Source organism: Gastrolobium bilobum, unplaced genomic scaffold, assembly GCF_033153095.1.
Source record: "Gastrolobium bilobum isolate Gb01-03AN ecotype WA unplaced genomic scaffold, APGP_CSIRO_Gbil_v1 utg21709, whole genome shotgun sequence".
In the NCBI taxonomy this organism is placed as follows: domain Eukaryota; kingdom Viridiplantae; phylum Streptophyta; class Magnoliopsida; order Fabales; family Fabaceae; genus Gastrolobium; species Gastrolobium bilobum.
This window is the reverse complement of record NW_026898833.1, coordinates 108881-253059: the sequence shown is the minus strand read 5'-3', so window position 1 is coordinate 253059 and position 144179 is coordinate 108881. Positions and strand designations below refer to the sequence as shown.

At 33.7% G+C, this 144179-nt stretch overlaps 10 protein-coding genes and 1 long non-coding RNA gene across 14 annotated transcripts; 6 read left to right on the top strand and 5 right to left on the bottom strand.

Moving 5' to 3' along the window:
- The first annotated feature begins 9111 nt into the window (after positions 1-9111).
- Positions 9112-12001, top strand: LOC133284605 (ABC transporter G family member 26). Its single transcript, XM_061481666.1, has 9 exons — positions 9112-9255; positions 9396-9685; positions 9802-9957; positions 10084-10267; positions 10370-10648; positions 10721-11005; positions 11086-11370; positions 11450-11557; positions 11735-12001. Exons 1-9 carry the CDS (start codon positions 9112-9114, stop codon positions 11999-12001), a joined length of 1998 nt encoding a protein of 665 aa, XP_061337650.1.
- A 1289-nt stretch (positions 12002-13290) lies between these two features.
- LOC133284577 (uncharacterized) lies at positions 13291-16020 on the top strand. The gene is made up of 2 exons (XM_061481622.1): positions 13291-15262; positions 15592-16020. The coding sequence occupies exons 1-2, from the start codon at positions 13451-13453 to the stop codon at positions 15700-15702; spliced, it is 1923 nt and encodes a 640-aa protein (XP_061337606.1). The 5' UTR covers positions 13291-13450; the 3' UTR covers positions 15703-16020.
- Positions 16021-26996: 10976 nt separating this feature from the next.
- Positions 26997-29929, top strand: LOC133284589 (E3 ubiquitin-protein ligase At4g11680-like). Of its 2 annotated transcripts, none has more exons than XM_061481648.1 (3): positions 26997-28182; positions 28834-29215; positions 29507-29929. In XM_061481648.1, exons 1-3 carry the CDS (start codon positions 27683-27685, stop codon positions 29657-29659), a joined length of 1035 nt encoding a protein of 344 aa, XP_061337632.1. In that variant the 5' UTR covers positions 26997-27682; the 3' UTR covers positions 29660-29929. The 2 variants fall into 2 exon arrangements, with proteins under 2 accessions (XP_061337632.1, XP_061337631.1); XM_061481647.1 differs by having other exon boundaries at positions 28825-29215.
- Positions 29930-46763: 16834 nt separating this feature from the next.
- LOC133284585 (calcineurin B-like protein 3) lies at positions 46764-53295 on the top strand. 2 transcript variants are annotated; one of them, XM_061481641.1, is made up of 10 exons: positions 48547-48745; positions 49981-50027; positions 50118-50278; positions 50572-50654; positions 50900-50959; positions 51642-51750; positions 51915-51967; positions 52054-52134; positions 52280-52392; positions 52984-53295. In XM_061481641.1, the coding sequence occupies exons 3-10, from the start codon at positions 50155-50157 to the stop codon at positions 53039-53041; spliced, it is 681 nt and encodes a 226-aa protein (XP_061337625.1). In that variant the 5' UTR covers positions 48547-48745; positions 49981-50027; positions 50118-50154; the 3' UTR covers positions 53042-53295. The 2 variants fall into 2 exon arrangements, with proteins under 2 accessions (XP_061337626.1, XP_061337625.1); XM_061481642.1 differs by lacking the exons at positions 48547-48745; positions 49981-50027 and adding an exon at positions 46764-46778 and having other exon boundaries at positions 50164-50278.
- Positions 53296-55173: 1878 nt separating this feature from the next.
- Positions 55174-58522, bottom strand: LOC133284602 (heat shock cognate protein 80-like). Its single transcript, XM_061481662.1, has 3 exons — positions 58335-58522; positions 57291-57432; positions 55174-57194 (listed from the first exon to the last, which is right to left on the bottom strand). Exons 1-3 carry the CDS (start codon positions 58452-58454, stop codon positions 55357-55359), a joined length of 2100 nt encoding a protein of 699 aa, XP_061337646.1. The 5' UTR covers positions 58455-58522; the 3' UTR covers positions 55174-55356.
- An 11546-nt stretch (positions 58523-70068) lies between these two features.
- LOC133284567 (uncharacterized) lies at positions 70069-80769 on the bottom strand (the record flags this gene model as incomplete). The annotated part of the gene is made up of 2 exons (XM_061481610.1): positions 70069-70787; positions 80691-80769. Coding segments are annotated over 2 exons (798 nt in total), but the record flags the coding sequence as incomplete, so codon positions are not given.
- A 7571-nt stretch (positions 80770-88340) lies between these two features.
- On the top strand, positions 88341-90800 carry LOC133284592 (protein transport protein SFT2-like). Its single transcript, XM_061481651.1, has 4 exons — positions 88341-88667; positions 89495-89762; positions 89939-90043; positions 90404-90800. The coding sequence occupies exons 1-4, from the start codon at positions 88465-88467 to the stop codon at positions 90512-90514; spliced, it is 687 nt and encodes a 228-aa protein (XP_061337635.1). The 5' UTR covers positions 88341-88464; the 3' UTR covers positions 90515-90800.
- Positions 90801-96261: 5461 nt separating this feature from the next.
- Positions 96262-102481, bottom strand: LOC133284606 (uncharacterized). The gene is made up of 3 exons (XR_009747915.1): positions 102251-102481; positions 101315-101404; positions 96262-96561 (listed from the first exon to the last, which is right to left on the bottom strand). It is a non-coding gene; the product is annotated as an uncharacterized LOC133284606 (long non-coding RNA).
- A 2155-nt stretch (positions 102482-104636) lies between these two features.
- On the top strand, positions 104637-108292 carry LOC133284574 (LRR receptor-like serine/threonine-protein kinase RGI3). Its single transcript, XM_061481618.1, has 2 exons — positions 104637-107560; positions 107659-108292. Exons 1-2 carry the CDS (start codon positions 104680-104682, stop codon positions 108114-108116), a joined length of 3339 nt encoding a protein of 1112 aa, XP_061337602.1. The 5' UTR covers positions 104637-104679; the 3' UTR covers positions 108117-108292.
- Positions 108293-113422: 5130 nt separating this feature from the next.
- LOC133284596 (uncharacterized) lies at positions 113423-121082 on the bottom strand. Of its 2 annotated transcripts, none has more exons than XM_061481655.1 (6): positions 120969-121082; positions 120420-120688; positions 119975-120119; positions 119218-119310; positions 117685-117772; positions 113423-114246 (listed from the first exon to the last, which is right to left on the bottom strand). In XM_061481655.1, exons 1-6 carry the CDS (start codon positions 121046-121048, stop codon positions 113959-113961), a joined length of 963 nt encoding a protein of 320 aa, XP_061337639.1. In that variant the 5' UTR covers positions 121049-121082; the 3' UTR covers positions 113423-113958. The 2 variants fall into 2 exon arrangements, with proteins under 2 accessions (XP_061337639.1, XP_061337640.1); XM_061481656.1 differs by having other exon boundaries at positions 120420-120598; positions 120969-121081.
- A 2543-nt stretch (positions 121083-123625) lies between these two features.
- Positions 123626-135895, bottom strand: LOC133284601 (kinesin-like protein KIN-14F). Its single transcript, XM_061481661.1, has 17 exons — positions 135736-135895; positions 129717-129880; positions 129421-129564; positions 128915-129274; positions 128506-128574; positions 128112-128333; positions 127935-128016; positions 127732-127827; positions 127474-127653; positions 127016-127122; positions 126261-126439; positions 125914-126078; positions 125576-125829; positions 125202-125365; positions 124931-125122; positions 124111-124817; positions 123626-123997 (listed from the first exon to the last, which is right to left on the bottom strand). The coding sequence occupies exons 1-17, from the start codon at positions 135893-135895 to the stop codon at positions 123838-123840; spliced, it is 3405 nt and encodes a 1134-aa protein (XP_061337645.1). The 3' UTR covers positions 123626-123837.
- Between the last annotated feature and the right edge of the window lie 8284 nt (positions 135896-144179).

Below are 144179 nucleotides of genomic sequence, written 5' to 3'. Positions count from 1 at the left end.
ATATAACATACACTTAATTAATGCAATCAACAACGAGTGGTTGATGCCATTTTAACATGGCATCAGAGCGATCCAGTTATGCTTTTGCATATCATCGAGTTTGACAGCCTTTGCTGTAATTGTTCAATATGGCACGAGAAGCCAGTAGTGGTTTGTAAGAACCCACACCGTTAATTAAGGGATTTAATTAATTAATTATGTGAAATTAGGAAATAATTCCATAATTGACCCTAATAGTTATTTTGAGGCTCTAATAATTATAGTAAGTGAATAATAAAGCTGAAAGTCGCTTTTCGGAAGAAAAGTGCAGATACCGGTTCTGCTAGTCGGTATAAATGTGTACCGGAAAAATATCTCGGAAAATTATGAAAAGTGATTATATATTATGGGAATAATATATAGGACTTGTAAAACTAATTTCAAGTTAAAATAATGAGAATTGGTGTCTGAAATGATACCGGCTTTGGAAAAGCGCATACCGGAAAGGTGCTCCGAAAAATATAAGAAAAATATGATAATTCTTGTAAAATTGATTAGATTCAGATTCCAAAGTTTAGGATTAAAATGCTAAGCGTAGCAATTAAAGTTAATACTGTGTGTTTAATTGTTAAACCGCTATATATACACTTATGTGAGGGCACAAAACCCTAGAAAACTAATCATTCGTGAGTGTTGGTGGCTGGTCAGATGGTGTTTGGAGTTCTTGGCCTTTCTTCACCATTTTCTTGACCAAGTGATCACCTTTACTTGTTTCCTTGCATCTTTGAGCTTGTATACACTTGAGGGTTATCATTGTGAGGGTGTGAGAGTGCATCTTCTGAGTAGTTGGCCACTGTTTGAAGTTTGTTGAGAGCTGAGTTTGTGAGTTGGGTGTTGGGAACCTTGGTCTTGGCATTTTGAGCTTCAAAGTGTCAACCTTTGTGAAGGAAGAACCAACATTTGATCACCATTTTCATGGTTGAGGGAAGTCAGAACCTTGGAGGCATATTAGAGAGCTCCAAGAGCCTTTACTTCTCTGTTTTGAGCCTTTGGTGAGTTGTACCAACCTTGATCATGTGTTTTGATGAGTGAAAGAGGTGTCTTGGCATGTTTAATGAATTAAACAAGTAACCAACTGTCATATGAACCTAAATGGACCTTAAGATGCATGTTTAAGCTCCTGAAAGTGTTAAAAATGGAACCTTGAAGGGATATCTTCGCGAAAATGCAAAATTGCATTCTGTCGCGAAATATCCGGATATTTCTCTTGAAATATCCGGATATCAGATATCCGGATATTGATGTGAAAATATACGGATATGTGATATCCGGACATTGGATATCCGGATATGTCCCCGAAGGATATCCGGATATTTTGGGTTTGCGAGGAACAACAGCGTACTGTTCATTCAGAACTGATCTATGGGTTTGTGGACCCTAGTTTGAGGAAGTGGAACTTCTGTAATTAATTAATGTAAGTCAGAATCAAGGGATTAAGGGCTTATGGCTTGGTATGGAGCCTTAAGACGTAAAACGTAAAAGAGAAACGTTGTCTTTATGTTTATGCTTATGAGCTATGTATTGATATGATTGTTGGTCCAAATTAGATTGTGATTCTGCGGTGTTTGGGTTGTGAGCTTGTATTGGACTCTTGGTATTGGATAACTAGTTTACAAGGTAAGCTTTTGTGTCCTCGGTTTAGCCATGTTGTGGTTCCACCATGTCCCATTGGGGTATGGTTATATGCATGCTGTGTTACATGCTTTGATATATATGAATTGTTGTTGAGCTTTATGTGTTAATGGCTTTTAATATGCATGTGTTGTTCCATCTTGACGGGGAGCCTGAGTATGTGGCGTCATACAATACGGTAGTCCGGGGTGGATGCAAGTAGCATCTTGCACTATGTGTGGGTAATAGACGTATTCCTGCACTTCTCTGGCCAGTAGAATAGTATTGACACACATGACATGATTATCTGCTGCATTACACTGTTTTAGAACTGATAAATGATAATTTGCTTTTGAACTTATATTGCACATGTAAGTGAGCTTGGGGTGGAAGATCCTGGAGGACTCACTATCTTACTGAGATTTCTGGTTTAGAGATCTTACCCCACGTTTGGGGAATGCTTATTTCAGGTTCAGGTAGTTTGGGTACTGATGCCTCTGGCGGCAGGAGGCCAGAGCTTAGTTGATGATATTACTGCTTATTTGCTAGCATGACTGAATTGGATGCTGCTTATGTTTTCTGCACCTTATTATTATGTTGATGTTGTTAAGACTATGTTGAGCTTTGTTTCCTTATTTGAGTGAGCATGTGGATTGTCCATGACACTTGCTGTTAGTACTTTTAGATTGGAGTTGTATAAACTGGTAGTTGGTCCGGTCTACCTGATGTAGTTCCGTGACTAGAGACTCATTTATGTTATTTATTTTATGAGGTTTTTCAGTTAGCTGTTTTATTGCAATTTACATACATGCAATGTTTTATTAATTGATTAATAAGCAAGTTGGTAATGATAATGACATCATAATTGAAAAGAAAAAGATATTCCGCATTTTTAATTAAGCGCAGTTTAATACGATAGTATGATAACATTACCGGATATATACGGGGTGTTACATGGTTCGAAGCCTTCGGACCCCAGTTCACCATTTTATTTGGCAGGATCAGATAGCCCAGGCATACTCCTCACAACAGTTATGCTACGAGGATAATCGAATTATGAAGGGCAAAACTGATGAAAAATGCCCTCAAAGCAAAGAATAGGCTTGTATTTGTGGATGGCTCTTTGAAGAAGCCTGAGAAAACGCAGACAGACGAATGACGTGCATGGGAAATGTGTAATTCTATGATCAATGGCTGGATTCACAACACCATTGATCCCAAGTTACAACCGTTCATAAAGTGTTTTGACGAAGCAAAGGAACTCTGGGACGACCTGAAGGAACGTTACGCTGTGGAGAATTTTTCGCGTCAATACCAACTGAAGGTGAATCTGACGACCATCAGACAAAAGGGCAGTGCCATTGGAGATTATTACATGCAGTTGCGAGCCGTGTGGGATGAACTTCAGAGCAGCAAGACATATCGTCAGTGTGCTTGTGCTGCCGATTGCCTTTACGCAAAGGATATTGAAGAAGAACGCGAACATGATCGTGTATACACATTCTTGATGGGGCTGGATGAGTCCATTTATGGGAACTTGCGTTCTCAAATCCTTAATCAATCTCCATTGCCCACAATGAACAAGGTGTATGCACTTGTGACCCAGGAAGAAACTCACCGCATGATAGCACGTAATCAGAATGCCAACGTTGATGTCATTGGCTTCGCCTCTCAAACTCCTGCACCTGACAAACCAATGGAGCGTCCTCCTTGCATTCATTGTGGCAAGACAAATCATGATGCCTCTCGTTGCTGGAAGATCATAGGTTATCCTGATCGTTTCCCTGCTGATCGTAGTGGTGGTTTTGTTGCTGATCGCAGCGGTGGCAGGGGGAGAGGTCGCAGTCGATCTGGATACTTTGGTGGAGACAGGCATGCTTCACATGATAGGAATTTTGGAGGTAACAGAAATCATTCCCCCAGTGGCTTCTTAGCAAGACAACTCACTGCCAATGTGGCTCAAACCGTGGACCCATTGGAGCAAACCAATGCTTTTTCCATTTTAACACCAGAAGTTGTCACACAATTGATTTCCTTAGTTGACAAACCTCAGCCCTCGACAGACAAGTTATCTGGTAAACATATTCATTGTAATTGGCTTATTGATAATGGTGCTTCACGTCATATGACAGGAACACTTGCTTTGCTTCATGATGTTCAAAATATTACACCTTTGGCCGTGGAATTGCCTAATGGAATGTTACATATGCTATCAAGCAAGGAACTATAGTTCTGGCTCATTCCTTCTCTTTATCTAATGTCCTTTTTGTGCCACAATTAACTAGTGAAAATTAACTATAGTTCAAGCAAGCAATCTCATTTCTGTCTCTGCCTTATCTAGAGAACATAATGTGCACGTTGTTTTTACTAGTGAAAATTGCATTGTGCAGGACCGCAAGCTGAGGATGGAGATTGGATTAGGTGATCAAAGAGATGGTGTGTATGTGTTTCGTCCCACTCAAGCTGCTGTGTTTGCTGCTCGTTCCTATGATACGTATGCGTTATGACATCAACGTTTGGGCCATGCTTCTCATGATGCAGTGTCTCTAATTTATAGTTTTAATTTTCGTATTGTAAGCAATAATGCCTGTGATGTGTGTCACCGTGCAAAGCAATATTTCTTGTTCATGAACGTAAGAGCAATAAAATCTTTGAACTCATTCATTGTGATACTTGGGGTCCTTATAGAACCTCGTCTCTTTCTGGTGCGCATTATTTCCTCACTATAGTTGATGATTGTAGCTGTGTTGTGTGGGTTAATTTAATGAGTGAAAAGAGTGAAACATATGCAATTTTACGCAAATTTATTCTCATGGTACACACTCAATTTGGCATCAACGTTCAATGTGTTCGTTCCGATAATGGTACTGAGTTTACATCCAAAAAGTTACAAGACTTATTTACTAAAAATGGCATCCTCCATCAGACCTCATGTGCTTACACACCACAACAAAATGGTTGTGTCGAACGAAAGCATAGACATATTCTCAATGTTTCTCGTGCACTTATGTTTCAGGCTAATTTACCAATTCAATTTTGGGGTGATAGTGTCATGGCTGCAGCGCATATTATCAACAGGACTCCAACTAAAATCCTTCATAGCAAAACTCCACATGAGATATTATATGGTTGCGTCCCTGTCTATGACCACTTAAAGGTATTCGGGTGTCTGTGCTATGCCTCCATTCAACCGAAGCCGTTGGACAAATTCAGCCCCAGGTCACGTCGGTGCATGTTCCTTGGCTATCTATATGGTAAGAAGGGTTGGAGGGTTTATGACATGCAAACTGATGAAGTTTCTGTCTCTCGCGATGTCACATTTCATGAAGTCGATTTCCTTTTGCCAGTAATACTGTACTCCCTTGTACTCCAACCCTGCCTTCCTTTATTCCATCGGACACTGACTCTCCTGTTGTGGGCCTTGATGTCAGGGGGATCGTTGAATCATCAACAGCACCGTCTCCTAGTCCTAACCACGCACCAGCGTTGCTCCCAGCTCCTGCGGCTGATGAATGTGCACAAGAAGATGACGCTGCATTGCTCCCAGCTGCACAAGAAGATGACACTCAGGTTACTACCGAAGCTGCACCAGTTCCTGCTCCTGCAAACTTAATTTGTTCCTCCCGAACACGCAAAGCACCACCTTATTTAAATGATTACACGTGCAATCTGGTTGAAACACATACACATGCTTCTCAGGTCAATCAATCCAGTCTTCCCTCAGGTATGCGCTATCCTATAGTCAATTATGTGACTACTAATCGTTTCTACCAAAACCATCGCAATTTTGTTGCTGCCATAGACACAGGTACTGAGCCACGATCATTTAAAGAAGTCGTGACCAAACATGAATGGCATAAGGCACTGGCACAAGAAATCCAAGCTCTTGAAGAAAACCAAACGTGGAAGATTACTGATCTGCCTAAGGGTAAACATGCACTCCCATGCAAGTGGGTGTACAAAATAAAATATCTCTCCAACGGGAAAATTGAACGATACAAGGCACGTTTAGTGATAGCTGGAAGTCATCAAGTTGAGGGTGAGGATTTTAATGAGACATATGCTCCAGTGGCAAAAATGGTTAGTGTCAGAACTTTTCTCTCGGTTGCTGCTGCAAAAGGATGGTATCTACACCAAATGGATGTGCATAACACGTTTCTTAATGGTGATCTGGATGAAGAAGTGTACATGCGCATACCACCGGGGTTTGCTTAGGGTCAAGGAAGCAAGGTATGCCGTCTGCAACGTTCTTTATATGGTCTCCGTCAATCTCCTCGCAATTGGTTTGCCAAGTTAAGCTCGTCTCTTCTGGACTATGGTTTTGTTCAATCTCAGGCGGATCATACTTTGTTCACATTTAAGCATGGTTCAATATTTTTGGCTTTGTTGATCTATGTTGATGACATTGTTCTAGCAGGAAATGACTCTGACGCTTGTGCCAAAGTGAAAAATTATCTTAATAAATGCTTCAAAATTAAAGATTTGGGTGATTTAAAATATTTTTTGGGGATCGAAATTGCCCGCAACAAAGATGGCATTTTTCTATGTCAGCGTAAATATGCGTTGGATATTCTCCATGAAACTGGCTTGTTGAATTGCCGTCCAGTAGCTTTTCCAATTGAGCAAAATCATCGCCTCGCTTTAGCTGATGGACCAGAGTATTCTGATCCCGCTAGATATAGACGAATAATTGGTAAGCTAGTTTATCTCACTATCACTCGCCCAGACTTGAGTTATGCAGTTCACATCCTCTCGCAATTTATGCAGACACCCAAGGAGGCCCATTACGAAGATGCAATTCGGGTCCTCAGATACATTAAAATGAATCCTGGTCAAGGAATACTACTTTCTTCCCATAGTGATCTGCAAATTCATGCTTTTTGTGACTCCGACTGGGCAAGTTGTCCTTTGACTCGGCGTTCCATTTCTGGTTTTTTCATTATGCTTGGCACCTCTCCAATTTCATGGAAGACAAAGAAACAAATCACTGTGTCTCGTTCATCCGCAGAAGCTGAATAACGCTCAATGGCTGCGGCAACAACAGAATTAATATGGCTCAAGGCGTTTCTTGCTTCTTTAAACGTCCTTTATGCTACACCAATGGATCTGTATTGTGATAATCAATCTGTGTTACATATCGCAGCCAATCCCGTCTTTCATGAACGAACTAAGCACATAGAAATTGATTGTCATTTTGTACGGGAGCAATTGACGGCCAAGACAATTCAAACCCGTTTTATTCGATCCCAGTTACAACGGGCTGATATTTTCACCAAAGCTCTTGGTCAAGCTTTTTTCCTTGCTTTTCTTCCCAAGTTGGGCATTTCAAATCTTCATGCTCCAACTTGAGGGGGAGTGTTAGCGTAGAAGGCTCCTCATATTGCTGCCTGTTGTGATACGTATCTGTTAGGATTATTTTCTGTACCTAGCTGTTAGTTTCTTATCGATTTGTTACACCAACTTAGGATTAGCTTATTTGTTATTATTTCGCTGATATGTTGCAATACGGTGCAACAACCTCTTTTGTATCTTTGTGTATATAACATACACTTAATTAATGCAATCAACAACGAGTGGTTGATGCCATTTTAACAACATGAACGAATGAATCGAATTGACACCCGAAATAGAGGGATTCCAAAGACTGTGCAGGTATAAGACTGCATAGTTTGGGATAACTTATACGAATTAATTGGTACTACCTATACTAACAAGATGCATTTGCTTTTCGGTAGCCTGGAACGGAAGAACTCCATAGTTAAGCGTGCTTGACTTGAGGTAATTCTGGGATGGGTGACCTCCTGAGAAGTTTTCCCGGAAAATGTACCAGTGAGAAAAAAGCACACTGAAAAGTCTCGTGTTAGTATGTGGGGATAGTCATTGATTCTTGAAGCGGCCAGGCGTTACAAGTGGTATCAGAGCAGGCCTCTCTTCTAATACGGTGTAGTTCGAGGACGAACCAGGCGAAAGCTAGTGGGCATGTAACATCCCAAGCGCTGATGAGGGCGGGGAGTGATCGCGAACCCGGCGGAAGCTGGTGGGCATGTAACATCCCGAGCGCTGATGAGGGTGGGGAGTGATCGCCGATGCGAAAGGGCATGGACAATGAGCGGCTTCCAGCAGGGGGTTACATGAACGAATGAATCGAATCGACACCCGAAATAAAGGGATTTCAAAGACTGTGCAGGTATGAGACTGCACAGTTTGGGATAGCTTATCAGAATTGATTGGTACTATCTATACTAACAAGATGCATCTGCTTTTCGGTAGCTCGGAACGGAAGAACTCCATAGTTAAGCATGTTTGACTTGGGGTAATTCTGGGATGGGTGATCTCCTGGAAAGTTTTCCCGGAAAGTGTGCGAGTGAGAAAAAAACACACTGAAAAGTCTCGTGTTAGTATGTGGGGATAATCATTGATTCTTGAAGAAGCGGCCGGGCATTACAATTATAAATAAATATTTCGAGCTAATAAAAAAAAATATTTTAACTAGTAACGGTGAATATACAAATTTACATTCCTATTAAGGATAGAATTTTTTAATTCCATTCACATAATTTCGCCATTTTTTCCATTGTAAAAGAACTGTTGTTCTTTTTTAAATGAGATGAGTTGCATCTATCTGATAAAATGCAGAGTGTTGAGATATATAGTCCCACATTGGTTGTATGTGCAACTAATGTGGAGTTTATAAGGTCTTGAGCACTCCCACCCTTTGAGCTAGCTTTTGGGGTGGTGTATCCCAATGTTCTTTACATGGTATCAGAGCCTCGTCGCCTCTCACTTTCTCTTGTGGCATTTCTTAGCACAGGTTAGACTGGGCCTGTTGCATTGTCCACTCTTCAAGCCCAATGGGCTCTTGTGTGAGGGGGCGTGTTGAGATATATAGTCCCACATTGGTTGTATGTGCAACTCTTCAAGCCTCAGTGTACCGGGTTCGAACCTCACCGCCCTCTACTTTCTTTCAAGTGAAATTTCTTTGTTCGCACAGGTAGGTGGGCCTGTGCATTGTCCACCCTTCAAGCCCAGTGGGCTCTCGTGTGAGGGGGCGTGTTGAGATATATAAAACCATTAACGTAGCCTCACCCAACAGCTTAAGCTTTTGGGTTGAATTGGTTCTTTACACAGAGGTATATGTCATAAACGTTCAGTTACTTACCAAGGCAATTGTTTCATGTTCTTGACATGTTCTTATGACAAATCATAATGGTTGATTAGAAAGGATATGTGAGAACAACATTCGTGGACCAAGAACATGCCATGAAAAGTATGTGGCACACCAACCAAAATTCTGCCTCCATATATAGGAAAGCTCTTGGTCTGATGCAGTTGACTCACGACATCTAAACTTTATTATTAGACTTAGCTTCGACCTAGTTCTCATTAACATTCAAGATCATGGAAAATGGAAGAGAGGATGAGATTGAGGACATGTCAATGTCACCCCCATCCGTTGGTTCCATGCAGATTGCAGGGAGCAATGGCTTTGGTCACAGCATGGAGTTCATGCCTCAGGCATACCTTCCTAATAGTTACTCAGAGATTGACATTCAAGTTGAGGATTCCTGTTTCAACCAAGATCCCCCCCTCCCCGTATATCTCAAGGTAGGGACAAATTAAATGCCATAATTCCACAATGAGAGTCTTGGTGATTCACTACTTAATATTGGAAACTGGTATCAATTAGAGTACTTTTGTCAGCAATTTTTTATGAAAATAATAGACAAATTTTCATGAATGTGCAGTTTGAAGATGTAGAGTATAAGGTGAGAAATAGCCAAGCAGCTTCTAATAACCCAGTGAAGATAATGGTGTCAAAGGTAGCCACACAACTCCACGTGGAAGAAGATAGATACAAGAAAATTTTAAAGGGTATCACAGGAAGCATTGGTCCTGGAGAAATTCTTGCTTTGATGGGTCCTTCTGGTAGTGGGAAGACAACCTTGTTGAGGGTTGTAGGAGGAAGATTACTTGACAATGTAAAGGGAAAGATAACTTATAATGATGTGCAATATACTTCGGCTGTCAAGAGGAGGTTAAACAGTTTCATAGACATGAATCAGCATCTATGACTTGACATACACTTCACATTTTCATGAAGCATAATATGTGCTGATATTGTACTCTTTTTTTTTTTTTTCTGCCTTATAGGATTGGATTTGTGACACAAGAGGATGTGCTTTTCCCACAACTTACAGTAGAAGAAACATTAATCTTCTCTGCATTCTTAAGGCTGCCAACCAACATGAGCAAGCAACAAAAATATGCTAGAGTGGAAAGCACAGTCAAGGAGCTAGGCCTTGAAAGGTGTGTTTTGCAAAGGTCTACATTTGACCTTACATAAGATTATTGAATGCTCAAATTAACTACAAGTTCCTCCAAAAGAAAGAAATAAAAATGTTTTTCCCTAAATAATCTCTTGTATAACTACAGATGTCGCCACACAAAAATAGGTGGGGGATTTCTCAAAGGCATATCAGGAGGAGAAAGGAAGAGAACAAGCATAGGCTATGAAATTCTTGTTGATCCTTCACTGCTGCTACTTGATGAACCAACTTCAGGCCTTGATTCCACCTCAGCAAACAGACTGCTTGTTACTCTTCAGGGACTTGCCAAGGTATCAGGAACTAAATTTAACTGTCATTTTGATAACATGCTTCATGTCCAGAACCGCGGAATTCGGAATATATGCTGAAAAATACTTCTGATTTACCTATAGGGTGGAAGGACCATAATCACAACAATTCACCAGCCATCCAGCAGAATCTTTCACATGTTTGACAAACTTCTTCTGATATCAGAAGGCTATCCCGTTTACTATGGGAAGGCTAGAGACTCAATAGAGTACTTTTCATCTTTGAGGTTCATTCCGGAAATACCAATGAATCCTGCAGAGTTCTTGCTTGACTTGGCAACTGGACAAGTGGATGACATAAATGTCCCACGAGATATTTTGGAAGATCAAGAATCTACTGACCCTTCAAAAACTGTTATTAAAGTAGGATTCATTATAAGTATTATATGCTTGTTCTATCTCATTACCACTTAATAATTGTTTCTTTATTATTAGTATCTACAACTCAAGTATAAAGACTTACTGGAGCCAAAAGAAAAAGAAGAGAATCATGGAACAGCAAACACACCAGAACATCTTCAAGTAGCTATTCAGGTTAAAAAGGAATGGACATTGAGTTGGTTGGACCAATTCGTTATTCTTTATAAGAGAACATTCAGAGCAAGATGCAAGGACTATTTTGATAAATTAAGACTAGTTCAAGCACTTGGAATCGCACTTTTGTTGGGGCTTCTTTGGTGGAAATCTTCAACCAATACAGAGGCTCAACTCAGAGATCAGGTAATTTCCATGGCATTGTTTTTCATATGTTACAAAACTGGGCTTCTAATCTACCCATCTCTTTACTATCTTTGCTGCAGGTTGGTTTAATGTTCTATATCTGTATATTCTGGACATCTTCATGTATTTTTGGAGCAGTCTATGTCTTCCCATTTGAAAAGGTTTACTTGGTGAAAGAAAGGAAAGCAGACATGTATAGACTAAGTGTATACTATGCATGCAGCACACTGTGTGACATGGTGGCACATGTTTTCTATCCTACATTTTTCATGCTTATCTTGTACTTCATGGCTGGCTTTAAGAGAACTGTTGCTTGCTTTTTCCTGACGTTGTTTGCAGTGCTGTTAATAGCTATAACAAGTCAAGTAAGTTATTTCAACACTCAGAATAGGTTAGTGATTTATCATTTGTTCAAAGCCTTAATGAACATTTTGTTGTTAATAGGGTGCAGGAGAACTATTTGGAGCTGCAGTTATGAGCATTCAAAGAGCAGGAATGGTTGCTTCTTTGATACTAATGTTATTCCTTCTAACAGGTGGTTATTATGTCCAGGTATGCACAAGAAATAGCAACAATGTTAGTAAAAACAGTACTAGGTGCAATAGAATGAAAAATTCCCATAAAGAAACTGAGACAGAACTAAAATAGGAGTCTGTTGAATACGGTAATCATTCAATTTATGATCTCATTTAATAAGAGTAACACTCAGAAAACTTGAATGTGTTGCAGCACATACCAAAGTTCATGCAGTGGTTGAAGTATTTGTCGTTCATGTACTATGGGTTCAGACTGCTTCTAAAAGTGCAGTATTCAGGAGACCAACTATATGAGTGTGAAAGCAAAGGAGGGTGCAGGACCCTTCAGAGTTCACCTTCATTTGACACAGTAAACTTGAAAGGAGGGTTAAGTGAAGTATGGGTTCTGTTGGCCATGGCTCTATGCTTTAGGTTGTTTGCCTACTTCTGTCTCCGAAGACGAATTGACGTTTGCAATTAGTCTTTGATGAAACTTGTTTTGTTTTAAGGCTAAAGAGACACTGGATTCAACTTCTACCAATTTTCTTAAAGAAATGCACTTCATGAATATTATGTAAGTTACGGCTTGATGCGATATTAATGCAGTGACGAGATATCTATAGTTTTTTTCTCTTATGCATTGAACTATAATCTCACACAAATTATTCAAGTCTCTAGCTCACTCTAGTGATCTTATATTTAAATTTTTTCTATAAATATAATATTCGATTTCTACACTTAAATGAAGATTAGTGTAGTTGGATGATACTTTTAACAACCTTTTTGAAATAAAAAGTACAGAGTTATTGCCCAAAAAAACATTATTTTGTTTCTATAACTTATTTTTTATGTTCTCATTTTACACATCTCTTTTATGGGGGAAAAAAGTTGAATAACTTGAATTGCCCCTTTAATTTAGTTTAATAGCCTATCTGATTTTCAAAAAATTACTAATGACACAGCACCTAAGGCATTAAGATTATAAATTGAGAAGTATTTCTTTAAATTTAAAAACTTAATAATTATATTAAATTTTTAAATAAAAACAAAAAATATTCCTTTAATATTTTTTATATTTTCAGAATTTTATTTTCTTTAAATAACCTTTAAAGAACATTCAACATTTTTGCAATGAGTATGGGCCTGGGTCATCGGGCCAACATTACGTCCATCAAAAACTACCAGGCCCAGCACAAAAACATATCAGGCCAACCCGCTAGAAGGACAAGTTGTTGACTTAGTAACTTCCTACCAAGTTCCGTACGCTCAGTCCTAGACTTAAGGGTTAGTTAATGAGTGCATTAATTAAAGAAATGAAATTTAAATCATTAAATAAAAAATAAAATTGTTAATATGCTCTAAAACATGAGAAAAGATATACTTACCACTAAAAAAATTTACAACCTTTATAACCAACCTAATCATCATTGATTTTCGTCAATCTAACAGTTATTATTTATTAGAAATTATTGGATCGCATTTATTAATTAATTATTAATTTCAATAAATGATAATCGTTAGATTGATAAAAATCAACAGTGATTAGATTGATTATAAATGTGGTAAACCTTTTTGTTGTAAATATATCCTCATCCTAAAATATTACTTAATTGTTATAAAAAATATATATATATATATTACTTAATTAATGGCTTAGGGAGACTTATAACTTAATCATTGTTAACAAATCAACGTGAGTGTAATCAATCGCACACTCAAAGCTAAGCACCAATTCCGTTTTCCTCTTTTTTACCGAAAACTTGCATATCAAATGATTGATCATATTCATCTCTCTGTCTCTCTCTCTCTCTCTCTCATCATGTGTTGAGTACTGAGTCAAACTGAAAACTCATTCTGACACAACCACAACCACATTCGTAAACATATCCACTATTTTGTTTCTGACTTTGTGTGTGGTGTGTTGTGTTTTATGGAGCTTGTCCCATATTCTGATCCGAACTCCGCCACCACCCTACCATGGCAGGACATGTTCCGATCCGCATCTGTGCGAAAACCCACCTCATCTCCTCCACCACACGCGCCGCCGCCATCGAATGCCGATCAAAAATTCAATCTTTCCGGCGACTCCCAGGTACGCCTCGCCCTCTACATAGCCATGGCCCACGCTGGTCTTGCCCTCACCATTATCGTTCTCTACGGTCTCTGCAAACTGTTGGAACAATATCTCAAACCCCTTCAATGGGCTGTGCTCTGTTCCATCCCTCTTAGACTCATTCACCAAACCATCGTTTCCTTTTGGTCTCAGCCTCTCAAACTAGGCCTCTTCTACACCTTCTTCGCCGTTCCCCTTTCCATTTTCAGGGTCTTTGTAACCACCCTCGTTGAGATTCGCGAAGCTTCTTTCAGGTTTATTCTCAGGAAACCAAAACCTGAGAACCCTCTTGCAAGAAAGCGAAGTGGGTTTTCCACTTTACTTCGTTTGCTCTTGTCTTTTGGGATTTTCGTTATCGCTTATGAGAGGCTTGGTGGTGTTGGGTCTTTGCCACTTCTCGGATTAGGCTTTGTTTTCAGTTCAAAGAATGTAGATTCCACTTTTTCTTCATTTAGGAGTATCAGCTTCGGGCGTAGCGCAATTGGTGCCTTTTTCACCAGAGGGATATTGAAGAGGTTGAAAACCATTGTTGCTGTTGGGTTGATTGTAGGTATGATTGTTGGTTTTTTGACTGGGGTGATATTCTTCTCTTATAAGATTGGAGTTGAAGGGAAAGATGCTGTGATTTCGCTGAAATTGCATGTGGAAGAGAGCAATTATGCTGAGAAAATTGGGGTTAGGAAGTGGATGGACGAGAATGATGTTCCTGGAATGGTAGATAGGTGCACTACTCAGTTCTATGAGACAGTGTCTGATCAGATTGATGGTTTGGCAAAACAGTACAATATGACGGAATTTGTGACCGGTATTAAGCAATTTGTGATAACTAGTCCTGCTAACTCTTCTCAACCTTCAACAGCTTTAATCACACCCTCACCGTACACTGAAAAGTTCTTGAGTTTGAAGAGTCGGGTTAGAAATAGGGAATGGAGCCAGATTTATACAGAAGTAGACACCCTTTTTCGCGAGATTATAATCACTCGTGAGGATTTGGTTGAAAAGGCAAAAGGATTTGCCATTAAAGGAATGGATGTCGGTCAACGTATTCTAGCTAGTAGTACAACTGTGCTTGGAGGTGGTGCAAAGTTTGTTTTCTCCATTTTGAATTCCATAATCTCTGGAGCTGCAGGGGTTTTCAATTTTGTATCTCAGACAATGGTATTTTTCTGGGTTTTGTATTATCTCATCACATCAGAGTCTGGTGGGGTAACAGAACAAGTGATGCACATGCTTCCAATTTCAAACTCAGCTAGGGTCAGATGTGTTGAAGTGTTGGATAAAGCTATTTCAGGAGTCCTTTTGGCCACTGCTGAGATTGCATTTTTCCAGGGATGTCTGACTTGGCTTTTATTTAGGCTCTACAGAATACATTTCTTGTATATGTCAACTGTCCTTGCCTTCATAAGCCCTTTGCTACCCATATTTCCATCTTGGCTTGCAACAATCCCAGCAGCAATACAACTAATGCTTGAAGGAAGATACATAGTGGCCATTGTCTTGTCTGTTATTCACCTTTTCCTCATGGATTATGGAGCAACTGAAATTCTGGAAGATGTGCCTGGGAATAGCGCATATCTTACTGGGCTGAGTATCATTGGGGGAATGACGTTGTTTCCATCAGCTCTAGAGGTATATTGTTACCCTCTATGATTTTATTTTCTGATATTTTTGTATAAGCAATTTGTACTTCATAGTATCTCATACTGTGTCTGTCATTTAGATTATCTGAAGGTTCCGATCCATATTGTTTTAAAATTAAGACTGGTTTGCCTGCATAATTTGATGTGAAATCAATTTTATAATGTTGGACTCAGCTATGAAGAAACATATGCTGTCTGCTTTTGTAAACATTGTGCCTTGGCTTGTAGTATCCATTGAATTGATGTAGTAAATCATGTGCACTTCTCTTGTTTTCCGTAACATTGTCATATTGATTGAAGGAGTATGTTGTTCCACAGGGAGCTATTATGGGGCCATTGATAACTACAGTTATGATTGCTCTGAAGGATTTATATGCTGAATTTGTTTTGGGCGAACCTGATGAAGAGGCCAAGCAGAAGGCAAGCTAGACATCTACCTACGGTATTGATTTGCAGTTGAAGATGGCTGCAAGTACATTGTTCTTTGCCACTCTATTAATGGAGCTTGTATCTTGATTTGTTTGTAATTATATCTTTGTATCATTAGATTATTATAATTGTTAAAATAGGACTTTGTTTTCCTCTTCTTTTTCTCCATTTTAGGGGTCACAAAGATTTTCACTTGGTGGCGATTGTTCCATAGTTGTACTGGTGTTGTACATTTAGTCCTGTACGGGTATTCTTGAAAGAATTTTTCTTATTCATTGTACCCAAAGGCAAAAATAAATACAAAAACACATATGAGCTTGTGGGAAAATTAATATTACCTGCTATTTTCTTGGATTTAACGGTTGAGATGTGTGTTAGTAACAATTTAAGGTTGATTCTCAGAAAATCTCACAGATCTCATAAGGTTTAAATCTGTGTATCCTCACCATTACATGTCTGCTAACTAAGTTATCATCTTAAAGTATGTATACATCCACCAAGTTTAGTTGTCCAGATTGTTAGGAGTATATTGTAATGTATAAATAATCTGATAGCAGAACATTGTAGCTGTTGATTAGTTTGTTAGTGAAATTGTTCTTGGAGTTTCGTTCCTTTCTCCACTAAGAAATTCTATCAAAGGATCAACTTATTAATGACATAAAGAAAAGATAACAAATGAGAATTGTAGCTCTAGTATATAGCGAGCATTGATTTTCACCATATACATGTTATTTATACAAAAACTATTGATTGAGGAAGTAGTATTTAATGATAAAGTAATGTACGTGACAAGAAGTGCTACGTGAGGTGTAAATAATTGAGCATTATCCTGAAGGAACACATCACAAGAAACACATGGACATGTGATTGAGAAGCCTAAAGCATGCACGGAACCTTTAAACGCTCAACTAATCAATCCAAGTTTGATAATATTTTAAAATTGGTTGCAGGATTTAATCTTAGTTATGGAAAACGGGAGAATATGTAACATCCCCGTCTCGAGCCGGTTCAATTAACATACATATGATACAAACAGAAACAGCGGAAGACTTAACTTACAAAAATATGAGCTACTTTTTCTTTTTCTAGCTTAATTCTTACTCGGCGTAAACGAAAATCGGGCAGAGTTTCCTCTATAAATCGGACAACTGGGGATTTTCCAATCCCACTCAGAAGCATTTCCTGATAAGCAGTTTATACAACATATCAATTCAGAAATACCAGATATCCAAATATAATCAAATACCCATACATGGGCGCATGCATAACATGGCTCCGTGCCACTAAATCTAACAGCATGCCATCAAAACATAAACCTATCTGAATACTACATCATCATATAACGTTCCTGAATACTCAAATGTACATGCATCAAACTGATAGACATGTACAAAACATATACAGGCCATATACAAAATAAAGGATCAATATCATGATCCATCAAATGCGAAAATACTAAAATACATCAAACACTCCAAAAAGGTAGTAGCCTACAGCCACTCAAAATCCGGTCTGTCAACTGCCTCAGCCACGTGTCGTGTCCCTGCCTAGTGAGGACTCACCGGAAATCTGGGCCCCTGAAAATGTGTCCCCAAAGAGGGGTGAGATTACAAATCTCAATAAGCTCCAGGTTTATAGAGAATTCTCCATACCCCTGGCTCACTCCTGCATGAAATTCAGATACAGAGTATACAAATACAACATATAACAGATATCATAACAGAACAGAGCATATATCCATATCATATCAGAGATGTGCGCCGTCATTCCCAAGGGAGGACCCCAAGCGGAAATCAACGCACGTGTTCCCGAGGGAGGACCCCAAAGCGGAACCAGACATATCAGAGGAGTACACCATCAGTCCCGAGGGAGGACCCCAAAGCGGACGTCCGGGTACTATACAATCAATGGCCAGAGATTGTTACAGAAATCATATTACAGAAGTCATATCAGAGCAAAACATATCATGTTATCAAATAACTCTATATGAATGCATCTATACAAAGCATCTAAATCACAGTCATACAGTCCAACCATAGTTCACTAACCATGGTGGAGCACTCAAGCAGGAAAAGACTCCTTAAACATAGAGCTTACCTCTTGAAGCTTTACCAATACCCTTACTTGTTGCACAAGTTACTTATATATCTTCAAGAGATTCTGATTCCTTTTTAGTCCCTAGGTACACCTAGAGCAAGAATCCACAAATACCAATTAATAAAATGCCATCATGCCTAGCTTTCACATAAGGCACACATTTTATCGCTTCTTTTCATTTCTTTGCATTTTTGCCAATCCTATGCCAATACACAAGTCTAGACCTCTTTATAACCGTTGGTGTTCTTTAATTTAATCATCCATTCCCTTACGAATTTCCAACATAAATCATAACATTTTACTTTAAAGGACCGTGAGCCTAAAATTAGGAAATCAATATATTTTTCCATGATTTCTTTTCAAACCATTTCACTTCATGCCTTATCATTTTCATACTTTGAAACACACATATTTTATTAAAATAAAATATGACAACATCTTTCCCTAAACACCCTATATGTCGAATCCTTTAAGGGAATTTCCAAGGATCATTCTCTTTTACAATACATTTTCCTCACTTAATTTAACAACTACACGTACATAAATATATATATATATACCAAGTTCCAATTTAATTTTTGGGAATCTCAAGCTCTTTAAATCCTTCAAGGACGAAACATCAAGGGTATGTTTCAAAGGATTTTCTTTCAAATTTAACATTCTTACTAACTCATCAAATTTCCTCTTATTCAAGCACATTAAACCTTCCCAATACATACAATAAATCTTTGTGCATCATCCCTAATTACCCTATCAAGGCCGAAATCTAGGGTATGTCACCATGGGATTTTTTTTTCCAATTTTTTATACATGTTCATATGCTTATTCCACATTCCTATATCCAACACATCATCAATCCATCATCAATTCAAATTTTAAACTAATTTATTTCACACCAACATATGCTCACAATTTCTATGACACAAACCATCAAAATAACATCATGGAAACAAAGGTTTCTTACCACTAATCAACTTCCCAAAGCCTAGAAAGCAACCTCCAAGCCAAGCTCCATCAAAAACTCACTTTTTCTCCTCCAATGAATAGTAACTCGAAAATGAGAGGAGGAATAACTCTTCACACACTCAACTATAGCTCAAATGGATAGGAGGAATGGATTCATTGAGTGGTTTCCAATCAATTTCATGTGGTGGGTCATTGGATTTGGTGGCATATTCAAGAAGAAATCAAGAAAAGAAATAAAGCCCTAAACCCCCCCCTTCCATGATGAACTCCACGGCTTGCAAGAGAGAGAAAGGAGTTTTAGTTGTGTGAATAGTGATTCACTTGAATGACAAAGCTTTATAGCCACATGTGACTTTTTAACAGATGTTTTTCTTTCGCGTATTTTCACTTAAACTGACCCGGAACTAACTCAATGCTACAAACATATTTTTATTTTTCTAAAATCATTTATATTTATTTTTAATTCTTACAAAACAATATTCATAATTCACAGTATGATTTTTGCACCGTTTTTGACGAAATGCACTGTGAATCACTAATTGTACTTCATTTACTTATGAAACTTAAACTTATAAACTTATCATTTTCTTGGGCCTATATTGACTTGCTTGGCATATATTGGACTTTCTTATTCTTATTTCATCAATTATTTTTTTCTGGGCTCTACCGGTTGCTTAAACAGCAGTACAAAATACCCGGTAAAAACACTATTCACGAGATTTTCACGGAAAGTGCCAGACTATACAATTTTTTGTTCTGAACTCATATTTGTCGTCAGAATTATCAAATTATGTTCCTAAAATTATTTTGCTCATTTAAGCTCTACCCGTTAATTCACAAAACTGTAAATTCTTCGGCAGAACGCACTGTTCATAACATAGTCATGATTACAGTCAAAAATACTCGAAATCGCTCACTGAATCTAATTATGGCATTTAAATCCTTAAATTAAATCTCTAACTAAGATTTACCAGTTAGGGTCATTATAGAATACTTTACTCTCGGATTTTTCATTAAAAAAAAAAAAAGAATAGCAAAAATGGAAAACATGCAGATTATTGTAGACGTACATACTTGGAAAAAGAACATAAGTTGATGCTAATTGTTCTTCGGAAGTCAATAGGAAGCTGCCTTTATGTATGTGACTTTTGTACAAAATTTTGTTATGCATTGGTTTGCACATGTACACGTACAATACACATATGATAAAGTCAAATCACATGTACAGAAATATTCCCTTAATTTTTTTTTATTTTTTATGTTTTCATTAGTGTCATGATTATATAATACATTAAAGCTCATGAAAAATAAAGAATCACATGTTATGAAGCATGTGAAAGGTCATTCATACTATTTTATAACAAAAATAAATTTTTCATCAATGATATGTTTCAATTGAGGATTTCATCTGTGCATTAATAAAAATAAAACTTTCTATTGACATCTAAGTATGTTATATATCCAAATTTGTATTGAAACATATTGTATATTAGTAATTTTGTAAATAATAATAACTATTTTTTTTTTGTAGCGGTAGTATTTGAAGAAAATAAATGATTTTACTTTCAAATATATAACATACCAAGAGAAGTTATTCAATATTGATATTTAAATCATTTTTCCATCGTTACTTTTAGTTTTTCACCAGAGTTGTATTCTATTATAACTCTTATTAGGAAGAAAATCTTTATTTCATGTCATCCTTTAATAATGAATTTAGTAAAGTAATAACTAAATTTTGACTTATATTAAAATTTTGTTTACATTTTCACTTGTATATTTGTATACAAATATTATTTTATTAAAATTTTGGGGAAAACATTTGTACTTTTAAAGATATAATATTGTGTCATTTTAGATTTTAACCGTTGATCTTCGTCAATTAATAGTTATAATTTATTATAAATTTGACATAATAAATTATAACCATTAATTAACGACACAAAGTTATATCTTTTAAAAAGACAAATATTTTTTCCAAAAATAAATTATAAAAAATTTAAAATTTATATAAAATAGGCTAAGAAGGTGTTAAATATTTATTTGTTAAAATATTTTTTAATGAATCAAATACGATAAAAAATTATAAAATTATAAATATTTTGGATGGCTTGCGGATTGGTCCCTAACCCATAATATTTTTGGTCCGTACAAATCTTTATTATTGATATTTATTTGGCGCTGCAGATTTTTTATCCCTAATTCATACAAATTAGGATCTAATGGGACGGACAGACTGACCTATTTTAAGAGCTATATAACGTAGATAATTGGAAAAAGAACATAAGTTGATGGTAATTGTTCTTCGGAAGTCGATAGGAAGTTGCCTTTATGTATGTGACTTTTGTACAAAATTTTGTTATGCATTGGTTTGCACATGTATACGTAGGATCCACAAATAACAAAGTCAAATCACACCTCGACCTTTATCTGGCTTCCTTATGACCTGCCTCTATACCGATTTATGAACCCAAAAATAAAATAAAATAAATTTTAAAAAATTATTATTTTATTTTATTTATTTGTATTTTATCAATGAAATATTTTTATTTTATTTATATTGATAATATTAATTGAGATGGAGTTAAAATATGAATTTGTATAATACAAAAAAGATAAATAATAATTATTAAAAGTATTTTATGTCCTAAATAATTCAATTAATATGTCAAAATATGGAAGGGATCCACTTACTACCAATTAAGTTTACCATATTTTATCACAAAATCTTAATAGTTAGTTTTTGTCAATCTGATGATTATAATTTATTAGATGATACTTATTAATTAATTATTAATTTCCAAAAAATTAACGGTTAATATTTAATGTTAAGAAGTGGTAAAATTAATTGATGGTAAGTATATCATCTCCCGTCAAAATAATATCATATTAATTTTTCATTTAAATTTGTGTATATTGTAACATCCCCGTCTCGAGCCGGTTCAATTAACATACATATGATAAAACAGAAAACAGCGGAAAACTTAACTTCTGAAAATACGAGCTAACTTTTTCTTTTTCTTTTTCTTTTTAAATTCTCATTCGTCGTAAACGAAAATCGGGCAGAGTTTCCTCTATAAATCGGACAGCTGGGGATTTTCCAATCCCACACAGAAGCATTTCCTGATAAACAGTTTATACAAATATAATCAAATGCCCATCCATGGGCGCATGCATAACTTGGCTCAGTGCCACTATATCTAACAACATGCAATCCAACACGTAAACATATCTGAATACTACCTCATCATATAACGTGCCTGAATACCCAAATGTACATGCATCAAAGCGACAGACATGTACAAAACATATACATGCCATATACAAAATAAAGGATCAATATCATGATCCATCAAATGCGAAAATACTAAAAGACATCAAACACTCCAAAAAGGTAGTAGCCTACAGCCACTCAAAATCCGATCTGTCAACTGCCTCAGCCACGTGTCGTGTCCCTGCCTAGTGAGGACTCACCGGGAATCTGGGCACCTGAAAATATGTCCCCAAAGAGGGGTGAGATTACAAATCTCAATAAGCTCCAGGTTTATAGAGAATTCTCCATACCCCTGGCTCACTCCTGCATGAAAGTCAGATACAAAGTATACGAATACAACATATAACAGATATCATAACAGAACAGAGCATATATACATATCATATCAGAGATGTGCGCCGTCATTCCCAAGGGAGGACCCCAAGCGGAAATCAGTGCACGTGTTCCCGAGGGAGGACCCCAAAGCGGAACCAGACATATCAGAGGCGTACACCATCAGTCCCGAGGGAGGACCCCAAAGCGGACGTCCGGGTACTATACAATCAATGGCCAGAGATTGTTACAGAAATCATATTACAGAAGTCATATCAGAGCAAAACATATCATGTTATCAAATAACTCTATATGAATGCATCTATACAAAGCATCTAAATCACAGTCATACAGTCCAACCATAGTTCACTAACCATGGTGGAGCACTCAAGCAGGAAAAGACTCCTTAAACATAGAGCTTACCTCTTGAAGCTTTACCAATACACTTACTTGTGGACCAAGTTACTTTTATCGCTTCAAGAGATTTCCGATCCTTCTCAATCCCTAGGCACACCTAGAGAATAATTTACAATGCATCAATAAAATGATACTATGCCATGATTATTTCATAAGCATACATTTTATCGCTTATTTTCCTTTCTTTATACTTTTGCCAATGTTATGCCAATACACAAGTCTAGACCACCTTATACTCGTTAGCATTCTTTAATTTAAATCAAGTATTCACTTGAGAATTTTCAATATCATTCATGCCATTTTACTTCAAACACCGCGGACATACCCTTAGGAAATCAAAGTATTTTTCAACCATTTTTCGAGTCATTTCACTTCTTAACTCATCAATTTTATACAATGAATTACAACACATTTTATTTACAATAAAATGTAACAAAATATACTCCTATACCACCCTCTAGGTCGAACACTACAAGGACATAGACAAAAGTTCTTTTTCTTCACTTACACGTAACTTACACATACAAATACATGTTTTCATAAGGTTCCAACTTAATTTTTGGAGCATAAAGTCCCTCCAAAGCCCCACAAGGCCTAAACCTAAGGGCATATTTCATATAATTTTTCCCACTTTGGCATTCTCACTAATTTATCAAATTTCCACTTAATTCCTACACATTAAACCTTCCTAATACTTAAGATAAAAAATTTGCACAACAACCTACTCTTCACCTATGATGGCCGAACATGTAGAGGAAATCATAGGATTTTTTTCTAATTTTTTTACATACATACAAATGCTTATTTTCATTTCTTACATCCAAGACATCAAAGATTCATCATTAAATCAAAGTTTAATACACAATGCTTTCCTACCAAAACATACTCATAACTTTTATAACTCAAATCATCAAAATAATACCATGGAAATAGAGGTTCATTACCTCCAAAAGCTTATACAAGGTCTAGAAGGTGACCAACAAGCAAGACTCCACCAAAAACCCTCCCTTTTCATCTTGGATGAATAGTAATCCGAAAATGGAGTGATGAATATCACCAAAAACCCCCCCTTTTCACCTTGGATGAATAGTAATCTGAGAATGGAGTGATGAATATCCCCCTCTACAAACGAAATCAGCTCAAATGGAGGGGTGGAATAGCTTCCTTGGATGATTTTCTATGAGATTGGTATATTGGGTGAAAGATTTGGTGGAATATTGGAGGAGAAATCAAAGAAGACAAAACCAAAACCCTCACCCCCCCCCCTTCCATAGCTGCTGATCGGCTCCAAGGAGAGAGAAAAAAGTGTTTTTCTTTGAGTGAATAGTGATCACATAAGTCACTTATGTTTTATAGCACATGTGGCTTTTACCCGGGTATTTTTCTTTCGCGTATTTTCACTTAAACTAACCCGGAACTAACTCAAGACTACAAATATATTTTTATTTTTTCTAATATCATTTACATAAATTTTTATTTCCTAAGGAACAACATTCATAATTCACAGCATGGTTTTTGCACCGTTTTTGACGAAATGCACTGTGAATCACTAATTGTACTTCATTTATTTATGAAACTTAAAACTTATAAACTTATCATTTTCTTGGGCCTATATTGACTTGCTTGGCATATATTGGACTTTCTTATTCTTATTTCATCAATTATTTATTTCTGGATTCTACCGGTTGCTTAAACAGCAGTACAAAATACCCGGTAGAAACACTATTCACGAGATTTTCACGGAAAGTGCCAGACTATACAATTTTTCGTTCTGAACTCACATTTGTCGTCAGAATTATCAAATTATGTCTTTAAAATTATTTTGCTCTTTTAAGCTCTACCGGTTAATTCACAAACTGTAAATTCTCCGGCAGAACGCACTGTTCATAACATAGTCATGATTACAGTCAAAATACTCGGAATCACTCACTGAATCTAATTATGGCATTTAAATCCTTAAATTAAATCTCTAATTAAGATTTACCATTTAGGGTCATTATATATATAAAGTTAAAAAGTTTATCTACATATTATTACAAACAAAGAAATAGATAAAATTAAAAAAATATCATTATTCAATATTAAATATGACTCTATCTATTATATTTTGGAAAATATTTAATACTTTTAAGTAAACATTAATTTTAAAATATTTTAACTGTAAATTTTTTTTAAAATAAAATAAATTAATTCAAACTACACTAAATATTATTTTTTTAATACTCATAATCATAGACGTTTGATTTAAATAACTCATGCAATTTAAAAGTTATTATACAGATAAAATGGGATTGTGTCATGCACCTTTGATTGGAGAACCATACCAAATGTGCTGTCGAAAGTTAGTTGAACAGTTTCTAATAAAAAAAATTTACGTAATTAGAACTATAGAGGGACATAAATTTTGAATATTGAATTGCAAACGTATACCATTAAAAGTTAAAAATAGTCTATTCTAGATGTTTTCTTAATGTATAATAGTCCTTGCCATGGGCTCGAAAGGCAGGAAGACAACCAGGGCAAGCATATGAAACTTGGAGGACATTGGTTTGCTCTTACATGCTTTTGTAACGTAATCAACCTTTTGCTTCAACTTTGAAGCCTTTTATTTTTCTCCGAATAATTGAAGAAGATAGAGTTAGAAAGGCTTCAATTGTTCCCATTCCTTATCCATTTTCTGAGAGTGATTGCTTTCTTTTGCAAGTTACGTCAATTAATAATAACACGTTGCACGTCCCACCGGCCAAATATGATCAAACTTATTCAAATACGTTAGAAAGAAGCTCAAACAATCTGTTTTATTAGTTAATTATAGGTTTTCTTTGGAATATATATGACCGCTTCTGGAACATATTGGCAAATTTTAGTCATTCAAGCAACATGCTACTCGAACTTGTTTTTTATTTCATATTTATTCCTCATCTTATTTCCATCGATGTAGTAGCTATTTAGAATTTTTAGTGTTAAGAGGTGCGTTAAACATTATAAATTATCTTTGTATTAAACTTGATAAAATCACTTTTTTCAACATTAAAAGTTAATATTCACCAGGAATTGATTTCTCTTTTTGTTGTTTAAATCTAAGTGACATGTAATGAATATGTTTGAAATTTGTAGACATTGCACCATCCATGAATTAACAACTCATGAGTTTGACTCTTACCCATCAATTTTTTGGCCTCTATTTTAGACTCAACCACAATTGATTTGAAATTCTTGTGGCCAAAAAGAAAATGAGGTATAAGCAAATGTTTTTCTCGAGAATTCTATTTTTTCTCCCCTTGTGTTTTTAATTGTCCATTTTCAATAGTTGCTTAAAAATATGATCAAATTTGCTTTCATTTCTTCTAGGCCTACTTTTTCTTACATTAATTAGCGGATGTTGACCTTCAGATTGCTTGATCTCGTAAGTTAATTTTGCTAGAAGATTTCTTAGTTATTGGCTAATAAGAATAAAACTTTTATTAGTCAACCTTATTTTGATGGAAAAAAATGGTTACTGATATTCTGTTTCCCAAACATATTTTTTAACAAAATCCTGTTAATCATAGATAAAAAATTTAGTCTTTGTAGTAAAAGAATATTTCTATTCGTACAACTCTAAATTCAATAATCTATACTGAACAACTATACTTGTAGTTTCATCTGATTTTAATATGAAAAAATATAGATGGGGCTGCTTAAACTTAGGTGACGGCGTGACGCCACAGATAAGGCTATACAATTATGGAAAGTTCCAAGCTCAAATAGTTCAAGTATTTTTCACTCTTCCTTAACACAATTTCACACTAAGGATTTTTATTTTCACTTAGAACAAAATCACCACGGGTAAAAATATAAGCTACTCCATTGTTGGATTATTGTGGCTAATATGCAAAATATAGGAATCATTCTTTGACACAAGGAGGGCCACACTGCTCCAATAAGACACGAACTGTTAGTTGGATTAGGTGGCCAACCGTTTACCGTATAATCCCAAAAAAATCAACTGTACCCGCCATAACTCAAATCAGTTTTGTGGCTCATTTATTATATGAAGATTGCATTTTTGTTGGCCATGATATAAACAAATGCCAGCACTTAGCAGACGTGTGTATCAGATAATCACTTTAAGTCTTATCCACTTGAATTCAAAGAGAGATCAACTTTACTTTATTTTCAACCCAAAAAAAAAAACAAATCTTTCCATTTGTTCCATTTTTTCATTTTTTAGGGAGAGAAAGAATCAAAAGAGAGAAAAGAAAGTGAAATTGAACACCGCAATTGCTTTTTCAACTTGGCTTACTACATAAAAAAAAAATATAGCCTAGAGGAAGTTGGCCAACGGTTAACTTCCATCCAAACTTCGTGATTCCTTGGAATCAAAGCAAATTAAGTTAAGCAGTTGATTCTTGGTCACCTTCTGAGACACAACCTTACCTTCCTGACATATCCTTCACACCCTTCTTCCCCATCCTTCTATATACTCTTCATCAGCTCTATCTCTTCTTCATATTCAGCTCCATCCATGATGCTTACCTAGACTTTATCACATCTTAAGCTTTCTGTGCAGTGTGTGATTGTTGAAAGGTTTGTGTTCTTGAAGCTTTGGTTTCTTTTGCTAGGAGTTTAAGTTGGTGCAGACCCAGAAAAGGATCCTTCAATCAAGGTACTTTATCCATCCAATAAGTACCCAAATGGGGTGCTTCAATTTCAAGTTTTCATGATGTAAAGCTACCCTTTTTGTGGACTCAAAGAAATAAAGTAGCTGAATTCAATTCGAAGGCAATCTCATAAGAATTACAGAAGACTTGATCGCTGATACTAGTCTTTCAAATTTGGACAAATTCTGAACATATAGAAGCAAAAGGGGTGTCCTTTGTTCACGTGTTGGGAATTTGTAAGATTGATTTAATTCCAAAGAGAACATTTCCAATGAATTCTAGGTGCTTCCTTCCACCAGAGTCCTTGTTTAACTCAAGTAGTATGGTTTCATTTTCTTCAAATTCTGCAGCAGGAGAAGATAGAGTGGCTAGTGCTCCAAGTAGGCCTCCACGTGCCTCCCCACCTTCGTTTTTGGTTCGGATGGCCATGAGAATATCTAGAGCAAGATGGTTTACCTTCTTGAGAAGAGTATTTCATTACCAAAATGGATCAAGGTCCAGTCTTGGCTCTAATCCTTTCAATTCTAGCAATTGGATGATGCTGGAATTTATTGCTTTGATGGTTCAAATAACCATTACAACATTCACTTTAGCCATTTCAAAGAGGGAGAGACCCATTTGGCCTATGAGGATATGGATAGCTGGTTATGATATTGGTTGTGCTCTTAATCTGCTGCTACTTTATGGGCGCTACCGTCAAATTTATCTGACTCAAAGAGATGCTCTTAACCTTTCTGATATGGAACAACAGAGAAATAATGAAGAAACTAGGTATGTTATGTATTTCAATCTTCAAGAACTTCTTTCATTCAATTTTGTTATTTTTGATGGGTAACAGTACTCATTAATAACCTATAGCGTAGTAATCACTTGAGAAGGCTTAAAAATGGCTTTGAAAAGGTTAACACCATTGTTTTTTGGTTGGAGATAATGTTATAAACTTTAAGAAGAACAAAAAATTTCTCCATGAATTGATTATGATATTTCAACAAAACCAATTGGATTGTTATAGAAAAATACCAAGTACTGATAAAGTTACCATAATTTATCCCCTAAAAAAGTGCTTGGAAGAATCAAATACCCTCACATACCTTTTTTCAAAATGGGATCAATTCTTTACATTTACTATTAAAACACAGTAGATTTTTTGTTTATTGTGATCTTTTCTATCTAATTAACTATAAATCATATGAAAAATGAAAAAGCCTAAGATGGAAGTGTTGTCAACTCTCTCTTTTTTTCAATTAAAAAGTTAATTCCAGTTGACCAAAAACTATATCTAATAAAAGAAAAATTAATCCCTGAATAGCGCCAAATTGGAATTGAATAATTTCTTAAGTTGTTTCTTGTCATGCAATTTTGTTGTAGGAGAAATTTGAAAAATGTAATTTTAATTTGCACTATACTATACAGTGTATACAGGACGTCGCACTTGATGAATAAATGCCGAACTTCACTTGAGCTTTTCTTCGCCATATGGTTTGTGATGGGCAATGTTTGGATTTTTGACTCACGTTTTGGATCTTTTCATCAAGCTCCAAAACTCCATGTGCTTTGCATCACCCTGCTTGCTTGGAATGCAATCTGCTACTCTTTCCCTTTCCTACTGTTTCTGTTGTTATGCTGTTGTGTGCCACTAATTAGCAGCCTCCTCGGGTACAACATGAACATGGCCTTTTCTGATAGAGGAGCATCTGATGATCAAATTTCACAACTTCCAAATTGGAGACATAAAGAAGCTCATACCAAGTTAGAGCTTGGCAATGACTCTAAAGGCAGTGAGAAATCGATCAATGAAGATTCAGTAAGTGGCACCATTAATATATATAGAATGAGTAATGCTACTAAAAAATTCAAATGAAACACAAAAATAACAACTGTATTTACTAGCCCTTGATTTGATATACAGTTAGCCGCTTAAAACTTAACAGCTAGTACAAGTAGTTGAGTTTTTTGTGTGTCAATTGGTTGTGTGAGGAGCATTGCTTTTTCCCTCTCAATTTGAGTATATGCTTAAGTTCCATTCATTTTATGATTTGTCTTATTTTGAATTCTATTGAATTAATAAGTTTGTTATGTTCGGGTGTGCTGACAGGAATGTTGCATTTGCTTAGCCAAGTACAAAGACAAAGAAGAAGTGAGACAATTGCCCTGTTCCCATATGTTCCACTTAAAATGTGTGGATCAATGGCTCAAAATTATGTCCTCCTGCCCTCTTTGCAAACAAGGTTTAGAAAGGGAGAAATAGCTGAGACAACATTCAAGAGGATTAATTTTATTTGGTCATATGTATACTCTTGAAATTACCCTCAAAGTTTTTTTTTTTTTTTTTTTTAACTTTGGTCTATTACATGGGTTACTTGAGTGAGGGTGTACATGTACAGAATAGCTCACCAGTGACCAAAACTACATTAAATACTTGGTTCTAAGGAGTGGACCCTATAACTGTTCAAATTAGTGGATTGCCTATGCATGATTTATCTTTTACTATCATCTATATATTGTGAGATAAGCATCTTTGTACTGAAAATATGTAGCGAATATTATTTCGTTCCTTAATACTCAAAGTAATAAAAAAATTCACTTTTTAGTATACAGTATACTTGCTACTTTTTTTTTTGTAATAATAGTATACTTGCTACTTTGTTGGTCTGTGACCAGGATATTTCCACTGGCATTACTGTGAGGCTTGCTACTTTAATTTGAAGAAAACTAGATTATCATTGTCATATTTATATGGTATTATGGTGGTGGTTAAGGTTCACAAGGTCAAGTTGGGTTGATATTGAATAAACAGATATGATCATATATCATATTTTATAATGTCTATCTATATTAGAATTTGAAAAAAAAAAAAAAAAAACAACTAAATAAATTTATCCAAATAAAAGTTATTATTGAATGCTGAACAGATAAAGGACCAGCTTGAAAGTGAAATAGAAGAATTTGTAGCCATATTTCATTCTCGCAATTCACATCCATGTCACATGGAAACTCAACTGTTGCAAGATTACGATCATGACTCTATGTAGAAAGCCTAAAATTAGTATGAAGTGTCAGACTAAATGACACTAAAATGGTGAAATTAACCTAAAATTGTCAAAAATAAAATAAAATAGTATGAACCAACAGCCAACACAAAGGCACCATGCAGTAAAATTAGCTTAAAATTGTCAAAGTGAGATCAAGGCTCTAAAGAACTTTGGGATACACCATTCCAAAAGCTAGCTCAAAGGGTGGGAGTGTCTAAGACCTTATAAATTTCACATTAGTTGCACATACAACCAATGTGGAACTATATATCTCAACACGCCCCCTCCCACAAGAGCCCATTGGGCTTAAAGAGTGGACAATGCAACAGGCTCAGTCTACCTGTGCTAAGAAACTCCACAAGAGAAAGTGGGGGGCGGCAATGCTCTAATACCATGTAAAGAACCTTGGGATACACCATCCTAAAAGCTAGCTCAAAGGGTAGGAGTGTCGAAGACCTTATAAATTTCACATTAGTTACACATACAACCAACGTGGGACTATATATCTCAACAAAAGCATTAAAATGGTGAAAAGCAGTGATATTTTCTAAAAGTAGCAGAAAGTCATGGAAGTTAAAGATCCCATGTTATAATCTCAATAATATTATACAATATCTTTTAGATATTCTAACAGTCTAAGAAACGCGAAAAATGCCAGCAGAGCATATCATTTTGCTTTTGATAAAGATGAGTAATTTTCATTGAATTATTTTGCCCTCACCATCGTTTACAAAATGGGAATTATTTTTATTATGTTACATAACATAAAACTATCTTCCTACACACACAAATTTTATATGAGACCCACTTTAAATTTTTCTCTTTTTTCTATTCTCTCTCCTCTTTCTTCCTTTTATGAGAATAAAAAATTTGCTTTTATGTTATGTTACGTAACAAAAACAATTCCCTTACAAAATATACATATTTTTTGAAGTCTTCCTAGAGGCTTGTCATAAAAGATAATTTGATGTTATGTCATTAGCATCTACACGTGTACTTTCTCTTTAATTTATGATTTCTTGTCTGACAAGAAAAACATGTCCCATATAAGATAAACGCATCATGAGGTAGCTCTCTATTTTGATCTCATGTCCTAAACCACATGGGGCATAGGATGACAATGAGGTTTAAATATATGACCTCATTCATATTATTCAAAGCCTTAAAGGGACTTTTTTATTTATTTATTCAGGAATACATGCAATAAAGGTAGAGAAAAATACCAGCACCTTCTCCATGTCCACAAAGCATAACTTCGATTGCAAATTGGGCTCGGCCCTTTTCCATTTGATTCGGGTTCATCAAGTAACCAATCTGTTTAGTATTTACATTAGTTAAGAAATGTGACCAACATCATGAGAATTTTTAATAGAAATCTACAAAAAATTTATCAAGCCAAATAAAATAAGAATTCCAATCAAAAGATTTTCTCAAAATACTATTTTGTAGGTCATTTTCATACTCACTTTGCAACTCTTTGCCGTAGAGGTATAAATAGGCTAAGCTAAACTAGGTTTTGACTTAAATAAGTTAGGTCTGTGTAAAAAATATTGGATCTGATCTGATCTGTTAGCTTGTGTAGATCCCAAATTACAAGTTTTGTCTGACCTATATTAAAAAAATAAAAGTCTTGGCATTGGCCTGTTAGCTTATTTAAGCCTATTAACATGCAACCATTAAAAGAATAACAAAAATAATATTACTTTATTATTCAAATTATTAAAATAATAAATTTTTATTTTATTTAAAATAAATAATATGATATAGATAAGCCCTTATAGGCCTGACATGTACAAAAAAACTTATGAGCTATTTCCTAAATAGATTTTTTTTAAAGTATAGACCTGTTCTATTTTACTATTTGTAATAAGTCAAGTCTAGCCTAATATAGGCTAGGCCGTAGGTCTGTGTAGGCCGACCTAATACATTTACACCCCTACTCTTTGATCTTCGTGTAATGACTTATCCGTTATTGTGCTTAGAAAAAAAGATTATTAGAGTTGTACCATATCTTTAAACTAATAGGAATAGTGACCAATGCACCATATGTTGATCATTTTTTTATCAGTATGCCACGCGAACAGTAATATTTATAAAAAATGCCACGTGTTCGAGTTTGCTATAGCAGGCAGCGAACTCGGTATGCTGATGTGACGTGTTTCTGGTGGCCATCTAGTTCGCTACTGGATGTAGTGAAGTAGGTGACAATTAATACTCCTCTGCTCTGACAAAAGCAGAATATGTGGCAGCGTCACAGAAGTTCGCTAAGGGTGATAGAGATCTAAGTAAAATTAGCGTTGGAATATGTGTCTGACACACACAAGTTCGCTACACTAAGTAGCAAACTATGTGCAACTTTTTAAAGTATTTGCTTCTAATAACTTATAAAGGACCTTCTGTCATATTGCATTTGCAGAGTTGCTACAGAGTAAACTGACAAGGATTATGCTATTACTATGTTTGGACTTTTCTAAACACTCAGCCAAAAATCCTTCCCATCAACTGAATTTTGAGTAGACTATGTATTTGAATCAATTTTTAAAATAATTATTTTCATAATTTTTGATAATTTTTTAATATAAGTAATTATTTTTTAAAATTAAATATACACAGAGTATAGGAAAAAATTATCTCATTTTTATCTTGATATAATTATTTCTTATGAAAATGATCTCAATCAATCATAATTTATAATGACAAATCAATATTAATGACCATTTTCTTTTTTCGTGAGCCACCTCTATTTGAAAGACATAGCCTCATCACTAGAGGTGTTAAACGAACCAGAGACTTTTGGCTCAGCTCGTAAAGGTCTGAGCTTACATGTCTAAATTTGATTGTTGGAACCAGGCTTGAATTTATATAAAAGCCCGTTTAATAAAAAAGGCATCAGGCTTCAATTCAAAAGTTCAGCCTTAAAGCCTCTCAGACTGGACTTGTATACTAACTTTTATTTTTATTTTATATTTTTTATACTATTCATAATAGTCATCTCTCTCTCCTCAACCCATTTCACCTTATTTTATTGGTTAAACATACTTTTTGAATGATTTTGTTCTATATTATGCTTTTTGAATATACATTGAATTTGTGAATCTTTGTGAAATTATTAGTGTTATGGATCATATATTTTGTTTAAATAAATTTTTGTTATTTTATTTTTTTAAACAGGCTAAACAAGACTTTTATTCTTTGTAAATAAGTCAGGCCACAAGCCGATAATTATATTCATAACAGGTAACAGGCTATGTCATACTAACACATTTAAACACAGGCTTAACATTTTAAGACCAAAGCTCGACTCGGCTCGACCCGTTAACACCCCTACTCATCACTCAAACATAGTAAAACCTCCCATGTCTACATAATCATCATGTAGCCGTGTAACAACATAATAATATCATCCTTTTCAGATTCTTTGTTTGGAGAGAGGTAAAAAAAAAACAAAAAGATTTAAGGAAAAATTGAGAATAACTTTTTTTTTTTATAATGGGCCAAAACAGCCCACCATAATAACTCTTCTTCTCGAAGAACCTCCAACAAAAGTTTTTGGCAATTCTCCTCTGTGCACATCAAAAATATAGTGTCATTTTGTTCAAACATCTTTGGATGTTTGCAATTTTTCTGATAACATTATTTTTCTTATTCTCATTGTTGCCAAACACTCTCCTATTCCATATTCTTAATTCCGGCACCAACCTTTGAAGCATAGAGGATGACCTGTTCCCAACTAATATCGGACATTGTCTGGACCAATTCACCAACCGCACCATCCGCTTTATAATGAGCTTGTAGGCCACGAGTTAATTAGACAGTATTTAAACAAATTAAGTTATTTTATTTTTAAATTTTTGTTTTTAAACTTCTGTTAAAAAAAAACCAGTAACAACAAATTGACAGAAAATAAAAATAAAATAGATAGAGAGAATAAATAAAAAAATTAATGTTTTATAATTACTAATAAAAATTTATTAACTGAAAAACATATACCGAAGATCCTATTATTTGTTTGCACCTAACAAAGAATCCAAACAACCTAGGATTATACTTCTCTTTCTCAATGCTTAAACTTGAAAACTTTCAATTTCAACATACGTTCCTTGTTATGCGCGGCACTCAGAAACATTTCATGTTCAAAAACGAGAAAGAAAGAATTAAAAAATTTTTAATATGTAGGAAATATTAATTAATAATTTTATATTTGAAATGAATTGGGTATATGAATATTTTAATTTAACTAATATATATATATATATATATATATAATTATTATAGATTGGGCTTTTCACATTGATTAATACTTTGGACCACTGTTATTAAACCCGACTCGGGCATCAACGTGATTGGGATATTAGGTCACTGGTTGGACCGGTTGATCCAGATATATATTTCATAAAATAAGTTCAAAAATTACTCAAAATGAGTTAAACAAGGTTCACTAAATAAGTTCAAAAATTACTCAATTACACTTTTACAATTTCATAAAGCACAAACAAATGAAAATGCACACATTCTCTTAGTTTATTATTCCACAAATTGTTTTAGTTTTAGAAGCTGAAATTTGATGTTATTATAGAAGAGCACACAACTAGCAAATAAAATTACAAAAAAAATTAAAATGAGTTTTACATTTTTTCTAACAAGATGAAATAATTTTGGTTTTTGATTTTTTTTTTTATATATAAAAATTCATGACCCGACCGGGTCACTGACTTTGACTGATTTTAGCTGGGTTTTGACAGGATTTGATCAAGTCCGATGCATGACTCGAACTGGTCCATTGACCGATTCGCCAGGTTCCGGGCCGGGTTCAAGGTCGACCCGACTGAGCCGAGTTTCACAACACTGCTTTGGACATCACAGTATAAATATTAGTTTCTGATTGAATTTCCTAATAGATAAATCCAACACACACATCATTGATTAAGATGATGTATGGTTGCCTCTCTAATTCATATATGGGTCAGGATTATTTTATATTATTAACAAACAAAAAATTTGACACATTATTTAAAAATTATTGATCTTATCTTGATTTAATAACTTTGATTTGTAAACATATAATATTGTTGATCTGTCTTGATTTAATAACCACTAAATCAGGCATCAACCTTTTAATTCGACACTAATATCAAGTGATGCCCCTTTGATTAATCTCATGTTTCATCTCTTTCACCAAAAGTTATAGCCGATTTCTTTATCTTCCATAAATTAATGAATGTGCATGATGTCTTATATATCATATGTGGTTGGATAACTGTCTCAAATTGATTCCTAGAAATTAAGAAAATCTTTCGTGCATTTATATTAAAAGGGGGAAAGTTTTTAAGATTTAAAAGAAATTGTAAAAAAAAAAAATGGGTTAAAATGAAATTTGTATTCCTTTTTTAGTAAAAGAGAGTAGGGGAGTTCGATACTCCCGTAATATTGAAAAAAAAATCCTACAAATTTAAGTAATTTTAAAACACGTGTCTACTTCATCTATTTATGGTACACTGCTAATCTGCTATCAATGAACATTATGTATTTTAGTGTTCGGGTGTGCTGACAGAAATGCACTTCATGAATATTATGTATTTATTTATTTTTTGGTACAGCGAATATTATGTATTTTACGGCTTGATGCAGTGATGAGATATCTGTAATTTTTTTTTGATCTAAGAGGAAATTAAATGTATAATTTAATATAAACTATTCAAATCCATCACTATTAAATTAATTCTAGTGACTTAGATATCTATAGTTTTTCATTCAAGGCTCTCTCACCACTAGAGCTACCAAAATGGGGTCAGCAGCTCGTCCCATTAGATCCTAACCATGAGGGATAGAGCTCAAAAGCCGGCAAGATCAAATGAATTTCAATAATAAAGGTCTCACGGGTCAAAAGCCCTATGAGTTAAGGTTAGCCGTGACCCATCCAAAGTTATAATTTCATAATTTTTTTATTATATCCAATATTTTAACAAATAAATATTTAACTCTTTCTTAAAATATTTTATATAAATTTTAATTTTTTAATAAAATAATATTTGTACACAAATATATAAGTGAAAATATAAACAAAATTTTAATATAAGTGAAAATTTAGTTATTAACTTTGTTAAATTCATTATTAATAGATGCCATCAAATAAAAATTTTCTCACAAGGATTCATAACATAATACAACAACTCTAGTGGAAAATTGAAAGTAACGATGGAAAAATGATCTTGATACAAGTATTGAATAACTGCTCTTAGTATTCTATATATTTGAAAATAAAACTATTGATTTTCTTCAACTACTACCATTACAAAAAAACTTTTTAGTTATTATTATCCACAGAATTATTAAGGTACATTTTATACAATATATTTCAATACAAATTTAGATATATGACATGCTTAGATGTCAATAAAATTTTTATTTTTATCAATGCGCAGATGAAATTCTCTATTGAAACATATCACTGCTGAAAATTTCATTTTTATTTTTATATAGTTCATAACATGTGACTCTTTATTTTTCAAGATTTTTGATGTATTATATAACCATCACACTAATGAAGTGTTGAATCGTAGAATACATCTAAGAGGGAGTGTTGTAAAATATTATGCATGATCTTTCACATGATTCATAACACGTGACTCTTCGTTTTCCATGACCTTTGATGTATTCTATAGCTATCACACTAATGGTTTGTTGAATTGTAGAATACATGCAAGGGGAGTATTGTAAAATATTATGGATGACCTTTTACATGATTTATAACATGTTTTATTTTTCATGACTTTTAAAATATTCTACAACCATTACACTAATAGTGTGTTGAATTGAAATTATTCCCCTAATTTTTATGACCTTAGAGTCCTATATAAGGACATATCTTAGAAGGAAAAAGTTATACTTTGTGAATTTAGAATATAATAATATTTCCTTATTTTCAAGAGTTCATATTTGTTCTTATCTTATTCTTCTTTTGATTTTCTTTCTATACTTTATTTTTTCTTCTTCCATATTTCACTTTCTCTTATATTCTTGATGAAATTCACATTTATTTTTACTTAAATTATGTTTATAAATTATTTTATATTTATAAATATTTAAATTATTTTTAATTTTTTAAATAACGAAAATTTTTGATGAAATAAAAAATTTGGCCCATGAGCCGGCCCTAACTTAGCTTGATATCCTCTATAATAATTTTAATTAGAAAATTTTACCAAAAAAAAAAATTTAATTAGAAATCAACAATTTATTTTTTACTTGAGCTTTAAATTTATTTTCAAATTAAAAATTTTATATAATCAAAATAACTTTTTTTTTTGGTAATAATCAAAATAACTTTTAACTTAATCATAAAGATAACATCAACAAAAAAAATTATTTGTAGGGTAAAAGAAAAAACTTTCCTTCCAACGAGCACTTGAATATAATTTGTACATACACTATTTTATATCATTATAGCATTTGTATTTTAAAAAATAATAATTAATAATTCAAAAAAAAGTGATAAATAAAAAATATTAAAAGTTAAAAAAATATTTTTCTATTAAGTGCTCAACATAGAAATTCAATAAGTAAAAGAAAGAACAAATAAAATAAATTTTTAATGATATATAAATGAACAATATATTATTCCTAAATAGTATAAATTATATATATTCTTAATAACATATTTTAATTTTATCTTAAATTGCTAAAATAACTTTGTAAAAACATTTTTTTTATTAAAAACACTTAACTAGGAAGACAGAAAATTATTTTACCAAAAATAAAACCCATGTCATTTAAACAGTCTCATTCACTAAACTATCCTCCCTCCTCTTCTCACCCAAAAACAAACATCTCCCACAATATGGATGGACGGTGATTTTTGCTTTGCTGCGAAAGTGGTGATATGGATCTTGTCTCCCATGATGTTATTTTGTCAGCATCACGGTGTTAAGGCGGGTATTATTTGAAGATGGAGGATAACTTTGAAGAGTGTTAGAAATATATTGTATTTAGGGTTTCCTTATTTTGTAATTAGGGTTTCCTTATTTTGTATTAAATCATATTACATTAGGTTTGGGCTTAGCCCATTAGTCTGTTTATATATTGTACAGTCTTCATCAGTCAATACACACAGATTATTTCAATGTTCCTATCTTTTCTTGTTATTTAACATAGTATCAAAAGCCTAAGGAACTTTGAAATTTTTTTTTTCCGGTGAACCTACTGTTCATCGTCTTCTTTTTTTTCCGGAACTGTCTCGTTGTCAGTTTCCGGTACGCTTTTTCTTCCGCTTTCACGTTCAGGCTGCTGTCTTCGTCAACCACCACCGTCCGGTGGAGTTTTCCGGCAAACCACATATCGGCGTGCTCGTCTTGGAAGCGCGATCCCAACAGCACCAGCCGCACCTCCATCGGAGCCCTACGCGCCCACACGCGCGCGTGCAAGCTCCGGTCATCCTCTCCCCAAGGCGGCGCGTGGGACCTCCTCTCCGGCTGCGGCTGGTGGCATTCTCCTCGTCTCCCTGTGACGGTTCTGGATCTGGTCCTGGTTCTGTGTTTGAACTTCGTTTTGTGTTGACGTCAGATCCCTCTTCTACTGGTTAGTTGTGTGATCTGTCCTTTTTTGATTATTTTTTCTCTTAATTATGGACCCTCCTGTCTCCAATGACTCTGGTACTCTGGCTGAGAAAAAGTCAGACTCTGCTATTTTTTCAAATTATATCCTTACTCTGTTGAGTGTGGATAAGTTGGATGGTTCCAACTACGATACTTGGTCTTCCGATCTGCGACTTTGGTTGGATGGGCAGAATTATACATCTCATCTCACCACTAAGGCTGAATCTGTGGCGGAAAAGGAGCGCACACGATGGAAAATGATTGATGCTAAGTTGTGTAGCCTCATTAAAGCTACTCTTCATCCGTCTATCAAGCAGATTTTCCGACCTGCTGTTACTTGTGAAGCTATTTGGAGTCAGGCAAAAGCTTTTGTGACTTGGTGGTCTGAGAAGCAAACATCAGGTCCTACTGCATCCATTGCTCCCACTGGAAATTCTGGTAATTCTTTTGCTGGCATATCTCAGTTGCACTCTATTGGCCCTTGGACTCTAGATTCTGGGGCTTCTGATCACATTTCTGGTAATAAGTCCTTATTCATTTCCCTTTGTACTACTGGTTCTTTTCCCACTATTACTATGGCCAATGGGTCTCTGGTCCAATCAAGGGGGATTGACACGGTTCTTCTTTTACCTAATTTATCTCTGGATCATGTTCTATATGTTCCCGATTCTCCTTTTAACTTACTTTCTGTTAGTCGGTTGACCAAATCCATTGACTGTGTTGTTTCTTTTACTAAAACCTCTGTCATCTTTCAGGATCGGAGTTCGGGGAAGGAGATTACCAAAGGATGTGAGTCTCAGGGCCTCTATCAACTAGTTCCCTCTTCTTCAGCCTGCTCCACTGTGGATTCTCCTCTTACTATCCATGCTCTTCTGGGCCATCCTAGTCTTGCAAAGCTTCAGAAGATGGTTCCCCATTTATCGTCTCTTTCTACTTTAAATTGTGAGTCTTGTCAGTTTGGGAAACCTACTCGTAGTACGTTTCCAAGTCGTCTTAGTCGTCAAGCTGTTTCTCCTTTTTCTGTGGTCCACTCTGATGTTTGGGGACCAAGTCTTCATTCTTCTACTTTGGGTTTTAAGTACTTTGTTACTTTTATTGATGATTATTCCAGATGTACTTGGTTATTTTTAATGAAAAAACGGTCTGAGTTGTTTTCTATTTTTCAGTTATTTTATAATGATATAAAAACTCAATTTGGTATTCCTATTCGTACTTTTCGTAGTGATAATGCATGTGAGTACTTATCTCATCAATTTCAACAATTCTTTTCATCTCATGGCATTCTTCATCAAACATCTTGCCCTCATACACCTCAACAAAATGGTGTAGCCGAGCGCAAGAATCGCCATCTGGTTGAAACCACTCGTGCCTTGTTAATTGGTAATGTTCCATACACATTCTGGGGTGATGCTATACTTACTGCATGCTATCTCATTAATCGCATGTCATCATTTGTTCTCAATCATAAGGTACCTCACTCTATTTTATTTCCCCATCAAGCTTTATATCATTTAACTCCACATGTGTTTGGTTCTACGTGTTTTGTTCATCATCTTGGTCCAGGTTTGGATAAATTAGCTCCCAAGTCTCATAAATGTGTTTTTCTGGGTTATCCTCGGTCTCAGAAAGGTTACCGTTGCTACTCTCCCACTTTATGTCGATACTTTATCTCAACGGATGTCTCCTTTTTTGAATCAGTTCCCTTTTTTGGAACCTCTACTACTCATGTGGATACTGATTCTGTACAGTCGTCCTTCCCAAGTGACCTTCTTTACCTTCCGTCTTTACCCGTCCATGTTTCTGACTCTCCTTCTATCACCTCTTCTGCTGATGAGATCGAGCATAGTTCGTCAGATGTATCTGTGGACTCACATTCAACTGCATCTCCTCCCACGGCTTCAGTCCCACCTTCGGATAGTGACCTTCCCATTGCTCTTCGTAAGGGTACTCGTGATACTCGCCCTCCGGCCAGGTATACAGTCAATATTAGTTATCATCGTCTTTTTCCATCATATTTTGCTTGCCTTTCCTCTTTGTCCTCTGTATCTGTTCCTAAGACCACAGGTGATGCACTTTCACATTCGGGATGGAGACAAGCTATGATTGATGAAATGAGTGCTCTTCATCATAATGGCACATGGGACCTGGTGCCTCTTCCTTCTGGAAAATCTGTGGTTGGTTGCAGATGGATTTATGCTGTTAAGGTTGGACCTGATGGTCAAGTGGATCGTCTTAAAGCTCATTTGGTGGCGAAGGGTTTCACTCAGGTCTTTGGCTTGGATTTTATTGATACTTTTTCTCCTGTGGCGAAAATGTCTATTGTTCGCCTTTTTATTGCCATGGCTGCTATTAGCCATTGGCCTCTCTACCAACTGGATATCAAGAATGTTTTTCTTCATGGTGATCTTGAGGAAGAAATTTATATGGAGCAACCTCCTGGATTTGTTGCTCAGGGGGAGTCAGGTCTTGTTTGTCGGCTTCGGAAGTCTCTCTATGGCCTCAAACAATCTCCAAGAGCTTGGTTTGGTAAAGTTAGCAGTGTTGTTCAACAATTTGGCATGACTCGGAGTGCAGCTGATCATTCTCTCATCGTCATTCTGCTTCTGGATCTATTTATCTGGTGGTATATGTGGATGGTATTGTCATCACAGGCAGTGATCAATATGTGATCACTCGATTGAAACAACACTTATGTCATCATTTTCAGACTAAGGATCTTGGGAAACTTCGATACTTCTTAGGAATCGAGGTGGCCCAATCTAAAGATGATGTTGTGATATCTCAGAGGAAATATGCTCTGGATATTCTTGAAGAAACTGCTCTGTTAAATTCAAAGTCTATTGATACTCCTATGGATCCAAGTATCAAGCTTCTACCAAATCAGGGGGAGCCCTTTTCAGATCCTGAGCAGTATAGAAGATTGGTTGGAAAATTGAACTACCTCACAGTCACTCGGCCTGATATTTCCTTTGTAGTTAGTGTTGTCAGTCAATTTCTCAATTCTCCATGTGAAGGACATTGGAATGCAGTCATTCGTATTCTTAAGTATATCAAGGCATCTCCAGGGAAAGGCCTTGAATATGAAGATAAAGGTCATGATAAAGTGGTTGGGTACTGTGATGCTGATTGGGCTGGTTGTCCAACTGATAGGAGATCTACTTCTGGGTATTGTGTCTTTGTTGGAGGCAACTTGATTTCCTGGAAAAGTAAGAAACAAAGCGTAGTTGCCAGATCAAGTGCTGAAGCAGAATACCGCTCCATGGCGACTACTACTTGCGAGTTCATCTGGCTTAAACAGCTTCTCAGAGAACTTAAGTTTGGAGACACTCGACAGGCAACTCTCATTTGTGATAATCAAGCAGCTCTACACATTTCATCAAATCCAGTGTTTCATGAAAGAACCAAGCATATAGAAATAGATTGCAACTTTGTTCGAGAAAAGGTTCTTGCTGGTTAAATTAAAACTAGCTTTGTACCCTCTAATGAGCAATTAGCAGATGTGTTTACAAAATCTTTGAGGGGCCCTCGAATAGAGTTTATATGTAACAAGCTTGGTGCATATGAAATATATTGTAATTAGGGTTTCCTTATTTTGTATTAGGTCAGATTACATTAGGTTTGGGCTTAGCCCATTAGTCTGTTTATATATTGTACAGCCTTCATCAGTCAATACACACAGATTATTTCAATGTTCCTCTCTTTTCTTGTTATTTAACAAAGAGAGTGGACTTCTTCAAGTCTTTTTTCTTGGCGCTCTGGAATTTGTTGCTTGGGGACTCATCTATGTCTTATTGTTACTTCTTCAAGTCTTTTCTGCATTGTCATTGTTATTTCTTTTGTAATTACTTTGTTTGTATTCACTGTTTGATTTAGTTGTAATTCTCTATCACAGTGTGATAGGTTGAGTCAATAATTAGGAATCTGCCACTTGAATTCTGTATTGCTTTGTTTGTATTCACTGTTTGATTTAGTCGTAATTTTTTGTCACGATGTGATAGGTTGGAGTCAGTAATTAAGAATGTGTCACTGAAATTATGTATTGCTTGAGTTAATTGAAGAATATAATGAGATGTCTTTCATTTCATCTACAATTATTCTCTGATTATCGTGATTTCCATTACTATCCAGCAATATTATATACGTTGGTAGCTATTTAGAATCTTTATTGTTAATAAGTGAGGCGAAACATTATAAATTACGTTGGTATTATTAAACTTGAAATAACCACTATTTTCAACATTAAAAGTTAATATTCACCCTAAACTGATTTCTCTTTTTGCTGAACAAATCTGAATGACACGTAATAAATATGTTTGGAATTTGTACGCATTGCACCATCCATGAACTAATAACTAATGATTTTGACTCTTACACGTCAATATTTTTTTCCTCTATTTTAGACTCAACCACATTTGATTTGGAATTCTTGTGGCCAAAAAGAAAATGAGGTATAAGAAAATGCTTTGCTTGAGAATTCTATGTTTTCTCCCTCAGTTTTTTTAATTGTCCATTTTCAATAGTTGCTTAGAAATATGACCAAATTTCCTTTCATTTCTGCCAGGCCTACTTTCTCTGACATTAATTAGTTGATGTTAGACCTTTAGATTGCTTGATGGATATAAGTCTGGGTCATAGTATGTCTCAAGTGTCACAAATGCTTGATGAAGATGGGCTAGATCGTACTATGAGCTGGATGACTCAAGTTCACCACCACAAACAGTTCAGACACCTATGTGTTCCAAGAGACCCAAGCAAAGACCCAAGTGGATGAATGACTACACAGACATATGATGAGGGTAAGAAGAAAAGACCCAAGTGGATGAATGATTACACAAATGTATGATGTGGATGAGGATGTGAAGCAAAGACCCAAGTGGATGAATGACTTCACATACGTATGATGAGAACAAGAAGCAATGTATCATTTACTTAGGACTATTGTATCAAATTAGCTGATATGGGATGTCTAGGGAACTCTTGAAGCCTAGGTATGTTGGCTTTGAAGGGGAGTTGAGATCTTAAGGTTTTTTTTTCTGTATTGCCATTGTTATTCCTTTTGTATTTGCTTTGTTTGTATTCACTGTTTCTTTCAGTTGTAATTCATTGTCATAGTGTGATAGGTTGGTGTCAGTAATTAAGAATCTGTCATTGGAATTCTGTATTGCTTGAGTTAAGTGAAGAATATAATGAGATAGCTTTCATTTCATCTACAACTATCCTCTGTTTATCGTGTTTTCCATTACTGTCCAACAATATTATATACGTTGGTAGCTATTTAGAATCTTTATTGTTAATAGGTGAGGCGAAACATTATAAATTACATTGTTATTATTAAACTTGAGGAAACCACTATTTTAAACATTAAAAGTTAATATTCACATTGAACTGATTGCTCTTTTTGCTGAACAAATCTAAGTGACACGTAATTAATATGTTTGAAATTTGTACGCATTGCACCATCTATGAACTAATAACTAATGAGTTTGACTCTTACACGTCAATATTTTTTGCCTCTATTTTAGACTCAATTACAATATATTTGGAATTCTCGTGGCCAAAAAGAAAATGAAGTATAAGTAAATTCTTTGCTCGAGAATTCCATGTTTTCTCCCCCAGTTTTTTTAATTGTCCATTTCCAATAGTTCGTTAGAAATTTGACCAAATTTGCATTCATTTCTTCCAGGCCTACTTTCTCTTACATTGATTAGCTAATGTTGACCTTCAGATTGCTTGATGGATACAAGTCTAGGTCATAGTATGTCACAAGTGTCATAAATGCTTGAGGAAGGTGGGCAGGATCGTAATGTGACCGAGGAATATGGGCTGCATGGCTCAGGCCCACTATCACAATCAATTCAGACGCCTAGGTGGTCCAAGAGACACAACCCAAGTGGATGAATGACTAGCAGACATATGATAAGGATGAGAAGAAAAGACTCAAGTGGATGAATGATAACACAACGGTATGATGAGAATGAGAAGCAACGTATCATTTACTTAGGACCTTTGTAACAAATTAGCTAATATGGGGATGTCTAGGGAACTCTTAGAGCCTAGGTATGTTGGCTTTGAGGGAGAGTTGAGATCTTAGGGTTTATCTTTTCTGTATTGTCATTGTTACTCCTTTTGTATTTGTTTATTTTGTATTCACTGTTTGATTCAGATGTAATTTCCTGTCACAGTGTGATAGGTTGGAGTCTGTAATTAAGATTAAGTCACAGGAGTTATGTATTGATTGAGTTAATTGAAGAATATAATGAGATGTCTTTCATTTCATCTATAGATATCATTCTATTTATTGTGATTTCCATTACTGTCCAGCATTATATACATTGGTAGCTAGTTTGCTAATAGATAAGGCAAAACATTATAAATTATGTTGGTAGTAGGAAACTTGATGAAACCACTCTTTTCTACATTAAATGTTAATATTCACCCTGTACTGATTTCGCTTTTTATTGAACAAATCTAAGTGACACATAATAAATATGTTTGATATTTGTACGCATTACACCCTCCATGAACTAACAACGCCTGAGTTTGACTTTTACACGTCAATATTTTTTGCCTCTATTTTAGACTCAACCACAATTTATTTGGAATTCTTGTGGCCAAAAAGAAAATGAGGTATAAGCAGATGTTTTGCTTGAGAATTCTATGTTTTCTTCCCCAGATTTTTTACTTGGCCATTTCCAATAGTTGCTTAGAAATTTGACCAAATTTGCTTTCATTTCTTCTAGCCCTACTTTCTCTTACATTAATTAGCGGGTGTTCACCTTCAAATTGCTTGATTGATACATGTCTGGGTCATAGTATGTCACAAGTGTCATAAATGCTCGAGGATGATGGATCGTACCGTGGTCGAGGAATATGGGCTAGATGGCTCAAGTCCACTACCACAAACAGTTCAGACACCTAGGTGGTCAAATAGACACAAGCAAAGACCCAAGTGGATGAATGACTGCGTAGACGTATAATGAGGATGAGAAGCAAAGACCCAAGTGGATGAATGACTACACAGATGTATGATAAGGATGAAAAGCAACGTATCATTTACTTAGGACCGTTGTAACAAATTTGCTGACATGAGGATGTCTAGGGAACTCTTGGAGCCTAGGTATGTTGGTTTTTAGGGGGAGTTGAGATCTTACAGTTTATCTTTTCTGTATTGTCATTGTTATTCCTTTTGTATTTGCTTTGTTTGTATTCCCTATTTAATTCAGTTGTAATTCCCTGTCACAGTGTGATAGGTTGGAGTCAGTAATTGAGAATCTGTCACTGGAATTATGTATTGCTTGAGTTAATTGAAGAATATAATGAGATATCTTTCATGTCATCTATAGCTATACTCTGTTTATTGTGATTTCTTTTACTTTCCAGCATTATATACGTTGGTAGCTATTTAGAATCTTTATTGTTAAGAGGTGAGGCAAAACATTATAAATTATGTTGGTAGTATTAATTTGATGAAAGAACTAATTTCAAGATTAAAAGTTAATATTCACATTGAACTGATTGCTCTTTTTGCTGAACAAATCTAAGTGACACGTATTAAATATGTTTGAAATTTGTACGCTTTACACCCTCCATGAAATAGCAGCAACTCATGAGTTTGACTCTTACACGTCAATATTTTTTGCCTTTATGTTAGACTCAACCATAATTTATTTGGAATTCTTGTGGCCAAAAAGAAAATGAGGTATAAGCAAATGCTTTGCTGGAGAATTCTATGTTTTCTCCTCTAGTTTATTTAATTGTTCATTTCCAATAGTTGCCTTAGAAATTTAACCAACTTTGCTTTCATTTCTTCTAGGCCTACTTTCTCTTACATTAATTAGCCGATGTTGACCTTCAGATTGCTTGATTGATACTAGTCTGGGTCATATTATGTCACAAGTTTTACAAATGCTTGAGGAAGATGGGCTAAATTGAGTAATATGGTTTGGATGACTCAAGTCCACTACCACAAACAGTTCAGACACATATAGGTGGTCCATGAGACACAAGCAAAGACTTAAGTGGATGAATGACATAGATGTATGATGAGAATGAGAAGCAGAGACCCAAATGGATGAATGACTACGTAGACGTATGATGAGGATGGAAACAATGTATCATTTGCTTAGACCCTTTATAACAAATTAGCTTATTTTAGGTGTACCCATGTGCTGATATTTCAGTTGTTGTATTCACTGTTGTTACTGCATTTTATTTTTTGTATTGTATTTATAGTACTTATAGATAGAACCTTCGGGTCATTGAGTAAGAGCCCGTTTATATTGACTTATCAAAAAAGTCTTTCTTATGACTTTCGTATTTAAAAGTACTTCCTATAAAAACTATAGCTATTTAGATTTTTAAAAAAATATTTGATTTTTGAAAAAAAATATTGGCTTTTGATTTCTGCTTTTTTGAGAAGCTACAATTTTTAGCTTCTAAAAAAAGTAAGTTTTTGACTTTTTTATTATTTCTACTTTTTTTAAAAGCACACATCCAAATAGACTTTTTTTTTATAAGTGTTTTTTTCTTCTTTTTTTTAAAAAGCAGTTTTTGAATAAAAAAAATTCATCCAAAAAGACTCTAAGTAAGCAATGAAAAGTTATCTTTATTTCTTTTAGGAGGCTCTCACCCCTCGAAGTGAGCTATTTTCCCTAATTCCCTAAAATCCAAAATCCCTGTTTGCATCATTTGGTGATTGAGCTCTTTCTGCAACCATGGTAGGACCTACTCCACCACCAGAAAGATCAGATGTCACACGTACAAAATTGCTCGAAGGACATCAAGCGTTACAAGCAAATATGTTAACCATGGCACAAGAAATTGCAGATTCACGTGAAGAGGAAAAAAAACATAATTTGGTATTTTTTATTTAAAATATAAATTTTAAAAAATAATCACTCATTTTTTATCATAATTTTTATTGTATGTGTATTTTTTCCACTTAAAATAACATAATTATATTTTTTTAAATGATAAATATTAAAAAAAATTCATTTCGTGAAGTTTCAAGTAGTTATCAATTTTATTAAATAATGATAATTCAATTGATATCAGAAAATTAAATAATTAGATGTGAAGTATTGTGGAGGGATTTAAAGTTATAATTCTAAAATCTACCGATTGAAATATGTTTAAAAAAAAAAATTAGCCGCCAGTTCTGTCATGTTATCACTGTCTTAACTTGCGTGCTGAAATAACACAATGTTTATGGTAATTAATTACAGGATTCGCCATTTCTCCTGTAAATTTATATAAGTAATTTCGCAGCAAATAAATTTATATTAAAATCCACAGGTGAAGTTTAGCATTTAGAAAAAATAAAAGCCAAAATACGCCGGCGGCATATACTAATTTTCTATAAGATGCTGAAATTATTATTTTTTTACGAGACAACAAAAGTATATTACCCGTAATTAAATGGTAAAAAAGATGAACCAAACGTAAAACTCATTTTAATAACAAAATAAATCTAGGACTATTGTTTTAGAAAATTTATGATTCATATATTTTGTGTTCCAATTTGCATTGCATCTGTCATAATCATCATCGTCGTCCATATCACTTCTTTACCTTCCCAAAGGGATTCGCTGCAACCACCGTGAGTTGCAGAGAAGACAATCCTTTTCATAAAAAGGGCTTTCAGTTTCACCACTCAAACCCTATTCCCCTGAGCTTCTACACTCTTTTTTTGGCGGATCCTCTGGCTCCAAGGTAAGACCTTTCTCTACACCCACTTTACCTTTTTCCTCAGAAATCTTAGAACAGAGCACAATTATCATATATTCTGACGTGGGGTTCTAGACGTTTCCCTAAATTCCCCGTCTTTTTGTTTTTTAATGTTGGTTTCTGTCTGTTTCATATAGATCCATTAGCTTCCCATGTGTACGGGGATGTGACTTGCTTTGAATTTAGAATCTAACCGCCTTCAAAGTTTGTAAATTTCGAATCTTTTGATCTGGGAGTATTGAATTTTGATTTTGGAATTGCTCTAACGCTGTTCTGATGTGTTTGCTATGTGATGCTGGATGTGGGTCGTTGATCCGTGTACTAAGTCATGGTCAGTCAGTTTCCTAGATCAGTGGCTTCGGTGCAGGAGATAGATATAATTGTCTTGATTTTAACGATGTTTTGGTGCTAGCATGGTGGTTCAATGAATAATTAGATGTGAATTTCCTCATTAATTGGTTATAGTATACTACTTCAGTACAAGGAGTATTTGTGTTTCTGGCATAAAGTGTCAGGTTCGTTGCTTGTTGTATTAAGTCTGGCAGTAGCTAGGTTAGACAATAACTATTCCTTTATTCCTCCTTACTGTTTCAACTGTTAACTAGCTTATTTCTTAGGCTTTAGGGTGATGAAACTGCACCCATGGAGTCTTTTCTAACCTCAAAAGACTTTGATTGTTAGAACAGAAGAGCCATTGTAGAATTTGAAAGTTCTATTTTTTTCCTTCCCAATATCAGCTGATCTAGTCTTTTAGGTTTTCCCTTCATATGTATTTAGTATTTAGTTTGAGTTCATCTACCACCGACCCCAATTAATTTGGGATAAAGGTGTTGTTGATGTTGATGTTGTTGTTGATGTATTTAGTATTTAGTTCCAATCACTGTTCCCTTATTCTGTGCTGTAATTCCTGACTTTCATATCGCAACAGTAATGTGTATATATATGCCTATATGCATTTGAGAAAACTTTCATTAAAATACAAAAACATCTATGTACATGATATCATGTGCTCCAAAGAGAAAAGGAAGAAAGCAATACATAATTTACAGTCTTTGAGTGTTAAGCTGAGTGTTTAGTATGATCTCATAAGTAATTTGCAAATAAGTTCTTATCTGGATTAAAGCGTGGAACTTGTTCATTTGTGTTTCATTTTGATTACGTTCTATATTTGAATGTGATGGATATTTTACTTCATTTCTAAAACCAGATTTTGTCTGCAGATCTTGGCATTTGGGATTAATCAGCTGAAGTTGGAAATGTTTAAAAGGTTTACTTGCCCGATGCCTACTTATGAAGACTTAATGAGGAATGAACTAAATGAAATATCTAATTGTTTTTGTTTTTGTTTTTGGAACAGTGATGGAGTGTTTTGATTTGCAATTGGAAGAGATATCATGTTGCAGTGCATAGAGGGATTTAAGCATCTATTTGCTCCCCTATTGCAATGTTGTGACATTGATTTATATAAGCCGTCAAGAGGCCTTGAAGATCCTGAACTTCTTGCAAGGGAGACAGTGTGTATGCATCAACCGTACTTTATGATTATGATGCAATTACTGTTACTTTGTTCTTATACAAATGAATTCCAATTTGAATACAAGCTTCTAAAGTCCTGTCTCTTATGTTATTCCCTTTAGAATTTCAAAGCATGTGATTAGTTGTGATGAACAAGAAAAGAAAAGAAACCATATGGATGATGTTACTACCGTGCTTGTATTATTTCTGGATTCTATTACCTGGCATTCTACTATTTGGAAATAAATACACATAATTTGGACTGATGATAACCATTTGTTTGCTATTGTATGCAGTCAGTGTAAGTGAAATTGAAGCACTTTATGAGCTCTTTAAAAAGATCAGCAGTGCTGTGATTGATGATGGACTGATTAACAAGGTTTGTCTGTTTTGTCATTGGACAAATTGTCTTTTGGGCATACTGCTAACTTTTTAATTGAGCCTTTTTCCGTTTTACTTTGAATGAAAGAAAAGATGTTTTATTTATCATTCTGTACCAATATCGTAAATTCCACCAATGTCATTATTTTCTTCAATCTGAAAGAAGCTAGCCTTTCAAAGTCTACCAGATGTTAGATTCTTGTTTCACTTTTTTCCCGTAATATCAGTATGTATCATTTGCAGGAAGAGTTTCAATTGGCATTATTCAAGACGAATAAAAAGGAAAGTTTGTTCGCCGATCGGGTATTGCTTTCTTCTTCTTGTTTTTTTAATCTGTGTTTAACTTTACTCTGAACCATGAAAATCTGTTTCTCTGATCATATCAGGTTAAGACCCACACAAGTACATCATATACAACAATTGAAAGAACAACAACAAAAAACCACCTAGCCTTATCTCACACAAATATGTCATATACAAAGATAAATTTTTTGTCGTTGTTTAATTATAAAGCACTGAAATTTTGGTTCTCCTCTTTCTTGTTTATTACCCCGAAAAATATTTATACAATGCATATTAGGGTACCTGCAAGTTGAAACCAAACAAGGGTTACTATTTTATAACTTATAATGACTAGCATAGGTCATAAAGAATTCGAACTAACTTCTTGTATGCTATTGTTAATTCATATTAAATGTAACTATGTTGCTTATCTTATTTTCATGCTCACAAACTTCAGTGGAACATTATGTTGAATTAATGTATCTTAATTCTTATTCATAATCATTTAAATGATATACCCTTGTTTAGAGGTTTTCTCACATGTTCCCTTATTATTTTACACATTATAAAGAAAATTCTCTTTCTATACCTGTGACGTGTAAATGTTATTTTTTTTTTCCTTGCAACATGTGCATTCATTGGTTCATATCACTCCCATGTGGTTAGTATCTCATATGAGCTGTTCTCTATGTAATTTTCTTAGGTATTTGATTTGTTTGACACAAAGCACAATGGGATACTAGGTTTTGAAGAGTTTGCTCGTGCTCTCTCCGTTTTCCATCCGAATGCCCCAATTGATGATAAGATTGAATGTATGTTGTTTGAAATTGTTTTTTATAATCATCATTTTACGATGAATTTTCTGTACCTCAGCTTTTAAAATAACTGAAGGATACACAATTTGAATCAAGTCTTTAGTTTACTTGCATGGTCCTTTTTTATACCTAAACTAAAACCATATGATATCTTGTTTCAGTTTCCTTTCAATTGTATGATCTCAAGCAGCAGGGTTTTATTGAAAGGCAAGAGGTAATTAGTTTTCTTTGATCTGATTCTCTCTGTTTTTGGTCCTTACATGGGACAAGCCTGATTTTTATCTGATTTTTACTGTAAAGGTGAAGCAAATGGTAGTTGCTACACTTGCTGAATCTGGCATGAACCTATCAGATGATGTTATAGAGAGTATAATTGACAAGGTACTACCCCGTTCACCTTGTGATATTAGGACTTTTCTGTCACTTATATTTGTAGTTGTGTACAAAAATCTTCCGAGTCTTTTTTTACTATTACTTTTTTGTGAAAGATTACCAAGTTTGAACATTAGATTTTGGGTTTTTTCAGACATTTGAGGAAGCAGATACAAAGCATGATGGCAAGATTGACAAGGAGGAGTGGAGAACCCTTGTTCTGCGCCATCCGTCACTTTTGAAGAACATGACCCTTCAATATCTCAAGTAATTTTTAAATTATTTTCTTGTCAACTAATCCAAAATGAAGAGAGCCAATTAACATTATCATAAAGACTGCCTACAGGCAAATCCAAGTAATAAAATGGATGAGAGATGTGATATGTTTCTCTGTTTCCTTGAAGAATCTAAAGTGCAGCATGGCATTTGTATGTGTCACACTGCCACTTCAGATACTATTAATTTATATTGATTTTAGTATTAGTATAACCTAATCTACGAAGAAAAGGGATAGGAATTAAAAAAATCACTTGTCTTTTGAAGGAAAACTAATTTTTTTTTAAGTTTTTAGAAATTCAAGTGTTGAAAACAGTGGCACAGAAATGAACATGCTGAGACTTTGAATAATTTTAAATGGAATTGGCATCAGCCTGTAGGCACACATGCATGCAATGCTTGCTTTTCCCTCCATTCTTGGTGGATCATAGAACAGTATGAGTCAGTTACTTTTTGATATCACCACTGAGGTTTAATTGATTTTGGTTGTTATATGCCTGCAGTGAACTTCTGAAATCCTTTTTCATTTTATATTTTATTTTTATGGCACTTTCTGACATCCGTTTTCATGTGTTTGAGCAGGGACATAACCACAACATTCCCAAGCTTTGTATTCCATTCACAAGTAGACGACACTTGAAGCTCTAAGTATTTATTTGATGATTCTGCCTATGGTTTCATTGCCTGGGAACTACAGAGCCTCTTATGTAAAAAAAAAAGGGCATAGCAGAGAGATTTGTTTACCTTGCATTGGTTATTTCTTTGAAGAAGATATTTGGTTTTGTGGTTAAACTTTCTCAAGATACATTTGATTTATTGTTTGAAACTTGCAAAAACCTTTGTTGTTAATATTCCTCCAATCAAGGATTTCAATGATGCTCTAGTATATGGGCATGGCATAAAGTACAAGAATGAAAAACTTAGGATAAATTTACTCTCTTTTTTGCATTACATGGGAATTGAACACACACCCCTACACTACATACACCTAACTCTTTGGCTCTGTAGTTTAATTAACTTTTTAAACAAATTTCTACAGTTTGGAAGTTTTTAATAGATTGTTAAGAGTTACAAAAATTCTTAAATAGGTTCTTAAAAGTTTATATAATACTATTGTGAGAGAGAGAATGGGAACATGAAGTTGGCAAAGTGCTGAGAAACGATATTGATTTCTGTTGTCATTAATTTAAACCAAATTATTGTCCATTAATAAACAAATAATTTTACCAAAAAAAATATAAACAAATAATTATTTGATCAAGATTAAACACCGGTTGATATTTAAAGACTAATTAAAATAAATATTTAGGTAAATTAGATTCAACTACCTCAAAGTTTCTCAAATGAATAGTAAATTATATCTCATTCCATTTTTTAAATCTTTTTTTTTTTTTTTTTTTGATAACAACCATTTTTTAAATCTTTAAGTAACTATTACTTGACATCATTAAATTTTTAAGACAAAAGTTATATTTTAAATTATAACTTTTTCCTAATTATGTTTTTCGTAAATCTTGAATTTTATCATACACAACTTAAAAGCAGTAATAGTCCATTAGCAAATCAGAAGAGGGAAAGGACCATGTCTTAATGGTTTGTTTTTCTTGTATTTTGTTTGTTCTGCGCTTTTGCTCTCCTCATCTACCAAATAAATAAATAAAAGTGTTTTTTTTTTTTTTTTGGGTAAACAAAGTGTTTTAACTTTTAAGTCAGCAAAATTATTTCCTTCCATTAAATTTTTTAATTTATTATTTACATTTTATAAATTTAAATCTTACTTATTATAATTTATTTAATTAAAATTAAAAAAATTAATTACTTTATTGAAAAAAAATGATATTTTATTTTATTTTTTCTACGTAGATATATTGAGAAATCCTAACGCAAAGCATCGATTATAGGATATTTTTTAGCCTTCTTATTATAAAAAAAAGTTTATTTGTTTCATGAATGGATTCTTCTGTCACTCCTATGGTCGCGGACTTTTTCTTTTATTTTTTTACTTAATTCTCTTCATGTATCAAAAAAAAAAAGACAATTAAAAACTTTCAAGAGGAATAAATTTTAAAGAAATATTTATAAATTTTACTTTCTACTAATAATAAATCATTCAACTCTTCTCTTTTCCACCAAAAAATTGAGAATATAAAAAAAATGATATAAAATTATATCATTTCAAGTGATAAATATTTTTTATAAAAAAATATAATTTGTTTTTAATCTATTATATTTATGTTTATATAAATAATAGAGAAATTTAATACCCTGAATAATAATTTTAATTAGAAACCAACAATTTATTTTTAACTATTTGTATATTTTAAAAAAATTAATTAATAATGCTAAAAACTATAATTAAAAAATATAAAAACTCAAAAACAATTTTATATTAAGTTCTTTATCAATATATTTTATCAATATATAAAATAAAGAACAAATAAAATAAATTTCAAACGATAAATAAATGGATAATATATTACTCCTATATAGTATAAATTTTTTATTCTTAACAAGATACTTTATATTAAATTGCTGAAATAACTTTGTAAATTTTTTTTCTAATAATATATTTAACAAATAATTTTATCAAATATATAAATATTTAATAATTAATAATAAATATTTTTTTAGAAAAACACTTACTGAGGAAGACAGAAAAAATTATTTCATCAAACATAGAACTTATGTCATTTGAACAATCCTCATCTCAATGGCTTATAGCCGACTTTAAAACATTTTTCTTGCACGAATAGAAACTTCCATGCATTCACATTCAGACGAAGTACGAATTAAAAAGTCAAAAACTGGCACAAAAAATTACCATAAGTAACTAAATACACTAAATCCAGGAAATTGCACCTAATTTGTTAAGATTCCAAAATTAAAAAGACAAACAGGTAAATAGACTGCTCCGCAATCTTACTTTCCAAAAGGCAGATCAGATATATCAGAGAATTAATCGACTTCTTCCATTTTGCTGCCCTCAGCATCGGCGTCGGCTTCCTCCAGAGGGGGCATCATGTCAGCATCTGCATCAGCAGCATCCTCATCAATGCTCAGTCCAAGCTTCAGCATCCTGTGAATCCTGTTACCGAAAGTGTTGGGATCATCAAGGCTGAACCCAGATGTCAGGAGAGCAGTCTCAAAGAGCAAGAGAACAAGATCCTTCACAGATTTGTCATTCCTGTCAGTATCTGCTCGCTTCCTCAGCTCCTCCATGATGGGATTCTCAGGGTTAATCTCCATCGTCTTCTTGCTTGACATGTAACCCGCCATACTGCTGTCCCTTAATGCCTGTGCTTTCATAATCCTTTCCATATTGGCTGTCCATCCATATTCACCAGTCACCAGACAGCAAGGAGAATCAACGACACGGTCAGACACCACAACTTTCTCAACCCTGTCACCCAAGACATCCTTGATCACCTTGCATAGACCATCGAATTTCTCCTTCAGTTCTTCTTTCTTTTTCTTTTCGTCTTCACTCTCATCAAGTTTCAGGCCTTCCTTGGTAGCAGAGACCAACTTCTTTCCCTCAAATTCCTTAAGCTGACCAATGGCATATTCATCAATAGCATCAACCATAAAGAGCACCTCATACCCCTTCTTCTTAAGCTTCTCCAGGAAGGGGGAATTCTCAACGGCTTTCTTGCTTTCACCAGTAATGTAGTAGATGTCACTCTGTCCTTCCTTCATCCTGGTAACGTAGTCCTTGAGGCTAGTCATCTCATCACCACTCTTAGTGGAGTGGTACCTGAGCAAATCAGCTAGCTTTGTCTTGTTCTGAGAATCCTCATGAATACCTAGTTTCAGGTTCTTAGAGAAGGCCTCATAGAACTTATTATAATCCTCCTTGTTCTCAGCAATTTCAAAAAAAAGCTCAACACATTTCTTGACCAAGTTCTTCCGGATGACCTTCAGGATCTTGTTCTGCTGCAGCATTTCTCTAGAAATGTTGAGTGGAAGATCCTCAGAATCCACAATACCCTTCACAAAGCTAAGATATTCAGGCATCAACTCCTCACAATTGTCCATGATAAAGACACGACGGACATACAATTTGATGTTGTTAGGCTTCTTCCTTGTGTCAAAGAGATCAAAAGGTGCCCTCTTGGGTACAAAGAGGATAGCCTTAAACTCCAGCTGACCCTCCACAGAGAAGTGTTTAACAGCCAAATGCTCTTCCCAATCATTGGTAAGACTCTTATAGAAAGCAGAATATTCTTCTTTTGTTATCTCTTCAGGCTTCCTCATCCAAATAGGCTTTTGCTTGTTCACCAACGACCACTCATGAGACACTTCCTTAATCTTTTTCTTTTTCTTCTCCTCCTTCTCCTTATCTTCATCCACCTCCTCAACCTTACCCTCCTCTTCCTTCTTCTCTTCCTCATCCTCATCATCTGAAATCTCCTTCTCAGTAGTCTTCTCAATCCAAAGAGAAATTGGATAGCTGATAAATTCAGAATGCTTCTTTATCAAGTCCTTCAATCTGCGTTCTTCAAGATACTCAAGCTGATCTTCCTTAAGGAGCAAAGTTATCTTAGTTCCCCTGCCAAGATTCTCACCAGATGTATCCCTTGTCACAGTGAATGACCCGCCAGCTTGGGACTCCCAGACATACTGCTCGTCATCATTGTGCTTTGTGGTAACAATAACCTTCTCAGCTACAAGATAAGCCGAGTAGAACCCAACACCGAACTGTCCTATCATGCTCACATCAGCACCCGCAGCCAAGGCTTCCATGAATTCCTTGGTCCCAGACCTTGCAATAGTACCTAGGTTGTTCACCAAATCTGAAACATAAAAAAAACAGACATTAGAGAAAATATTAATTACTATACAGGGCTACACATATTAACTTCTAAAACTGACAAACCATCTTATCTTACCAGCTTTCGTCATGCCAATACCACTGTCAATGATAGACAGTGTGTTGTTTGTCTTGTCCGGTACAATGTGAATGAAGAGCTCTGGCTGACCATCGAGCTTGCTCTTGTCTGTCAGGCTCTCGAATCGGATCTTGTCCAAAGCCTACATTGTCACAGTCAAAGATGCAGGAATAAGACCAGATTCATATTTATGCCAAACAAAACACCTGCTACAGCGAAAATTCCTGCGTGGGTAGTCAAAATGATCCGAAATTGCAACTTTCGAGTCCATTTAAATCACCCATTCCGAAAGCCCAAAGCCCATAATAAAAAAAAAGGAACTGTGGGAAAAATATCCCAAGAGAACAAATATTCCATAACAATACAACCACCAGCTTTGCCTCAATACGCAATATTTACAGTACAAATTACGAGAAATTCTTCTGTACTATTGAGAGAAGTACACTAATCCAGTGACAACATGACACGGTATTAAGGAATTCTTACAAATTAGGCACAATGGGCATAGAGGAACGAGTATTATGCGGTTAAAGAAAATTTTAATTTCAACTTAATAATTCCAATAAAAAAAGAAAATAGCAGCATCACTTTGGTACGAAGAAAAAGAGGAAAGTCACAAACATTGGCCCTAACAAATTAAAACCGCAGCAATAGTATTCTGGAACAATCACTGGTCAGTTTCCAGGTAAACGCATCCAAACTAGAGAAATCACCAACAATAAGTGAATAAAAAGGAACGGAAAGAAGGACAACAAATCCTTACTAATTTGAGCAACAAACATCCAAAAATTCCAGAAATATCGTAAAGAACGAATGTAATCAAGGTGGGGTTGGGGGGAGGTGTAATATACTAACAGAAAGGCAAAAATTAAAACACATCTAACTCAGAAAGTAACAAATAAAAAAAATGATCATGAATAAAAATCCATACAAACCATAACTAGATCAAATCTGCAGCCACAAAAATCACGGAAAATTGAAAGAAAGAAAAAAACAGCATGAAAAAGTGCTTATAAAAGAAGAAAACTAAGCGAAGAAGCTTACATCAGAGGCATTGCTAATGAGCTCACGAAGAAAAATCTCCTTGTTGCTGTAGAAAGTGTTGATGATGAGACTGAGGAGCTGGTTGATCTCAGCCTGAAAAGCGAACGTCTCAGTCTCCATTTCCGATCTACTTCTTCAAGTTAGTTAGGGTTTCGGAAGAGAGGGAGAGTTGCAGAGAAGAAGTGAAACACGAGAAATGAGGATGAGAAAGCTAATACTAACAAATTACTATATAGTAAGATTTCACTAGGGTTTCTACTTTCTAGATCCTTCCTTTACTAACAAATTAAAACGTTTGGGGTCCACTTTATTTGGAACTACCCATTTCGCCATAGACTTGGCAGTTGGTTTTACTCATTTTAAGCCGTTGTTATTTAAAAAAAAAAAATGTCAAATTAAATTTAAATTTTATTGAATTTTAAATACATCTATATAATTTATAAACATGTCTCTACAAACTATTGTTCTAAATTTGTTGATTATTGACTTAAAAAAAACACTTCTCATTTTTAAGTTCGTTTAAATGTCTACTTTAAAAAAAGTATAAGTCATAAAACAAGTCAAAAAATTATCTTTTTTGTAAGTTAAAAATTTTAACTTCTAAAAAAACAGAAGTCAAATTTTTTTTTTTCAAAAACTAAATATTTTTAAAAAATCTAAATAACTTTAACTTTTGTAAAAAGTACTTTTAACATAACTAAGGCATAAAAGTTGATTTTTTTTAAAATGCCAATTTGTTTTGATCTTCTCTTTTTTAAGCTAAAAGTTACTTTTTTAAGCTAAAGTTAAAAAAAAAAAAAAAAAAAAAAAGCTTTAAAAAAAGCTAAAAGTTATTTGGTGGTTTACCAAAAAAAAAAAAACTATTTGGTGAATACTATTATTATATAAAAATTATAGTTTAAAAGTTATTTAAAAATTATTCATTCAAAAAAACACACATATTTTAAAAAAAAGTTGACAAGAGCTTAAAAAAGTTCCTCCTATCAGTTTTTGACTTTTTTTATTATAAGAGCTTTTGTAAAAATATGTTTGGCCTAACTCTTATAAAGAGAAGAGAAGCTAGAAAAAGATGATCCAAATCAGTGTTATTAAAACCGGACCAACCCGGCCGTGTCGACCCGGAAACCGGTAAACTTGCCATATAACTGGTCCGGTTGAACATGCATCATAATCGGTGCGACCCAGCCGATTTTTATAAAAACCGGTGACCCGATCCTGTCCCAAAAAAAAATTCCAATTTTTTTTATTTTTCAAAAAAAATCATAATTGACATATATGAATATTTTTTTGCTTATTGACTTACATAAGTTATGTATCTACAACACTAATATTATCTCAATTATGTACTATGCAGAAAATTTTGAATTAATTTATAGTTAGAGATGTCATTTTCTGAACCTAAAGTCTCGTATCACGATCGTTATATTTTTGTTTGATCTTTTATTGGATAATAATATGTGATTTATTATTTTTTAGGCTAAATTATATGTTACTCCCTTGTACTTAGATCATATTTCAAAAGATTACCTTGTACTTTTAATTGTTGCAATTAACCTCCATGTACTATGTAATTTTAACAATTAAACATATCTGTTAAAAAATTTCAAACGCTGTTAACTATGCACGTGCTTCTTCTCCTCATCATCTTATACCAACAAAAAAAAAAAAAAACCAAAAAATAATTCTTAATTAGAGAAACAATATGACAAAGAAAACGCTTGAGATGTGAAGTTTACCCAAATTTTGTGAAGCGTACAGAACCCTAACTCCAACCCTTTATCATTGTTTGGTCTACTCTCTGTTGAGGGGAAGAACAATCTTTGATTGGTTCCTGAAGGTTGGAAGTATCGAAGAAACCTTTGTCGTATACATTGCAGCCATCCTTAAATATTTTGCAAAGGAGATAACTTCCTAGACCCCTCTCATTTTATAATCTTCTTTGTCTTTGTATCTCTCGTTGGGTTTAGGGATTTGAGATTGGTTTGATTTCCCTAATTTTAGCAAATAATTTTTAGGACTTCTGTCATGAATAGTCACTACGTTGAACATGAGTCTTTTTATTTGCCACATACAGATTATGGAACCCAAAAGAACATTTTTTTGAAAGTTCTTTTTGTCGAGCAATGCTATATTAAAATCTCCAGCAATCCCCATTCTTCTACTTTAGTTTTTAAATAAAAAATGTTGAATTTTAGAGTAAAACAATATTGTTTTGCATTTTCATAAAAAAATCATATAAACTTTGAAGCTGGTATATTAGTTTAGTTGCATGTACCAATTATGGTTTTAATATTCATATACAGTTATTTATTACAAACAGTTATATAGATTTTTTTTTTTTTTAACAATTCTGGGATTATTTTCATAAAAATCTTTTTTCTGAGGTTAAGGTCTGCTGATACATGATATCTGATACATATTGAATTATATTGTTATGAAAGATGAGAGGAGCTAATCATGACCATATGCTGATAACAAGTGCACTTTTTTGTCTAAGCTCTATGTCGGTTACCAAGCTCATTCTATAGGTAACTCTTACTCATTCCAATTTTCCCATATTGATCAAAATTTAAGATACACTAAAAAGGTAACAAAACCGATTAATAAAAAAGTAACAGAACCACTAAAAAATCTTAAACGCCAATAACTCAGCACATATTGTAAACATTGGCCACATAAGAAGGTTTATAAAAAAGTAACAGAATCGGTTAAAAATGAAGTTTTCTGAGTATATATTGTTAATCTACATTCTATATTTCCTTAGGTTCGATCTCCATCTCTCTCATGTAAAGGCTTATCCAGTGACTGGAAAATTAGTAGCTGCATTGACAATTATGCCTTCGTTTTGTTTGAACCCATCTAGCTTAACAAGCAAGTGATTTAACAAACCCCGTGTTAACCCGGTTTGTTAACATGTCATCGTATTAAGCTACGCTTAATTTAAAAATACGGAATATCTTTTTCTTTTCAATTATGATGTCATTAATCGTTACCAACTTGTTTATTAATCAATTAATAAAACACTGCCTGTATATAAGTATTGCAAAGACAGCTAACTGAAATACCTCAAATATATAAACCATGTGAGTATCTAAGTCACGGAATTACAACTCGTAATCCGGACAATAATCCTAATACATTATTACAACTCAACTAAAAACGGAACATCGTCAATCCAGTGGCATGGACAATCCCATGCTCACCAAATAAGGCTACACGCCCAACAGCAGTCTCAACAGTAATACATAATAATAACTGAAGCTAAAGCATAAAAACAACAGGCATATCCAGCATCCAACATGTCAGCACATAACAACAATATCTAACTCAGCTCCGGCCTCCCGCCGCCAGAGGTATCAGCCCCCATACTACCTGAACCTGAAAATGGTGCCCCAAATGTGGGGTGAGATCTCTAAAAAGAAATCTCAGTAAGACAAGGGGTCCTCGAGGATCTTCCACCCCAAGCTCACTTACATGTGCAATATAAGTTCTAAAAGTATTAATTTCAATATCAGTTCCAAAACTATGCAGTGCAACATATATTCATGACATGTGTGTTTATTACTATTCTACTGGCTAGAGAAATGCAGGTATATGTCTATCACCTACAGATAGTACAAGGAACATCGCTTGCACCTCGCCCACAGCCTCACCATATTGTATGTACTACATACTCAGGCTTACTGTATAAATGGAACACCACATGCATATCATAAAGGCATTAGCATATAACAGCTCAATAACATTTCCAAAACATCAAAAGCATGTAACACAGCATGCATATAACCATACCCCCATGGGACATGGTGGAACCACAACATGGCTAAACCAAGGACACGAAAGCTTACCTTGCAAGCTCACTATCCTATGCCAAGAGTCCACACAGCTCACGTCCAACACACAGCAGATCACAATCTGATTTAGGACCAGCAAGCATATCAACATTCATAGCTCAAAAGCATAAACATAAAGACTACATTTTCCTTTTACGTTTTACGTCTTAAGGCTTCTCACAAAGCCACAAGCCCTTAATCACTTGATTCTGACTTAGTTTCATTATTACAGAAGTACCACTTCATCAATCTAGGGTCCACAAACCCCCAATAGCCTACTGTATGAACAGTGCAGCTACTGTTCTTCAAAATCCCAGAATTTCCGGATATTTCTCGGGGACATATCCGGATATGCAATATCCGGATATCCAGATCTCCATATCCGGATATCCAATATCCGGATATTTCACGAGCAGATATCCGGATATTTCATGACAAAATGCAGTTTCTGCATTTCGCGAAGATATCCTTCCAAGGTTCCATTTTTAACACTTAAACACGTTAAAGCATGCATTTTTATACCCTCTTAGGTTTATATACCGGTTGGTTACTTGCTTAACCCATTTACATGCAAAGACATCACCTTTAACCCATTAAAACTCAAGCTCAAGGTTGGTACAACTTACCAAAGTCCAAAACAGAGGAAGAAAGGCTCTTGGAGCTCTCAAATCTGCCTCCAAGGTTCAGACTACCAAGGAATACGAAAATGGTGCTCAAGACTAGGTTTATCTTCACAAAGGTGGACACTTGGAGCTTCAACCACCAAGACCAAGGCTCCAACACTACAACCCACCAACTCAGCCCCCTCACAAGCTCAACACAGCCACCAAACTCAGAAACAAAGCCTCACACTCACTCTCAATCACACACCCAAGTGTTTACTCCACTAAAGAGAAGAATAATTAGAAGAAAAGGTCACAAACCCTCACATTGGTGAAGAGACCATGAAGCAAGGCTCGAGGCTGGTCAGCCACTCTCAATACTCACGTAGGAAATATAGTTACCTAGGGTTTTGTGCCTAACAAGAGTATATATAGTCATTTAACCAATTAACACACAGTATTAACTTTAATTGCTACGCTTAGCATTTTAATCCCAAACTCAGGATTCTTAATCTACTCAATGTTACAAGAATTATCATATTTTTCTTATAATTTTCGGAGCACCTTTCCGGTACACGCTTTTCCTTAGCTAGTATCAGTTCTGGCATCAGTTCTCATTATATTAACTTGAAATTCGTTTTACAAGTCCTATATATTATTCCCATAATATATAATCACTTTTCATAATTTTCCGAGATACTTTTCCGGTACACATTTATACCGACTAGCAGAACCGGTATCTGCACTTTTCTTTTGAAAAACGACTTTCAGCATTATTACTCACTTACTATATTTATTTAAGCCTCATAATAATTATCAGGGTCAATTATGGAATCATTTCTTAATTTCACATAATTAATTAATTAAATTCTTTAATTAACGGTGCAAGTTCTTACACAAATCCGTGTTATTAAAATCGACCGACCCGGCCGGGTCGATCCGAAAACCGGTAAACCAGTCGGGTCGATCCTTAATCATTTTGTTTGAATCCATCTAGCTCAACAAGCAAGTGATTTAAAGTCATCTTCATGTACATTTGGTCTTTTGGATTTCGGCTTCCTCCAATAGCATCAATCTCATCAATGAAGATTATACAAGGCGACACTATTTGGGGTGCTTCCTTCAATAGCAAGCAATTGAGTAACCTTGTGCAAAGTGTGCTTCCTGTACTCCTTATTCTTGCAGTATTTCTTCTTTGTCTTTGGAACATTCACCTACCAACAACAGCTATAACAACAACAAAAGATTAAGTCTTTTTAACATTTTTCAGCATACCAAAAAATGACCCAACATCCAATAATACAATTCAAGACAAATTTCTCAATTTCAACTATAATTCACCTACAAATCAATTGACACCCAGAAATTAAAACAATAACATTGAGGGTAGAAGAAAATAGCAGTGTTACCGATTCCTGATAAATAATAAGGGAAGAAATGAGAAGGTTACCATGATGGCAATGCGTGAGATCGAAATCCGAAGAAGTAGTGTTGTGTTGCATTGGAGTTTTTTCTTCTCACATTGCTTTGCTTTGGTTTCATTACCAAGTTCAGATGTTGAGTGTTTTATTCATGATGGAGCGTTTCTCTAATTAAGAATTCTTTTCCTTTTCCTTTTTCTTTTTCTTTTTTATAATCTTGATTGTTTTTCTTTTTTTTGGTTATTACATGATGAGAGAAACATTTTCCACTCACGTGCATAGTTAATAGAGTTTGAATTTTTTTAAGAGATATGTTTAATTGTTAAAATTACATAGTACAAGGAAGTTAATTGCAATGATTAAAAGTACAAGGTCGTCTTTTGAACATGACATAAGTATAAGGGGGTAACATGTAATTTAGCCTATTTTTTATATTACAATATTTGAAATTTTTATCAATTTTTTTAGATATTTAAGTATGTTTACAATTTTTTAGTATAAATTATAAAATTGCATATAATTACCGGATCATGCGGTTGAACCAGTGACTTGATCGGGTCAGTGACCGAGCCAGTTTTAATAACATTGATCCAAATAGACATTTCTATTTTTTATTTTCAATTTATTTTTATTTTTTATTTACTATTTTATCAATTATTTATTTATTTTTTTGAATTCATGGAACTATCTCCACTAATTTGGAATAAATATATTATTAAGCAAAGCCAATTTAGCATAAATGAATGTGACAAAATGAAGGTGGCGAATTCAGAAATATCATTTAAATGGTTTCGATTGAAGTTTAAAATATAAAGTATGAAGATAAATAAATCATTACTTTTATGTTATGAAATCATCATTTATTACTATTGTTTAAATTTGTATAAGAGGATGAGATCATAATAAATAATGATTAATTAGTTATAAAATAACGAAAAAAAAAAAAAAAAAATATTTAAGAAGATATCAACTATACAAAAGATTGTCAAAGTCTAATCAAAGAGAAAGAGGAAAGAGATTTAAAGAGAGATCAAGAGTAGAAAAATTATCAACTTTTAATTCTTCATGAAATTTTCTTTTTTTATTCTTCTTCTCATCTTCAAGAGAAGACATCTCTTCATATATGAAATAAAGATAAAGGCATTACAATATCCGTAATATGTAAGTTAATACACTATTATTTAAAAAAGCTAAAGTTTGTAACCACAATGCCATATAATTGCATTTAACAACCCCTAAATATTTTATTTGTGGCTCTATTTTTGTTCATTGTGTTGAAGCATTTGGAATATAAATAACACAACAAAAAATATTCAATGAGACAAGTTATGTACTAGACCAAAAATAAGTTGTAATGGGAAGCATTTAAGATAAGTAGTTGGTTTTAATTTGATAAGTGCATGCAAAATTACATAACCCCAAGTTATAATCTATATTTCATAAATAGTATTCTAGCAATCAATTATAATCTCTCAAAAAATGATTCCACTAAATCATTTTGTGTGCGAAGAGAGCCATTGAATGCCCAATGATATACAATAATTATTAAATCTCCCTCATCATCAAGCCATATTTTTCTAATTGTATAATGTGAAAATTGTGTAAAAAGTCTAACACCTAGGTGATCCAATCTCTCAAGTCAAAGGGGAAATGTTTTGGGCCAATCAATTTCTGATTAGTAACAATATAAATTTCCACTGAATTAATGTATGTGCAATACAATCAAGAAGAAAAAACTTGCATTTTTTGTACAAAAAAAAAAAACTTGCATTTTTTCCTGCACAAATTTGTGGCCAAATCTAAAAAATGTAATAAGTAATGTACCAAAAAAAATGTAATAAGTATGTATTCAATATTATTTTCATTTGTGGTTTAAATGTGATAACCATTACAATGTATATGACTTTAAAACTTTTTTATATTTTTATTAGATCTACTAGAGTATGATGCATCTATTAATATTAAATTTGTTTGTTCCTCTAGGTAACACAATACAAGCTCTTCTCAAACCTTCAATTAAGTTTGTAGTGCCATAAATAGTGCTAACACTTGTCTTAGCCAATCATGGTTGAGAAAAATATTTCATATTTTTCAAAATGGTGTGTGTGGTTACACTATCAATCACGCATGAATCTTCATCATTCATCTTAATATCAAACATGACACGACCATTTATTTTGTCTTAATTGATGATTGTAGACACACTCTTTCTCAATTGGTTAAAGCAAATCATGTTAATAACATGTTATAAAAGGAAAGAGACTTAGGGAGTGATCAAGAACATAAGATGGTTTTGTTTGATTATTGTTTTTTAAAATATTTTTTAGTTTTCAGAAAAAGAAAAATAAACTCGTTGCATTAGGCCTGTTTTGTAAAAAAAAAAAGTTTTAAAAATTGTGACTGTTTTGAATCAAATTTTGAGAACATATTTGAATTGTTTTTGTTTTATATTTTGATTTTTAACATTCAAAAATAAAATAAAATAGGAAATAACTATTTTACAAAATAATTTTAAAAACAAAAAAAACAGAACACAATCAAAACAGGCCCATAATTCTTCAAAAAAATTTCTTTTCTTATTCCTTTTCTCATCGTCACACGAGATCTCTTTATTTAGGAACATGGACGAAGGGATTACAAATGTACATAATGTGTATGTTAATATACCATTATTTAAAAAGTTATTGAATATATAATTTTTGGTTGTTCTTGAATATATAATTCAAGGGAAGAATTTATCTGGTTGTATTGAAAAAAAAATTATGTCATATTCATATAAAAATGAATAAGTGCCGTTATAAAGAGAAGAAAAATAAAATTAGGTTAATCACTTACTTTTATATGTATATCACAAGAAAAAAGTTTCTTAAATTTTAAACCCATTATTTAAACTCTTAAGGTAGTAGTAGGACCACCAAACCAATTAATTAATTGGTGAGTCGGATAAGTTCGATTGACACAGCTTACCAGATAAAAGTTATTCCAAAAATTGACTGCAATCAATTCACGTTGGGGGGCATGCCTATTCAATTTTCATTTCCTTCATCTTTCAATTCACATTCTTCGAACCCTCCTCCTTAACAAAAGAAAAAGAGTAGAAAAGGGAATGATCGTTGATTGTATTCGAAGAATGGAGGGGTGGTTCTCAAGCTCACGCAGTGAGGATGATGAGCAGAAAGCAGCAGCACCTTCATCCTCATCTTTGCTTGCTGATTGGAACTTGTACGCTTCATCGCAGGACAACTCCAATTTGGGGATCCCATTCGATCTCGAATATGCTGTTACGTCTGCTAACGACACTGTCTTCAAAAAGACTTGAAAAAATCAACTTTCTTCAAAATTATCCTTTATCTTCAAATAATGCTGACCAGACCAGCACAATAAAAATAATTAAATTTATAAATAAATAAAAAATCTTATGGTCGACAGTACATAAACACGCACCAATAATCACCAAAATAAAAAGTACCTCAATCTGTATGACAAGTAGCCCAGCGATCATGCCACATATTGCACATATAATTTCCAGAGAAAAAAGCCTGATGAGAAGGCAGGCCAACGCAATGCAAAGCATCAGCCACCTAAGGATCTGATCCCAGAAATTGCTCCGCGACATGTAGTTCATAAACACCGTCATCATGATTTGGGGACAAACTTACCATGATTCGGGAAATGTGAATCCATAAAAATTTAAGCATGGGTACAGTAGAGTTCAGCTATGAGATCTCCATTCTCACGATTTTGATCTTGATGATAATATTTTTTCATACCAAAAAATTCTCTATTTTCACATTTAATGTCTTATATGTGCATTTTTTTCACCTTACTGACGTACTATTATCCCGAGCCCGGGCAAATGTGATTAATAATGTTACTGTGGGTTCTTTTTTTTATCGTTGTATATTTGTGTTTTATCAAAAAAATCAGATTGATTTGAAATTTGATCTACCTCACAATAATGTGCCTTTTTTTCACTTTATTGGTATGTGCTATTATACGAGGCAAGTTCCCCAGCTGTCCCGTGGCAAGAGCTCTGAAATTTTATGTTTGATAAAATAAAATTATATTCTCCTCCTAAAAAAAATATTTTTATTAATTTATAAAATATTTATATATATGATAAAAATATTTTGAAATATATATTATATAGAATTTTTTTTTACAAAAGCACTTTATAATATAGAGTTAAAATATGTTATTAAGAATATATAATTTATACTGTTTAGGAATAATATTATTCCTATATAGTATAATTTTTCATTCTTAATAACATACTTCATATTAAATTGCTAAAGTAACTTTGTAAACAAATTTCTAATAATATATTTAACAAATATTTTTATCATATATATAAATATTTAATAATTAATAATATTATTTTTTGTATTAAAAAACTTAACAGGAAGTCAAAGAAAATTATTTTATCAAACATAAAACTTATGTCATTTGAACAATCCTCGTCTCGATGGCTTATAGCCAAATTTAAACATTTTTCTTGAACGAATAGAAACTTCCATGTATTCACGTTCACGAATTAAAAAGCCACAAACTGCACAAAAAATTACCATATGTAACTAAATACACTAAATCCAGGAAATTGCACCTAATTACCACAGAAAATTCCTGCGTGGGTAGTCAAAATGATCAGAAATTGCAACTTTCAAGTTCATTCAAATCACCCACTTCCGAAAGCACATAGCCCATAATTAAAAAAAGGAACTGTGCATAGCCTCCCAGCCAATCACCATTAAAGGAAATCACCACAAACACCTATACTTGAATGAGAGTTGACAGCTCCATCAACATAGATACTGATAACTTCCTGCAAATCAAGAGAGACAGTGTCAAAGGGAACAGCTGGAGGGGGAGGGCAGGGAACAAAGGGTCCGACTTGCTGGATTTCTTCATATCAGAAAGGAAATTAAAAATCCTGAAAACTGGGTCCGGAGGCCAAATAAAAAGATCCTCATGAAGAGAGGCATTTCTCCACTGCCACAAGCACCAACAGGTAATGAAAAAGGCTTCTTTCCAAGAGGACCAAACAAACTGTGTGCTCTTGTTAACCCGTGTTAGTATGAGTGCTACGTAAGTTAGAATTAGCGTGTGTTGGTGTATCGTATCACGTGTCCCGTATCAATATCAATGCTACGTAGATTACTACAAACAAACTATGTGCTATTGTTAACCCAACTAGAATTTTATTGAAGTGGCTGGTTTATTTTAATAAAAAAGAGTGAAGAATTTTAATTGTGAAAATTAAGAGCTGTATATGTTGACTTATGCATGACAATTTTTTTGCATTCACAGAAAGTAAACAAATAAAAAAAATAGTTGCATCAATTTTGGGAGTAAAATCACCCTTTTTTAGGCTTTTTCAGTGAAAAGCAAATAATGTATTAAAATTAATAAAAAGCGATATATTAGTAAAATTTTATTTTATAAAAATAATATCTGAGCATTATTTTTTTTTGAAAAATTTTACAAAAAAGTCAATCATTAAATTATTACACTGACAATAAATTTAACAATTTTAAACTTGTTAAAACTTTAATAATTTATATTATTCTTTAACATCAACTCTTCTTCAAGCCATGTCACTTATATTGTTTGCTAGTCAACCATTGTAGCGGTTGAGGTCAAATATTGCAGACAAATGTCTTGATACCGTGATACATATCTGCATGACCATCAGCATAAATGTCAACTATATCGAGTATAATATACTACATAGGTCAATAGTTGCACGACCATCATTATCCTTTTTTGAAATAATGATTAGTAGCCAACGGAAAGTGTCATATTTTCATTTTAACCATGATTCAATAAAAAAACAGTCATGCATTACATTTCCAAACAGGACCTAATGTCAAGCATCAACCTACAAGATAATATCATTTCCTGGCCTCCATAGCCGGACAAGTTTGTCATAGAATGAGCAAGTAGCTATCAGTGGTTTGGTTCCCCCACCTCTGTGATTTGCTTCTCCTTTCTGCCAGTCTGCTCCGTATGCAAGGGAATCATGCTTCTTGTAAGTTTCATGAACTTCAGCTTTGTCCCCTTTAATGACAACAATTGCAAAACCATTGTGCATGCAGGCAGCCAAGACCAACCCTGGAATGAAGGGGTGGTGCTTCACCCTCCAAACTCCTCCCCCTAAGCTGATTGAAGTCTCGTTAACAGGTTTTGAGATTGATCTCAAATCCCATACCCTCAAGAATTCATCATAGCTGCCAGTTAATAAGCTGTTTGGGTCATGAGGACTCTTTTCAATACAACAAACGCCCATCTTGTGGACTTTAGAGATCTGAAATACCAGATTGGAAGGACTATCCCGCAAATCCCAACAACTGAACTTACAGTCATCAGAGCCAGTATATACCAAATTTGGCTGGTGGATATCAAAGGAGGTTGTCCAAAGTTCAAAATCATGTGCCTTCCACTCTTCCTGTATTTCCAGCTTGGATTCAAGAAGAGAAACAATAGATACGGAGCCATCAGAAAGCCCAACTGTGATGGATGTGGCTGAAGGGTTCCAATCCAGGTACAGACACATAGAGCTACCGATTTTTTCACTTGTCATCTCTTTCAGATAAGTCCCTGCCATAGAATCAATAACAAATCTTAATATAATATAACTGGGCCAAAGAATGAGAGCACATCTCTTTAGCAAAATACAAACATGAAATAAGTGAATATTTTGTCCTGCATGAGTCCTAAATGTCAGTATCTAGACAAAAATGCAAGATTTCTATGCCTAACATAGCGACATGTCACTACGTTATCTACAAACAAGAAACTTTGATATGCGGAAGGTAATACTAAAATTTAACTGTAATGTAAGGGGTTGCATTAATATATTTAATAGACAACCTCCTCGCGAAAAATGATTAACAGCATATCCAACTAGCTGTCAATTTCTGACATCTCCTTTGCATGTAGAGAAACAAAATCTTATATTCTAAGACAAAGCCATTCTTTGGCAACTTCTGACACGTGGCTACTTCTCCTTCTGACACGTGTTTGCTTTCACACTCCATAATTCAAAAAGTTTCCTTTTTGGGTAATTCAGGAAATAAAAAAATTCAAAAAGAAATTATAATCTGGACTCAAAATTGATGGTCACGATTTGCTGTCCAAAATCAATGGTGCAGATCTGTTCTCATCTTTATTGGGACACAGCTCATCTTATTTTCAAATTTTAAAAATTAACACACAGCTCATCTTATTTTCAAAATTTAAAAACTGACAACTTAATTAATCTTCACCTACTTTCTCTCTTGGAATGTTAAACGTTTAACAAAACCTACACGCCTTCTCATTTTTTTTAGTGGTTCCTCCAGATTGCTCACATCTTTTTCTTTCTCCTGTTCTTCGTGTTCTTAGCGGTTTTCTCAGCTGCTGTTCGTCATTTTTTTGGCATTCGTCGTTCTTAGTCGTTGTTTTTTTTTTCCCACATTTCATATCATTCGTCATTTTTTATTTTGTTGCTGCTTTTCGTCTTCGTTTTTAATTTTTTTTTTCTCCGTTGCGATTTTATTGCTGCTGTCGTACTTTTTTTTTTAAGTAGCTTAATATCAGTTACTATTGAATTTGAATCGATTCGGGTGTGGCGACAAAGATGGGTTCGGTATATTTTTTATCTGATAGTGGATTTTAAGATCTGGGTTATGTTTATATTTGTGTTTCCCTGCGAAAGTTTGAAAATTTTGCAACGTGAGCTAGGTTTTTAGGGTTTTAGATGGTTATTCTGTGATGGGTCCTGGAGAATTTTTCTTTTCTTTTTTTGTTTTTTGCGTTTAAGATATATTCAATGGTTTGTTGATTAGGATTTTGGGTTTTGGTGATGGTTTTGAAGGATATGGCTGAGGTGAAATCAGAGGAGTGTTGTATGGAGAATAAACAATCTACTGCTGTTTCATGTTCCTCTGTTTCTGAAGGCAGTGGCAGTGCAATTCACAAGTCTCCAGGGATATGTAGCACAGCATCAGCATCGCCTTCAAATCGGTAACATACATTTAGTAGTTCTTTACTTTTTCATTGCAGTATTAGTCATGAATTATCATGATGTTGTTACCTTGAGGGCGGTGTTTTATGCCTATCTATTATTGACATAGTTTCACATTCTGAAATAGCAACTGGTTCCCTTTATACTATGGAGAACTTATCCATTTTGTATCTGTGTTATGATCTCTATGCATTGATTTTCAATGTATGAATATTTTCTGTACAGAAGGACCACTGGACCCATAAGGCGCGCTAAGGGTGGTTGGACAGCACAGGAGGTAAATCTTTACTCATTAGAGTGGGTAATATATTTTTCCTCACTGTTTTTCATTCTTTTATTTTTCCATTTTTTTTACAAACTCTTTGCTGCCCTCTTTTTTTTTGTAGACGTCATTGGTTTAATCTCAGGAATTAGTGAAGTTTGTGAAAGTGTGGTGTCTGATAGGAAGACAAAAATGGTGTTGTTGGAGCTTGACAACCTGAGGTATTTAAAATGTTAGAGTAAAAAAAAAAATTGTTGTCGTCTATTACCTTATATATTATATATTTCGTGTATAACGTTTTACTTGCTGCAACTCATATATAGAGGTCACAAGCTGAAGTGCACTTTGTGGGAGCATTATGTTGATGAGATGCAATCTTTTTTGGCAAACAACGACACTCCTCATAACATCATAATAGTTCAACTGGGAAGGATAAAATGTTTAAGGGGTATGTTTTTTTTAAAGAAACATTTTTTATTTTTTACTTCTATATTATGTTTTTTATTCGATTTTTTTTTTCAATAGGTATATTGATGATAAAATGTGATGTACATTTCCTATCTAATTTGGTATATTGATGAACGCTGTTGACCTCCACTTCTTTTTCTTTTGAAGGAAAACTAGAACCTCTTTAACTTAAGTGCAAGAATAGGCTGTAGGTTGGGTATTCAATTTTGGAATCATAAAACTGGAGTGGGTCTGAAAGAAGGCTATAGAGAGAGCCTTTGAAACCGTGGAAGAGTTGTTGCATAGAAATGAAATTTTCTTGATGAAGTGTTTTTTTTCAGTACTTATTACATACATGTATGAATATGGTGAATTGTTGATATGGTAATGGCCTTTGTTTATTCTTAATTTCTGCATATAAAAATCTGTGATTGGTACCTATTAAGACATTAACAGTGAATGTATGTCTCCTAATGTATAAATGACTGATTTAGCAATAATAGTTGATTGCTATGCTTTGAGATTGGCTGCCAGGTGTGCATCTCTAAAAGCTGATATGAGAAAAGTATAAGATCAGCTAAGAGAATGAAGATATGCTGCGCAAAGTACTTATACGTCCTTGGCCAGGTAAAGAGATGAGAAACACCTCCTAGAAGATGTCCTACTTTGAGCAAGAGAGGCTCATGGAGGTGTAATGAGAAGAGAATGATGCATATATGTTTGTTTATTAACTGTTATAATGTCATTAGGGAAGCTTTATATCTTTTCTTCTGTTCATATGTTGCCAATATTTTCTTAGGAACTTAGGCAGAGAAGAATCCGAGTTGTTGAGGGAAAGACCTCAAGAATTCCATGGGTTATTGACATTAAAAATCTCACCCTTTTTAGGGCTGCTATAGCAGGAGAAAAAAATGACAAAGGTGAGGCCATTGAAGGATGCAATGGGCAAGAATAGGGCTGTTATGTGATTAGGGATGTTGTGCACTTGTGGGAACTATCACATGAAGTATAATTTGAAGCATGTTGTATTTTGAAAAATATGTTTTATTTTGATGAATTTGTGTAGTTGTGATATATGTGGCTATATGATTAGGAGATATTTTGTAATATGGCTGACTTAGTAGATAAATTGCCCTCTGGATGTATGTGAACCGCCACACAATAGAAAGAAGAACTAGGAGTTTCTTTTGATAGATATTGTGCTGGAGGTAAACTGTTATAAGAACGATGTATGTTGCTTGTGGTGAACTTCCAATGTGATATGTTGCCTCATGATGTTGGGCTTCAATGAAACCTTAATGGTATCTTGTGTTGTCATTTTGAGGATTATAGCTAAACTTAAAAAGGGAGAAGTACAGGTCCACAACAGAATTTTCATCCCAGTACTCTCCTACTGTTTTTTTTTAACATTGATTCAAAACTTCTAGTGAAAAAAAATAGTACTCTCTTACTGCTGAAAAATTAGTTATATCTTCCGGTATCAATAACGACGTTAATTAATATTAAAAGCAAAAATTGTAGTGTTACATGTTGTGTAATAAATGTTAATAATCAAATGATTAATCCAATCTTTGATTATGTTTTGGTTCGTCTTTTAAAAGTTTAATTTTACAAGTTCAATTTTACTCAAACAAAGACTAAGTAAACAAAAATTATAATCTGACTCATTGAATAATTCAAAAAACACATACTAACAACTGATAACATAACGTTTTGGAAATTTATATGTCAACAAATCTTAACAGGTTATTTCTTTCTGTTTCTTTTCTTTCTACATTGTCATTTTTTGAATTTAAATTTGAATTTGGAACAATGGTGTATTGGGGACCATCTGTCATCAAAACGCTGCATCTAATCTACTGTTTACTCAACGTAGAAATTAATTACATCTCAGGTTTAATGATTGTTGCTTAATTTGAGGAATAAAGGTTTTGGAAATCGTCCAATATAATTAAAAGCTTAATTTGGGGACCATCTGTCATCAAACCGTTGCTTAATTTGAGGAATAATGGTTTTGAAAATTGTCCAATATAATTAAAAGCTTAATTTGGGGACCATTTGTCAAAAAAATTTATTTATATAAAAGAATGATAAAAGAAGAATGATAAAATTTTACAAATTTGTGTTTACAAAAATAAAAATCGAAGTTAGGAATTCAATTATAAAAGAAGAATGGTGAAATTTTAATTTAATTATAAAAATGTGTTGGTGGGCCGGTCTTTCAGGCCGAGCCCAGTTTGTCACCTCTAACTATCAGCATGCAATAGATTTTTATATTTATCCACAAAAAATGTTCTTATAGTCACATTTAGGTTTTTATATTTTATCTCAGAGATGAACTTTCATTTATTACAATCAGATTTAAAAAATAATAATAAAAAATTATTTTTTGCAAGAATTTGTGTCGTTTGTATTTGAAATTTTATAAATTTGTATTTACAAAAATCAAAATCAGATTAAGGAATTTAATTATAAAAGAAGAATGATCACTTTTTAATTTAATTATAAAAATATGTTGGTTGGCTGGCCCTTTGGGCCGAGCCTAGTTTGCCACCTCTAACTATTAGTATGTAATAAGTTTTTATATTTATCCATAAAAAAAGGCTCTTATAGTTGCGTCTAGATTTTTATATTTTATCTCAGAGATGAAGTTTCATTTATTCCAATTAGATTTACAAAATAATAATAAATAATTATTTTTTTGCAAGGAGTTGTGTCGTTATTATTTGGAATTTTATAAATTTGTATTTACAAAAATTGAAATCTGAATTAGGAATTTAATTATAAAAAAAGAAGGATACCAAAAAAATTAATTATAAAAAAATAATAGTGGAATTTTAATTTAATTATAAAAATGTGTTGACGGGCAGGCCCTTTGAGCCAAACCCAGTTTGCAACCTTAACTATCAATAATTTATGTAATTATTTATTTTTTTCAAGGATTTGTATCATTAGTATTTTGAATTTTACAAATTTATATTTAGAAAAATTGAAATCAAATTTAGAAATTTATTTATAAAAGAAGAATGACTAAATTTTAATTTAATTATAAAAATTAGTTGGTGAGCTGGCCCTCCGGGCCGAGCCTAGTTTGTCACATTTAACTGAAAATATTTTATATCAGCATATAATATGTTTTTATATTTATCCACACAAAATTGTTCTTATAGTTACATCTAGATTACTATATATCTATATTTTTTACAGTTGCCTTTCAATCGATTCTTTGTGGTCTGTGTATTTGTGACATATATAAGAGATAAAGAATTTGAGAATATTTGAATTCGTACGTTTAATATTCTATAAAACACCTTATAGTTGAAATTGATTAGGATAATATCAAAAGATCATTCATTATTTTAATTATATAATAATAAATATTATTAATATGCTTAACAAAAAATTATTAATACGCTTAACATTTTTCGACGCAGAAAGTTATGGTATTATTAATAGGCTTAACAATCACCTATGCAAAAAGTAGTGAGATATTAATACAGCTCTTTGACATCCAATTTTAAACTTTTTCTCCCACCTATGAAGTTTAAATTTTAAATTTATATTATTTTTTATCAACTATAAACATATTTTTATAAAATTAAATAGGTTTTTTTTTAATCTATAATTTTATATTAAATTCAGATTTATTATTTATATCTTTTTTTTAATGCAGAAACATTAAATGTTGAACTGTTTTCCCACCTATCATGTTTAAAATTCAAATTAAAAAGTTTAAATTTTAAATATTAAATATTTTCTCTCTCAATAGTAAATATTATTAATAGACATAATAGTTTTTCATACAAAAAGTGGTGAAAAACATCCTTAGAAGGTTGTGTACTTTCTCTAAATAATAATTTTTAGTTATTCATTCATGACATAGGAAATTGTGTTAATTACATTCTTGCAATAAAAAAATAAAAGTTTAATTTCTTTATTATATAAAAAATAAAAAATAAAAATATTTATAGTGATTAAATTTTTATAATATTTTTTTTTACAGAATGATAGAGATCATTTTATTTTTATTTAAATTTAAATTTTAAATTTTTTGTATTAATTATAAAAAAAATTATAATCTTTTTCTATTTCAATTTATGGTTTTGATACGTTTTTTTAAATTGGTTATAAATGCATATTTAATTTTTAAAATATATAAGTTAAATATTTTTATAAAAAATACTTGTACGGAAATTTTCCTCTTTTGTATTATGATTTTAAGTTAAAATTTTAATAAATTTTCTTTTAAAGTATAAGTACGTCGTTTCTTATTTTTTTATTTAAATTTAAATTTTAAATTATTTTTTTATCAACTATACATATATTTTACAATTTCAAATATATTTTTGTGTAATCTATAATTTTATATTAAAATTCAAATTTCTTATATATACACACATATATATATATATATATATATCTTTTTCCCATTACAAAAATATTAAAGTTGAACTCTTTTTTCACTTATCAAGTTCAAAATTCAAAATTTTGAATTTTAAATATTAAATAATTTTTCACTCAATAAACATAATAATTAATATTATTAATAGGTTTAATATTTTTTTCATACAGATAGTAGTGGAAAACATGTATAGAAGAATGTGCACATTCTCCAAGTAATAATTTCTTGTTTTCATTTAAGACATAGGTAACTGTGATTTTTTTCTATTACATCAAAAGAATGAAAGTTCTATTTTTTTCTTATATATTAAATTAAAACTCGTATTGTTATAGTGATTAAATTTTATTATTTTTTTACAGGATGATAAATGCCATTTTTATTTTTATTTTTAAATCTTTTATTTTCGTTGTATATTTTTTTTATATTTGTAACACAAATATAATGAACAAATATGAGTTGATACAAAAGGTATTCTACTAAATCGAATGTTTGGTGAATTGAATTGAATTGCATTTATTATAATCGAATATTTTTGTATTAATTAGACATATTTTTTAAAATTTTAAGCTATACATATATATTTAAAATGTTTATGTTAAAAAAATACTTGTGTGGAAATGTTTTTCTCTTTTTGTATTACTTTTTAAAGTTAAATTTTTAATTCATTTACGGTATAAATATGACATTCTTAATTTTTCATTTAAATTTCAAATTTAAATTAATTTTTATCAACTATATATACATATTTTTTATAAAATTTAAATAATTTTTTGTTTAATCTATAATTTAACATATTAAATTTAATTTTATTATATATAATTTTTTCCACTACAAAAACATTAATGTAGAATTCTTTTTTCAGCTATCAAGTTAAAAATTCAAACTTAAAAAGTTTGAATTTTGAAATATTAAATATTTTCCCGCCCAATTGACATAATAACAACTAGTATTAATAGATTTAACAATTTTTCATACTAAAACTAGTGGGAAACATGCATAGAAGGTTGTCTATATTTTTCATGAAATGATGAATTTTTCATTTTTAAGAAACATTGGTAATGCACCTTTCACCTTCCAACAAAATAATTAAAAACCATACAATTCCAATATAGAAATGATAGTGGGACATTAATTTGATGTCTGCTACTAACACTTTAATTTCGAGATTAATTTACTTAAAACTTAATTTTTTGTTATTTGTTTATTTTCAAAATTGGCAAGCAAGTGAGAACGCGCATGAGATAGAAGATTAAGCGTATTAATGGTTTGAAGGTTATAAGAAAATATAAAGTGATAAATTTTCCATTTTCAAGTAACATTAGTAAAGAACCTTCCATCTTCAATGTAAAAATGATAGTGAGTCATTAATTAGAAGTCTCGCACTAATTTCTTATTTTTGATTTTTGATTTAATTAAGAAAGAAGTAGGATATTAATACACTTGCTTGCCACTAATTAATACTAAACTCTTTTCGCATTAACTATTTAGTTTAAATATTTTAAATTTCGAATTAAAATAAAATGTTTTTCATTCATCTGTGATTTTAAATTCTATATCTCATATAAAAGCGTAATTAATGCTGAACTCTTTTATTTGGGTCTTTTGATTTTTCGATAAATATGAAAAAAACATTAAAAAAATTTAAAATGAGGGTTAACAATTTTCATGTAAAAATAGAGAAAATTTAATACAGTTGTCTCCCACTAAAAGATGTTAAATTCTTTTTCCACCTATATCAACTTTAAATTTCAAAATTTAAAAAAAAAAGGGATATTAATGAACTTGCCTGCCATTACTTAATGTGAACTCTTTTTTTTTTTTGGTCTTTTGATTTTTCGATAAATATGAAAAAAACATTAAAAAAATTTAAAATGAGGGTTAACAATTTTCATGTAAAAATAGAGAAAATTTAATACAGTTGTCTCCCACTAAAAGATGTTAAATTCTTTTTCCACCTATATCAACTTTAAATTTCAAAATTTAAAAAAAAAGGGATATTAATGAACTTGCCTGCCTTTACTTAATGTGAACTCTTTTTTTTTTTTGGTCTTTTGATTTTTCGATAAATATGGAAAAAAGCATTAGATGATTTTTAAAATGAGGGTTAACAATTCTCAGGTAAAAAATAGTAAAAATTTAATACAGTTGTATCTCACTAAAAGATGTTAAATTCTTTTCTCACCTATATCAACTTCAAATTTTAAATTTAAAAAAAGTTGGATATTAATGCCTATGTATGCCACTAATTAATGTTGAACTCTTTTCTTTGGTTTCATAGTATATTGTTTGCTTTCATTGTTATAAAGCCTTGATCTTTTAATTTTTCACCATTATGCATTTTTCGCTTTTTCCTCATTGATAACCCTGAACAAAGGATACATCATAAAATCATACATAAAGGAAAATCATTATTTTTTGGATATAAAAAGGATATTAGTAATTATGTTCGTGGGAGAAAAAAATAATAAAAGAAAAAATAAATAAGAAAAAAAAATTCTTTTGGTTAGTATGAAGCTACAATTGCATGGAGCATATACAAATAAAAGAAAAAAATAAAATAAGAAGCTGCAAAATTAAAAATCTAAAAGAGGGTAACTCATATCTTCTTCTTCCATCTAATATACTCACAAATCATTCTTCTTCTTCTTAACCCTAATTTCATTGATGATGTTGATTTCATATTAGATTGTTTGCTTTCACTGTTATAAAAGCCTTAATCTTTTAATTTTCTACCATTATGCATTTTTCGCGTTTTCCTCATTGATAACCCTGAAACATAAGCATAAAATGAAAAATAATTAAAAAAATACCCCTGAAATCATTTTTCCACATTTTGAGGAGATTAATTATTTGCCAAGAAAGTTTGTACTTGATCTACTTACCGCTCCCACAAAGTACATTATTTCTTGTGATCCATATTTCGCAGTAGTTGTGGGAAATCATTGTATATATTAAAAAAATTACTTTTTTTAATAATATATCATGCCAAAAGATACTTTTCCAGAACAATATCAACTCAATTATGCAATTTATTTGTTTTATTATATTCGAAAAATGAAAAGAATTATGGAGAAAATACTTGTAGAAGAAAAAATATATAGAGAAGAATGTCATACCTTTATCCGAGGAAGTACATATATTAGTGATTATAAATCATCTCGTCGGCATTGCTCTACAACAGAGCTGCAAAAAAAACAAAAAACAAAAAATATTACACGTTCATCTAATAGAAGAACAACTTGACAATAGCATAAATTCTTCCACCCTACAAAATGCATACATATAATAGTTAAAAAAAAGTATATCACAATAGAATTGCAAATGGTAAGAGAAAAACTATTACATGTTCATCCAAAAGAATCATCTCCACATTGTCGTCGAAACCTTTATTCTGAGTACATAAATAACGATATAATAATAGATAACGTAGAAGAATAGGTTGAGAAGATGAAGAAAGCAATGGAGATGAAAAATATGAGCACAGGCGATTTCACAAAGAACAACTCCCCCATCCCATATATCTTCTATTTATACACCATTAAATTTGGCTAGCACATTAAATATTTAAAAAAACTTTTCATTCCATTAAGGTTCAATTTAAAAAACTTTTCAGCTTCCAATAAGGTTCAATAAATTTTTGCAGGTTCCAATGCAAAAACCTTTCATCTTCCAAAGCAATTTTTAAAAACCTTTTATTTCCCAATACAACAATTAATGATGGTGGGTCATTAATCATCATTTCGATTTTCGTTTTTCCATAAAAAGTCATTATTACGATTTTTTCTTTTATTTTTTTAAATATTAATGCAAGTGTGAACACACAGTGTGAACACACACAGCTGAACACGAATCCGAGTTTGACACGTCAGTGTTTTGGAGGATTTCAAGTGTGAACACACAGTGTGAACACAAAAGAGAATTGCTTTGGTTTAACTTTAGAATATATACTAGTGCATTACCTGTGCGATGCACGGAGGAAAAAGATCAAAAATTTTGTCGTCCGTCATGGTTGGTTAATCGTACTGCAAACCTTATACTTACAAAAAAATTGTGTTGCTATTTTATTCTATATTTCATGTGGAAAAAACTACGGAATTGACACATAACTTTGCAAATATCAACCACAAACAAAGATTTGCTATTGAGAGGGATCAATTCTTTTTGCATACTAAAACATCAAAACACACGATAATACGTTATACTGCACAATGCTAACACGAGGAAGGGATATAAAAAGAAAAATGCACACCACTCATTGTAACACCTCGTATATATCCGATAATGTTATCATTCTATCGTATTAAGCTGCGCTTAATTAAAAATGCGGAATTTCTTTTCAATTATGATGCCATTACCATTACCAACTTGCTTATTATTCAATTAATAAAACATTGCCTGTGTGTGATTGCAATAAAACAGCTAACTAAAATACCTCATAACATAGATAATATAAGTATGGGTCTCTAGTCACGAAACTACAATAACGTAGACCGGACCATCTAACAGTTTATACAACTCAACTCAAAGTACTAACAACTTAGTGGCATGGACAACTCCCATGCTCACCCAAATAAGGCAACAAAGCCCAACATAAGTCTCAGCAATATCACACAATAATAAATGGCAGATTACATAAACAACATCTAACCCAGTCATGCTAGCATATAAGTAGTAAAACATAATCAACTAAGCTCTGGTCTCCTGCCACCAGAGGCATCAGTCACCATACTACTACCTGAACCTGAAATAAGCATTCTCCAAACGTTGGGTGAGATCTCTAAACCAGAAATCTCAGTAAGACAAGGGGTCCTCAAGGATCTTCCACTCTAAGCTCACTTACATGTGCAATATAAGTTCCAAAAGCAGTTTATCAATATAATTTCGAAAACAGTGCAATGTAGCAGATAATCATGTCATGTGTGTCAATACTAATTCTACTGGCCAGAGAAATGCAGGAATAAGTATACGTCTATTACCCACAAATAGTGCAAGATGCCACTTGCATCCACCCCGGATCACCGTATTGTATGACGTCACATACTCAGACTTACCGTCAAGATGGAACAACACATGCATATTAAAAGCCATTACACATAAAGCTCAACAACATTTCAAATATTCAAAGCATGTAACACAACGTGCATATAACCATACCCCCATGGAACATGGTGGAACCACAACATGGCTAAACCGAGGACACGAAAGCTTACCTTGCAAGCTAGCTACCCAAAGCCAAAAGTCCACAGCTCAAGTCCAACACACAGCAGATCACAATCTGTTATGGACCAATACTATATCAATAATTATGCACCTCAAGCATACAACTTAAAGACAACGCCTTTCCTTAACGTTTCACGTCTTAAGGCTCCATACCAAGCCATAAGCCCTTAATCACTTGATTCTGACTTAGTTCATTAATTACAGAATTTCAACTTCATCAATCTAGGGTCCACAAACCCATAAATCAATTCTGGATGAACAGTACGCTACTGTTCATCGCAAACCCAGAATATCCAGATATTCCTCGGGAGCATACCCGGATATCCAATATCCGGATATCAATATCCAGATATTTCACGAGCAAATAACCGGATATTTCGCGACAGAATGCAGTTTCTGCATTTCGCGAAGATATCCTTCCAAGATTCCATTTTTAACACTTAAATAAGTTAAAGCATGCATTTTTATACCCTCTTAGGTTTACATACCAGTTGGTTACTTGCTTAACCCATTAACATGCAAAGACATCACCTTTAACCCATTAAAACTCATGATCAAGGTTGGTATAACTTACCAAAGTCCAAAATAGAGGAAAAATGGTGCTCTTGGAGCTCACTTGAAGCTCCCAAAGTCCAGCACACACAAGGACACGAAAATGGTGGTCAAAAGTTATCTTTTCACACTAAAGGTCACTCCTTGAAGCTCCCACAACCAAAACAAAGCTCCAACCACTCAACCCAAGAACTCAGCCCCACACTTCCATACAAGACAGCTCCCTCAACTCAGCAAGAGCTGGACCTCAACCTCCCAATGCACTCACCCAAGTGTTTACTCAACAAAAGAGAAGAAACCAAGGAGAAAAGAAGCTCCTTGGCTCACAAAAATGGAGGAGAAGGTGGCAAAAGTGTGGATGACTTCAAGACTCAGCCAAACTCACGTAGGAGGCATAACATGGCCTAGGGTTTTGTGCAAAATGCACTTATATAGATGGTTAAGTCACTACCACACAATATTAACTTTAATTGCTACGCTTAACATTTTAATTCCAAACTCAAGATTCTTAATCTAGTCATTTTTCTAAGATTTTTCATATTTTTTTTATAATTTTCGGAGCACCTTTCTGGTACGCGCTTTTCCATAGCCAGTATCAGTTTTGGCACCAATTCTCATTATTTTAACTTGAAACTCGTTTTAAAAGTCCTATATATTATTCCCATAATATATAATCACTTTTTATAATTTTATGAGATACTTTTTCGGTACGCATTTATACCGACTAGCAGAACCGGTATCTGCATTTTTCTTCCGAAAAGTGACTTTCAACATTATAACTCACTTACTATATTTATTTAAGCCTCATAATAATTATTAGTGTCAATTATGGAATTATTTCCTAATTTCACATAATTAATTAATTAAATTCCTCAATTAACGGTGCAGATTCTTACATTCACCCCACCTTTTTAGGATTTTGTCCTCAAAATAAGAATATACCTGTCTCGAAACTCGGGATACTGCCGGAGAAGCTCCTCCTCTCGCTCCCAGGTACACTCCTCAGGAGTTCTTCCTGACCATTGCACTTTGACCATCGGAATGATCTTGCTCCTCAGCTGCTTCTCGCCACGATCGAGAATCTTGAGTGGTCCGACGGGAGTCTTCAGGTTCTCCCGAACCTCCACATCATCAGGTTGCACCACGTGCGAAGGATCCGCTACATACTTCTGTAGCTGAGACACGTGAAACACGTCATGGATGTTGGCCAAGTTCGGAGGCAAAGCAAGCCGGTAGGCAATATGTCCTACTCTACCAAGAATCTGATAGGGCCCAATGAACTGCGGGCTCAGCTTCCTCACTCCGAGTGCCCGTCTAACACCGATGACAGGTGAAAGCCCCACGAACATGTGCTCACCCTCATTGAACTCCAGTGAACGATGCTTAACATCATAGTAGCTCTTCTGGCGATTCTGCGCCTGCTTCAACTTTTTCTTGATCATCTGGATCTGCAGGGTGGTATCTTGGACAAAGTCCAAGACAAACAACTCTTTATCTCCAACCTCAGACCAGCAGGTAGGTGTACGACACCTCCTACCGTACAACGCCTCATAGGTTGCCATGTCCAGGCTAGCATGGAAACTGTTGTTGTAAGCTACAAAATCAAAAAACCAAAAGAGAGTAACTCATATCTTCATCTTCCACCTAATATACGCACAAACCGTTCTTCTTCTTCTCAACCCTACTTTCATTGATGATATTAGTTTCATGGTAGATTGATTGCTTTTACCATTATAAAGCCTTGATCTTTTCCTTTTCCACCATTATGCATTCTTTTGCGTTTTTTTCACTCATACACCTGAAACATAAGCATAAAATGAGAAAAAACTATAAAAATCCTTTTTCCACATTTCGAGGAGACTGATTATATGCTAAGAAAGTTTGTACTTGATCTACATGCCACTCCCACAAAGCACACTCAGGCTTGTGACCCATAGATTCTAACTTTTGAGCAAGGTTAGACCTTTAGACTGTTTCTTATAAATTCTTCCAAGATGCTAGTCGCTAGCCAACTACAACCAATCTATAATGTGAACCATTAAAGGTAGCTCTTTTAGGACTAACAAAACAACGGGTCAATGAAAATGGATGAAAAAAAAGCCAGGAAAGCAAGCCATGGAAAGGGAAATTAAAAATGAGATATATGCATTAAATAATGAAGAAGAGGGACCTTGGTTCTCATAGGGTGTTGCTGGAGCTGTTTCAAGTAATTTTTCAGTCCGATCCCTTCTTTGCTAAAGACCCCAACTTTCTTCCTCTTTGGCTGGAAAGAGGTAACTGGCCCCATGACTAATGTTCAAGAAAATGAGAAATAGAATGAGAGTGGATGTAGGGAAAAGAAAGGATGGGGTTTGGGTGAAGAATCAGAGATGAGAAAGGCAATGGGAAAAATAAAGATGCCATTTTGGAATTTGGTATTTAAAAGAGTAATTGAGAGAGAGAGGAGGAACTGAAAAGTTTTTTTAGGTAGTATATTTTCAAATATCATTAATAGACTTTTCATCTTCCAATGCAATTTTTAAAAACCTTTCATTTTCCAATACAACAATTAATGATAGTGGGTCATTAATTAAAAGAGAAAGATTTTCGTTTTTTGTACACCAAGTCATTATTACGATTTTTTTTAAGTTAATGCAAGCGTGAACACACAATCTGAACACACAACTTAGGATGAATCATAATTTGACACGTCAGCGTTTTGGAGGGTTTCAAGTATGAACACACAGTGTGAATACAAAGGGGATTTGCTTTGGTTTAACTTTATTATATATATATATATATATATATAGATAGATAGATAGATAGATTAAGCAAAAAGCCAATTTAGCATAAATGAATGAGACAAAATGAATGTGCCGAATTCAAAAATATCATTTAAATGGTTTCGGTTGAACTTTAAAATGTAAAGTATGAAGATAAATAAATCATTACTTTTATGTTAAGAAATCATCATTTATTACTTTGTTTAAATTTTTATAAGAGGATGAGATAATAATAAATAATGATTAATTAGTTATAAAAAAAATAAAAAAAGTTATTTAAGAAGATATCAACAATACAAAAGATTGTCAAAGTCTAATCAAAGAGAAAGAGGAAAGAAATTTAAAGAGAGATCAAGAGTAGAAAAATTATAAAAATTTTATTCTTCGTGAAATTTTCTTTTTTATTCTTCTTCTCATCTTCAAGAGAAGACATCTTCATATATGAAATAAAGATAAAGGGATTACAAATATAAGCAATATGTAAGTTAATAAATTATTATTTAGAAAAGCTAAAGTTTATAACCATAACGGCATTTAACAACCCCTAAATATTTTATTTGTGGCTTTATCTTTGTTCATTGTATTGAAGCAATTGGAATATAAATCAACATCAATATCAACATCTTTATCTTAAACTAACTAGGGTTGGTGGTACCAATTGAAATATAAATAACACAACAAAAATATTCAATGAGGCAAGTTATGTTCTCGACCAAAAATAAGTTGTAATGGGAAGTATTTAAGATATGTAGCTGGTTTTAATTTGATAAGTGCATGCAAAATGACATAACCCCAAGTGATAATCTAGATTTCATAAATAGTAGTCTAGTGATCAATTATAATCTCTCAATAACCCCAAGAGAGCCATTGAATGCTTACTTATATACAATAATCATTAATTCCCCCGCATCATCAAGCCATATAATTTTAATTGTATAATGTGGAAATTGTGTTCTTAATCAAATTATTTGTGTAAAAAGTCTAGCACCTAGATGATCGAATCTCTCAAGTTAAAGGGTAAATGCTTTTGGACCAACTAACTTCTGGTTAGTAACAATATTATTTTCCATTGAATTAATGTATGCACAAAACAATCAAAAAGAAAAAAACTTGCATTTTTTACAGCACAATTTTGTGGCCAAATCTAAAAAATGTAATATGTAATGTACAAAAAAAAATTGTAATATGTAGGTATTTAATATTATTTTCACTTGTGATTTAAATGGGATAACCATTACAATGTATATGACTTTAAAACTTTTTATATTTTTATTAAATCTACTAGAGTATGATGCATCACTTAATATTAAATTGGTTTGTTAGTCTAGGTAATGTAATAGAAGCTCTTCTGGAACTTTCGATTAAGTTTGTAGTGCTGATAACACTTGTCTTAGCCAATCATGGTTGAGAAAAATATTTTATATTTTTAAAAATGATGTGTGTGGTTACACTATCAATCACGCATGAATCTTCATCATTCATCTTAGTGTCAAACATGGCGCGATTATTTATATTTTCTTAATTGATGATTGTAGAAACGCACTATTTATCAATTGGTAAAAACAAATTGTGTTAATAACATGTTATAAAAAAAAGAGGAAAGAGATTTAGGGAGAATTAAGAACATAAGATACTATTTTTAAAAACAGTTTTTAAGTTTTCTAAATAAAAAAAAAACTCATTTGATAAGGCCTGTTTTGTAAAAAAAATGTAATTATTTTCTTGTTTTTAGAATCAAATTCAGAAAATATATTTGAATTGTTTTTGTTTTTTATTTTGGTTTTTAACGTTTAAAACAAACAAAACACACACAAAATAACTGTTTCTATTATTATTCTATAAAATAATTTTAAAAACAAAAAAATTAAAACACAAATCAAACAGGCTCATAATTCTTCAAGAATTTTTCTTTTCTTATTTCTTTTCTCATCTTCGCACGAGGACATCTATTCGTTTAGGAAACAAGGATGAAGGGATTACAAATGTACATAATCTGAATGTTAATATACCATTATTTAAAAAGTTATTGAATATATAATTTTTTGGTTGTTATTGAATATATAATTTAGGAAAAAAATATTTCTACTTGAATTAAAGAAATTTTTTTCTATCACATTCATATAAAAATAAGTAAATCTTAATGAAACCACTCACTTTTATATATATATCACAAGAAAAAAAATTCTTAAATTTTAAACCCACTTAAAGGTAGTAGAAGGCGTAATTGGTGAGTCGCATGCTCTCATGTGTAACATGATCATGTCATATGGAAGGATATTAATTATTAATAATTAAATTAATAGTGATAATTGTCTAATTTCCTATCTTTATAATTTTTTTCTCTTCTCTTTTATCACCTTTAACCCACTCATGTACGATTATAATTGTTTCATTTGGCATATTCATGTTAATTACAACACCATAGGTAACTCCCACGTATAAAAGTTATTCCAAAAATTGACTGCAATCAATTCACATTAGCATGCCTATTCAATTTTCATTTCCCTCATCTTTCAATTCACATTCTTCGACTCCTCCTCCTTAACAAAAAAAGAAGAAGAAGAAAAGGGAATGGTAGAAATAGTATACAGTATATAGTATAGATTGTTGATTGTATTCGAAGAATGGAGGGGTGGTTCTCAAGCTCACGCAGTGACGATGATGAGCAGAAATCAGCAGCACCTTCATCCTCATCTTTGCTTGCTGATTGGAACTCGTACGCTTCATCGCAGGACAACTCCAATTCCAACTCCAATTTGGGGATCCCATTCGATCTCGAATCTGCTGTTAGGTCTGCTAACGACACTGTCACTGGAACTTTCAACGTGTAAGCTCTCTACTTTTTATTCACCGATTTGTATTTAATCATTCAGTTCTGATCAATTGAAACCCAACCTTCAACTTTGGTGTTGGATTTGAGACTTCAAGTGTCTCACAACTCTCTAATTAGGGTTTTAAGGCTATATCATTAGTCCCAAATCCAATCACCCTGTGAATTAAATGAAAAACATATTCGGGGACAAAATATTTTCAGGATTGGTAACCTTGTACGATCCTAATGACCTTATGAGCTTGTTTGTGATCCCACACAATCCCAAAATTTCCAAATCCAGAACTACAATCTAGCATATACAACGGCGCTCCAGCACGTTAGATTATAATTTTGATATTGTTGTTTGCCAATCTTTACTTTTAAAATCTTAGGTTTTGCTTCTGGTATGCCTTTGTGGTGAACGGGTGATCATGCAAAAAAATTGTTTTCGCACTATCTCTCATGTCGTAAACTTTAATTTAAAATCATCATATGATTTATAGTGGTTGAGCTTTGGTGTCAGTAACTCTTTGCTATATTCATGCTAATATACTGTATCGAGCTACTACTAATGAGATAACGTGGAAAAAACTGTCTGTTCTTTTCTGCCTTATCTGAATGTGGCAGAGAAATCATTGTTATTGCTCTTCAGCTTTTTTTCTTGACAGCATAAATTGCTGCGGAAAGAAAAGTCAATGGGTAGGTCCAATTTTCTCTAAATTTTTTTGAATGGATTGTTTACTCCATGGTGGAACATATTGAAATTTGCAAAGATATACCATTGTCTTGAACTTATGTACTCAAGTAGTTAAGCAATTTGTCTCTTATCTTATAATTGTTAGGGTTTCTAAAGGTGTGAGAGATATACCTGGCAACTTTCAGTCGGCCACTAGCAGTGTTCCTTCTGGGAAAGCACTAGTGTATTTTAGCTTGCTTCTGGCAAGTGGAGTCTTCTTCGTTTTCATTGCATTTACCTTGTTCCTGCCTGTGATGGTGGTTATGCCTCAAAAGTTTGCAATATGCTTTACACTTGGGTGTGGATTTATTATTGGATCATTCTTTATTCTCAAGGGTCCAAAGAATCAGCTTGCTCACATGTTTTCAAAGGAGGTAAGTTACTAGAATTTCATGTCATGTTATTTTCACGGTGATAAAATGACTTTACCAGTCATTATATGTTGATTCGGTGAGTTTGTTTAGTTTTTTAGTAAAACGGTCTCTTTGATTTGATTGCATGTGTTTTATGCTTTCTTCTGACTCTGTCTCTCTTTGTGATAATTTTTCAGAGGCTCCCTTTCACACTGGGTTTTATATGTAGTATGTTTGGTACCATATATGTATCAATGGTGCGTCACAGCTACATTCTCTCTGTTGTATTCTCTGTCGTACAGGTATGAGTCTTGTGTGTAGTTAAAAAGTTAAATGCTTCTTTGTTGCTTTGCCCTTCCCCTTGTGTTTTTATTAGCATTTTCTGTGGATTTGAAGTATGTGCAATGGCTTTTGAGCGTAATCTTGAAGTTACTATAGCAACAGTTCCTTCTATATAGCAGAAACATTATTATTCCAGAGTTTCTATTTCCAAGTGACTGGATTTATGTGATGGGTGTTGGTTCCAGCAACTGGGGGTGTGGAAATAGATCTTCCTTACAGATTAGTACATATATTTGTCATTCTGTTTCTTTCTAAAACTATCAATCTTGCATTGGAATTGATATTTTGAAATTGAAATCTTACATATATTATACTTACAGGTTCTCTCACTTGGATACTATTGTATATCATATTTTCCTGGTGGATCTGCTGGAATGAGATTTTTGACTTCTTCCCTCACGTCAAAAATAATGAAATGTTTTGGGAGGTGATTTGTTTTTTTGGTTAATGGGAGGTGAGGCTAGACCCGTACTTTGTCTATATGTCAGCTGAAGCTTTGAACTGACCCAGGAATATTGCTGAGATGAAGCATCAAGTAACACCTCCTAAGTTTTCAATGTTTGTTGCCACCTCTGAATGAGAAAATTGATTTTTCCTATTTGTCTCAAGTTTCTAATTGCATATTAACATTATCTGATTGATGAACTACGGACGTCTGTTGCTTTCATCCTGTTCCCTCCCTTCTCCAGAATGGAATATAAAATAGTTTTTCTTGAACGAGAATTTACTTTATGGCCCTTTATTATTATTATTTTTTAGGGAAAAGTTCACCAATGTCCCTGTGATTTATTCTAGAATCACTTATGTCCCTGTGGTTTTTTTTATCATATATATCCCTGTGGTTTGCAAAAGGGTATTGTTTTTTATCACATATGCCCTTGTGGTTTTTTATTTTTTAAAAGCACAGGGGTATATGTGATAAAAAAAAAACCACAGAGACATAGATGATTCTGAAGCAAACCACAGGGACATTGGTGAACTTTTCCCTATTTTTTATCACGATTATCACTTTTGTTTCACATAATCACCTGTTGGCTAAATTTTTCAGGTACATGGTTTATAATACTTATTCATTTTTGTTTTTTTCGAAACCATCTGCAAATCTTTGAGCAAGTTAGCGGTGCTCTTAATATTAAGAGTTTTCAGAGAATGATTCTGATCTATCTATTGATATCACTCAAGGATATATTTATATGCAAGGATTGGTATACCTATGCTGAACTCTGTCCATGATCATACATAAGATACAAAAGGAAAAGAAATAACAAGCTCCAAGGCTCGCTTGCCCTTGAAAAGAAATGACATTACAAGATAATTATACAATTTGATTTGATACTAATCTTATCTACTGATTGATACCAATTGATTCTAACACCCCCTCTAAATCTGGTACAAGGATATCACTCATTTCCAGATAAAAAAGTCAGAAAAAACACTACATGCGACCCCCTTAGTAAGGACATCTGAAAGCTGGTGCTCTGACCTTACCAATGGAAGACAATAGACTCCAGCTTCAAGCTGTTCCATGTTGAAGTGCTTGTCAATTTTGTTGGAAAATATCGGTTCCCTCAAACCTCGGCTTAGCAACTTTTTGCGGAAGTCAATCAACAAGATCCTGATCTCAGATTTCGGCAATACCTCAGCCTGAACTTCACCAGGTCGGGCAGCGCAGCGGAAGAATCAAAAACGAAAACCGGGAGAGAGAGAAGGAGAGAGAGAGAGAACACAAGCAGTTTTAACGTGAGAAAACCTTCTCCAATGAAGAAGTAAAAACTCACGGGACCTAGTCCAGATCAAAAAATCCACTATGAAAATAATGGTTACAAAGAATCAAATACACTAATGTGGTGGTTAACTCAACCTCTCCAACAATGGTGATAATCAAACTACCCTAGAGATGTTTCACTCAAACTCTCTCTAGAGATCTCTCAAATACAAAGCATAAAGCTTTGCTCAAATCTCTCAAACAATTTTTCTCTCAAATATGTTCTCTCTCATTCTAACCTAGCCTCCACCCTCAATTAATGAATATATAGAGGAGGTGAAATTTAGGGTTTAAGGTTTAGGATTTTTGGTAAACCCCTTAATGGGCTTGGGCTTAGCATTGAAGGAGGAAGCTCAACAAATCTCTCCCTCCTACTTCAATGCGTCAGCTTCAGCATCAACCCGGCTCCTTCACAACAGTCTTCAAATTTTCTTGCTGGAACCGGCTTCGTCATCATGTCGGACCAATTTTGGTCAGTGTGCACCTTGACGAGTTCGAGCTCTCCACTTTCCACCACATCCCCGATCCAGTGATACCTCACATCAATGTGCTTAGTGCGGGAGTGATAGGTCGAATTCTTCACAAGATGGATTGCGCTTTGATTGTCACAACCCAGCTCGTACTTGTCTTGGTCATGGCCGAGTTCCATAAGGAACTTCTTCATCCACAGCATCTCTTTGCTTGCCTCAGTCGCGGCAATGTACTCAGCCTCAGTTGTCGATAATGCAACATATTTCTGAAGTCTTGATTGCCAGGAGACAGCTCCTCTAGCAAATCTCATCATGTATCTCGTCGTCGACTTCCTTGAGTCGAAATCTCCCCCTAAATCAGAATCCGAGTAGCCTTGCAACTCGGCTTTACCTTCTCCAAATCGGAGACATAAGTCGGTCGTACCTCGGAGGTACTTGAAGATTCACTTCACTGCTTCCCAGTGCTCTTTGTCGGAGTTTGACAAATACTGGCTTACCATTCCAACAGCATACGCCAAGTCGGATCTATGTAGAGGTGTTTTCCTCAGCAATTATTTTTTCAATTCCCATGATGTAAACTTCAAATTGAGGTATTTATTAATTAGTAAATAATATTATTGAAGAATTATATGTACTTAATTAATAGTTTAAGGAGTAATCTTGGCGAGCTTTTTTAGTAAGATCATAAAATGTCCTCATACCCTTGAACACAGTATAATGTCCTGCTCGGACTAATTTTGATGAGTTCGACCCGCAGGATATGGATATAGTAACTCTATTACTTTCAATTTGTTCATAATAAAAGTTAACAAAAAAATGAAGTCAAAGAAAAATGATAAAGTCGGTAACCTCCTGAAACCCCAAAACCAGTGTACTTTATTTATTTCCAAAGTACAAATATGCAAAAAGCCTTGGCATTCCATTCATTACCTCCAATAATTTATAGCACTGGAAAGTGATTTGGGAACGGCAATGATGGGATCAGACTGTGATTTGACCATTTAATATTAAGATTTTTATTTTATTTTAGTGGAGCATATGAAGATTATGTATGAGGAATTTTTTAATATGTTTCCGGATTATCGTGGGCTTTCCACTAAAAAATTGACACTTGTATTATTTTTTTTTTTTTCTTTTCTCTCTCATCAATTTTTTTTCTATTTCTCTCACCTCAGTCCCACATAACATTTTGTGATCCCGGACCACTATAAATTCACTCTTATGAACAACCCTTATTTGTATACGGCATAATATTTTAATAATGGAATCATTGAGAGGCACAGGGCATCTTCTTCTTCGTCATGGAAAAACAAATAGCTAAAACTCAGTTGTGCACTTTGAAAGGTTTGGAAAATGGAAATATAAGATATCGAGAAAACAAGAAGTTAAATTAATGAATCCATGAGGTCATTCACTTAGGGAGAGTTTGGATGAAGAGAAATTTTTTGAATATTAGAAAAATGTAATTGATAAGGAAATGGTTGGAAAGTGAGTTTGGTAGGAAAATAAAAAAAAAGTTGTTTGGTTGGAAAAAAATTTACTGGGAAAATTTAGTAAATATTATAAACTCTATGTTTGGCTTGAGTTAAAATATTGATGGGAAAATAAGTTGCAATTATTAAAATATCCCTTATTTTTAAATATTTTGAATCTCATCCTGTGATGTCTATGTTTGATTGTGTGAAAAGTATTCTCATTCAGTATCATAAATCTATCAGAAATTGTCACATCATTTTAGACTATTCAACCTCTAGAAATTGCCTCTGTGTTCATCGCACTATGCTTCCAATTATGGGGAAGGACGAAGGTAAAGAACAAATTGAGGGTTGTTGTGTTCTTTCTCCACAGTTTTGAAAAAGTTAGTGTGGGGGTTGAGAGAGAAATAATGGTGGTGCTTCCAGTACTGAAGCTTGGAACACTGGCTTTGAAAACGGCGTGCAAACCCATCGCTAATAGGCTCAAGAAGGAAAGAGGGTAATTTTGGTAGTTATGGTGCCTAATTTTTTTCATTTACCTAGCTTTTGTGAAATACCACCTTGGAAGTGGGATTTGAGTACCATGTATTTTATCAGATTTTGCAAACAATTATGAATGACTAGGCAAATCACTTAGCTAGAAATTTTTTTTAGGGTTTTATTACTCTCATTCAACATAAGATAGATATCTTATGTTGTAGAGAGAAAATAGGTGGGTCCCACCATTACAAAAAAAAGAAAAAGAAAAAAAAAGGTGGGGCACGAAAATCGAAAGGAGAGAAAATGAGAGATGATATCTCATGTTGAAGGAGAGTAATATTTCCCTTTTTTTTTTTAATACCATGTACCAAATATGGACAATCCCAAATGCCAATCTCATATGCCTAGGTAAATTTCAAAAAAGTTGCTACCAAACACAACCATTATGAGAGGGTGGTAGTAATGCTCTAAACCCCTCTCACTGAATTTGCTGATGCAGTAGGTGGTAAATCTCAATTATGGAGAAATGGCAAGGCTTTACATGTTAATAACTATTTGATGGTAATGTCTTCATCCAGCGAATTTTCCTACCATTTATTGGCTTGTTTTCTGAAAAAGATATTGACCTATCTGGTCTTATCTCTATGATTTTGTGAAGCACTCACAAGTCACAAGTTGGAAGAAATAATAATCAGAAAGAAACAAAGTTTGCAATCGTTTCTAATAGACAAGGATTTGCGATATTGATCAGGATCAAGGCTCCCAAACGTGTGAATTTGGCAAGCGTAACTTGGCAGTGATTTTGGATGGCCATGGACCCATGTCTGCTTGATTGATGGGATTTCATTATATCAATAACAAATCATGTTTGTTTCCATCAATGCGTATTATTATTGGGGATTCAAAAGTCCACTTGAGGTGCATCGAATTCACCACTTGCTGACTCTACTGCACGTGTGGCATGCGTAAATGACAGAAGTTCCTATGATGGTACACTAGTAGACCATACCAAGGGTCCACCCTCAATGCAAATCATAAAATCTCTCTCTATTTTCCTCTCATGTTTCTATTATTTGGGGCATAGGTAAGCCATTTTATTCTATTGCATAATTGCACTTGTTTGTATAATTACTAAATAACTAGTCTCAAAATTAAATGATAAAACTGCTCTACTAATGTTTGGTCACTGTACATTTTGTAACCACTCTATTATGCCAGTCACATCTGAATTTTCCATTGATCTTCTCGTAATTGATAATCTCCTCTAATGAATATGAGCCCCTACCTAATTAACAGCCTAACACTAGGGGTATCTAAAGAAAAGCCACTCTTCTCTCTCTTCCCTATGCAATAGCAACAAGCTGAGGCCTAATAACATCTACACTCGCTTTTAATAAACAAACATAGGGGGGGGGAAAGGGGAGGTTTTGAAAGGAATACCATAAATTGTTGATAAACAATGCTCCAATCCAAAAAAGTAAGGTTCACCATTATGACAGCCTCAGCACCATGCAGGCATTATCACTATCACTGTTTTAAATTAGTGTGTAGCGCCATAGAAAATTAACCATGTGAAAAGAATCAACAGAACTTAGTCTTTGTAAAGGGGAGTGCTTTAATTACATTTTTCAAGAGGAGCTAACTAATTATCTATGATTATTTAAGATTTTTGTTTAGACATGAAGAAATTTATAGTGGATGGGAATCATCACCGCATCTTTTCTTCCTTTTTCATTTACCTCGAGATTACCAATTGATCCAAAAGGCATTCTTGTTTCTCATTGCTACTGGGGGAAGAATGACATCATGCCATTCGTGTGCTACAAACTAATTGTCCCTAGAGGAAGCCTTTATTGCCTTTTCACAAAGAAAATCTAACAATAAAATGGTGGGGTTAGAGGTTGAATCATTTCAGACTAATGCAATAATTCCCATCCATACATAACTGGTCTTTTGTCTCTTCTTTTGAATGTTATTGGGGTCCCTTTATTCAGCATCTTTTGGCTCATTGATCTTCCTTTTACCATAAATCATCTGTTATCATACACCATTATTAAGATGCTAGCTTTGAAATTTCCTTTTCATCTCTAAATTAGTACAAAAATTTAAGTATAGAGCCAAATTTATGGACCATGCTACAATAGCCTATGTTGCTATTTGTAAACACATGCAGTCGAATTCATTGAATTCAATGAACCAAGAGCTTCCACTTACACATTATACGCTGCATGTCCTAAGTTTACAATTTTGATGATTCAAGTGGGTGTAGCTGAAACTTCCCCATCTGTCTGCAAAATGTAGCAAATTTCAGATGTGACAACTGGTGAAGATTCTGAGATCATGCTAGATTCATAATGCATAGAACACAGTCATGAAATGTTCAAGTAAGGCATAAGGAAATTCAATCAAATCAGGGGTACTCATCTTCAAGATTCATAGATACGGAAGGTGGAAAAAGCAGTACCCTAAAGTTGTGTGAACCTAGAAAAGATTGATATAACTGTATATTCTCTAGAGACCAAGCAATATCAACATATACGTATTTTATTTATTTATTTTTCTTCTTAATAAGTGTAAAACTTAATCTATATAATTCATAATGTTTGGGCCACCCAGATTGAGAGTAAGAGATCACAAGATAATTTTCTGTTCAAAAGAAATGGGAAAGTTAAAATTTGAATGTGTGACAGTTCGATAGACCAATACCTCAAGGTTAAAGAATGAAAAGTTTTTCCTTAAATTTATTGTTCTCTAAATAATTACAATGGTGACTATGACACTGCAACAGAATTTCTTTTCGATTTGTTTTCCTTTGCCGCATTAGACAAGCCTTCATTATTTTCTTTTCTTTAAGGTATTTATTCCATTTTTCAGTTATTCGGTAATTATATTCTTGTTTACTTTGCCATGTTCCATCAATCTAAACAAGCTCTAAAGTTAAAAAGGATATACAGGGGAAGGTCTTAATCTTCTTGTGATACTGTTCCAAATTAACTAACTACTTGTTTATTTGTATTGAATTTATGTTTTTTTTTTTTTTTTGGGTCCAGAAATGTTTATATTAAAAATGTAACATCCTAAGCGCTAACGAGGGCGGGGAGTGATCGCCGGTGCAAAAGGGCATGGACAAGGAGCGATTCTTGACAGGCTTCTAGCGGGATTACATGCATGAATGAATCAAATCAACACCCGAAAGAGAGAGATTCAAAAGACTGTGCAGGTATGAGACCTGTAACATCCCCGTCTCAAGCCGGTTCAATTAACATGCATATGATATAAACAGAAACAGCAGAAGACTTAATTTACGAAAATACAAGCTAACTTTTTCTTTTTCTTTTTAAATTCTCATTCGACGTAAACGAAAATCGGACAGAGTTTCCTCTATAAATCGGACAACTGAGGATTTTCCAATCCCACTCAGAAGCATTTCCTGATAAACAGTTTATACAGCACATCAATTCAGAAATACCAGGCATCCAAATATAACCACATACCCATCCATGGGCGCATGCATAACATGGCTCCGTGCCACTATATCTAACAGCATGCAATCCAACACGTAAACGTATCTGAATACTACATCATCATATAACGTGCCTGAATACTCAAATATACACGCATCAAACTGACAGACATGTACAAAATATAATAGCCCTAGCCTAATTAATTAGTAAATTAAATGTGATTAAATAATTAAGCATGTATTCGTGAGTAAAATTAAGTATAGTGCCTAATTAAATCAATTAGGGTCACTTTTGAGGTAAAAAGTGTACTCAGTGAGAATTAAGGAGTATAAATGGGTGTAGGCAAAAGTACCAAAAATATAAAAATAAAAGTGAAAATATTCCTAGAAAAATATTCCAGACTTTTGGGTAAAGTTTGGTAATTAATGGAGTTAAATAGATAGATGAGTTGATACCCGTTCAAAACAACTTAACTAATGTTAAGTGATTTAAAAACAAAAAAAAGACCCATTGTCCCTCCCATTCCCATCGACAGAAGAAGAAAGAAAGGAAGGGAAGAGAAGAAGGAGAAGAGAGAAAGGTGAGGGGAAAACCCTAGATGTTGCAAACCTTGACCAAAATCATCCATTCAAAAGCCTAAGCCACTCCAAATCCTTCTCTCTTCTTGAATCCAAGCTAGGTTTGTTGTGGGGATCTTTGTGTTGTGAGATTTTCTCTCTCAAAAATCTGACCCTTTGAAGGTTGAAGGGGTTTGGGGAGCATTTGGCTCCTTGGAAGCTTGAGGAACCATCACTCCTTGATTGTGCAACCATTGGTGGTAAAATTCTACTCCTTGAACCTTATTTTCATGGAAATTGCATGATTGGGGAAGATGATAAATAGTGTTTAGGGTTTTATGAAAATGTTGATAGATTGGCTATGTTCTAGGAGGATTGAGACTTGGTGAATGTTATGAAAAATGTTAGTAATGACATTTAATCGGTGAAAATGAGCTTAGTTAGTCATTGGTTATGCTTTGAAAATTGCAAGGTTTAATGCTTGATGTTGGACTTTCATGCATTAGAAATCAATGGATTGGTTTGGTTGAATATTGATGGTGTCCATGTTATGTCTAGGATTGAGGCATTTGGACCAATCTTGAGTGACCAACCATTGGAGCAAGCTATGGAGCTTGATTAGCTCATTGGAATAGGTAAGTCCATGCTTTTGTTGTGGTACGAATTGGATAGTTTGGTTGATGATTATAAGATATTCTTGAATGCAATATGTTGATTGCATTACACCTTGTGTAGGTGGTTGTTTGTAAAAGTGATTATTGTAATTGGTGGCAAAACTTGTTGGTGAACAAAGGTTGAATTGAAGCTTTTAGGTAAGCCTTCGGACCTTGGGTATAATTCCCTTGATTGTTCCACCAAGCCCTGATTGGGTAGTGGTTGTGATAGTGTATATAAATGCAATGAAATAGTTTAATGCTTTGTTATACATATGTGTATGCTTTGGTGTGACATAGGATGGTGTTTCCCTATGTTGGTATGTTGCATGACGATGCGTAAATCATACTTAGTAGTTTAGCTGGCCAGTAGGACTATTTGCATTTGAGTATCCTTAGGACAGCTTGAGAGCTCGAGGAATTTCTCCTGGAGATGTTTGTTACACACTGCATGGATATGTATTTATTGCATTATTATTGTTATTGCTATTACACTGTGATTGAACTATGGGGTAGAGAGATGCTCCAAGGACCCCTGGTTTACTGTGATATATTTGTATATCTCACCTCGTGTTGTGGGGACCCCCTTTCAGGTAAAGATGCTGCAGGAGCCTCCGGTGGCAAGTGACCATATTTGGATTAGTAGATGCATGAAGATGTTGCATTCTTTTGGATTATACATGACATGTAGTAGTACCATGTATAAGATTTGCATTTGAAAGCCAATTGCTATATGTATTTCATCTTCTATTTTGATGGACTTAGCCTATGCTCATCTCTTTTGGTACCTCTTTTGTTGATGAGAGCCAAGGGGTTGATCATAGTGTTTTGTAGCTAAGTCCCATGATTTGTAATTAAGACATGTTGCAATGATGTAATGTTGTAATTGTTGGGTATATGTATATGATGAAACGGTATGCATGTTTCTATGATAAATGAGTACCTTGAAAGAATCATGTATTGAAGTTGTATAATGTCTATTATGTGTTAAGAAAGTGGTGAAAGTAGGAGGAAATATCCCATGAAGTCATATGAAAACAGGGGAGGGCATGTTTTGCCCAGTTTCTGCCCTTGGGCGCTAAAACGCTCAAGTTGGGCGCTAACACGTTCTGGAGACTCGCAGAAGACTAAAATTTCTGCCCTTGGGCGCTAAAACGCTCTGGAGACCTGCAGAAGGCTAAACTTTCTGCTTTTGGGCGCTAAAACGCTCATCCCGAAAACAGCATGAACATAGTTTAGTAAAATTAGAATAACTTGAACTACAGAGCTCCGATTTGAGCGCGGTTTGAACCCACTCGAAGCTAACAAGGAGATCTATAACATAGTAAGAGGTGAGAACTATAAAGGTAGTATAGAATTAATTGATAACAAAAGCGATGTAGACATTTAACGACGTGTGGTCTAATAAAATGAGAATATGATGTTAAGCTTAGTTTAATTATTCCGCAAAGTAATATGGTTATGGTCACGCAATTGGTTATTTGAAATTCGGCTTGTTTGAAAAGAAAAATGTACTCGACTTTCTAATTGACCCAATGTGATTGTAACTGCGCTTAATATCATAATGCGATGTTAACAAACCGGTTCTAGAACGGGGTGTTACACAAAACATATACAGGCCACATACAAAATAAAGGATCTAACATCATGATCCACAAAATACTGAAATACTAAAGGAAAGCACTATACTCCAAAATAGAAGTAGCCTACAGCTACTCAAAATCCAATCCGTCCAAAATCTTCAGCCACGGGTCGCGTCCCTAACTAGAGGGGTCTCACCGGGGATCTGGGCACGTGAAAATATGGACCCAACGAGGGGTGAGATTACAAATCTCAATAAGCTCCAGGTTTATAGAGAATTCTCCATACCCCTGGCTCACTCCTGCATGAAAGTCAGATACAGAGTATACAAATACAACATATAACAGATATCATAACAGAACAGAGCATATATCCATATCCTATCGGAGGCGTGCGCCGTCATTCCCAAGGGAGGGCTCCAAGCGGAAATCAACGCACGTGTTCCCAAGGGAGGACCCCAAGCGGAACCAGCAGAGGCGTGCGCCGTCATTCCCAAGGGAGGACCCCAAGCGGAAATCAACGCACGTGTTCCCAAGGGAGGACCCCAAGCGGAACCAGAACATGTCAGAGGTGTACATCGTCAATCCCAGGGAAGCCCCAAGAAGACATCAGTGTACCATATATCAATACAGAAATCATATCAAAGCAAGTCATATCATGTTATCAAATAAGTCTATGAATGCATCTATACAAAGTATCATATCAACAGTCATACATTCCAACCACAGTCCACTAACTATGGTGGAGCACTCGAGCAGGAAAAGACTCCTTAAACATAGAGCTTACCTCTTGAAGCTTTACCAATACGCTTACTTGTTGTACAAGTTACTTATATGTCTTCAAGAGATTCCGATCCTTTTTAGTCCCTAGGCGCACCTAGAGAAAGAATCCAAAATACAAATCAATAAAATGTTATCATGCCTAGATTCTCCATAAGGCATACATTTTACCACTTATCTTCCTTTCTTTATATTTTTGCCAATGCTATGCCAATACACAAGTCTAGACCACCTTATACTCGTTAGCATTCTTTAATTTAATCAAGTGTTCACTTGAGAATTTTCAACATAATTCATGCCATTTTCTTTAAAAGGCCGTGAACCTACCCTTAGGAACTCAAGGTATTTTTCAACCCTTTTTCAAGCCATTTCACTTCTTAACTCATCAATTTTATACATTGAATTACGACACATTTTATTAAAATAAAATGTAACAAAATACACCCCTAAACCACCTTCTAGGTCGAACACTACAAGGAATTAGGCAAGGGTTCTTTTCTTTTTAATTATTCTTTCTTCACTTAGTTAGCAACTTAAACATGTATATATGTATCCAAAGGTTCCAATACAATTTTGGAACATCAAGTCCCTTACAACCCCCATGGCCGAAGTGTAGGGATCAAAATACATAGGATTTTTCACTTAGGCCTTCTTTCTAAATTCATACTTACTCCCACACAATAGACCCTCTCACTACATCGCATAAAACTTTGCACAATAAACCCTATTAATCCTATCAAGGCCGAAACATAGAGGAGGGCATAGGATTTTTTTCTAATTTTTTTACATACATATAAACACTTATTTTCATTTCCTAAATCCAAAACATCAAGGATTCATCATCAAATCAAAGTTTAACACACAATGCTTTACCACCAAAAGATGCTCATAATTTTTGTACTAAAATCAACAAAATACTACCATGGAAATAGAGGTTTATTACCTCTAAACAACTACCCAAAGCCTAGAAGACATCCATCAAGCAAAGCTCCATGAAAAGCTCCACTTTCTTCCTTTGATGAATAGTAACACGAATTTGAGAGAAGAAAGAACTCTCTAAACTCTCAACAAAAGCTCAAATTGATAGTTGGAAAGGATTTGTTGGATAGTTTACAATCAATTTCATGTTATACACTTTGTGTTTTGGTGGGATATTGAAGAAGAAATCAAAGGAGGAAGATCAAGCCCTAACCCCCCCCCCCCCCCAATGATGAGCTCCTCGGGTTTGCAAGAGAGAGAAGGAGTTTTTGGTTGTGTGAATAGTACTTCACTTAAATGACAAAGCTTTATAACACATGTGACTTTTAACAGATATTTTTCTTTCGCGTATTTTCACTTAAATCGACCGGAACCAACTTAAAGCTACGGACATATTTTTTATTTTTCTAAACTCATTTACATTAATTTTTATTTTCTAAGAAACAATATTCTTAATTTACAGTACCGTTTCTGCACCGTTTTTTGACGAAATGCACTATGGTTCATTAATTGTGCACTGTTTGCATCCGAAACTTAAAACTTATAAACTTATCATTCTTGGGTCTATTTTGACTTGCTTGGCATATATTGGACTTTCTTATTCTCATTTCATCACTTATTTGCTTCTGGACTCTACCGATTGCTTAAATAGCAGTACTAAATACCCGGTAGAAACACTATTCACGAGATTTTCACGGAAAGTGCCAAACCATACAATTTTTCGTTCTGAACTTGTATTTGACGTCAGAATTGTCAAATTATGTTTCTAAAATCATTTTTAATCATTTAAGCTCTACCGGTTAATTCACAAAATTGTAAATTCTCCGGCAGAACGCATTGTTCATAATATAGTCATGATTATAGTCAAAATACTCAAAATCACTCACTGAATCTAATTATGACATTTAAATCCTTAAATTAAATCTCTAATTAAGATTTACCATTTAGGGTCATTATAAGACCTGCACAGTTTGAGATAGCTTATAAGAATTAATTGGTACTACCTATACTAACAAGATGCATCTACTTTTCGGTAGCCCGGAACGGAAGAACTCCATAGTTAAACGTGTTTGACTTGGAGTAATTCTGAGATGAGTGACCTAACTTCCCAGGAAGTGTGCAAATGAAAATACCTTTTACATGTTATTTATGTCTGCTTTTACACTCTTGCTTTTGAAAATACCTTTTACTTGCGGAAAGATATCTATAAGTAAAAGGCAACTATGGAATTTGTGCAAATGAATCATAAAAACAAGAAAATAAGATTTTTTTAATCTCATTATTTTCTATTTTTTAACCTGTAGCTTATGATGACTACATAGATAATTATTGTTTTCTGCAAGTTACTTAATTTTGACTAGTGAATAATTCCAATTTAATAGTTGGCCAGCATACCGTTCATCGTTTTCTTTTATTTCTTTAGAGCAAAGACCACCCAACACTATGACCAGATCTTGCACATTACAAAATCCCATTTTTCACATATAGCTAATCTTCATGTGCACCACTTCACAGATTTATATAAAAACAAACCGAAATAAGTTATTATTATTGTTATCATCATTTTTTATTATTAAGTGAACTAAAATATGTCCATTTTGTTCCTGTAGAATCACTAATTAGGAATACCCCAGTAATTTAAGTAAATTTGACACTTATTATGGGTACCCAATTTTAGATTTTGACAGTGGAAACAAACCCCTCTTTGCATATTTGATAATCTGGTTTGCTACTTAAAAGGATAGCAACCCCATCAAAGGCTCATCCACTGCAACCACACAAAAGAGATGGACCACAAAATGGGCCAAGCTAATTAAAGGAAGAAATTATCTTCTTGGTTAACCGAATACAGAGCTATTACATTCAACCATCATAATGTCTATTCTGTTTGATTATCAACCCATCACTATCTGTTACATAATCATCTTAATGACCCTTTTCGAAAAAGTGCTAATTCTATATTTTACTAGTCATAATGCAACTTAGCTATGCATTGTTTCCTGCTAATCGTAGCAGCTAAAAAATGAGGATGAAAAGTAATTATTACCAAATAAAAATACGAAACAAGATAATGCATAAGTGTCCACGTGGGGAACAAAAAAAGAAAAATCCTATTCACTCCACTATTTTCATAGCTGACAGTCCACTGTTAGTGAAACACTAGCTAACAGAAACTAACAAATTGGATTACATTCAGACTGCAAATTCCATACAATTTCAACCCACTACTTGAGAGGTTAAACATGAAGAACCAATATAAAAGGAGATGCTTACCTGAATAAAAACCAACAACCATAATGAGCAAGGCCATGTCCTTATCATTGAACAAAACCTATTACAATAATAAAAGAATAAAGAAGTCCAGAGCTTCTTCTCGTCCTCTATAAACAAATTATGATTTTTTCCCCCTCCACAATCCCAAAACACATCACCCTTTCTCTTCTCTCAACAATGTCTGGAAGCTTAATGAATCTGTCACTTTCTCCCAAAATCTTCTCCCTCACCTTGCTTCTCTTAATCAACTCTCTTTTCTTTTCATGTTGTTACTCCCTTAATGAACAAGGCCAAGCTCTTTTAGCATGGAAGAACAGTTTAAACAGTAGTTCAGATGCATTAGCATCATGGAATTCTTCAAACCCAAGCCCATGCAACTGGTTTGGGGTGCACTGCAACCTACAAGGCGAGGTGGTGGAGATAAACCTGAAATCAGTGAACTTGAAAGGTTCACTACCTTCAAATTTTCAACCTCTCAGGTCCTTGAAGATTCTTGTCCTCTCTTCAACCAACATCACAGGGAGGATTCCAAAAGAAATAGGAGACTATCAAGAGCTTATTTCCATTGATCTCAGTGGAAATTCTCTCTTGGGTGAAATCCCAGAAGAAATTTGCAGGCTAAGCAAATTGCAAAGTTTAGCTCTCCAGACAAACTTTCTTGAAGGCAGTATTCCATTCAACATAGGAAATTTATCAAGTCTTGTGAACTTGACACTCTATGACAATAAACTGAGTGGTGAAATTCCAAAGAGTATTGGCTCCTTAAGCAACCTTCAAGTATTCAGAACAGGAGGGAATGCAAACCTCGAAGGTGAGCTTCCATGGGACATTGGAAACTGCACCAACTTGGTCATGTTAGGCCTTGCAGAAACCAGCATTTCTGGGACTCTTCCTTCATCAATAGGGATGCTGAGAAGAATTCAGACAATAGCCATTTACACAACTCTTTTGTCAGGCTCTATCCCAGAAGAGATTGGGAATTGCAGTGAGTTGCAGAACCTGTACTTGTATCAGAACTCAATCTCTGGTTCAATCCCAAGTCAAATTGGAGAGCTCAACAAGCTTCAGAGTCTACTTTTATGGCAAAACAGCATAGTTGGTGCAATCCCAGAAGAGCTTGGAAGGTGCACAGAACTTCAAGTCATGGACTTGTCCGTAAATCTTCTCACAGGTAGCATTCCAAAAAGTTTTGGACAGCTATCAAATCTCCAAGGACTTCAACTGAGTGTTAATCAGCTTTCAGGCATTATACCTCATGAAATTTCAAACTGCACTTCTCTGACTCAACTGGAATTTGACAACAATGCTATTTCTGGCGAGATTCCTCATCTTATTGGCAACTTGAGAAGCTTGACTCTGTTCTATGCCTGGAAGAACAAGCTAAAAGGAAAAATCCCAGATAGTCTTTCAGAGTGCAAAGATCTTCAGGAACTTGATCTGTCTTACAACAGTTTAATAGGTCCAATACCCAAACAACTATTTGGGTTGAGGAATCTCACTAATCTGCTGCTTCTATCCAATGATTTGTCAGGCTTTATACCACCTGATATTGGTAACTGCACAAGTCTCTACAGGTTGAGGTTAAATCACAATAGACTTGCAGGTGCCATTCCATCTGACATTTCCAACTTGAAAAATTTGAACTTTTTGGATTTGAGCAGCAATCATCTTGTAGGGGAGACTCCCGCAACACTATCCAGATGCCAAGAACTTGAGTTTATGGACCTTCATTCAAATAGTCTCATTGGTTCAGTACCAGATAATCTTCCCAAAAGCCTGCAGTTAATAGACTTCTCAGACAACAGGCTAACAGGTGCACTGAATCATTCCATTGGTTCATTAACTGAATTAACAAAACTCTACTTGGGAAAGAATCAGCTCAGTGGAAGAATCCCAGCAGAGATCCTATCTTGCTCTAAGCTACAACTTCTAGACTTGGGAAGCAATAGTTTCTCTGGAGAAATTCCCAAGGAACTTGGTCAAATTGCTTCTCTAGAAATCTTTCTCAATCTTAGTTGTAACCAGTTTTCTGGTGAAATTCCACCCCAGTTTTCTAGTCTTAGCAAACTGGGAGTGCTTGATCTCTCCCACAACAAACTCTCAGGGAATTTAGATGCCCTTTCTGACCTTCAGAATCTTGTTTCCTTAAATGTTTCCTTCAATGCCTTCTCTGGAGAATTGCCTAATACCCCATTCTTCCGTAAACTCCCTCTCAGTGATTTCACTGCAAATGATGGTCTCTACATTGCCAGTGGTGTTGTAACTCCAGCTGACAGAATGGGATCCGAAGCTCACACCAGATTAACTACAAAGATCATAATTTCCATTCTCTTATGCAGCAGTGCAGTACTAGTATTGCTCATAATTCATGTCTTTGTTCGTGCTCATATTGTTAACAAAGTACTCATGGAAAATAACAGTTGGGTGATGACTTTGTATCACAAGTTTGAATTCTCCATTGATGACATTGTCTGGAATTTGACATCAGCCAATGTGATTGGCACTGGAAGCTCTGGAGTTGTGTACAAGGTAACAATTCCAAATGGCCAAACACTAGCAGTTAAAAAGATGTTTTCAACAGCAGAGTCTGGAGCATTCAATTCTGAAATTCAAACACTAGGTTCAATTAGACACAAGAACATCATCAAGCTCCTGGGTTGGGGATCCAATAAGAATTTGAAGCTGCTGTTTTATGACTACCTCCCTAGTGGAAGCCTGAGCTCATTAATTCATGGTTCAGGAAAGGGAAAAGCAGAATGGGAGACCAGACATGATGTTATATTAGGCGTGGCTAATGCACTTGCATATTTGCACCATGATTGTGTGCCTTCTATATTGCATGGAGATGTCAAAGCCATGAATGTGTTACTAGGTCCTGGCTATCATCCTTACCTTGCTAACTTTGGCTTGGCAAGAATTGCAAGTGAAAATGGTGATAACACCAATTCCAAGCCAGTTCAAAAACCCTATCTTGCTGGTTCTTATGGATACATGGCTCCTGGTAATTTTCACACTAAACTTGAATTAGTTTGAGTATTTTTCAGTACTTACATAACCCCTTAAACTATACTAATTTTTGTTGTTTCGGTATATGTACAGAACATGCATCAATGCAACAAATAACTGAGAAGAGTGATGTGTACAGTTTTGGGGTGGTCCTACTTGAGGTCCTAACAGGAAGGCACCCATTAGACCCAACTCTGCCAGGGGGTGAACAATTGGTTCAGTGGGTTAAGAACCACTTAGCTAGCAAAGGAGACCCATCTGACATTCTTGACCCAAAGCTGAGAGGGAGGACTGACCCTACTATGCATGAAATGCTACAAACTCTAGCTGTGTCATTTCTATGTGTTAGAACACGAGCTGATGATCGTCCAACAATGAAGGACATTGTTGCAATGCTCAAGGAAATTCGACCTGTTGAGGCCTTAAGGACTGATTCTGATGTATTGAAGGGAGTTTTAACTGTGCATACTTCCTCACCACCTCCTAAGAATGTAGTTTCAAATGGATCTCCTAATTTTTCCTTTAATTTCTCAGACGACTCAATGTGTTGAGGAAGTATGCAACTCATGATAAACCTATGATTCATATAAATTGTGCTTAGTCAAATGGAATGCCAGTTAGAGCTGGCCAGAATTAATAGAGGTATTTAAATGTAATCTCAGATATAGAATTTAGATTACAAGAATCCATATATTGGATGCATAAATAAAAAGCAATCTAAAGCCTTTCTCCCAACATCTCAAAGTTTTCGGGCTAATTGGTTTCTCTATATGATATACAAGATCTCCTTGGCCACAATGATATCTTTGCGATCTTTGTTTGTGCTTTTACTTGACATTAAAGTTTTGATGTTCTATTTTAAGTGTATGTGGTGAATGAAACTAACATGTAAACAAATAATAACATATTCCTAGGCTACAAGAGTTGAATTGAAACTTCTTTCGTGTTACTGCCAACAAGGGGATTTCTAGGACATGAAGAAGAGAGCAACCTCAGTGGAAGCTAAAACAATGATTGGCATTTTTTTTGGGTATTTGTATTTAACAAATACAAAATAAGATTCCTTGACTGCATCCATCTATCTCTTTCTCTCTCTCACACACACACTCTCACCGAAGCCATTAGTCTTCAGATTCAAACAGTGCCCACATAGACCCACGTTCGATACCTCACATGTCCATGTGTTGTCTGAAAGAGACTTTGAAGCGATTGGAAACTCCTCTAGAAGCACATATATTAGGTTGCGATTGAAAGTATGTGTATAACCTAATCATACGGTACCAAATGGTGGCAGCGCAGAGTTGGTAGCAAAACATCTGATTAAGGAAAACAGGTAAGTGAAAAGGAAAGGAATGGGTTTCAATTTGATCTCACATGTCGCTTTAGGAAAGATTTAAATATTTCGTCCCTTACTCATCCGGCAATTCGAATTAGTCTTAAAAGAGTCGAAGTTTACGAAGATATCGGAAAAGTCAACTCGCCTCAAAAAGATAATTAGGGTTGTGTTAAATAAAATAAAAAACCTAATCATACACACATTGTAACGTCCCAAGTGCTGGCAAGGGCAGAGAGTGATCGCCGGTGCGAAAGGACACAGACAATGGGCGGCTCATGCCAAATCTTGCAGCTGGGGTACATGAATGAATTGAATCAACATCCGAAAGAGAGAGATTCCAGAGACTGTGCTGGTATAAGACGACACAGTTGAGAATAACTTATAAGAATTAATTGGTACTTACTAACAAGATGCAACTACTTTTCGGTAAAAAGCATACAAGTCTCGTGTTAGTATGTGGAGATAGTCATTGATTCTTGAAGCGACCGGGCGTTACACACATGTATTTGCGACATTCATAATAAATAGATAGTCATGTAGCATATACAGATTGAAAAACGAACAAGGGAATTTTCCAATAAAAAAAAATATTATTATTTTAATAAAAAATTACAAAAACATAGAAATTTGAAATCAATTTACGGATCTATTGCACTCAGTCGCACTCCACATAGACATGACTCATCCGGTGACGACATGTGGCACAAAAAAGTCAACAATTTGATCGTAAAACTTCGGAAGGCCATAACTTTCGACTCGGATGTCCGAATCAGGTGATTTTTTATTATTCCACATAACATTTCGAGATCCATGCAATGACATCTCATTGAAGATGATTTGGTCAAAAAAATTTCCAAATTTTTTGGAATTTGAGATATTTTATAGTAAAACTTCAAAAGTTCATAACTTTTGACTCAAGTACTCTTTTTTTATTCTATATAACTTTTCGAGAGTTACACATGAATCATTATTCTTTATAAGTGAAATCATTATTCTTTATAAATGACCATTGTATGTTGTACTGTTAAGTTTCAACAATATTTGGTTTGCATATTTAATTCCTATCTAAAGAGCGCAACAACATTTTTCCATTTTTATTTGCACCAACTCTAGCTATATAGTTATCAGTTTAAGTTGCTTAATCAATTTAAGCCATTGAACATGCAGGCACACTAGATGTTATTTTACTGTGGGTGTAACGCCCCATTTTAGAATCGATTTGTTAACATCACATATGATATTAAGCGTAGTTACAATTACAACAATAGATTAAAACACGAATAAATTTTTCTCTTTTGAAAATATGCTATTTTATGATTAAAACACTTTCCGTATTTATAAACAATTCAAACTGTAATTTTAACTCATAAAAATTGTGGAAACAACTAATCTCGCTTAAACATTACCCAAACAAAACAGACAGAGCTCCATTTATTTTTCGGACATCTAGAGATAATTCCCACATGATATCTCAACCTGATAAAAAGTTCAATAAGTACTGACATCATCTTAGTCTATCCAATAGGCGTACAAGCCCTTCCATCATAATTGTATCAAAATACATAAATGTCCATAGACTATATAAATAAGAACTTAACTAATACACAACATATGATCAAAATCCTTTACATGCATCAACAACATGAAAGATATCCAATAACTATGATAATAGGCTAAGTCCTAATATGCAAAACATAAACAACAATGATAGTCATGTCAACAGCATGCAGTACAAGTCGATCTACTGTGGCCTCCTGCCAACAGACACTCCAGCACCATCAGTGCCTATACCTAAAAGGGGATCCCACAACACGGGATAAGATAAACATCTCAGTAAACCGGGGGGTCCTTGGAGGATTTTTCAACATGGCCTAAGCATCATTCACACTCAAACTACCTCATTCAAGCCACATTTACTAAAACAAAACCTAAAATGCAATTCTTCATAAAATCTATGAAAATGCTAGTTTCTTAATATGAACTCACCTACAATCATGCAAGGAAGGAATTGCAAGCCTCCATATAGATCAAACCACTCACCAAGCCATGGGTCACCACTTTTATGGTGGTTTTTCTCTCCACACACTAGTTTTTAAGGGATTCTATATTATATGTTGTGTTTGCCTTGAGATTCTAAGCAATATTGGTCTTTGCTTCACTTGATTTTATTGAGAGATGAAGAAGTTAGGTTTTGAGCTCAATCAACCTCGGGTTTGCAGAGGGAGAGACGAGGGAGAGAGTGAAATTTGAAGGGTTTTTAAGTTATAAAACTTGACTTTAGTTAAATAACTTCCAATTGGGTAAAAATTTATTTACCTCGTTCACTTAACTCTCTTTCAAGCCTGTCCTATTGGCTCATAATATTTTTACAGTAATATTCTCCAACTTATTTTTAAATTTCGGGTAATTTTGCCTACACATATTTTTAATCTAAAAATTCTCACAACTGCACTTTTTGCCCAAAAATGAGTTAATTAAATTAATCATACAATCTAGCTAATTAATTTCTAATATGAGTTATTAAATCATTAATCACATACAATTTTATTATTACACAAGTTAGGATTATTATAGTAGGTATCAATTCATGCCCGAGGGTAAGATTATCGCGGGCCATCGGACATTGATAGAATTAAGTATAATTTAAGTGTGATAAATTAATTTTTTTTTAAGTTGATTTTATATGAGTGGCAAGCTATTTGAGTTGATATGTTAATTTCATTGATATAATTAAATTTTAAAAATATTGATTTGAAATTTTTTAATTAATTTTTATTTATTAAATTAATTTATATTAAAATTCTAATATTAATTATTACATAAAATATATGAAAATTTTAATTTAAACTAATAGTTGAAAAATTATAATACTTAATTATGATATTGTTGATTATTTTTAATTAATAATTGGCGAAACTAAGACCAACGTGGGCTTAATTTTTAAATTTTTTTTATTAACTTACAAATATTTGATATAAGTTATACATAACGACGTCTAATCATTTTGACGCTTAAATTACATGTTTACCCATCTATATGTGTACTTTCATTAGAATGTTAGGGAAAATTGGAGTAAAGAGCCAAACAACAACCAAATAAAATTTTGGCTAATTGATTACTTGATGCCAACCTTACAAGGCGCACAACTCCAATTATGAAGAATCAATAGAGTTCTGTCATTATTAGCCAACAAATAATTCAATTGAGTTTTTGTTAACTAATACATCCACTCTTAATAAATCCTTTGCTTAATATCTCAAATTCAAAAAAAAATTGTAATATTTTTTTAACTAAATCATCTTCAATGAGATGTCATTATGTAGATTTCGAAAACATATGAAATTAAAAAAAAAAAAAATCTGATTTGGACACCTGGGTCGAAAGTTACGGACTTTCAAAGTTTTACAGTCAAATTGTTAATTTTTGTATGCCACGTGTTATCACCGGACAAGTCGCGCTTGTGTGGGTTGCACATGTGGTGCCTGTGTGAGGTGCCTACCAGGCGCGAAACTAAGTACAATAAATCTATAAATTGATTCCAATATTTTTGTAATTTTTTATTGAAATAATAATATTTTAATTTTTTTTTTCAAATTTTCCATCCTTTACAAGGTTCACAAAATTCTATGCACTAATCAAAAAGCTTATATAATTTTTTGTAGGTTTTCAGTAAACAACTTTTGGGCTTTACTACGAGGAGGGCTGAAAAATAATTGAGGAACATGACTTTAAGATATTGCACTGTTAAAAGAGTAAATTATATATAAAAATAGGAAAAATATTTTCTCACGTTGTTGAAAATACATTGTCTTATATCATAGAAATAAACATCTAAGATCCACTTTTTATAAATAAAAATAAAAATAAAATTAAAAGGACCCACATATTTATTTTTATGACTTGAGACAAGATGTCTTCAATAATATGAGATTAATAAATCCATTAAGAATAACTTCACTTCAACTTTCAAAATATCTTAGTGAAAAATTGCAAAATTTTGGTATTTTCATTTTCAAGTATGTACCTTCTTTTCTCTTAGTCATGAACTATTTTTCTATATATATCTTATCTGTTTAGACTCATGATTAAGATGATTGAATTAAACAAAAATCGAATAAGAATAATTATTGCAACATTTTTCACAGTTAGAAGGACAAACTCACCAAAATAAAAAGTCGAGAATTTTATTTGCAAAAACAATGTTATAAGAAAATCATTATGGATTCATTTTTTCTAAAGCTTCTTTAAATAATTTTGTCTAATGTTCATCGAAATGATGTTGTTTTAAGACGAAAATCATTGTATATTTGTAATTTTAATTTTTTAATTTTTCAACCAAAAACGACATCGTTTAGATATATATTAGATAAAGTTGCATAAAGTAACGTTAGATACTATTCTCCCAATCTTTATTTGGAAAAAGTTCAAGGAAAACATAACAATATGCTTTCTATTTAGCATCTACATTTCGGGGTAAATAAAATAATGCATTTGAAAAGAAAAATAAATAAACTTCTGAGTTGTTAGTGAAAGTTCTGGGAATTGCATTTCTGCATCCAACTAGGCCCTGGATGTCTCCATCGCTTTATGAAATAATACAATAGACGCCATTATATCATATTAATGGCAATCATTCAGATCTAGAAGCCTTAATGCTAGTTGCTGGCTGTAATTGGATAGCCATGTTGATAATATTTCTTGCGTAAGCACACATTTAAAATAAGCATGTGGCAATTGTTTCAAGATCATATAAGCACCACATCTCCAAAAATGGATAGCAGTTGACTCATAACTTCATAAGTAGCACCTCCTTAGTGGTGCTTGCTGCTTTGTCTCAGCCTCAATGTGAAAAAAAGTATCTTCAATGTATCCAGACATGCCATATGACCTTGAGCAAATTGAAGCAATGAAATACTAGTTTTCTTGCCACACATTATGAGCCAATGGAGGCTTCAACCCTACCATATTACACATTATACATTTCAAGAAACATGTATGGACCCCACCAATGGATTTCCAGGTTGGTATAAATTTTGGATATCCCAATTGTATGTGCACTATGGAGGATTCTGCTCCTGCCTGTCTAATTTCTTCAATATGAAGTTAATGACATTCCAGTCAAAGCCACGATATTGAAGCCACCTAACAATCCTTGATTTCCTTGTCTCCTTGGGTACATTCTGACCTCGGAACCACTGCTTTGAGGCCTGAGCATAAAGATGATCTATGGAATGCTTTGACAAGCCATTAACTGAGTTTTGATCTCCAGCACAATCATTGTCCTTAAAAACAACTTCAACTGCCCTCTCAGCATCAGCTTGACTAACTCCCTTATTGAACAGTGCCTGACACAACAATTACAGTTCATCACACAAAAATTCTTCCCTTGATGATAATAGGAAGTATGTGGCTATTGAAGACACATGTGGTGAAAACTCTATGCTTTGCCTTGTCTATTCTGCTCACCCCTAGTATGCCTGGGACATCTAAACTTAAGGGAAATGATGAGGAGAGAAGATTGAAGCCTTCAACCATGTTTCTTCTACCTTTTTGGGGGGAGGGAGATGGGGTGGGCTGAATTCAATCAAGGCATTTTTCATTTATAGGGAAAGAATGAAAAAATTCAATCAGATAATTTTAAAATGAAAATAAATTGAGCCGTCAGTCCAGTAGCTAAGTAATATGGAAAGAATTCAATCAGAATGAAGAATCATTGGGTTGGAGCTTTGAATTTGTTGAACAATTCGCTAAGAAAAATATTGTAAATATTAGAATTATTTTATTATTATTTGTAATAGTTAGAATACTCTAGAAGCTTATTTGGGCTTAGCCCATTAGGTCTTTTTAATCTCTTTAAATAGAGAATTCTTGTTAAGATATACTTACAATTCAATTATATACAAATCCTTCTTTTCATCTTTTTAATCTCGGGTCTCGTATCTTTGGATGTATTGCCTTCGTCCATATCCATAAACAACATCAGAGTAAATTAAAGCCCAGAGCCCTTAAACGTGTCTTCCTTGGTTATGCTCCCAACAAGAAAGGATACAAATGTTACCACCCTCCAAGTCGTAAATTCTTTGTCTCTATGGATGTTAGCTTCCATGAATCTGAGTCTTACTTTCTACACCCTCAGCTTCAGGGGAAGAACAGTATAGAAGCTTCGTCCATTTTCTTCGAGTCTGAGTCTCCTTTTTTGTTACCTACATCTTCTAAACCAGTAGTTACACTACATGACAATGAGAAGGAAGACTTAATTGCTGAGGCTGAAAATTCATCTGATTCCTCATGTGACATGCCTCCTATTGATAGACACAAAGTATGCAAAGCTGGGACACCCGAACTATTGTACCAAAGGAAGAAACAACTCATACTGCCCCACCAGCAACTGCAATCACCTGAACCGCTGGTAAGTACTGAACACACTCTTCTTTTATTCCTGAGCCTGATATTAATTCTGATGACTTACCCATTGCTCTAAGGAAAGGGAAAAGTTCTTGTACCCAACACCCTATTTCTCATTTTGTCTCCTCTAAGAATCTCTCTATACAACATAGAAGTTTTATTACAACACTTGACTCCATTTCATTCCCGAAATCAGTACTTGAAGCATTAAAGGATGATAAGTGGTTTCAAGCCATGCATAAGGAGATGAATGCATTGGAGAAGAATAATACATGGGAAATTATTGACAAGCCAAATGGGAAAAGGGCAGTAGGGTGCAGATGGGTGTATACTCGGAAGTATAATTTTGATGGGACTCTTGAGAGGTATAAAGCTCGACTGGTAGCCAAGGGATACGCACAGACCTATGGCATTGATTACAAAGAAACATTTGCTCTAGTGGCCAAAATGAACATTGTAAGAGTTCTATTGTCCCTCGCTACTCATTTTATCTGTGATTTGAATTAATTTGATGTGAAAAATGCCTTCCTCAATGGCGAATTAGATGAGGAGGTCTACATGGAGATTCCACTAGGATTTAACTCTACAAATGGTGATAATAAAGTTTGCAGGTTAAAGAAGGTGTTGTATGGCTTGAAGCAATCATCGCGTGCTTGGTTTGGAAGATTTACCAAAGTTATGCTTTCATTGGTATACAAGCAAAGTCAAGGGGATCATACACTTTTCTTTAAACATTCTCAGGAAGGTAAGACCATTATCCTTCTAGTTTATGTTGACGACATTATTATAATAGGGGATGATATAGGTGACAAATGTGCTCTGAAAAAAAGACTAACTGCTGAATTTGAAGTTAAAGATCTTGGAAAACTGAGATATTTTCTTGGGATACAAGTTGCTCATTCAAAGCAAGGGATATTTATTTGTCAATGGAAGTATGTTCTTGACCTCCTTAAAGAAGCAGGAAAACTTGGGTCTAAACCTTCCAGTACTCCGATTGAGCAGAATCACAGACTAGGAAGTGAAAATAAGAGCTCTCCAGTTGACAAAGGACAATATCAACGAATAGTGGAAAGATTGATATATCTAGCTCATATTAGACCTGATCTAGCTTATGCAGTTAGTGTTGTTAGTCAATTTATGCATGATCCGAGGGGGAAACACTTGCGAGCTGTGGACAGAATTCTCCAATAATATCTGAAAGGCACACCAGGTAGAGGACTATTGTTCCAGAGAGGAGGAAACCTATCCTTAGAAGTTTATACAGACGCCGATTATACTGGATCCGTGACTGACTAACGGTCTACTTCGGGCTATTGTATATTTCTCTAGAAATATTATAACATGGAGAAGTAAAAAGCAAAATGTGGTTGCTAGAACAAGTGCAGAAGCATAATTTCGAGCTATGGCTCAAGGTATCTGTGAGTTATTATGGCTGAAAAAAATCATTCTCGATGATCTCAAGGTGAGATATAAAGGATCTATGAAGTTACTTTGTGATAACAAGTCATCTATCTGTATAGCCCACAATCCAGTTCAATACGATCGAACCAAACATATTGAAATTGATCGCCACTTCATTAAAGAGAAATTAGACAGTGTAATGATCACTACACCATATATTCCTTTTGGTCGTCAATTGACTGATGTCTTAACTAAAGGTCTTCCTAATGATAGATTTCAAGAACTTACTAACAAGCTGGGAATGATAAATATCCATTCCTTAGCTTGAGGGGGAGTATTGTAAATATTAGAATTATATTTATTATTATTTTGTAATAGTTAGAATACTCTAGAAGCTTATTTGGGCTTAGCCCATTAGGTCTTTTTAATCTCTTTAAATAGAGAATTCTTGTACAGATATACTTACAATTCAATTACATACAAATCCTTCTTTTCAATTAAAACTTTAGTAAAACTATGACATGAGTCAAGCAGGAAAAGATATTATTTTTCTTAGAAATTTTTTAAATGCAGGGAAAAATCAAAGTAAAGATTACATTCACGAGGTCAAAATTCAGATACAGATAATTACATATCTTAGGAAATGATATAATTCTTATTACTTCAACTTTTACTATGCTAGTATCTATTGTCACATTCATCTCAAGAATTTCTACTGGAGGAAAAAAAAAGGGGATGCACGCTGCTCTGCTGAATTTGCAACATGATGTCACAATGCACTATATCTTATCCTTATCCTCCTAAATACTATATGCTAGAGTTAAAATGAAGATAAATTTTACCAAGCACAACACAAGCATCATACCAACACAAATATTGATCAAGAAGAAAAAATGCAGCATGGAATAGTGGTGGGGCAATGAATAACAAAGCAGAAAGTAACAGGACCAACAAAAATACAAAATAGACTAGCTTACTTGTCTGATCCGCCTTGGCCCCCAACTTGACGAAGACCATTTAGATTGAGAAAATGATTCAGCATACAACCTATCATTGATGAACCCACTGAAACAAAGAGATAAAACAATCACCATAAATCCACAAGAAGTATAAACTGTCCGTAAATTCAGATTTTATAAATGAACTTGAAAGGCGCATTATGAAAAACACTGCACAATGTGAGTATTTGTCAAACAGCAGAAAAAGTTTACCAAACAAGTCAAGTATTAAATTTTGTTGCAAGCATGCCATTTTGCACAGATACAAGCAGCAGACAACAGTATCATATTAATATGAAAAAATGGGTATGTGCAAACTTTTGAAATACTTAGATGCTTGTATCGACATATTATGTGCAAACTTTTTCATTTATGTGAGTCATTAGATACAAATAAACCAATGGTCAAGATTGAAAGTTAGGCTTCTTATTCTTACATCAATGTAAGAATAACCTGTTCGTGCTGTTAATGTGTTTGAATTAATATAAAAAATTATTACAGAATACGTTCTTTTTAAAAAAAAATAGTAGTCTCTAACTCTATCCTTCCTAGAGCAAGAAAATTTAAAAGGGAAAAGAAAAAAGGATTTTCAATTCCCAACTCCATGATTTCACTGTTAATAAATGTGTTCATCTTCACTCTTCTATGTTCTAAGATATAAATTAACGATTTTCAGTGGTTGGATAGTTGGCAAGTAATCATCGCAAGTGACCAAGTTAAATTATAATGTCAAAGTAAAAACTCAGATCTTTTCCTTTTCAAAACTACAATGTCAGTTAACAAAGATAAATTTATTCATTTCACGTCAACCTTGCAAATGAGGAAAAAAGTAAATGCATGTTTGGTTTTGAGTGACTTTTACAGAAAATTTGCTTCTTCTTTTTTTAAAGAGCTCTCTCAATAAGCTTTTGATTATAAGCTGTTTTGAACACAAAATAAACTAATCCAAACACACTAAATGTCTCCATTCCTTTTGCCCTGTTCTCTATATGCTAAACATGTTATGTCCACTTGCCCTTTCACACAAAAAAAGGGGGGAAATAGTTCATCAGTTTCTGACACAGAAAAAGTGTCAATATGTGTCGTATCATTAAAAAAATATACAAATCTATGCATCAACTGCTTCAAAGTTAAAATGGTACATAACATATTCCCAACTATACAAGGTGGGTCACTCTAAAAACCTAAAAATATTCATTCTTCCTCTACACCCAGTTATCTAGCTATTTTCCTCATGAGGACAACCCATGACAGAGGTAACAGTTGGGTAGAGCTGCATTCCAAGTCATCTTTGTGATAGCCATGTATATTTCTAATAGCAACAATCCCATTTTCAAGGCCAGGAATCACATAACATATACTACTCCCACTTTGTTGTAACTGGATGAATCATAATGCAAACCAAATTAAGGAAGTAAGAGTCTGAAAGCAAGGAAAAGTTTAAATAAGGATGAATTTGAAAATGGCTGATACATAACAGCTCAACAGTGTTATAAGAAGTTAACTACATACCTTCTCTGGAACTTGTTTATCACTGCCTCCACTGCATTAGGAGAGAATCTCTTTCCAAGCAATTTCTTTCTCAACTCAACTGCTGTGAGTGCCCTGCAGAGCAGAGAGACAGGCATGCTTAAAAAGAAAACTGCATTTTACATTAAAAGTACATACATGCCTCTCTCCCCATCAGGTAAAAGATAATAGTTGACTTGAATTATTACAAAATTTCTTCTCTACGTTAACAACTTATAAGCAAACACAAATCCAGGAATTCCATTGTTACTAAAAATTTGCTAAAAATTTTCAAAGACATGCCAAAATAAGCTACATTTCATTCAGCATAACCTCATTCTTTGATATAATGATATGCAACAACTCCAATCAAGTTGAAATTTCAGAAAAAATACATGGGATATTTGTTAGCTTTCAGTGGTTAAATATCATCAGGTTTCTTCAAATATCTTAATGGAAATCTTGAGAAAGGGTAAATACTTGACATATTGAGTAAAAATCAAAAGGCAGTTGCCTCAATAGGAAGCACAGCGACAAATGACTGGTAAATACTATGAGTTTACTGCAAACTCATAGTAGCATGCCAAAATTGATTTGACTTGCACTTGAGAAATGAGGAAACATTAGGCTCTCCAAATTTGGTTTAGAAACTCCCTATTTGGTTGACTATACAGTATATTAACTAGTCTAGCGTTGAATAAGTTTTGTTTCAAGGAAAGGGAGAAGAGGGGGGGGGGGGGGGGGGGGGGGGACAACTGACCTAGCTGCAAGTAATTTAATAGCTGATTGCTCAACATCACTGGTAAATTTTTCAATTTGTATTAAATCCTGCTCACAAGAGTCTCCTGCCTCATGGATTGTCAACTCTTCAACAGCCTCTTTGACCTCTTCCATTTGTCCAGAACCTACAATCCACAAATTAAGATGTTCAGAACAACTTCACTTCTTAGATATACAAGTCGTAAGTGGTATAACATTTTTAAGCTTAAGGCAACACAATTGTATCACCACACTTTAAAACTATAAATCATCAATCCCATGGCAGGCATTAAATATAATTGGAATGCTTAAAATTTCACAAATCTTTCACGTTTAGCTACCCGCAAATACGTAGCAATGTAGTTCCCCCTACATCCTGCATAGTGAAGAATGATGAACTAGAATGATGTCATACTAAAAGATGTATGAATTATGAAGCAGTTTACCTTCTTCACTGTCATCAAAGAGTAAGTCATTGTGAATTTCATTTGGACTTTGAGAAGTTTCACAATGCGCAATGGTAGCATGCACATCTTTTCCACCATTTATCTTCAGCACACTAACATCAGGACAGCTACTATACTCCAGGCTTTTAACTAGCACAGTAGTTTCAGGTATTTTCACCCTGGAGGATGTGTTAGAAATGTACCAAACAGGAAAAGAAGAACTAAAGTCTCTGCACTTCAAGCATCCAATCTGAAACTTCCAAATGGTCCTATTTTTAATACCCGAAAAAAAGAGATAAGAATCATTGCAAAAATCCTTCAGAATCTATCTATCACTATTAAAAGCTGAGTGGGAAAACAGAAAGAAATTGAAGAACTTCCTTCAACCCAATCCAGTTTCACCAATTGGGTTGCTAAATTAGAACTCCATTACTCATTTACTCTGAAAAGAATCAAACTTTTCTGTCATTTTTGTTTCCCCAACTTTTCTCTCAGTAGCCAAACAAAGGGGGTAATAAAATTTTGGAGTTAAATGAGAGAAATTATTACCGGGTAATTGAAAAAACGCGAGACGGAAGCTGGCACGAGATTTTGAAGCCGATGTTTCCCGCGAAACTTGCCATGTTCATGCAACCAAAATTTGTGCTTAGCAAGGATCTTCCATTCTTGCTTCATTTTCACAGTCGTTTGTTTTCTGGTCTAAAGAAGAAGATCATGTAATTTGGGCCGGCCCGGACCATTACTAATGTTTGATACCTGAGGTGGGCTAGGTCACATTGGTTTGGTCCAGCCCAATCTGTATCGGAAGTTCCAATGGGCTGGACTCAGCTTTAGCCCGTCATTCCCAGCCAGCTTGTATGTTCACTCCTCATTCCATGAATCTTATTATATATACATGTCACAGAGTGCAGCTTTTCTATATTTTATTTTAAAAAAATATTTTACAAATCCATCTTAAGACAATCTAGGTAATATTAGATGGTATTAACGTGGTTGATCCTTTTTAAAATAGTTATTAAATGGTTGATTTGGTATAAATACTGAATTTTTGAAATCGAAACTAATTAAGAAGAATGATTATGTAATTTAACTTGTTATAGGTCATATTATAGAAATTTAAGCTTTCTGTTTAGTTACCCCCTTTTTTTTTCAAGTCATATGGATTGAATAGGTCAAAGGATAAAAAAAGAAATAATAAGCAAGGGGTATTGAGACAATGTTGTTAATAACTCTAGGTCAAATTATAATAAAGGTAATATATGAAAGTAACACCCTTACTACCAAAAAATAAAATAAAACTCTTGGGGAACATTGACAAATGAATATCAGTTTGTCCTCCAAGCATACAGAAAATGACAAAAACCTTTAATGGATGGATTCTCCTCTACTAAGTCATGTCCGCTACTATCCTCACTACTTTCTGGGCATTCTTTGCTATTAGGATCACTAGTAAGTTCCAAAAAGCCTGGCTTGAAAATAAACAAGGCAGGGCCTGAACCGAACAGCCAATCATGCACATCCCAAAAGATTTGCACAGGAAAATTATTCACCATTAGTATTTCATTCCCTCTGAATCTCCAATTCAAGTTCATTATTCTACTAGCCAACATCCCATCTATGCTAATCCACATTTCTGGATCATCAGGCCCAGAAAGGGAAGTCTCAATGACAACATCATGTTCTCTTTTACCCTCTTCAAGCATGGCTCTTGTATAAAAGAGCTTCTTCCCATACACATTCTCTTTCTTGCACAACAAGGTAGCCTCTTTTGTGGATGGTTTTGATTTGGTTCTTTTATAAGCATCATTCTCTAAATCTCCTAATAATAGAAGTACCTCTTTCTTGTAAACCAAGGCAACATAATAGCCTGAGCAAGGCTCTGGATATGTGGAGAATTTTGCATGTCGAAAATCCCAGAAAATATCTACTCGTGCACCTTCTATTTCAATGGATTTGAGACCCTTCTTCCCCCATGATTGTCCGGATTCTAAATCAATCTTGCAGATATGCTTGTTTTCTTCAGAAGGGTTGTCCATGTTCATGGTAAGAAAGTGGTCTGTGGAGTTCTTGCACCATGTCAATGTCACGCTACGAAATGACTCTGCTACTATGGTTTGATACACAACGATGATAGAATTCTGAGGGTCATCTTTTTTTGTGGCAGGATCCTTGGAAGTTTTCTTCCTAAATGGTGGCTCTAGAATGGTTAACGACACAGGTTGTACAGGAGAATTAACCATTGTCTATAAATGTGACAACTCTGGATTGAGACTACAAATGTAAATGAATATGATTTTCTTATGGAAATTGTTGTTGATCCTCTTTGGCCTCCAATGGTTGTTTTGTCACCCATAGATTCTTCCTAAAATAGAACAAGAACGGACCATCATCTTTCACAGCTTGTAGATTTAAACCAAAGGGGCTTCAGAGGAGTTCTTGGTCAGAGGTCGAATGTTTAATGAATCTCAATGTCAGAAGATAATGTGCAATGGCTGCAACGATCTGAAATACGTGAAAATTAAGATTCACTTTGAGGAATGAAATCTATGCTGAGGTTGTCAATGAGGTGTCAAGTTTCTTCTTTTTATTGTTTTTATCTATTAATAGGTTAACGTTTCTCACAACTTAAAAATGAAAACAAGTTGAACTGCTAACTTTGTCCTTATGGATCCCATTTCTGCATTATTTTCAATATAATTAATTATAGTAAATGTCACATTTGGAAAAAGCCAACAAGAGAAGGTGCTGGTTGAGATGTTCTTGCGAACTTCTTTAAATATAGGGTGCTTTTGGAAAAATATTTCCATTATCATGCAGTACAGTTCAAAAAATAAAAAAATAAAAACAATAAAATAACAGAATTAAAATAAATCAAGCGTTATAAATACTAATTATGTATTTGTATATACCAATATTGAACTTATACTTATTATGAAAACAATAATGAATGAGACATTATCATATTCGAAATCAAAATCTCTGTGCCTCCAATCCCTGGCATTCGTTAGATCATTTCTTCTATTTTGGCATTGAACGGGTAAAAAAGTAAATTTAAGATGCACACAATTGTCCAAAAAGTTTCCAACAATTTTCTTTATTTCTTGCATTACTATTTTTGCTGAATCTTTAATAGGTAGTTGATTTCATAAAATGCAGTAAGTATATCTTATCAATAAAATTGTGTACTGTGTAAACAACACCTCATGATTTCAGAAGTATATTGACATCTGAAAATTTAAATTACATAGGAGCATGATCAGAATATATAGAAAATAGAGTAAGGTCGCATAAACTGACCTCAAGACCTTAAAGTCTCTACAAAATTACGTGAGCTGGCACTCCAACATCACATAAATAGTAGTAGTCACTGTACAAAATAAATTATATAAAAAAATTATCATTTTTTAACCTGAAATCCTTAAGATAAAGCAAAAAACTTTCCACGTGGTGTAGATCGGCTCCTTCTGAAGTCAGACATGGAAGTATTTGTGCCTTCCTTAAGATTGCGACCTGAACCATTTATAATTTTGTTTTCAACTTTGCTAGACAATAAAGGCTCAGCTGCTTGCACTATTCCTCTGCATGTGACACAAATGCTCATTTATGGTTACGAATAAGGTTATAGATATCAGTTTTAATATAAAGAAACAACTAAAAGAGTAAAGTTTTTGAATGATTCTTTTAGCCATACCTTGATTCAAGGTTTTGAGAATTCCTAGAAATGTTCTGACGTATCTTTTTAAGATTTAAAACACCGTTGACTGCACACTCCATAAAGCTAAGATCATTTTCTGGCTCTGAGTAATCACTCTTTCGAGGTCCCTCCACAGTTACTTCACCAGCAATTTCTATGTCAGAAATCAATTTAGGTATCAGATCAGCCTTTTGAATCCTAAAGGGCAATTGTTGATGATGCTTGACCTTGGCCCTATCAGCCTTGCTTTTCCTAATAGAACCTTGTCTTACTACACCAAGTGCTTGCTTGTGTTGTTCCTCTTCATGTTTTTGATGAACTTTCCTGGAGTTTACCTTCTGGAGATCGAAGAGATTTTCAGAAATGATATCCTGCTTCACTAGCTCCTGTGAATGCACATACACCCTTGAGTTGTCTTCTGTAGACGGGGCCATTCGCATTGTGACAAGAGATTTATTTACTGGTTGAAATGGATGCTTTAATATTGGTTGGTTGTCTGCTGTGTCACTTTTGATCTTGCTTTTAATGACAGACCCTCTGTCAGTGGATATTGATCTCCTGACTGGAGGTGATGGTGATCTACACTTCCCTGAGCTCACTAATTTTTCTTCAGCCAGAAGAGACCTTTTTGGCATGGAGTCCTTCTCCATAAATGTTGAGGGAAATCTTGACCTTCTTTGCTTACCCGAAGAACAGCTTCTAGCCTGAAAATAGAATTTCAAATTTAGAGAGTATACATTACACTTCAGTGTTACATAATTTCCAAATATTTTTTTATACAAATTTACTATAAATGGTTATATCTGGAATCAATAACCTCTGAGCTTCTATCATCCATAGATCTTTGACAATTTTCAGGCTTCATGCTGCCACTGGTGCCACATTTGGGCAAACGGAAAGGTGAAACAGATGTTGGTTTCTGAGATTCTATGACATTTTGTGCATTCCCAGCTTTCAATTGTTCCAGTTCAGTTTCCTTTCTCTCCAATGCCAATTTGATATTTGATATCTATAAAATTGTTCAAACTGTTATAATATTGACCAAGTTAAATTTAAAAAATTGCACTAGTTATGACCGAAAACAGAACCTCATCCTTTAGCTCTCGGATTTCACCAGTTTCTTTATTAGATTGAGCTGCCCCAAGTTCAATGGATGCAACCCTCTCAGCAAACTTCAGAGTGCTAATTGTCTCCCCCAGAGCATTGAGTTCAGGATTTATATGAACAAACATCAAAGTTTTTGCATGGCCACCTATTGATATGAAAAAGAAAAAAGAAAAAAGGGTAAAGTTATTTTTATGGAAATTCAAAAGAACTCTATTATGGCAACATCCAAACACATGAATATCAATATTCAACTTGCAAATCACAATCCGAAATCTTAATGTTGTTCTCACCAATTGTCATGAGAAATATGCACTAAGAAAAACAGGGGAAAATTCAATTTAACTCTGCTTGTTACCTAATGAATCTTGTAAAACTTGTGTGAGCTTGCTATTTCTGTAAGGAATATGTGGACTCTTCTGTGCCAAAGCAGAGATAACATCCCCGAGTGCAGAAAGCGATCTATTTATATGTTGGGCCTCCTTTAGTCTCTCACCAACAACCTCAGATTTGTCCACTCTCTCACTTCCAGCCAAATCCACAAGATGGAGACAACCCTTAAGAATTGAGTTCGAAACTAAATCCCTCCCTCTGACATGAACTGTCAACACACTGCAATTGAGTGGTAAAGAATTTTATTAAATTAAATATATTTTATGGGAGCAGCGATCTATATTCATGGAGAAGAAATTTTACCTATGAGAACGGCTGCTTCGCTCATTTAGAGCTGTAGCACCCACGGCACGGTTCCTCTGACCAATTCTCATTAAATCCAGAACATCTTGAGTACAATTAACTGGAACTAAACATGCATCAGGCACATTGAGACCATTCAATTGCGAGTTATTTCGTATATCTAATGTATATCTTGTTAAGGAAATGAACAAACTAAAAAAATAAATGCTACTGCTAAAATCAATGCAAGTAGTACAGATTTTTTTATTTTTTTTATTTTGTCTTTGCAAAAAGTAAAATTTGTGTACAGTATTGACAAAATGATTACGATGTAATATAAATACAGCAAGTATGGGCTCGAAGGATATCTTCTGTTAGAGCCATCGCTGACTAATAAATCTCTCACTTGTTCATTGTATATTTCAATCATCTGGACACCAACTTCATATTTTATGGCGTCTGCTCTTTCCTTTGATATATGAAATAAGTCACGCAAAGCTCTATAGTTTACACCCCATGTCTCTTCAGTTGTCAGATCAGGGCCACTCTATATAAGCAGTATATATCACATAAAAAACAAATATATAAGAAAAATGATGAGAAGATAATAAATATTCTACTTGGAATTATTTTAAACCCAGTTAAATTATCTTGAAATATTATAACTCTTTCGTTGTGGTTATGGATTCAAGTTCCTTAGAAGTTACATTCATTTTTATTTGTGCTGATGAAAACATGTTTTACACGAATTTGTAAATAGGTTGCAAAGTTCAATAAGGATGTTAATAAAATACTGGTTGGTTAAATATTTAAATTAGTCTTCTTTTCAAGTAGAAATGCCTCCAAACCAAGAAACTGACTAAATAGAATTCTGTACCATAACAAATCATGTGATAGATTCTTGATTTCAAGTGTCCATAACATGAACCAGAAAAATAGAGTGGATGAAAAGTTGTTCATGAAAAGAAAGTAGTTGATTGCAGTTTAAAACCACATAAATCCTTGCAATAATGAAAAAGAAATTTCAGATGCCAGCAAGAACTCCAATTTAAGTGAATGCATAAGGTGACATTATATGATTGGTTGCTTCTATGTGCTAGAACTTTTCTGTATGTAACATTACCATCGTGTAGGTCTTTCCTGAGCCAGTCTGTCCATATGCAAAGATGCATACATTATAGCCATCTAAAACGGACCTGACCAACGGTTGAGTATCAGCATATATTTGTTCTGCACATGATAAAGAAAATTCATCATAAAAAGCTTCAAATAAGAAGATATAAACTCCAAAAAAGATTATTTTATTCGTAACAAATATATTACAATACGATATCATGACTATCATCATATAAAGATCCATCCAGTATACAAATACTCATTCTTGCTTATTCTTCAGCATATAACCATATCCTTTTTATCTAAATATATATATATATATAATGCAAATCATTATTTTCAACTCTTTTACTACAAATTTACATAGACTGATCTTCAATTAGATTCATTTAGGAAGAACCATGTAGAACAAAGTATCCACTGGTCCTATACATTTTGCAATGATATGTCAACAAATTAAAATACCTTGTGTGACATTTGTTCCAAACACTTTATTGAATGAAAATACCCTTCTAGCATTTTTTCCCTGCTTAAGGGGATTCGCAATCATTATGTTTCCATTTTCTCCTATATAATCTACTGAAGATTGTCCGTTTGATTGTCCTGGTAAGAAGGGCCTCACTCTACAGTAGACCCTAATGGCTCCTGTAAGACAGCAAATTTATTAATATACTTAAGTAATGAAAGTACATCCTTAAAAAAGTGTCTTAGATTCTTCTGTACCTTTGAGGTCTTGTACTTGATTGTAAAGAAAGCGGTTCTCCTCCAAAACTTTGTGGTAGGAAGAGGAGGTCACTTCAAGGCTCTTTATATGGTTCTCTAAGAAGTAGATAGAACTCAATTCAATGTTATGAAGAACATTATATCAAAATATTTTACATACATCGAGGATATTTCTCATGGAAAAACAAGTCTTAGATCCTTACGAAGCCTGCTCAATTCTTGGTCCCACTCAGATTGAATTCGTTTGATCTCCAGTTTTATCTCTTCAAAGAAGTACTTCATTCCCTAGCATTGGAAAAAAACATTACAGTGTATGGTGCTAATCTAAACTCGCATGATAAAACATCTAAAGCGGTACATTCTATTCTCCACTTTTATACCTCAAGTTGTTTCTGCTGAGTATCAATTATTTCAGCATGCTTGGCAGAATAATTGACATTATGCTGAGTGCTATCACGTTTTCCACAAGTGCAGAATTTAGAGAAATCATTTGATGCCAAACTGCTTCTTTGATTAAGATATAATGTGATAGCTTCTACAAACTCTCTCTTAGAGAGGCAACCACTACCGCCTTTCAATATTTTCTTCAGGAGAAGTCCAAGCTGCGGACAATTATTGAGAATTATATTTTAGGTAACCTTTATTACTAAGGAAAAAGAAAAGACTAAATTACTAGCAATTGTGATCTGTGAAGTGGAAAACAACAGAAACGAAAGTGCTTTTACATTAAAAATGTAGTAGCAATACAAAAAGGCACATTAAACTTTGAAGCACCTGAGTCCCTTGAGAAACAAGCAATGCAGAGAAATCCTTGACTACCTTGCTGACCAAAGTATCAATTACCTACAAAATTACACCCAATCACAAATAAGATTGCATAAATCAAATGAATATTCATAAATTCACATCCTTAAAAAAAAAATTATAAACAACAATCTAATTTGACAGTCTTAAAAGATCCTGAGGTTTACAATTTCAAATTGAAATAATACTTTACAGCTTGCATGCAGCATTAGCACATCTCACGTGTTTCTAATGTAAGAGCATTTATTGCTTAGCTATCAATGCAATCATTTTTTAGATAGCCAACTAATAATCATAGAATTCATGCAACAAATTTTTGTACATTTAAACTAGAACAGAAGCCACAAAAATACAACACATTGGGAAGGATCTTACCGACCATTGCATTCAGAGGCAGATCTTCAATCCCATCAGTCTCTCTGAGGTAAGCCTGGAGAAGTTTGAGTCCAAAGTGATCAAACAGAAAAGCCAGAGCATTGGCAGTTCTGGTTTCTTCACCTGAGACCTCTTCAGATAGGTGAAGAAATTCAAGTATCTGTTCATACTGTGATGACTCAGACTCATCAAGGGACTCATCAGTACTTTCACTGCCCACTATGGAGGAAAGAGACCCCTTGGGGAAGGAAGTAATCCTCACAGTCCCTCCATACCTCCACACCCCAACTCCACCTGATAGCTTCCATTCGTAATATCCTTTCAAACAGAGTATGCAGTCCACAACTTTACTTGATGAACCCCCCTGCAAGCAGAAGAAATAACATGGCAAGTAAAAAACACTAAACCCCATCAACACAAAACTTCAAAATTGAGCAAAATTAAATGGCGATTGAGACAAGGTAGCATCTTTAATAACAAAAAGGTGGGTTATCAATTCCAAGTTCCAACCTTTTCCAAATCCGAAGCTTCAAATGTCAAAAGCTTCATATCCTTCACGGCCTCGAGAAAATTTCTCATATTCTCAAAATACTGAATTGCAGACTGCGCTGCTCCTTCTGCAGATTGAACCGCAAGGATGGGACTCTCTACCACCTTTTTTCCATTGGAATTAATTTCAAAACAATTTCAAAATAAATAATTAAATAAATATATAGAGTTTAAAAGACATTGAAATATGATGGGTAGAAGGGAAAACAAGAGAAAAGGGAAGAAACCCAGAAAGCAGAATCGGAAAAAGAAAGTACCTTGTGGACAGCACCGGGATTTACTTTGTTGAGGATGTTGCAGAGAATGAGGCCATTGCGAAGTGCAAGGCAAAATTCTTCTTCGGAAGGTTCTTTGGAGAGTGATGTTAATGCGCCATGGTCCATTTGCCGAAGCCATTCCGTTGCTTGATACCTCCTTGAAGCTGCTTAAAGTTCCACACAGTCACAAAACAAAGCAAAAGCAGCACTTTCAACAACGAAGAAGGGGTAGCGGGAAAACAATTCACCACCGTTTCACAGTGAATCGCATTTCCAACTTCGTTTTAAAGATAAATTACTGTTAATTCGAAAATAATATTATATTTTTGATCAAAAAGTGTTAACTTAAATTAATAAATCTTATAATTTATGACTGTTTTTAAAGGGTTATCCATGGTATGAGAAATTCCTCTCCTACTCACCTCATATAATATTATTACTATTTTTACCCTTTCTCTAGAAGAAACTCGAAGAGTTTCTTTTAAGTTGCCTCCATCGGACAGGGAGCCTATCATCGGAGATGACACAGAGGTTGGCTCTGATACCAAGTGTTCGGGAGCCTCACAATCCTTAAGAATCCATGAATTAGTCATCTATATATCTGAGTATTTCATGGCACCCCTTAGCCTCTTAACTCTTTCATTGGAGACTACCATCCATGAATTCTTAAAGATGAGAGGACCGTAATGCTGGATCATCACAGAGTCCGTTTTCTGATACACAGGATCCCTTTGTAGAACAAGTGTAGAACATACTAACTTCCTCATCCAGAGATTGGTAACTATAGTAAGAACATTATACTAAGTTTTCGGAGAGAAGAAAGAGTTTTTAGAAATTCATAGGGAAAACACACAAGCTTTTTTTTTATTCAACTCGTTATGCCAATACAAGCACACAAGGTTTCCTTTTATAGAGAAGGAAACATAATAACAACAAGCATAGTAAAGCACACCTCACCAGACATAATTATACAATAAGACAAACAACTTTTCTAAAAGTTGTATTATTGTTCACACTTTAATAATTCAAGCACACAAGGTAAATTACAATCACACACTTGTCTTTCCACTTTAGACATCATCATCAGTGTCAGTACTAATAGACAAATTTAAAGCTCTCCTTTCTTCTGAGTGGACATCACCATACATCTCTTTCCACCAAGGTTTGTCTGCTTTGGCTTTTTCTTCAATTATCTCTGCCATGACATCAACATTTGGATTTATGACATCATCATCTATTGGATCAAAGATCAAATCAATTTGCATTGGATCTAGGCCCCGTGAAGAGCTTGAGCCTGGTTCATGTGAAGAACTGGGCTGGTCTGTTGGTTCTACATACCCATTAAGTTCTTGGACATGTTTTAGCATGGTTGTCTTGGAACAAGGATCTAATGGATAATCATTAAAATATCTCCAGAAATATGCAATATTCTGAGACCAAAGAATTCCATCGGGCCTTTGCCAGTATCGTCTGTGGATGATGAAAATGGCAGTGATTTTTGAAATTTCTTCTTCTGTTTTACCTTCTTGTTCCTTTGATAAAAGGATCTTGTGCAGTTCCTTTCTCCACCAAGGCAGTGGAGAATATCATTCCAACAAAGTCCATAAAAAGTAATCTGCAGCTTCAGGAGTCATGAGAATCTCATAAGCTCTTTGAATCTTGAGAGCAAGAGGTACTGAGTGATTGACTGTGAGACACCATATTTACCAGAGTGTTTTTTCTGTAATGTCATAACCTACGTCACAAAAAACTTCAAGAATATACAAGAAAAGAATTTCTGAATTAAAGATAGAGGGTAGAACTTCTTTTGTTCTCATGGTCTCATGGCAGTAATAAAAGTAAAAATCTTTGGCAAATTTTTGGATTTGGTAAACTGAGGTAGGTTGACCTAATTCTAGAGGATAGTCTCTTTTGTGCTTGGCTGCTATGGGTAATGGTTCATTCATGAATATCAGAGGAAAAGGAACAGTGGCTATGCTGGAAATGACCTGAACAGGTGCTTTTGGCTTAGAAGGCCTGGATAGAAGGTCAAGGATGATATTGTGGTTTCCTTTGATATGCTTTACAGTGAAATTGTATCTAGAAAACCAATCTTTTAATCTGAGGTCTGAGGATCTGGTGGCATTTTGTTTTTGAACTCCAAAATCTTTGGAAAGGATGAGTTATCCATCTGAACTTCAAAATTATGACCTCGAGGATGGAAATCAAATTTCTTGATTCCATTTTTGACTGCTAAAGCTTCTTTGTAAGTGGTATGATAATGTAGTTCTGCATCTTTGAATTGACCACTTGCATGTCCGCAATAATATTTCTCGTTGTCAACTTCTTCTATTAGAACAACTCCCCAGAAATGATCACTGGCATCTGTTTGAAGAATTCTTTTACCAGTACTGGGAATTTTCAAGGCTGGTGGATTCTGAGCAATCTTTTTCAGTTCTTTGACAGCTTAAGTTTGTTCTGAACTCCAAGGAGGAGGATCTTTCCTTAGGAGCTTTGACAAAAGTCTGGTATACTTTGCTGCCTGTGGAATAAAATCTCTAACATAATTCACAATTCCTAAGACTTGTTGAATTTGTTTAAAAGTGAGATTTTCATCAGGAAAGCTTGTAAGTCCTTCTACAATGTGTGGCTGTGGCTGATACATTCCTTTAGAGAAATGCATTCCCAAGAAATCAACTTCAGTCTGGGCAATATGGATTTTCTTCTCAGCAAGCGTGATCCCATACTGATTAGCTAATTCTACAAATTGATTGAGCAATTTTCTGTGTTCTTCCATATTTTTGGAAAAAAGAAGAACATCATCAATATAGATAAGGATTATATCCAGGATTGGAGCAAAAATTCTTGTCATTGCTTTCCGAAAAAAAGAAAGAGCCACTTTAAGACCAACTGGAAGAACTCTCCATTGGTATTAAGCATTTGGAATACATAAAGAAATCTTGTATCTATCAGCAGGATCTAATCCAAGTTGCCAGAATCCTGATTTCATATCAAACTTGGAAAAGATGTGAGCATCTTTAAAAAGAATAGGAAGAGTGTCAACTTTTGGAATCAGAAATTTATCATCCTGCAAGAAATGATTCAGAGGCTTATAATCAATCACTAATCTCTTTTTGCCTCGAAGCTTCTCTAATCTTTTCTCCACATAAAAGGCTTGACATGCCCATGGAGATTTAGTAGGTTCTATCAATCCTTGCTTCAAAAGTTTTTGGCAATCATCTCTAGCCAATTGAAGGTCTGATGGGGACATCCCTGGATGAGTGGCTTTGGTTGGATTGACATCTTCATTGAGCTTGAAAGGAAGCTGTACGAAAAATTCTTCATTCTTCCATAAAGGATTAGGATGAGTGAAACCTGCATGATTATCTGCACACAACTGCTGAAGTTTCCTTTTAATATCTTCAAGTTCAGGAGGAGCTTCAGAAAGAGCATATAATCTCAAGGTTTCTGAATAGGACTTTAAGTCTCTTTTGAATCTTATCCCTTGAGGAAGAATTTGAAGTTTCTTAGCTTTGGTATAGACATCCAATGCAAATTGATTTGATCTTTGATCCAATAGATGATGATGTCATAAATCCAAATGTTGATGTCATGGCAGAGATAATTGAAGAAAAAGCCAAAGCAGACAAACCTTGGTGGAAAGAGATGTACGGTGATGTCCACTCAAAAGAAGGGAGAGCTTTAAATTTGTCCATTAGTACTGACACTAATGATGATGTCTAAAGTGGAAAGACAAGTGTGTGATTATAATTTAAAGTGTGTGCAATAATTCAACTTTTAGAAAAGTCGAATTATTAAAGTGTGAACAATAATACAACTTTTAGAAAAGTTGTTTGTCTTATTGTATAATTATGTCTGGTGCGGTGTGCTTTACTATGCTTGTTGTTATTATGTTTCCTTGTCTATAAAAGGAAACCTTGTGTGCTTGTATTGGCAAAACGAGTTGAATAAAAAAAAAGCTTGTGAGTTTTCCCTATGAATTTCTAAAAACTTTCTCTTCTCTCCGAAAACTTAGTATAATGTTCTTACTATAGTTACCAATCTCTGGATGAGGAAGTTAGTATGCTCTACACTTGCCCTGCAAAGGGATCCTGTGTATTAGAAAATGGACTCTGTGATGATCCAGCAATACGGTCCTCTCATCTTTACGGATTCATGGATGATAGTCTCCAATGAAAGAGCTAAGAGGCTAAGGGGTGCCGTGAAATGCTCAGATATATGGATGACTAATTCATGGGTTCTTAAGGATTGTGAGGCTCCCGAACACTTGGTATCAGAGCCAACCTCGATGTCATCTATGATGATAGGCTCCCTGCCCGATGGAGGCAGCTTAAAAGAAACTCTTTGAGTTTCTTTCAGAAAGAGGGTAAATATAGTAATAATATTATATGAGGTGAGTAGGAGAGGAATTTCTCAGACCATGGATAACACCAACACTGAAAATACCCCAGCCTATTATGCTACAATCTTCCTTGTCCCTTCCTAAACACATCCCTTCTAAATTTATAATTTATAATTTATTTATAAATTTTTATAATCAAATTTTAATTGTTAAATTGATGGAATTAAATACAAGAGTTTGTAAATATTATCGTCCAAAAACCTGAAAATATTATGTGCCATTCAGTTTAATTCAGTCAATTAAAAATGTGAGCTAAAAATGTTTACCAAAAAAAAAAAATGTGACCTAAAATACTACAAGTCGATTTTTAGGAGCTAAGCTTGGGCTAACTAACTTTGGGTCAAGTAGAACCGGTTGACTAAATATAAAAGTAGTACATGTCTATTTTTCTTAAAAATTAAATATAAAATTACACTAAATTTTTGTTAGTGCAGTATAATGGAGATTCATAGGTGGGTCTTAAATTATTTTTGTAATTTCTCGTAAAATTATTTTTGTAATTTCTCGTAAATGGTGACAGTTTGTTTCTTTTATAAAAATAAATAAATAAATAAATACATTTAACATATCTACTCTTATTTCCAACACTCTCTAAGAAATGGCATTTACTCTTATGCTTTTGACTTCGAATTCTGTATACTTTAATTACAATCACAAAAGATCAAAAGGTTAAACAAAGGTTAAAGTTAAAGTAGCCTAGCCATGATTATTACAGCAACGTATCATTGAAATGGTACCAAAATTATGGTGCTTCTTGTTTGAATTTGGGTCCTATTATTTGTTTAAGTCGTGTAATAATTAAGTAAAATGAAAAATTTTAACTTAAGTTTATTTGAATAGTAGAAAATAAAATTACTTTTAAGATATGATTATAAATTAAAAAATAGTAAATTCATTAAAAAATTATAGTATTAATTATTGAAAAAAATTACATAAATCTACGTGAAAATCAATACTTTTTTACGAATAAAACAATTTTTTCATCCCCGTAATAATAATAATAATAATAATAATAAATTGGTCTCTTCCAGTCATATAATATATCGGGCTCTTAATCAATATTGTCAAATATTATTATGTTCCAAATTGTAAAACAGTGTCACAGACCCACGCCTACGGTGCTTTATCATTATGGACTACACAATATTTCGGTGCGTCCCTTTAGCCATTCTTTGCTTAATTTGTATAATCAAATTATAACTGATTTTTTTTTTTTTTTAACCATACATTTTTCAATTTGTTAAGCAAAGCAATAAGGTGCAACATGCAAGTAATAATTTAGTAGCTCAGAAGAGAATACAAAGAGCAAGAAACAAGAAGAAATTTATCAGTGCTCTGTTCTAGTTTCAATCATATTTTTCAAGAGAAGAAAAAATTAACCTACCTTACTTTCAAAAAATAAAAACATCATTTTCTTATTATGCTCTTTTAGAAATTATTTTCAGAATAGTAAAAAATTTAGCTGGTGAGAATTGTAAGTAAGTTCCGAATATCATTTTACACCTCTATTTATTCATATTAACTTAGTGATGAAGTATTAGGAGATAAGAAGCAACTTTTGACTAACACACAGTGTAATATAAGAGAACAGTGCAATGTCATGTTACTAGTTCCTACCTGCTTCCTCTGCTTTCCTCTGAGCTAATTCATGATCGTTGATGCTCTCCTCCGTCACAGTGTATGAAGCCTCATTGTTGTTATAAACCGAACCCTTTAAATTCAATAACCTCTTGGAAGGAGATGTGAAAATTGAGTTTGGTAAGCTCTCATGCGGCATATTCCTCCTATGGAAATTGGATAACAATCTACCCCTTTTTCTCTGCAACACCAACAATTTGGAAAAAAATGCTTCAAATACAATTCTTATAGTATCAAATCACAAATAAAATAAAATAACTTTGAGTCTGAAAGCATGCATTTTAAGTTGGAATGGAGCAGTTTTTGTAGTGTTGCAATCCAATAATTTAGAGAAGGCAAAGACTAGAGTTAAAGATGATTGTTGAGAAAGAAAAATTACCTGGGAAAGTGAAGGATGAGGAAGAAACTGACGCTTTGTGGTTATGGAAATTGAAGCAGATCGGATCTGACACTGAAACCGAAGGTGAAGGAGGGTTCTCGTGGGTTTTATGAATGAACATTCAAAAATGCGAAGAGGCTTATATTAAATGCTTGGCATAAATGTCAGTGAGTGTCTGTTGAGTTGAGAGAGAGAGAAACAGAAGAGTCACAGAATAGAGACGAAAACTGAGAACAAAAACAACCTTGAATTTCAAATGTTGGTGTCTCCGTCACGGTGCACTAACGGCGTGCGGGGTCATATCCGATGTGGCATGAGATTAGGTGGCAAGCATGGTCCACCGTGGGGCCCGTGGCAAACGGCAGGATCCGACCTGAATGATGGTCGTACCATGGTTGTCCTTTTCAAAAATATTTGTTTCGTAATGCTGCCATATCTCTGTGTATTTATGTGACGGTGAATAAAAATGTTACTTTATGTATTTGCTTATTTCTTCTTATTAATCGTGGTTGTGTGAAGTGAGGAGGGAAAAGAAAAAAGTTGTGTGAATTATGAAGAAATTGAAAGAGTATGTGAAATAGTAGTTGGAAAGGAATACATAAAGGGTGTAAGAGTGAAAATATGAAATATACGCCTGTTTGGTGTGATGTCATGATACTATAAGCTTATACTATATGTTATGACATTTTCAGTTGTTTGGTGTGATCATCGTATAGTATAAGCTTATATAGCAGGATCCCTTAATACATCAAAATGATGTATAACTTAATCTGACCTAATGGGGAGGGATAAGACCTGATAAGAGGTTGGTGTATTAACATCGTTGACCAGTGACCAGTGTAATTCTTAAAAATTAATATATTATTTTAATATTAATATATTAAAATAAAAATTAATTTTTCAATATATTAATTTTTAAAATATTTAATATTTTTATTTTTATAAAAATTAATTTATGTTTTGGACACACTGATCAATACATTTTTATAAAAATTAATATCATATAACATTTTTTGAAGAATTATATAAATTCTTTATTAAAGGATATTTATTTTTATCCTATATAGTATTATATAGTGTATTATCAAATACTAGATGATATTATCTTATACAATATATTATTTTATACAATGTCGTGCCAAACGCTGGATAGTATTAAAATTCAATCAGGCCTTATACTATTAGGTCTTATCACATACTATGCACCAAATATGCCCTAAGATTAATTACACTAAAATGAAATAATAATCTATAACGATTAAAATACTCAAGAGTTATTTACAAAGGGCTTAAGGTTTATAAAAAAAAAAGGGCTTAAGTTAATAGGGAAAAACATCTATCCTTTTAAAGGATATAAACTTATATCTTTTTAGATCCTAACCATTGATTTTCGTTAATCAACGGTTATAATCTATTGGGTCAAACTTAATGGTCAAACTTAATGTGCCAAATTTATTATTAATTAATTAATAATTTTAATTCAATTATTATAACCGTTGATAGACAGAAATCAACGGTTAAGATCTAAAAAGATATAAGTTTATATCTTTTAAAATGATAGATGTTATTCTCTAATATTAAACAATATCTGTAATTTTTTTTTTTTGTAAATATATCTGTAAAATTTGGTTACCCATGTAACCTATCAAATAAGGTGTTTGAGAAATAATGTAATGTCTACCATGAGAGAATTCTTTAAATATGTTGACATAGCTAAGTATAAGTTGACATAATCATATAAGACTCAAAATAGTTTATAAAACTGCTTTATGCTCCGAAAATTGTATCCAACTCTCACTCTTTCCACACTGCACTATTCTTGTTTCAGGACACTATTTTTTTTAATCAATTATATATAGAGGAAAATGAGGGAATAATCGACTTAAATTTGTGTAAAAGTAATAAATGTTATCTTAATCCTTGATGTACTTTTATGTCTAGTAATTCAAATGATAAATAAATTAGATTAATTAAATATAAACAAAATTAAATACTCAATAAGTGATAATACGTGGGTGGAATGGAAGCTCCGTAAATAAAAATAAAAACATCTAAAGTTCAAAACGCCCCCGTAAATACTCCAATCAGTCTTCTGGACCAGTTGAAAACCCAAGTACAAACGCGAGTGCAATTTATGTCTGAAACACATACCGGAGAGAGATGATGGGACCCATTGCGTGACAGGAATAAAGGCTTATTATAAGTTTATCAAGCCCTGTATGCGTTAGATTTTGAAAAAGCTTACGAGCCAAAAGTTCTGAAGTTTAATCCTGTTTCCGAACGTTGAACTTGGATCCCCAAATTTAAAATCATTACATATGTTTTCTTTTTATGTATTATTTAGCATATTGCACCTCAAATAATGGACCAAACAAAAACACTTTCTATGCTCTCTTTTTTTGGTAGTAAAAAAGGGCATTTCTATGCCTTTTTTAGGTTGGTTAAATATTATTATCTTTTTTAGGTTGGTTAAATATTATTATCTTTTTTAGGTTGGTTAAATATTATTATCTTTTTTAGGTTGGTTATATGTACAAATTTTATAATACGTCAAAATAGTTTTTTGAAATTAACTCTAGAAAGTTTTTGACATTATTTTCTAAGTAGTACTGGATGATCCGAATTTTTTTATGATGTGTGAAAATAAAATATCAAAGTTATAAGTATTATTAAATATAATAAGAAGGATTAAGTATTATAAATATTTTTAGGGGACTAAATAATAGCATTAATAATAATAATTATTATTATTATAAAAATATCATTATATATAAATAAAAATTAAAGTTTAGAGAAGGACTTACCCCTCCATTAAATCCACCCCTGATCTTAATTAAGAGTTTTTTTTTTTCTTTCTTTCATAAGCACTTCTTTCATACTATTGGGCAGAACTTATTCAAATTTGAACAAAACTGTTGAGGGATTTTTTGTAATAAGCATGCGTTTCCAATGGCTAATCATGAGAGGATTTTCCACTTATATTGGTTGTCTTGGGTGATAATTTTCAACACAATTCACCCACCACACAACAACAAATATTTATATTCACGTTGACCCGTTTTTAAATTTATGTTGTGTTCGTGTTGATAAAAATTATCATAAAAAATTTATATAGTGTTACATGTCAACCCACAAACATAAAATTGAGTTGTATTAATATTTTTAGAAATTATTTGTGCTATATTGTCCATGTAAATTCACATAATAAATATTGCACTTTTAAGGTTACGGATTATTTATTTCATATGATATCAACCCATAAAATAAGTTACTTGTGTTCGTATAAAAAATTTAATCTGTTTTAAAATTTATATCGTATTTATATTAATATCGTGTCAATATAAATTATCACTACTAATCTTGACTATATAAAAACCCTTATCTCTCTCTTCACCCGACAATTACATTTTTCAAAAAATCCTATGATAGAAGTAACTAAGGATGTAGAACTTTTGATTAAAATATGATCGGTCAGATATAGTGTAAATTTTTTTTACAAATTATACTAAGTATGACCGATCATACACTCTTGATTAAAGTATATGACCGGTCAGACATAGTGTAATTTATAAGAGTTTGTAAACAAAAAGTTTGTAATATAATCTCCCCATATTTGATTATATCATATAACACAAATTTTTATATAATCGTTATTTTATTTCTGAAAGCATAAATACTTAATTCGCTAAATATCATATTTGTATTTGTGGCTTTAACTAGGGATGCAGACGACGACGATGCATTAATTAAGAACAGTGTCCTTTCTTATGAAAATAATGAAATTAGAATCCCTGTTGTCAAATAGTACTCAGTTTAACAGCGTTACTATTAAATAAGCCCATTGATGAGCGAAAAAAAAGGTGGCTTGAATCTCAAGTATCAAGACAAAGTCGCAAAATGCAAATGAGTTCCGTAATTATAAGTAACACTAATTCCTTCAACAAAAGGGAATAAGGAAAATAAAAAGAAGTCGTTGTCGGTTGTCCATAATCGATCACACATAAATCAATCGCGCATGCTACTATATATTTGGTAAAAAGGGCTACTTCAATTCTTGCATCATAACCAAAATATATTGCTGGAACTCGAACGTAATGGGTGCAACAACAAAAATCCAAGGTTAAAGTTTAGTTGGATTAACTATTATAATTTTTTAAAAATCATCTATATAATTTAATTAAATTTAATTAAATTTAGTAAAATTTAATGTATAAAATTCATAGTAAAGATTGAGCTTAGCTATGTTATTAATGGAGGGTTTTGAGAGAATTTGGCTTCTATTCAAACTCATCAAGAGAAGTAGGACTTAACTAAATTTATTTATTTATTTTAAAAAAGAAAATAACTTTTTTGGGTGGAGAGTCTCAGGTATTCGAAGATTAAACAATCTGATATTGTTTATAGACCTTTATGCTTTCACATGAGGCTTGCAACGTTTCAGGCCCATAATATCCGGGTTTAATGTTAGTTGGGTCCATACTGCCTCCAAGCATGCAAAATGATCTACTATCTCTCTCACATTAGTTACTTTAGTTTATCTAAATGGTTGTCTCTCATGCCTGTCCGTGATTGACCAAATTATCTATTTATTTTTTTTGAGTTACCCAACCCTAATTATCTCTTTGAGACGAGTTGGCTCCCTCCGGTATCCCCACAGCTTCGACTCTTTGAGCCGGCTATGGGACTAATCCGGAGTGCGGGGGAACAATGATGGCTAAAGGTTCAGCCCCCTCCCCAAGAATGCATTCAGCGGGAATCGAATACATATCCAACCCCACTAACTCAGCGCCAAGTTACCAACTGAGCTGCACCATTGGGTTTATCTATCTTTTAAAAAGTATAACCAATTTATTTTATTTTTAAAATTATATATCAATCTATTTTTATTTTATTGAATTAATCTCATCCTAAAATTGAAATTTATGCATGGCGTAGTTTCCGATACCTACTCGAGTAAACGGGGATTATTCAAATAATTGTCTTACTTAAATTCCCCATTAAATAATTTGACCAAATAAAAAATTTAATAAATATAAATTTATTAATAAGAAAAGAAAAAATAATTAAAATATTATTATTATTGATGAAAATTTAATATTTTTGAATTTGTAGGGATTTTAATATATATTTTATAATCATTTCATTATTATTGGATATTGATTTTTCTTTTTCTTTTCTTATTTAAAAAAATTGAATTGAATTTTTTTAGATAAAAAAAGTCAATAGTCATGATTAATAATAAATTTGATATTTTGAAATTTGCAAATATTTGGAAATACCATCATCTAAATTAAAATTATATTTGAAAATCTTTGTAAAATTAAAAGTGATAATATGATTTTTAATTTATTTTGTCTTTCCTTACCTGTCAAAAAATTTCAAGTGAAAAAAAGAACAACCGAACAAAATTCAATAGTCAAATTGGTATGTTAATAATATATTTTACGTTTGTCTTTTATTTTATTTGTAAAAAAAATTGACTGGAATACTTTTTTGAACGAACAAAAAAAAAAGTAATAATCAAATTATTATTATTAATTTTAATTTTATGTTTTTGAATTTTCAAGGATTCAAAAGTTTGCGACAGATAATTTTCAAGAATTAATTATAATTTTAAATACTATTAAATTTAATGGTAATTTCTAATTTAATATTCATTTAGTCAATTTAATTAGTTTAATTCCTTAGCCTGTTATTTATTGGAGTAAATAAATTTTTTATTCCTTCCTTTGATTAAACAAGAATATATTTCTACAAAGTTTGGAAAGTGAGACAAATTAATAAATTAGATGGTTTCAAAAACCTGATTATGTTAAGGGGAGATCAAAATTCACTATAGGAGAAATCTGAGAATCACAAATATTATCTCAAAACAAATAGACACTTGAAATACTTGACCAAATTTTCTGATGATTGTGTTCGTCACTTTTTCACTTATTAGTGTTTTTCATCACTTATCAATTTATAATAATCCATGGGTGTATGAACGCATAAGCAAGAAATTGATATTACATGAATCCCAATGTAATTTTTCACTTTTAATCCAGTAATTATGACATAACAATCCCAATAAAACATTATCTCCAATCATATCTCTTTGAGTTACTTCCTTATTGACTATAAAAATTTATCCAATTATTATGATTTTTATTTTAAACAATTATCATTCAGATATCAATACAATATCAATCAAATCTTCTATAATTAATCAAACAAATTTGTCATATTAACTACTTAATAAGGAAAACGATCTCTCAATAATAACAAAAATTACTCCATTATTTACCTCCTTGATTTTCTGCATTATTGATAGTAATAATTTGTCCAATTATTATGATACTTTACTTATTTTATATAAGTGTTTAAAATTTATTAAATATTTTATCCAGATTATTTTTGCTAAATAAATAAAAATTGCACAAATGAAAACACAATGAATTCAACGTGAAAAAAACTCCTAGACTCAACAAGAGTAAAAAAAAATCACGAACCACTTGGATTCCTCACTCGAATGGGATTTAATTGAGTGCATTGATCATGAAGTAAAATCATAGTAATGATACATCTAATTGAGTGCTACTATAGTACCTTTATCTTATTTGTCACTTTCTTTGATTTGAATGCAAGGTGGAGAACCATCCACTGTCTTGCCTAATGAATTTATGCAGTCAGAAAGGACCTCAGCAACTTTTAAGAAAGTGTTTGGTTGAAGAGAAATTTTTATGAATCATAAAAAAATGTGATTAGTAGAGAAATGGTTGGGAAGTGTGTTTGATAGGAAAATATAAAAATAGTTGGTTCGTTGAGAAAAATTTTATCGGAAAAATTAGGTAACTTTTGTAAAGTCTATGTTTAGCTTTTGGTTAAATATAGATGGGAAAAAAATATGCTTTTACGAAAATAACTTTGCTTTTCAAAATCATTTCAATCAGTCATCCTACCCTTTTGTAACCTGTTTTTTCAATTGCCAACGTACATATGCAAAAGCAAATAAAGTGAGGGTTCGTTCGTCTTTTGTATAGAATGCAGTATGATCAATTTATGTTGCTTTTCATAATACCATCCTGGCATTGGGTTTCTTTCGCCGGCTAAATGGAGGGAGATACATATGCAACATGGTTTGATACGAAACTGATTTAGGTAGGTAAGTTTGACAAATCCTTCAATCAAACATGGTTAGCTTAGATGCCCATGAATCATTTCCTTATCAATCTCAACCAAATACTTAAACCAAACGCCCCCTAAAAGTGTCTTGGTCGAATGCTAACAGAAACTGTCCACACAAACATCACAATCAATACATGTGCTTGAAGCATAGGAGCACATATGGTAGTTCGCTGTCCAGTCTCCTATATTACTCCATAATCTTAAGGAGAATGATCTCTCTACCATAAATATATCGGACATGTGATCAATTGAAGCTTGTGTGACATTTCTAAATTATCTTTATGTGACCATCAAAGCTGAAGAATTTCTAAACCATAGGTTGGCCTTCCTACATGCAGCTAAGAAGTATGACATATCTGACTTGAAAAAGACATGTCATGAGAGTCTTGTAGAAGATATTGTTGAAAAAATTTAAATTCAAAAGTGATAATATGATCTTTAATTTATTTTTTCTTTCCTTGTCTGTCAAAAAAATCAAGCAAAAAAATTTAATAATTGAAAAAATTCAGTAGTAAAATTGTCATTGTTAATAATAAATTTTATGTTTGTCTTTTATTTCTTGAAAAAAAAATTGAGTGGAATATTTATTTTTAGCTAACAAAAGAAAAAAAATTAATAATCAAATTATTATTATTAATTATAAATTTTACGTTTTTGGATTTTCAAGGATTCAAAATTTTGCGACAGATAATTTTCAAGAATTAATTATGAATTTAAATACTATTTGATTTAATTAATTTAATAATAATTTCTAATTTAATATTCATTTAGTCAATTTAAGTAGTTTAATTTCTGTCTACCAAAAAAAAAAAAGTAGTTTAATTTCTTAACCTGTTATTATTTATTGGAGTAAACAAATTGTTTTTACTCCTTTGAC

Excerpts from the sequence above, each read along its gene's own strand:
- LOC133284574 (XM_061481618.1), top strand. The coding sequence starts at position 104,680 with ATGATTTTTTCCCCCTCCACAATCCCAAAACACATCACCCTTTCTCTT. Across the intron at positions 107,561-107,658 it reads TTATGGATACATGGCTCCTG|AACATGCATCAATGCAACAA; the intron begins GTAATTTTCACA and ends GTATATGTACAG.
- LOC133284577 (XM_061481622.1), top strand. The coding sequence starts at position 13,451 with ATGGAGCTTGTCCCATATTCTGATCCGAACTCCGCCACCACCCTACCA. Across the intron at positions 15,263-15,591 it reads TGTTTCCATCAGCTCTAGAG|GGAGCTATTATGGGGCCATT; the intron begins GTATATTGTTAC and ends GTTGTTCCACAG.
- LOC133284605 (XM_061481666.1), top strand. The coding sequence starts at position 9,112 with ATGCAGATTGCAGGGAGCAATGGCTTTGGTCACAGCATGGAGTTCATG. Across the intron at positions 9,686-9,801 it reads ACTTCGGCTGTCAAGAGGAG|GATTGGATTTGTGACACAAG; the intron begins GTTAAACAGTTT and ends TCTGCCTTATAG. Across the intron at positions 10,268-10,369 it reads CTCTTCAGGGACTTGCCAAG|GGTGGAAGGACCATAATCAC; the intron begins GTATCAGGAACT and ends ATTTACCTATAG.
- LOC133284602 (XM_061481662.1), bottom strand. The coding sequence starts at position 58,454 with ATGGAGACTGAGACGTTCGCTTTTCAGGCTGAGATCAACCAGCTCCTC. Across the intron at positions 57,433-58,334 it reads TCATTAGCAATGCCTCTGAT|GCTTTGGACAAGATCCGATT; the intron begins GTAAGCTTCTTC and ends GTGACAATGTAG. Across the intron at positions 57,195-57,290 it reads TATTGGCATGACGAAAGCTG|ATTTGGTGAACAACCTAGGT; the intron begins GTAAGATAAGAT and ends TTTATGTTTCAG.
- LOC133284589 (XM_061481647.1), top strand. The coding sequence starts at position 27,683 with ATGAATTCTAGGTGCTTCCTTCCACCAGAGTCCTTGTTTAACTCAAGT. Across the intron at positions 28,183-28,824 it reads AGAAATAATGAAGAAACTAG|TGTATACAGGACGTCGCACT; the intron begins GTATGTTATGTA and ends TATACTATACAG. Across the intron at positions 29,216-29,506 it reads AATCGATCAATGAAGATTCA|GAATGTTGCATTTGCTTAGC; the intron begins GTAAGTGGCACC and ends GTGTGCTGACAG.
- LOC133284585 (XM_061481642.1), top strand. Across the intron at positions 52,135-52,279 it reads TAGAGAGTATAATTGACAAG|ACATTTGAGGAAGCAGATAC; the intron begins GTACTACCCCGT and ends GGGTTTTTTCAG. Across the intron at positions 52,393-52,983 it reads ATGACCCTTCAATATCTCAA|GGACATAACCACAACATTCC; the intron begins GTAATTTTTAAA and ends GTGTTTGAGCAG.
- LOC133284596 (XM_061481655.1), bottom strand. The coding sequence starts at position 121,048 with ATGAACATGGCAAGTTTCGCGGGAAACATCGGCTTCAAAATCTCGTGC. Across the intron at positions 120,120-120,419 it reads CTTTGATGACAGTGAAGAAG|GTTCTGGACAAATGGAAGAG; the intron begins GTAAACTGCTTC and ends TGTGGATTGTAG. Across the intron at positions 119,311-119,974 it reads ATTAAATTACTTGCAGCTAG|GGCACTCACAGCAGTTGAGT; the intron begins GTCAGTTGTCCC and ends TCTGCTCTGCAG.
- LOC133284601 (XM_061481661.1), bottom strand. The coding sequence starts at position 135,895 with ATGCCGCATGAGAGCTTACCAAACTCAATTTTCACATCTCCTTCCAAG. Across the intron at positions 125,123-125,201 it reads TCCGAGAGCTAAAGGATGAG|ATATCAAATATCAAATTGGC; the intron begins GTTCTGTTTTCG and ends ACAATTTTATAG. Across the intron at positions 124,818-124,930 it reads TGGATGATAGAAGCTCAGAG|GCTAGAAGCTGTTCTTCGGG; the intron begins GTTATTGATTCC and ends TTCTATTTTCAG.
- LOC133284592 (XM_061481651.1), top strand. The coding sequence starts at position 88,465 with ATGGAGGGGTGGTTCTCAAGCTCACGCAGTGACGATGATGAGCAGAAA. Across the intron at positions 88,668-89,494 it reads GTCACTGGAACTTTCAACGT|GGTTTCTAAAGGTGTGAGAG; the intron begins GTAAGCTCTCTA and ends TATAATTGTTAG. Across the intron at positions 90,044-90,403 it reads TTGTATTCTCTGTCGTACAG|GTTCTCTCACTTGGATACTA; the intron begins GTATGAGTCTTG and ends TTATACTTACAG.